We start from the raw sequence: 144179 nt of genomic DNA on the forward strand, positions 1-144179 counted from the left end.
AGTAATGATGGGGAAAATACGCAGTTTTGGTTTTGATATTAGGAGACCTTCTGACGTTGCATGTGTGTGAGCTTCTGAAGACATCACTACTAATGGCTTTATTTTATATCTGAATACTTCAAATGAACCTCAGGCTGCTGGAGATCCCAGCACTTCCAAGCTTTTCACCATTTTATTGATTAGATGTGTAGATGAGGTAGACTTTCATTGAAAACACAAAATTATTCTAAGGTGGGAATTTCACCAGTGCAGGCTTTGCATACTGGTGTGTGGTGACGTTCCGAATTTGCTCCTGGTGCTCTTTAGTTTCTGTTTGCTTTTCATCCCATTTTCAAGTGGCAGGTAGATTTCATGATCTTGATCCACTGCTCAACTGTGCCCGCACAAGAATGAAACCTCAGTCATCTGTGAATTCAGGCTATTTGTCAGGTTTTGTAACCATGTATCACTGAAATTCGCGTGTAATTTCTCTTTTCTTTAAAAGCGGAGTAGGCTTTCTGTGGCATTAATAATTTCACGGCCATAATTAAGGTTTGTTCTCCTTCTCTTCCCCCCTTGGCAACGGATGGCAGTCACCACTGCCAGTAGCATCTATCTGAGATGGAGGATTTAAGCTCCATTCAGTTCTTTCGTAGAAATTCTCTTCAGTTGTGCTATGGAAGTAGACAGCACTGTAACAAGTTCTGAAGTTGTTTATTCACAGTCCAGTTACCTACAATATGCTGCCTGCTTTTTCAAGTTATTAAAAAGTATGCTTTGGCAATTACTTCAGTCATGATCCATGTTCAATTTGGAGAGGAGGAAAGTGTCCAAAATGCTGTTAGTGACAACATCAGAAATAGAATATGGACACTTATATTCACAGACTTTTGTTGAGTCTATACTCTGTTCTGTCTACGAGCAGCTTCCTTCTCGCTCTGTAAAAAACAGCTTAAACTTCTTTTACTCTAAAGAAAGAGCATGAAATGCGAGGTACGATAACATCAGTCCTGTTGAAAAGAATGAAATATTTGGTAACTGTAGCTTGGACATGAAAAATGTAATGTGTTAATGGGAGGCAAAAATTGTAGAAAGAGATCCTTTATTGGACTGGTGAATAAATAGGAAAAAAAATTACTTTGGACATGCAGTTGAGATGAGAGGCTTGTTTTGGAAAGCTGGGGTTTTTTTAACACACCTGTAGGAGTCAACTCATAAAATCAAGCTGTGATTTTTTTTTTTTTTTTCTTTATTTATAGGCCATCATGCTGCATTGGCAAAATGAAACATCATTTCAATGTAGATCAGTAGTCCTTTAACTGATAGATAGTAACTTTGAACTGTTGTCCTCTATCAGAAAACAGCAAGTATCGCCCAGGGAACATGATACGGGAACTTGATGCTTTTCTGACATTCTCAGCAAAGTTTTGTCACTGTGACTTCTCAAAAGGGCATTTTCTATTTATTTATTTATTTTACACTAGAGATTGGTATTGACCTGCAAGCATAGTGGATAGTGTGACATTTGTGTGGATAATCCCTGTTTTACTTTAAGGTTTTTCTGTGTTTTTAAAATCAGTAGAAGTAGCACAGGTAGTTTCTAGACTGTTTGACTAGTGTCATAATATGGATATAGTAAACAGTAGAATTTCCCCTTTAAAAGTATGCTTTGGATATATCTGCTTTAATCCTTAGAGAAAGCTTTTGAATGTTTGTTTTTCTACATCCCTTCCTGAATCTGTAATGCAGATGAGTAAAATTTTCTGCTTAATTATCACAACTTGACTTGGCAGTAAAATTGACATGATGGTTCTCATCTGTCGTACAATAGTTTCATGAAATACAGTTTATTGCCTGCTAATAGAATATGAGGTCTTTTTGTATTTAAATTTTGTTATGGTAATTAACTTGATACCTGAGGTTTCAGAATATTTTAGTAGCTTGTCTTTGTAAAATTCAGTTGTGAATGCTTACTTAATTGGTTTTGAAAATTTGAAGGCATAAATTATTTATTATATATAAACTAATGGCATTATTTGGTTACCCAAACACTGTAGGTGTGGAGACACCTTCATATTTGATTATTTGATTTTACAAAATGGCAGTTAGCTTTAAAAAAAGAAAACAAACCAACACAAAACCTACCCTTTGTATACTTCAGCCTATCCTGAACTATTTATGGGACTTGTTGGTAGTTGGGCACTGCAGTGCTCAGCTTCCACTTTGACTCAGCTTTTCATGTTCTTCCTCTCTTCAGTGTTGTTAACATAAGACACTATCCAAGCTGAGGAAGGTGAACTTTGATGTTCAATCTGCAGTTTCTGATTTGATTTCCTGCAACATTGTTTGTAGCCCCAAAAAAGCATTATTTAGAAAACAAATTAGGGATAGCTCTTGCATTTTTCGGTAAGCTGGTTTGCTTTTGTGCCCAGGTGCTGTTTAAAGCTGAGACAGGCGATAGAGGAAGCTGTAGAGTTCCTGAATTCTTCGATTGGCATGGTTCAGGAAATGGGGCAACGAGCTGTTGTTGCCCTGAACACACTGGCATAAGGTGTTATTTTATAAATGGGTTTTTAAAAATAAACATCATAAAGATCTCTTACATGAGCAATAAAAACTACTGAAAATGTGAAAGCATTACAAGTGTGTTTTGTTCTCATCTATATTTTATAATACTTGAACAGTGTAGGGAGCAGGTCTCTGCTATTACTTCAGTTGCTTTTTCCTCCCATTTGTTTTTCTTCTCCGTCTCATTCTGCATGCAGTAGCTGGTATCTCTGTACTAGCGCTAATCCAGTATCTAAGGTCTAACAGTAATGCATCATGCTGTGTAAGATGACACATTGGATCCTGCCATGACTTAGTTGAACAATTTAATTCCATGTACGTAAAGTAGCATCAGTGAAGTTGGCATGACCAGATTCACACCCTTGAAGTCTGAAGGGTCATTCATACAATCTGGTTTGATCCTTTGCAAATGTGACCAAAGTATTTTCCTCAGAAGTTGGATTAAAGGATGTTAAGAACCCAAGTACTGAAATTGATGGTCAGTGTTGTTTTTTCTACCAGTAAGCTCTTCTAGAATTTAATTACCTTTAGGTTATCTGATTTCAAGATTAAGTTTTCAGATAACCAGTCTTGTTGTTGACCATGTTGCTGAGAGGTTGGGATAATTCTTTTTTTTCCCGCACATGTAAAGACTATGACTATGTAAAGAATATGACTATTTTGGCCAAATAGTCTCTATTAACGTATAATAGCAGCCTGTCCTGCTTTATTGCCAGCCAGTCTGTGTCCTCTTCAGTCTTAACAGCAAGAACTGTTGGTATGCCTGAAGCTGTGCACATTTTAAGACTTTGAAGGCAAAAATTTGTAGGGTGCAGGTAATGCAAACCTTTTGAAAAAAGGGGAGGGGAAGAGGAAGAAGGATCTCAGAAAAGTTAGAGTCTTTGTCTCTAAAGCTTGTCTCAGAATGAATATATATATATAAAATATGTGTACAGAACAAACATTGGACATGAATATTCACTTTTTTAAGGATAATTCATTTACTGAGTGTTGTTACTCTGTCACTGCAAGTGCAGCTCGGCTTTCTGTAACTTAACCAGTATTGATGTATAATTAATGGTCTGAAGAGAGTAAAGCCTTTTCTGTTACACCTATACAGTATTTTGAGAGCACTGAGTCTGTCAACAAGTTGCTCTCTACCATCCATCGAGAGACTGGATGGTCCCTAGCAGAAATGTTGTCCCCAATCCAGCTGTCTGAGTGTACGTACATACCAGGCAACAGAACTGAATTAAGAGTGGGTGGCTTACTGTGCTGCATGACTTATCAGTACCAGGTATTTGCAGCTTCTCACAGTGCTTGCATTACCTTCAGTATGTTATTGGCTCAGTGGGATCTTAGGGACATGTCAATCATGATATATGTAATGCTAGAATTAAAACTCAGGCTTATTTCCTCTCCCGCCCACCTCCTTCAGTCCTTCTTTGACATTCATGTGTGGTCTTACTGAATCCAGAGTTCAAAATAGCTGCATTTCTCTTGAAAACACTTTGCAATACAAGTTTGCCAGAGAGATGTTATAATGGAAGCTAAATGAAGTGCAGGGAAGGCTTGCAAAGCACTTAATAACTCAGTCTTATGTGCTAATTAAGCACCTAGCCTCTTGTAGTGGTGTGGGGATTTTTTTAATTTATTCAACTTCATAAATTAGATTTACTTCTTGGAGGCAATGACTACTGAGCAGTAGGTAGGTACCTGCTTTCTAGACACAGGAACAATCCAGTTTGTCTACTTACTTATTGGCTTTTAAAAGTAAAATAAGGAGTTAGGTTCCAATTCTGTGGAGGTTAGCAAAGGAAAGAGTATTCAAAGTTACTTGTGGTTTGGTTTTTGTTTTTAAATCAAGTCTTTTTTCCTTGTAACTACCTTCACTGAAAATAAAATGCTTTCAAGTACATTCTAAATAAGCAAATAGAGATATCATCGTATATATGGTCTACCCTGAAGGCTTATTTGTGGATGAACTCCAGCATAAAGAGCTGTCCGATGAAGAAGAGGTAACATTATATTTTACTATGGGAGAATTTTTTTTTCTTTAGTCCGTTCTGTACGAGTTCTGGTAAATATTGGGCTGGCAATATGTACAAGAATGTATGTTGATACAAGTATTTTCATACCTGTTTAAGGTATAGCTTTAAAACGCCTGTGCCATTGGGTATATTTTAAGGTTTTTTTTATTTAATGGACTCATTTTCTGCAAAGAATCTCTGCCTGTAAGATCTATTTTTCTGGAAAACTTAAGGTGATAACTAGAATGACTGAAACCTTGTTCATGCAATTTTTGATAACATAAATTCTCAGAATGTTTGCTAAACCTATTCATTATTCATATGACAGGTAAATAATTTTGCTGTGCCGGGTTATATCACAGATGTTAGCTGCTGGAAGCAAATATAAGAAAGCGGAGCCTTTAATTTTTTTATGTTGATTTTAATTTTGGGGTGAAAAGCTTCTATTATAATGATATTACTGTCTGTCTTAAAAGTGATGGTTGGAAAACGTGCAGCTACTGCTTTGGAGATTGCGTGTGTGTCTACACGCACACAGATTTTCAACGTGGATATTAACCTTTATTAAACTTGCAAATATTGTGTTGTGGTTAAATACCTCATGGGATTTTCCTGCACAATATTACAGTTGAATTTTATATTAATAGGGAGACATCTAGCTTCTGATTGGGAATGTGGAAAAGATGAAGTGCTTCCTCTGCAGAAGGTGAAAACAGAAGCTGGTTTTATAGGTGTCGAGTTAAACTTCAGTCTTTTTTTTTTTTTTGGAAAATCTGGCTGGATAATTTAACCCTCTTTAAGATGCATTGATGATAGATAAGGCTTTTGAGGTGTGTAAATAATTCTTACCCACATGGGAAGAGTAATCAGAATATAGATTACTACAATATTTCAGGTTCACTAGGGTTGTTTTTTTTCTGGTGATAATTTGGGAGATTATTTTGACCAGCAAATAGGGAAAGCTGATGCATGCTGAAAAGCATTTTTGTTGGTTGTCTTAGGGCTATACATTCAGACAAAGACACCTTTAATTTGTTGTACCTCTTTGTATTCCCATTTACTTTATTTCATATCTTCTAAATAAAGCAATAGGTAACCATAAAATGTAACTGTTATTGAAAGGGCATACAAGACTTGGCCATGTCTTTAGTACTGTAGTTTTTCCCTTCATGGTCAGGAGTGGTCACTCAGACAATGAAAGTGGGTTAGAAGCACTATCCTTTCATAAACGACATTCCCACAGATTCTGCAATATTTATGTTTTTCAGGAGTGCAACATGGAACTATACATTTTCAGTCATGACTCTAAAGAAAGTCTGAGAACAACTTAGTGTGCTCAGTCCCCTTCTAGAAAAAACATGAGTGCACCCACTTGCAGGAGTAGAAATATTCACATTTACTCAATGAAATGGTGGTAATGAATGATTTATTTTTTTAAAAAATCTATTCACAGTTATATATGGTGTGATTATATGTGGAAGTTCCTTGAGTATATACTCGACAAATCTGTTCTTGATGTAATTCCTTGGCAACAAACACATTAATGGTAATTATACTGAGAATCAGGTCATAAGTTTCTTTACCAACAATTCCTAAGTGAGTTGGAAAGAAACTAAATGCTGGCATGGAAAAGGTCTTTTTAAAAGTTAGTCTTCAGTACAAAAGATGAGGAAAACAAGTTATTTTTGTTCTGCTTGGTTGCAGCGTTATTGTAGGAGGAGGCATGCATAACCAAACTTGTCCAGAAATCTGTTTAATGTACTTGGAAAACATTAACTTCTTTCTGTAGCTGTATTTGTTGCTCCTGTAAGCCTGTTGCATGGTTTGATTATGGGATGGAATTCCACATTTGTTTTATACCTTAGGGTGAAAAGAACTGTGTTTTTGGAGGTGGCTTTATTTGGTCTTTTAAATTGAAATATAACTCTCAACTTTCTGGATTCAAGATGCTTATTTTAGGGAAAGGGTAATAATTGTTGAAGTATTCACTTATTGATAATGTTCAATTTTGTCTTATTTAGTTCTTCGTTTTGTTTTGTGAATTAGCCTCCTGCCCAAGGCTACAAAGTGGGAGCTGGGATTTGCATGCAGTGGCTGGTCCTGGTTGCTCAGGGCTGGAGGCTGATCACTGGTGTTTAGAACTGACATCTGGTCTTGCCTGAGATCTCAGTGACCCTCCGCCTTTCCCAAAAACAGTTGCCATCGCAGGTTTCTTCATGTGCTTCCACGTACCCCTTTATATTGTACTGGGATTGATAAGCCATTTCAGTAATGTGGGCCTATTTAAAATACAGCTTTAAACACAGGTCATATATGGAGGAAAAGCAGTAGAGCAGGTGCTAATAACTCAGCTGCTCACTTTTCTTCTGTTCTCCTTCCCTTGCCCTTTAGAGTAGGGATTCACAAAGTTGTTTCCTTACAGACTTACTGAGTGTATGGCATGTTAAGCTAGGACATGCAAAATGACTTAGGCTGGTGCCTGTGGTGTGACACCTTTAAAATAGCTCCTTCAGGAGCTTACTGCCTGCAGACTAATGTTGAAGGCCATGTGGGTGGGAAGTAGAGAGTCTAGCTTTCTCTGCTGGGGACTCCCAGCTGGTGGCAATTTCCCGGGGCTTGATTAGGCCATTTGAGTGCTAGTTGACTAATGGCTGCGTGTCCAAACACTCAGCCATTTATCCCAGCCTTGGCACAGTTTCCATGGTCAGCTGGTGCTGTCAAGGATAGCCTCAGCTGGGGCTCTTTGCACACTGTAAACACAAACCGTGAACTCTGACTGTGTTACTGGTTTGATTTTACATAAAATTGTAAAAATCAAGGAATTCCAAGTTTTCATTTGTGAACTTGATGCAAATTGGTCACACTAGCACGTTTTGGATTTCTTGTGATGAATTTCCAAGTTACCATTTCAGTTGGGGTATCCAGCATATAACCTGAAGATATTAAAGCAAATGTAACTGTGAAGAACTAGCATAAAAATACAACTGTGAATTTAATCTAGAACTAAGCACCTCTCTGATGTTATAATGAACAGCAGTCTGTAAGTACGTGTTACTGTTCTTGGATAGCTTCTATGGATGCTGGGAGACAGACTGTTAACAGGTTTACGGCATAGAAAAAGGCAGGTCTGACTTGCTGGAGGACACGTGGAGGTTCAGCAATAACAATGCATATTGTACAATCTCTTTGATAGCGTTCACAATTCTCGTTATTTATTCTCGTTATTTTTTGTGAAAAACTTCAAAATGGAATTTCATCATTGTCACAAACAGCTTTAGGGTGAAATTCCTGTCATCTATTGTTTCTAGCTGACAGCATTCAACAGAGACCTGGGCTGGGGTTTAGAGAGTATAATATGGTTTATCAGGGGCAATGGTTGAATTTCATGTAGAAATTGATACATAGGTGGAGAAGAAATGTTAGGGGTTAAGTTAGGAAGAACACAGGGGACCACACTCTGAAACTCAAACCCAGCCTACCAGATATACCTCAAGTATGGGCTAGGTTATGCAGGTGACATGCTAGGCTTTCTACAGAGAGGGACCTTGGTATGAAATGGACCTGTAATTACTTGTACTGCTACACAGAGACAATTAAATAAAAATCATCAATTTGTTTTATTCAGGTTTATTTTGTCATAGTTACAAGAGTTGGTTTTTGGGTTTTTTTTGGTTGGTTGTGTCTTTTTTTCCTCTGGATAGCAAGCATATATATATTAAAAAATGTTACTGATGCTGTTTTATTGGCTTTTGTATTTGAAGCTTGAACAAGTGAGTAGCAAGATCTAACTTTATTGTGACACTTGAAAAAATGCTCTACTGGAGAGTGATTAGGATTAGACACCAAAATTTCCGCAAGGTCTCCAAGCATGGCTCGACCTGCATCACGCTCTGCCCTAGGAGTGCAGGGGCTGAACACGATTCTCTCGCTTTTCTCAGGCAGATCAGGAGCTGAGTGCTGGAGACTCCTGTGATTGTTGCTCTCTGCTGAAGCCCAGCTAAGGTGGAAGAGAAGTAGAACATACTTAGAAAAAGGGAATAGTGGAGGTGTGAGATAGGAAGCATTGGGGGCAGCAGGTGAGAAAGGTTGGGGAATACAAGCAAAGAGTCAAACAGCATTTTTCCATGAGCGGAGAAGTCTATAAGCTCCAGGAGCATTAGGCGTCACAATGCAGACTGAGCCCCGAAGGCCAGAGGGTGACACGCTGATAAAGCTTTGAATCTGTCTACCAAAACCTTTTTCTCATGTAGTGACTGTCCCACAGAGAAGAATAACTTTCTCCTTTTACCTATCTGTGGACTAGTGGGTAGAGAGCTATTTCTGCAAGTGAAAAGTTGGGGTTTTTTGACCTCTGAGGGTGGAAAGGGGAGAAAACACTGCAGTATAGTTCATGTAGTCACCTGGCTTTTTGGTAAAAGATAACACAGTGCTGAATAAAAGTTTAAAAATCAGCTGCTAGAAAATTAGGGAGTGTGAGAATGAAGGTTTCTTATACAGTCATAATCTGCCTTCACCTATTCGTATGTCCTTGATAATTAGATAACTGCATGTTTTCTTTAGCAATAACCATTCCCGAATAAGAAAGCCTATTTTCTGGATAAAAAATTTAATATACTATGATTAACTGCAGACTGTGTATCAAGAACAATTTCAAAGAAATAGCAGTGTATAATGTTTTATATAGAAATACTGTTCAGAATGCACCTAAAGATCACCTCTTCCTTTTTTTCCCTCCTTTAAACACAAAAGAAAACAAAAAACCCAAAACAAAACAAAACAAAAAAACCCCAAACCCCCAAACCCATGCCCTTGGGAAAGAATAGAAGGAAAATACTGCCGATCTCCTAGGAAAAAATGCAATGTGCTGCCTAAATAAGTGAGTCTTGGCAACTTACATACACTTTTGGTTTCAGAAAATATACAGTAGCAAACTGTCAATTGGCTGGCAAAAAAAAGAAGTATGTGAGAGTAGTTGTTGAATGCTTTTGTGTGTCTGACTTGTGAGTTTTCTGTGAGAAGGGAATTGTTTTAGCTGCTTCTAAGTATAGATTACACATTGTTATGCGAGGATGGATCACTGCACTGCTTTGTTGCCTTTGGTAGTCTATACAATTTTGCATCTCATGGCTTTTCTTGCATTTCACATTTGCTTTTTGCAGTGATCTGTGGGTAGATATGATGTTTCAGAATTTTAAGTGATTTTATTCTAAATTGATCAGGTTCTTTAGCTGCTTTAAAGAAAAGCCAGCCTATGTTTTAAGGCAGATACACAAATAAGGGGAGATTGCAAAATAGTCCTGATGTTGGTCCTGTCTTGCTTGGCCAGCTAGCCGGGAAACACTCATATTATGCAAGTCTCTTTGTAGCTAGCCTCTAATAAGTGAGGTATGATTTGGTAATTGGTATGGTAATTAACCTGGAAAACTATCCTCTGCTTCGCTTGCCAACTGGCTTTATATGCTGTGATGTTAATTGGTAAACTGATCCGGTGAAGAGAGGCTTGAAATGTTTACAGGCTTGACTCTATTTAATTCATCTCTTATTTCAATGAATGGCTTTTTTCTGTTTGATGGGAGGTTTTGATGGTTTTTTTTTCATTTGTGAAAACTCATTTTCAGATTTTTGGTGTTCATGAAGATTTTTCGGAAAAAAAATCAAAAAACAAACTCCAACAAAACAACTTTTTTTTTGTGGGATGTTCTTCTTGGATATAAATTTCTTGCTTCATGAATTTATGTATGCTAGGCTGTAAAATATTGACATGCTTTTAATGTTAATTCTGGTTGCCTTACATATGGTGTTTGTATATACATTCCTGAAACAAAATGCTATTTGACAGAACATGATCTGCATTAACTCAAGACTGTTTTGTCAGTTGAGAGTAAACAGAATTGTTTTATTGTAGTGAAACTTCTATGGTAAATATAGAAATATGTAGGAAATCTATAAGGGGGTGAGGGATTTACTAGTTATGGATGATAAAAACTTGTCTTGACATTGACTTCCTGCTTTATAGTAGGTGTTTGGGTTTTTTACTGATTTAAAATAAGGCAGTGGCCCATGCCTATCCTAAGTATACACTGCAGGGGTTACCTGTGATTCTCTTAAGCTGGGTACGTTTAGAACATGGAAGCCCCTCTATATATGCATTTCCGTTCTGGTTTATAATATGCTAATTTTATGACTTATTCTTTTATATAAGAAACATTTGTTACTATAGGTATTTGGGGTGTAATAAGGCCTTCATGATGTTGTGGGTTTCTCCAAAATAAACAAAGGTGAAACACAGTGAATTATAAGAACTGTTATTAAACATAATTTTTGTTTTATAGGTTATTCAGCAATAGTTATGAACTCCCGTTTACGAGCCTTAGGTGGGAGGATAAATAACATACGAGCATCAGAACTACCAAAAGAGAAAACCCGATCAGAGATAATCTGTAACGTCCACTTTTTGGATGGCTCAGTACAAAGCTTCAAAGTCAACGTAAGTTTGGAAAACTACTTTTTTTTAAATACATAGAAATTTGTTTGAAAGCTGAAGATCAAATATGGGACCCTGAGGCATGGGATTTCCAAAAGATGTTGAAGATGTAGCTTTGCCATTACAAATTGCAGAATTACTGGTTATGAAATGGATTTATAAAGTGCTATTTTAATTTTCTTTAAAGTCAACCAGTTGAAATTTCATAAAATCATGGCATGCAGATTGTATCTGGAAAAAGGTCTTCTGAATGATATGAACCATGAAGAAACAGATCTGGTGATCATTATCAGCTATGACTAAGTAATTCATATTTAAAGGGGACTCCCAAATTTGGATGTGCTCCTCCTTTTCTCCCATCAAAGAACTGGTAGTGCTAAAAGGAGGAGGCCTTGTAAATTCCTGTAGTGATGTCAGTACATATTTTCTGAAATGCAAAGATGATGTAAATAGTGAAGACATCATGGCTTAGTAGGACAGTTCTGTTCAGCCTTTTATATATGTAGTCTCTTTATCTGGGACCGGGGAGGGAAAAGGGATTAATGGATATTTGTACTCTACAGTTTTACTGTATTTTATTCTGTAAATATTTTAGTTTATAAGCTTCAGTACTGATTAAAAGTATTAGTTCATTTTAAATGAAAACAAAGGAAATACCTTCAATCCTCAATCAATTTTCAGTAGAATTATCTGACTATGCAGAAAACCTGTGAATTTGTGTATATAATACTTGTTTTATTCAATTTACCGTGTTTGAGAAGAAGTGTTTTGCTGAGGAAGCTGTGTTGTTAGATATCTTAGATTATGCAATGCATTCTTATAGGAGATTAAAAACTTTACCTGAAAACTGTATTTTCCTAAGTATTATTACAGTTCTCTTTGTAGACCCATTTTATTTTCGAACTTTGTCTGTTGGATATTTATTGAAATAGAAATTATTTGATAGGTAAACATGATTTTCATTCTAATGATTTTCATTCTAGTATATACAGAATTAGTCTCATATTTTAGTATATATTTTATATACTATGTATATTTATATGCATGTATACGTGTGTGTATATGTATATGAAGTAGCTAACATTGGGGTACAAGGAGAGTAGGTATATGAGAGAAAGAGCAACACATTAGTGTACAATTCCCATTGTTTGTCTCTAGCATGCCCTATAGGATTGCCTTGTCTGTCAGTGAGCTAGCATAATTGCCCTCCCCGCCTGCACAAGGACTTTTGAAAAATGAGGAATTTAACTTTTTTAAATCCATGCATAGTAGTATATTCTTCTTTGTAAACCAGTGTTTACACAGCTTTAGATTTAGCATTTGGCCTGAAATCCAGCACTGTACAAGTGAACTTCGTGCTTCTCATTTCATCCTTTAAGCGGTGAGTGTAATATGATAAACGGGAACCATTTTGGAACTCCGGACCCAGCTGATTTCTCTCCCTGCCTTCGGTGTACCCCCAGGGTATCCCTGCTGGTTACCTCCTCATCCAGGAACTGGAAGGGCCTCCTTTACTGCAGCTCTAATGCTGAACTGTCGTAGGGGTACTGCAGGACCCCTTGTTGCTTTATTGAAAAGAAGCAGGGAGCGTGGCTACCCCACTATGCTATGGGCTAATGCAAGGAAGAGGTTTACCAGAATATTTATGTTCTTCGAGTACTGAGCTTTCACACTGGTGCTGAGGGAGCCTGTGCTTATCTTCCAGGATGGCCCTTACTGATTACCTAACCTTGATGTCTGCCTAAGAACAGGCTTTGCCCCTCTCTGGTTGTGTCGCAAGGTCCAGTTCTCAAAAGGGTTTGAAGCTAGCTGCAGAAAATTTGTGTCTGAGTTCTGCTTACGTTAACAGAAAAATTCAGCTTTGTGAAGTTTGTGCCTGAATGTGTGTGTGTTTTTATTTTAATTGCCAACATCATTCAGTTTTATGTCAGTCAGCAAAGAGTAACTCAGGTCTGTGGTCAGTCTGGGAATCAGCTAGGCATGTATTGAGGGAAAATAAGTTTTGCTCTGAACAGATTTTTCCCCACTAGTGAAGTCCTTCTGTGTTGCTTTAGAGAAACTGTTTTTCATATCAAGACATTGATTTATAGATCTGATTTTGCTCCATACTTCATTCATTTCTGGATGCCAGATCAATTGATGCTTTTGTATTTTTAAGACATTAAATGTAATGTGAATGCATGTCACATGGCATGATCATCCATAAGACAAATTAACAGCAACATATTTAATAATGTAGTAACACATTATTAAAATGAAGGTGCTTTCTGAAATGACTAGACGTGAATACAAGATACATAGATAAAAAGACATAACATGTCTTGTGAATGTTGTAAATATGTTTTCTAGCGTTTTACTTTCTCAGTTTCTACTGTCGTTGCTGAAATCTGTTCAATTTTTCTTTCCTGTCTGAGTTTGGAGAATTGAAACAAACAGTATGACCTCTCTTAAAGCAAAGTGTGTACTGTCTTCTCTTTAAAAGAACTTTATTGTATCTGTGGAAAATTAAGATTGGGAATTTTTCAGTGTTGCATGTTTGTAGGCTAGTGGTACCTGGTTGTGATTTATGACGGCTCTAAGTTTGGATGTATGTAGGCTAACATTCATGTATGCGTAAGTATGCTTTATGTTCATAGACAGGATTATACTTTTCTACCAGAACTAGTGGGAAGTGAATGGGGAGAAGCAGAATACTGAAAGCTTGGCCTTCTTCCATGTAATAGCATAAATGGAATCGAAGACTCCTCCTGTTCCAACAACAACAAACTGGAAAATAGTGAACATAGCTTTGTCATGTAGCAGCTATCTGAACACAGAATTCTTACTGCAAGAGGATTTCTTTCTTTCAAAGGCGTAGGGGCATTATAGAGAAAAATAACATCCAAAAAACCCATCAAGGGTAAGAAGAAGCTCGAGAGATACTTGCTTTGAGTTTCAGCAAGTAGATTTTCCTAAGCTGTCATTTCTAGTATCTTTTTGGCACTGCACAAATGCTCTAGACTAGTGAATTAGAGATTAATTTAAATTTAATACAAAGGTGATAGATAAAATAGTCTAAACTTACAACCTATTGACACACGGAATAGAAGAATTCATGTATTGAAATTTTTGAACTCGTAGTAAGTGACATCTTTTACAATGATGGTAGAACATTCATGGTATCATCAAATACTGAACCTTTTAGAGACCAGGGAGAATAGAGATATGACTTTTCATTCTGTAGCAGCAGGATCTTTATAGACCCCTCACAGTTGATTTTCATCAGACTTTGTTAGCAAACTGCAGAGGCTTATGAAACTTTCAAAATTATAGCTACAGGTCTCTATTATTCTGCTAAATCGTACTTCCTTTTCCCAGTGGTTGTATTTGTAGCAGTGTGAATGAAAACCAAACATCCTAAGACTGGGCAAAGGAAGAAGGAAGGTGGATTTTGCTTATGGAAATAACCTGAGGGAATTTCTATCTACTGAGAAACCAGATGATAGCTGTTTAATTTTATTCTGTGGATTTGTTCTTACTAAGCACTTATTCCAAAGAATATCAGTAGCCTGACCAACTGTAAATAAAGATTCTCCTGGAGAAGTATTCTCCTGGAAAAGCTGGCAACTCGTGGCTTAGACAGGAGCACTCTTCGCTGGGTAAAAAACTGGCTGGATGGCCGAGCCCAGAGAGTCATGGTGAATGGAGTGAAATCCAGTTGGCGGCCGGTCACAAGTGGTGTCCCCCAGGGCTCAGTTTTGGGGCCAGTCTTGTTTAATATCTTTATCAATGATCTAGATGAGGAAATTGAGTGCTCCCTCAGTAAGTTTGCAGACAACACCAAGTTGGGCGGGAGTGTTGATCTGCTCGAGGGTAGGAAGGTTCTGCAGAGGGATCTGGACAGGCTGGATCGATGGGCTGAGGCCAATTGGATGAGGTTCAACAAGGCCAAGTGCCGGGTCCTGCACTTGGGTCACAACAACCCCATGCAACGCTACAGGTTTGAGGACGAGTGGCTGGAAAGCTGCCCCGCAGAAAAGGACCTGTGGGTGCTGGCTGACAGCCGGCTGAATATGAGCCAGCAGTGTGCCCAGGTGGCCAAGAAGGTCAATGGCATCCTGGCCTGTATCAGAAACAGTGTGGCCAGCAGGAGTAGGGAGGTGATCGTGCCCCTGTACTCGGCTCTGGTGAGGCCACACCTCGAATCCTGTGTTCAGTTTTGGGCCCCTCACTACAAGAAGGACATTGAGGTGCTGGAGCGTGTCCAGAGAAGGGTGACAAAGCTGGTGAGGGCTCTGGAGCACAAGTCTTCTTGAGGAGCGGCTGAGGGAACTGGGGTTGTTTAGCCTGGAGAAGAGGAGGCTGAGGGGAGACCTTATCGCTCTCTACAACTACCTGAAAGGGGGTTGTAGAGAGGTGGGTGTTGGTCTCTTCTCCCAAGTGACTAGTGACAGGACTAGAGGAAATGGCCTCAAGTTGCGCCAGGGCAGGTATAGGCTGGATATTAGGAAAAATTTCTTTACTGAGAGGGTGGTGAGACACTGGAATAAGCTGCCCAGGGAAGCGGGGGAGTCACTATCACTGGAGGTGTTCAAGGAACGTGTGGACGTGGCATTGTGGGACATGGTGGTGTTAGCTGATGGTTGGACCTGATGATCTTACAGGTCTTTTCCAACCTTAGTGATTCTGTGAATTTCAAGAGAACAGTGCCATTTTTCTCCTGGATTTTTGGATTTGGCAGAGTAGTGAAGTGATAGGCTTTTTTGTTCATTGTTTTTATTTAAAGGCTTTTATACTACAGTTTTGGCAAGGCTGAAATTTGCATTGATGGTATCACAAAGAGTTAATCAGTATAACTTGTGGTATGTGCTGTTCTTAGGTCATCATTATCAAGAAAGTTCACATGGGAGTACAGACAGACACATTCCACTACATTGCTTACAGTTCAAAATAGAAATGTATGCTAGCTCCACAAGGCTGAAATGGCCTTTCTTGTCTTTCCCTCATTATGTGTTTCAGTATTTAGATGGAACATGTCCAAAGTCCAAGCAAAGAATAGAAGGTGCATGTAAGCTAAGAGTTGGAAACATCCTCTTTCAAAAATACATTTGAGACAAAGGCTTGACTGCACTTGATATGGAGTGTTGCACTTGATTTTAATTATACCCAGGTTTTCTTGAAGCCTCCCAATAAATTTCAGGTGTTTTGAATTTTGTGATAAGGTTAATTCAGTTCTGGCTCTGACACTACCCCTGTCTTGTTCTAAGGCTATAATGCATAAGGTTTCCACATGAGGAAAATGTTAGTTGTCATTCTAATATATACAGAATGTGCTCACATACCATGTTTAGGTGTGTTTAATAGGTGTATATTGAGCAATAATGCAAATTTATTTGCAACTTTTGGTATAAACATGCAGGAATTTTCCATTATTGCTCTACTTTGACTCATTTACCAGGAATGACCACTTGGGAAGTATGACTCTCAATTTCCAGTAAATTGACTTTTGTGAAGGGATAAAATTTACAGTGTCAGATCATTTCTGTTTTGCGTTATCTTTCTGAGTTGACACTTATGTCTTAGTACCTGTGATTTTTTTTTGCTTTTAGACTAGCTGGCTTTTAGTAATAGGGTTTTTTTTCTAGAAATAAAATGATTAGGCAGTAATAATGAGAAAAGCTGCACGACTTGAAATTCAAATAGTAAGGAATGTCTTTCCTTCCCCATCATCTCAATTAAGCTCCTTCTTCCAGTATTTGGTAAGGAACATGATGGTTACAATTAATACTAACAATTACTATTGGTATGTTTAAAATAATGGGCAGTCTTAAAGGTTCTTTTTGATTGTGGTTGTGAGTTATAATTTTAAACCACTCATAGTAAAATGCAGTGATGCACAATTGTTGGATCTTTGTCACTTAAGTTTTCCTACTGGATATTGTTTGATAACACAAGACAGTTTAGTGCTAATCTGTGTCCCTTCATCTTGAAAGAACTGCTGTATGAAGTTTCAGGCTGGCGACAAATATTTAGTTTTATATTGAGGCAGATCAGTATACTCTATGACTGGAAAACAGTAAGACAGTATGAAATTTGATGATGCCTTTGAGGACAGTGAGAAAGTGATCTGACCTACAGCAGGTTTGTTAGTCTTAGCCCTTCGTGGGGCCTGACTTTATAATAAATACTGCAGGAAAGAATTAGTGGAGGGGAGATTTTTCCAAAGTTAGAACTGGAATGACTAACCTCATGTATATGTTTGTTTTAAATCATTTTTAAGGCAGAGGAAATGCAGTGGGTCAAAACTCTGTGGGCTTGGATAAATATTTTGTATGACCTTTATATAGGAAAATACTGTGCTGGAGTGTATGGGATCTAGAAGAGTTGCGGGCAGAGAATTGGCTCAAGAGGTGGCAGTAGATCTTGCTGAACAGATGTTAAACAGTGTGAGGACATTAATAGAGTTCTTGACTGTCAAATTTCATCAACATGTTGCTATTGAATCTTTTTCAGTAAATCAAAAATGTAAGGTTTGAGGCATTTTTAACAATAAAAAGATACAGGAATATGAGGTAGCAGATAGGTTATCTTGAACAAGGAGTAACTGCAGTGAGGGAAATCAGTAGGGTAAACTAATAGCTTTCATAAGATGAGGTAATGTTTTTTTTAAGCTCAATTTTCAGCTGCAAACAATAGAGGAGGAGAACACTGGTAGCTGCTGAGCTGCTCAGCTGGCTGAGCTGCTCATGTGTTATCGTTCTGAAAAAGGTGAGCACTATTATGCACCAAGCAGAAATCTTCAGCCAATGTCAAGGAAGTATTAACAGTGTTAGTCTTGGCATCGAGGCCACTCTCCAGGGAATGTCATGTGAGGATCCTGGCTACTCGCAAGCAAAAGAGGGAAGTTCCAGTCAGGCAGACATAGAAAGAACAATGAGGATGCCCTGCAAAAGAGTCTGGACCTAAGGAAAGAAGAGGCCGTTCTGTTTATTCTAGCTAAACAAAATCTTGCATGCTCTGAATAAGAGCATCAGGTGAGTAAATGAATTCCAGGAGGAGAAAAGGACAGGTAGCAGAAGAGCAAATTAATTAGCTGTGTGTAAAATCAGTGTGGAAATTAAACGAAAGTGTAGCACTTTGTTCAAGCTCATAGGCATATCGGGACCAAAGGACACAGGCTGTTTGGTGGTGGATGACTGTTACAGGCTAAATTAGGAAAGGATGACCTCAAACAGCACATGAGGGGCAATGGGTATTGTGTCTGAAGTGAGACTGAATTTGCAAAAGCTTAGATGGTGCTTAACTGTGAGGTTGTCATTGCCAGAAAGTGGGGGCAAAGCTCTTGCAGACGAGAGGGACAGGGAGATGTGCTATATGCTGCACTGTCCTCTTAAAGTGTCACTTTGTACCACTTACCTTGTAGAAGTTAATAAACTGAAAGGATTACTTGCATATTTACCCCTCCACTCCAAAGAACTAACAGTCTTCACTTATGTTTATGCAGTTCTTAAGACAGTGGGTCTTGATCACCCCAGCTTCTAGGCAGTACTTGACATTAAAACTAATGAAGGGGTTCTTTCTCCTCAAAATCCTGTAGCTTACTAGAAATTAAACTTGACTAATCTAAATTCCTTAAATCTAACAGGAAATTGTGGCACAGGCAGAATGTAATAGGTGTTAGTTATGATTGCTTTAAAGATTAATTTTTGGCCTGTCCAACATAAGGTGAAATATATTTCAAAGCATATTTAAATGGAGGTGAATGGTGTGTGGTTGTGAGGTGGTTGATGCAAAGCTTTCAATAGTTCAGAGTAAGGATTGGTAGATGTAAGGAAGATGAAATAAATGGAAATTTCTTTTTCAGGGTGGAAACAAGCAAAGCTCTTGGAAATATGTTTTTAGTAGAAAAAAACTTTAAAATTCTTAAGAATCTCTTAAGAGCTTGTGTCTTTATAACAGAATAGGCTAGTGTGGAAAGTGCAATTTTTTTTTATCTCATCGTAGAAAGCTACGAGCTTTATTAAGAATGTCTTAACTACTTGCTGTAATGGATGACAAGGATAAAGAGAACTTGGTTCTAATGCCCAGTTTAGATGGGCGGCATTCATGTTGTTTTGCCCTCTTTCTATGGCGGAAGGGAGTGAAAATACAATGTGTTGTAAAGCACTTGCCACATGGTAGTATTAGAGTACACTGTGGCCATGGACTGTATTTGAGTGAATGTCAGAATTCAAAAGCAGTGATGTGACATGCTTAGCCTGCCTCACTTTACACCTAGATCTCAAAACTGTTTATGTGCAAAATAGATTGAAGGTTGTGCAGCATGAGCTGTGTGGTAACTTTATTTTTAGGTGTAGAGGCTGAAAAATAATTCAGGTGTTTCTTAAAACAAAGCCAAAGCTGAGAAAATATGGACTTTCTTGAGGAAAAACAACAAAAATCTTCAGCTTCAGGAATTTTAACAACTGAAGAAGACTTTAATAATTTAAAATAACCTTTTGTACTTAGCTTAGATTTCTGGAGTGGGTGCTTGATCTAGGCACTGTGGACGAAACTTTGTGCTTTTAATACCGGAGAGCAAGAACTGGAGCCACAGAAAAGTAGTGTTGGAAATCACTTTTGATAGGAAATGTGGAGAGGAGGAAGAGAAGGAAATAGTAGGTATGTAGGTGGAGGAGACTAGTACTGGCTGAGCAGCTGGGTTTAGGGATGGGAGACCCATGAGAACACTGCAAAGAGAGAACTGTGACTGCTGAGCAAGAATATTGTAGCAGGAAGCTTGCTTGTCTTTACAGGGGAGCAGTGAGAAGGCTTAGCAATTCATGCGTGCTCAGGGAGAGGGGGGGATGCAATTGTGAGAGGGGGGGAGAGAGAAGGTGAAGGCATCTGAATTGGGATGAAGGACCAGAAACATGAAAAAAGAGAAGGGAATTAGGAGAGAATGCTGTTGGCAAAGAAAGGAGACTGAAGGGAGTCAGAAGTGTTGAAATTCAGAGAGAAAATTAGCAGAAGAATCTGCCCTCTGTGGTCTTCTCCTGCCCCATTTGTAGTGAAACCTGAGATGCCTGAATACTTTCTTTCAGTCCAGTGTATGTCTCCTCCCCTGCAAATACTGCTTTTGGTCACAATACAACTTCAGTTGCTCATTTAGCTTGTGTTAGAAGTATGCACCATAGATGTGCAATTATGCTTCTGAGTTGTGCAGGTGTCATGTGATGTCACTTGAAAGTGTTTTAACATTCTGCTTTGTAAAAACACAACCCTGGGGAAATGAGTATGGTATGTATAGTAAGGCAGCGCTAAAGATGAACGTATTCACGTCAGGAAACGCCTATTATTTCAGAGGGTTAAGGTGGCATCTGCTGTTTTTGTAGGGCCCTCCTGTGTACATATTTGGATAACCTCTGATAGCAAATCTCAGTCTTCATAGCGGAGCCCACCTCATTGGTGGTGCTGGACAGAACTGCCTGAGAGATGCACGGCACTGTGGCTGTGTGCAAGGAGGAATGTATGGTTGTGTGGTTCTTACCTGTCGCTGAGATTTCAGTTTCTAAGCTGGATCTAGGTCTATCCTATTTCAGAAAAAAAGTTGGGTTTGATCAGTGCCATGGTTTGAATATCCCATGGAACAGTAGCCTGTTCAAAAGAAGGGGAGTAGGAATGTGCAGCTGGGGAAGAAGGAGGGGACAGAGCTGCTGCTTTTGGTGGCAGCACAGACTGAGTGGACTCGCATTTATTGCAAGACCTCAACTGTTTATTGTGAAAGTTAAACAAGATGGGAGACCATTGGAGGGGAAAGGGTAGTCTCATATATAAGACAGTCCGGTGTTGCCTACATTGTTTCCTTCATATGTGACTTTGCTCTGGAAAAATGGGCACAGCTTTTCACAGGAGGCCAATAGTTGGCTGTTACCTTACTTTGCATCTGGAGCCTAATGTAGAAACACTGAGCTTCCAAATCACAAATGAGCTACTAGGAGTTCTGCTCTAGCAGTAGGAGTGTTGGATAATATTCTGTCCTGCAAAATAAGGTAGCCAAGTGGGTGTCTTTTGCTTGAATCTTTGTTCTTCTTTTCCCATCTTTTAAATAGGAAGAATGCTTTTATGAGATAAGGGAAGACTATGGAATGTGTTACTATTTAAAGCACTCAATTACAACAGTGTGGTACCCTCTTTAAAAAAAGAAAAAAGGTAAATCTGTCTTCTGAACAGGACTTGAGTGTTGTATAATAAACAAGGTCTAGACAAAGAGAATTGAATACAACATTGTGTTCTTAGCTTATTAAGTGAGCACTCATGCACTGAGTAAGACTGGGGCCATCCACAAAAATGTGGTCACTATCATGCTTATACATTAAGTCCTTAGTTTCAAGAGATTATTTAAGAAATGTGTTTAAGAAATCAGAACTTAATTTTTAAGAAATTTTTTTCAGAACAAAGTGCTTGTCTTTTGCAGTCTGTCTAATTTTCCTCCGGTAATCCGTCTTTTACATGTGTGCAGTTTATTTCTGCTTTTAAGAGTGAGATTTGGAATGAAAAATTAGTTTGCCGTGATTTTTTCAGTAGACAAGATATAAGCAAACCAGCCTGGTTTTTGCTCTCTCCAGCAATTTCGTATATGAAAATCTAGACCTAAAATGCCACATAGCTTTGCAAGCTATTCGTTACATATTTAGGTTTGCAGTCTTGTTGAGGGGTTTTTGTTTGTTTCTTTTTGTGATTGGGTTTTTTTAACAGAATTGGTTCACAGTGTTCTTTGGCAGAAGAACATGGCATGGCGATACTTGTTTGGCTGGGGAAAAGTATACCATGCTTAGGCTTCTGGCTCTCCCCTGCCTGTGTAATTCCTCAGTAACAACAGTTCTTCTGTGATAACCTGTCTTGAGGGACCTTTAGGCAGAAAGTGGGGTGGCTGAATGGCAGCTGAGTGTGTGAGGCTGAGGGGCAGGTGGGAGTTGAAGCTGAAGTACAGGGTCTTAGGGCTGGAGCACAGCATCCTCCTGCTTTTTTCCCCTCCTCCTAGGGGATGTATACTGACTTTGCCTTTTGACAGCTGACTTGGAAACGGAGAGCTGCTTCGGTGGTGACAGCAGGGGCCAGGGCAGCCCCATGTGGCTGTTAGTCACATTGCTTCTAAAGACTGTGGTCAAGGGAGAGGCTGTTTGCTTAAAATTAAATTACTGGACCGACCTCCAGGGCTTGAGTTCACATCAATTCGTATTATGAGATTTCACATGCCTAATGTATTTTGGAAGGAAAGCCTCTTAAAAAAAAAAAAGATACTTTTATCAGAATAAAGTTTTTTATTGCTGAGAAACTTTGAACCAAAGAATTAGCAGCTATTTTTATTTTTGAGTTATATTTTTTTAAAGAACAAATTTATTTCAGTTAAGTGTCTCTTAAAATGTGTAAGTGTCACAGAGTTTCACTTCCAAAGTCTTCTTGTTTTCAGAAACAAGACACTGGACAGATTTTGTTGGATATGACCTATAACCAGTTGGGTGTGACCGAGAAGGAATATTTTGGTTTACAGCAAAATGAAACTTCAGTCGATTCACCTGTAAGTATAGTAAATAATAAATGTGTGTGCATGTATATGTGTGTATGCATATATATACACACATATATGCATATACCTGTATGTATACACACATACACATGCACACACATACACATAAATAAACAATATTTATTTGTAAATATTTTTAATCCATCTAATAGTTTTTCATTTCACAGCGATGGCTTGAACCAAATAAACCTATTAGAAAACAGTTAAAAGGTAAGACTTGTTTTTAATATTTTGATTATAACTGTGTAGTCCTGCTTTTCTGTGTTCTTACGACTAGAATAAATACAGTTCTTGCAAATTAGTGCATCCAGATGGTAGATTTTCTTTAAGAGCAAGTCTTTTCTCTGCCAGTCTTTTCAGCATAGCTTTCTACATCTCTTACTGCTGCCTGAGTGCTAATAAGACCTGGTAGGTCACTAACTTTGATGCTGTAATGGCATCTAAACCTGGGTTCTGAAGAGTGTTGGACATCGTGGCCGTGAAAGCAGTAGTCATATCACGGTGCCATTAAATTCCTCCTGATAGGGAAGATAAAGAAGAGGGGTTTTAATGGAGGCAAGTGGCGCCAGTTTCACGTATAGGTTCTGACAATTTCTTGTCTCAAGTAGAATAAGAAAATAATAATTTAATGCTTGTTTTTATTAAAAAACAACCAAACAAAAAACCAACACCACACACTTCCAAGTGTGTGTGTTGTTCTAGTATGTCTTGTTTATAAACAGCTTTGGGTAATACAAAATGCTTACTAAGAAGGACAGGCTGGCCAGCATGACCCTGCCAGATAGCAGCTTAGAAGGGACTTGAGTGACACTGTCCCAATTTGTGCTGTGAAACTTGAGCTGTGTTTTTCAGCTGTCTTATTTCTACTATATGCTCTAGACTGTGTAGGAATTGAAATAAAAATACCTGAAGTTAACATGGTGAACTTATCTTAATTTCTTGTATTTGTATGTAAGATAGAATTGAGCATTATCCCAATTGAGACACTTCAAATATATTTGCTGCTTTTTTCTCTTCTAATACCTATGAGGCAAAGATAACTAAATAATGTCTTTTATGTAAAGTAGCACATACAAAGTCCTTTAAAAAAAAGCATCATAATATTTGAGAATATTTTCTTCTTACAGTTGTTGGGGGATCAGGAGAGACTTCTCATGTTTCTTTTAGTTTCATGACAAAAATGCATGAGATTTCTATGTAGTTGTTCATGTAATTTTTCTGTAAATATTTTCCATAAATAAAAACCTTGGGCTCTTTCTTTTTTAAACAAAAAATTGATTTGCTCTTCTAAAATATTGCAGGAGGTTTCCCCTGCACCCTGCGTTTTCGTGTAAGGTTTTTTATACCTGATCCTAACACACTTCAGCAAGAACAAACCAGGTAATTTCTGTTTGATGTTTGCTTCCATGAACTAAGAATGTGTAAAGCCCTCCTTTCCCATCTCCACATCTTGGCAAACTATGCTTTATTAGGTAGATAACTTCGTATAACTCTATGCATTAAATGTGTTTGGAACTGACAGCTTGATGCTGTGCTCACAATGAATGGTTTCTGCTATACACAGCCTACAGCTCCAAAATACAGCCAGAGTATGAGCTAGTACAAAGATGACAGTTGGTTTATTTCCATCTTGGATACCTTTTTTCTTTTTTTTTTTTTTTGAGCCCTTCGTCACTTGAAGTACTTACCTATTGCATTTTTTTCTCATTTTCTTTTCTGATCCCTTAATTAATTAGATGCAATGATTAAAAAATAGGGAAGTTCAATGAGTAAGCTGTCTGCATGCCCTAAGTCTATGTTAGAAGTTTTGTGTCAACACTGAGTCAGTTTTCAACATGTGTAGTACATTTAATACTGAGGGCGTGGGAGGGTGGGGTTTATTTTGTTTCAGGAAGAACAGATAACAGTTGTTGTTTTCTAGTTTGCCCATTACTTATAATATGCAAAGATCTATAATGCTTCAGTTTATAGTAGTCCTTTTACAATTTTCTTTTTTAACGTATCTCTGACTTTTTTTGGGGTAGTGGTGTTCCTGAGTTATAAGCAATTTTCAATTAATTTGTCACAAGGCTTTAACTGAATACTTGTTCAGTGCACATGATTTAGAATTTCGAATTCACAGGCACCCATTAATCTGGAATTTTTGTAACATTTCCATTGTTTGTTAATTTCAGTGACTAGAGAATATAAATAGTACAGCATGTTAAATGATATTTCTTGTAGAAAACTTAGCTATTGATCTGTTTTGGTATTTGCTAATCATGCAGTTGTAAACTGTTCTGCAGTTTTAAACTGAAATTATTCAAAGACCTGCTCTTCATGGTGCCTCACATCTTCACATCCCAACTCTCCAGTATCACTATAAAGTAACATTGTCAAACACACTAATATAAGCAAGACTGAACTGTTTTTGGAGAATTGTTTAAGAGCTTTTTGTCAGCATGTGCTACTTGAGAAATGTCTCATCCTCCATTGAGTAGTTTCAAGATAGACTATCACAGTTTGGGTTTGGTTTTGGTTTGTGTTTTACAGTTTTTACAGTTCTGTAAAGGTTTAGTTTTTGTAGTGTTTGTTGTGGCATTAATACTGTGGTCCTGGAGTTGTAGTAGAAACTGCCAAAGATTTTTAGAACTGTCGTGAGAGTGAGTGGGTGTATGATTGCATATTTGTAAATGCTACTAAGCTTTATTTAACTGTTTGTATAGTTTGCCAGGAAATCTAATAAAATAAAACTAATACATGTAATCATTTAAACTATACCTTTTAAATGTGAAAATATATGTTTGTTTGTTTTCCAAAAATTCTTTTCTAGGCACTTATTCTTCCTTCAATTGAAGACTGATATTGTTGAAGGAAGGTAATAAGAAGAATCTTCAATTTCTCTGTAATTATTTTTAAAATAAAATAAAAAAAACCCCAAAATCAAAAAAGCATTTTTCTGAGGGTATCGTTCCTATAAAAATGTACCTTGTGAAATATTGCTTTAAAAGAAAATCAAATGGCTAGGAAAAGTTATAAATTTTCACATAGCTCATTTATTAAGAACAGTTTAGAAATCAGTTGTGAATGAGATGTAGGAGATTCTGTGTGTCTGCACGTACAATGTCAACCTGAGAGACCTTTATGCAAGGCATGGTGTGCCAGGCATGGTATTCCAAACGTGGGGACCCGCTGTCTAGTGCGGTAATCAGGAGGGAGTAGCAAAGGGCAGTTCATGCTCTCATTTCTCATGATTTCAGGGTTATATTCCCTATAGGTGGGTATATACCCAGTGGTTCCTTTGCCTGCGATTCCTCTGCCTTTGTAAATTTAAATTAAAAAAAAAAAAAAGGAGGAAAAAGGTGGTCTCAGTATTTGCTGCCAAATGTAAATTGCCTTTAGGTGTTGGCTTTTTTCTTCTATGGAGTCAGTTTTGGTCAGAGCTGCCTTTGTGCTTGGCATTTTGGCTAATTTTAGTGGCTTTGTCTAGTTTTAAATATACCAGACTGCAGCTATTAAAATAACATCGAGAGCCCCATAAAAATTCCTTCCCCTTTTGCTTTCCCAAATAAGCATCCAGCAAGAATACAGGCATGTCCTTTTAGGACTAGTTACTTCCATTCACTTAAGAAGCTGTTACACAGCAACTAGCTTTTAATGTCCAATCCTACTGTGCTTTGTAAGTCAAACTTTGTAAGAAAAAAACAGATAATCTGTTTATCTTTGAAGATAAATGAGTCTTCACGTACTGAAGTAGTTGCAGAGACATTGTTAACAATACATTTTTACAGTCTATGTCTAAATAAAAATATTTTCCCTTCTTTCCAGGTTGTCATGCCCAATTAATTCTGCTGTTGTCCTGGCATCGTATGCAGTACAATGTAAGTAATAACCAATCATTATTTTGTTAATAAATGTATTCGACCGACTACCTTCTCTGCTGTTTGGCACTGCAAAATAAGGAAAGATTTCTTTCCTTGTCTATTTGTACAGAATATTCAAAATGCTACAGGTGATGCTTTGTAAAGAAGGCGCAGGTTATTAAAGCAGCCTTCAGACAGTCTGAATAGAAAAAGCATACTTGTTAGGTCTGTGAAAAAAAAAAAAGCTGATACAAGAATAACGTTCTTATTTATGTGTGCTTGTACTGCTGACAAAAAAGGCAGGTTTTCATTGTCATTGGAAACAAAATAATGCAACTTACTGTGTGTTACAATAGCTATGGGAAAGCATTCCAGGGAAATAAGAGATCATCTAGAGAACAGTTAAGGGGAAGGTAAACTTGTGATTAAGAAACTCCAATGTTCTTATGTAATTTTTTTAAGGGAATTTGATTCGTTAGATGTGTAAAACTGTCTGGCACTTTGCAATACATTTAAGGTGACACTGCGTACAAGAACTTAATCCTTCTCATCTGCCTGCAACTGGCAAAAAGAAATTCTAAGGGTGATACTAGAAAAATATCTTCTCTTGGAAAACCAAAACGGAGCCTGATCCTATGCCTTACAGGCATCCTAAACAGATAGTGAAAAACAGCTGGAGGAAAAACTGTTGCATTAAACAAACAAACAAAAAAAAAAAGCCAGGTTGAGGGTTTAGTGGAGTTTGTATCTTTGTAAAAATGATTGTCTGGGGAAAGCATACTAGCATAGTTACGTAATTATTTGGCTGATGTATATTTATCCCATTTCTTTATGGAAAGGCTAGCAAGGTCTGCAGAAATGATTGAGGTAATTTTTGCTTGAAATAAGGACCAAGCTAAATAACTAAAATATGGTTTTCAAAGGAGAAAGTGATAAACTGTTGGTATCTATGAAAATTCCAAGTGGCTATGAAACATTCATTTTTATTTTTAAGTATACCATATGTTGTGCCCTTTTATTAAATCAAACTTTAACCACATTCAAGCTTAGTAAGAATGGTTGAAACCAGAACAAGTCTTCCGTAGTAGGCAGGGGTCCCAGTTTTGTTGCCAAAGGAAATGTGTCCCTGCTCCTGTATCCCTGGGGCACAGTAGGTTACTTGAAGGCTGAAATACTCTGAACCTTTAGGATTGCTAAACACAGTGTTGCTGACCCAATTGTGCTAAAGCACAAAAATGTAAAGGTACAGTGAAGAATGCAAATATTTTATCACAAAGTCAGGCTTAACGTGATTTTTAAAATTAATTATGCCACAGATAGCGTAGCCCAAATCGCAAAGTAATTCCTGTTTCCCCTTCAGTTTTATGACCGTTCCCTTTTTTAGTGCTTTGGATACCTACTAATGCAGTTATTTCTACTAAAGGAGAATGATAGAAGGTCAGTGAAGATTTTGGAAGGGTGCTAAAGTGTTTTAATTTCTCTGTTTCCTGGTGGATTCTGGAATTACCCATGCAGCTAACTCATGATAGTGCTGCTGTTACCAGGTTTTTTATTAAAAAAAACCCTTTCTTTTTTGCTAGCTGATGGCCTTTCTGTTGCTGTTTGTATGATACCAATATTTATTCTTTGCATCAGCAAAGAATGAAACATTTAATAGAAAGACGTATTCCCTTAGAGGAAAAAAGAAGAAGGTTTTTGTTTTGCTACCAGGTTGTTGCCATTTACCTAAAGGTGATGGCATAGGAAAGACCTTCTGAAATCTGAGTGTGTAGGTCTCCTTATCTAGTTATGTTTGCTAGGATTCTTGTCAACTTAAATAGTTTTAAATAGTTTTCTTTTGGTGTTTTAATTTCTAATCATACTTATTAATGAGAGATGAAGTTCTGGGATATGAGGTATCTGCTTATTAAAAAGCCATTGTTTGAAGTTGCCATGGATCGTTTCTACCTGAGCTGTTTCTTATTACTGCCACTTCTTGGTGGTTTTCAGGCTGGTCTGTCCTGTAACTTCCCTTGTATGCAGAAGGGGGAAATCATCGTTGTCTGACAACCTCCTGGTTATTTGTTTAAAAGGTGGAGCAGTTGTCACTGGCAGGAGGGCTGAGGCAGATGTCTTTCATTGTGCACAAAGTCTGATGTTTGATATTTCTGCTCTTGCTTTTTAACTATAGTTTTCACATGTGGCAGTTGTATGGTCGACCTTCACAGGCTTTGTCTGAGTTTTGCAAAGGGACAGTTCGTGGCCATGTCTGTTGTGCCACTGGAGTGCTGCTTCTCTGTATTGCCCTTTGCACAGGTGTTTGGGTTCAGCACTGCTGTTCTGAAATAAAGCTCTGACCTGTTACTAAGCACTGTTGTAGCACACCCTGTGTTGTCTGGTGGTGCTAAGTTACAGCGAAATACAAGTGGGTGTGAATACTGTGTCTAAATAGCATGTGACTAAACTTGAGTACGAATACCTTTCAGACACTTGAAGAATAAGTTGTTAGTTTATTATCAGTAAATGTGCTTTGTGACAGAAATGATCAGTGGATTTTGAAATCCTTTTTAAAGTAGAACTTATTAACGTGCATTTCATATAGTTTTGAAATCATTAAGTCTGAAGGATACTCTCGTACTGAAAAAAGAATCTAATGAAAAATCATATGTCTTGTTTTTCGCTAGTCTAAAATGGGAATGTTGTACAGTCTATAAAATTAACTAAGGGACCTATGCAATGTGTGTATTGCTTTTTTATTTAAAATGTCAGAAAGCTGATTTAGCACCACTTGTTTTCTATCACTTCATGGTAAGTTCCCATTTCCAGAACAGTATTTAAATGACTAACTATTGGTATGTAAGAAGTCCCATGGGTTTGGTGGGAATATGCTCTTATGTGCGTAAATCCTTTGCTGGGTTGGGACTTGAATCTAAAGCACAGCAACAAAGCCAACAAAAGATGTTATGAATACTTCGAAGCTTTCTTCTTCCTGAGCATCAGTTGCTCAACGATTCATTGTGACTGGGGTCTTTCTCTTATCTCCTGTGACATTGTACCCCTCTCAGCTCTGCTTTGAGAACCAGGAGGTTTCTCTAGCATGCTGCTATCTATCTTTGGGAGTTTGTTCAGAAAGGGGTTGACTGGTTGCTTGGGATTCAAAGGGGCTTTAACCTCTTCTAAGAAAAGGAAGGCTGGCAAGGGTGAAGATTTGAGGAAAGCTGAGCTTAGTGTTCAAGTCCCTCAGGAACTAGGCATAAGAGAGTTTGTTAGAATTTTGGGAACACTAGAAGACTGAGATCCCAGAGGAGGAGGTGGGCTGTAAGATTTAGAGGAACATCAATAGCAGCTCCACAGTGAGAGTCTCACCACATAATTCCCCCATCAACTTTCTTCTTGCCTGACTCTTCTCACTTGCCTTCATTTTGTCCCTCTCTCTTTTTACAGAAATTACATTGAAACCTCAGACTTCCTAATTTATGGAGACCTGCCCCTTTTAATAGCTAGCATTTGGGGATTTTTTCTGTGTGTGCTCCCTGCCTATGCTTTTTTGAAGTGAAATAGAGCTCAGAAGGACATCATGTAAGCTGAGAGATTTGCTCAGAGGTCAGCCAGGTTCCTGCTACTCTCCAGGGCACTTCTAGCCCTTATCCCTCCGAATCAAAATCAGACTGGATGGACAAAGAGAACTTTGACCTGAATTTCTGGTGTTTGAAATTATTTACCAGATATGTTGAGTAGTCTGAGGATTGTGTGCATGTCCCATCTGTTCTTCTGAAGCTTGCAGAAATGCTGTTCAGTCACTGGTACCTTTTATCATGTCTTACAGTACCTGTCATCAGCAGTACCAGACTGTTATCTGTGTGATGGTGCTGAAACTCCCAATACAAGAATCTGCTTGGAGAGTTTAATTGAAATACATGCCCATTTTCTTCCACATGGTTCACTGTGGTCTAGATTGCTGCTCTTGAGCTTGCTAACATCTCCTTGTACAGCAGCTCTTCTAAGACTGTTGTGATAGTTTATATACAGCAGCTCTCCAGCTGTTTTGGACTGTTTTCTCTTAATTACATTTTTACAGTTCTGCTAGGCAATACAGAGGCCACTTCAGGAGATCATTACTTGAAGTATTGTTTATCTGGTGTTCTTCCACTATGCCACAAATAATTTTTTGAATCTGTAACACTTCAAAACAAAGTACAATGCTGTAATCTCTTGAGTGGAGAACCGCAGATTGGGATACTGGCCAGTGCTGTAGCTGAAGGAGCTGACTTTCTACAGTGCCTTGTAGACTTGGTACTATTCTGTATCTTTAAGGTGGGTGAACCTATTAAATATTTTTATGTAACATAACTAAAAAGGGGAAAAGAACGGTTACCCAAGTTTAAGGTCCATGTAGTACAGTATTATGGTAATGAGTAGTGGTGAATGCTGAGTGACAATGTACATGAGACAAGATCAGAGTAGTTTTAAATGCACTAGTTCTGCAAAACCTCCTAATGTTTTGCGAGTACTGATATCTGTTCCCTTAAGTCTTTTATCCCGGTACTTTTTCAAAATGAATACTCTTTGTACTTTGGATTATGCTTTGCTTTTTTCAATACTTTTTTTGATTGTGACTGTATGGTTTCTGAAGTACATGTTGTATTTGAGATGCAGAAATAACAGCTCAGTGTAATTTACATTTTCTAAGTTCTTGCTTTCTTTTCCTTGTGATGTTTTTTTTGCTGTGTCTCGGTTTTGAGCTGCTGATTTTTTAATTTTTTTTCTTTAATAAAAGATACTACAATGACTGACTCATTTATAATTCTGGAGTGATAATAGATAACTTGGACACCACCATTGTGTATGTATAGTTGGCATTTTTTTGTACAAATGTTCCTTTGTTTTTATTAATGCCTAATTTCTCATTCTGTCTTACCGCAAAGTGACCAGCTGTCATAAGTGGTCATAAGCAGATATTTGCAGTCATCTCTAGATTGAAGCTTCTTTTAAGGGCTCTTGAGTGTAAAGCAGTATTTCCTTTTACAAAACAGGTTAGTTTTATCCACATGATAGCTAGTTCTACTTACCCATTAGGGACATCATGCTTACTTACTCAGTGGTTGAGTGGGTTAGAGTTCATGCTCTCATCCTTATTTGGACATAGGTTCCACTTGTTGAAACACCTTTCCTTCTCTCAGCATCCACTTAGGAGGGTTTTGGTCCTTTTTGGAGTCACTCTCTGATAACCATTTTCAATATGGTGTCTTTAATCTCTACATCTACATGGATTTTGCTCATTTCAATGCTCCTTTTTGGTCTCCCTTTAATAAGTGTCTACATTTTTATGTTGGTTCTTTGAAACTGAATTCTGCTGTAGTGGATTATTTTCTGATTCCAGAAGCATTTTCATACCTGAGTACTTTGTTACTGTTAAGAAAAGGTAACTGCTTTAGTTTATGCTATGCAGTGCATCATCTTTCTTCTGTTCTCTATTTGTGCCAAGAAGCAATAACTTAAAATGTCTAAACTGATTGAACTGAACAGATTAGGAAGTATCTTTTCTTTTTGTACCTCAGTGTTCCTATGAAGATAAATTTATCATTAACCTTTTAATATTATATTTCACTCTCATCTCAGCATAATTAGTCATTGCTGTCCTAATTTGGAGGCTGGTCATGTGGCCTTAACTATATTTTAATCCTGGATTGCAATTTTATACCTGTGGATTTTTACTCCTTGATAAAAGTTAAATTAGTTATATAACTGGTGTGCTAGACTTGTCCCATTGTTTGGTTATTTTCTGTTCCACTGGCAACCTGATCTGCTTATGTAATTATCCTCTTTTAAAACCAGGCAACTCAGTTCACTTTTGTGCTTTATTCATGTCACCTAAAATATTCAATCCTGCAGAAAGTTACTAATTCAACATGAAACTACTTGATTTTTTTTCTAGCGCACTTCTCAGGTCTTTAGAAAGTTGATATTAAACCTGTTTTCAAGGACTAGCTTTTATAGGCATTCCTTTGGACCAAATTGTCCATATTATCTGTAACCGATTTCTCATCATGTTTAGCCAATGAGCCATTTATACATTTCCCTTCTTGACATCTGTAATTACTTGGAATGCCCATATGCAGAAATAGGTTCTGGTGCTAATACTTTGTATGCAAATTTTTTTATTATAGTTTACAAGCAAACTCTGTAGAATTGGAGACCAACTTATCTTCTGTACCTTGGAGGATATCACATAGATGGAAAGTAGAAATCGGTCACCCTTTAAGTTATACAAAGCTAAAGGCCTATATTTTCTACTATTATGTTTTCTGGGGCTTCCTGTGGAAATTGGGCCAGATTGAAATGGTGATATTTGGTACTGTTAGCCTTCAAAAACAACAACAAAATTAATTTCTAAACCTGGAACCAAACGAATATTTATCTTGGTCAAGTAGCAGAAAGCTTGGATGTCAAAAATAACTTCATGTAAGTAAGAACCACAGGCAAATTTAGCTTGGAAGGGGCTTTTTCAAGGTCAGATCAAGTTGCTCAGAGCCTTTCCAGTTCATTTTTGCATTTCCAGTGCTGAAATGTCTGTTGTCTGTCATCCTTTTGGTTTGCAACTCAAAGAAGATTCTGGCTCTGTCTTTCTTGCACCCTTCCTTTGGGGTAGTAGAAGACAGAAATGAGATCAGTGCTGCCTTACCCTAATATATAAGCCAACTGACCAATGTTTTCTTGGAAGAAACCACGGAATAAATGAAGCCTCAGTAATTACTGTGAGAGTTGTTGGCATCAGTGGCCTTTTTTTGCTTCCATATGTGTCAGATCTTCCCTCTATAAAACTCTCTTTTTTTCTCTCTTTTTTTTTTTTCCCCTAAATGAAGTAATATATCTGGCACTTGAGCATCTCTTTCTAGTGAAGATGCATGTGTAGCCATAGCATTCGTATTGAAATCTATCAGTGCTACATAAATGCACTTGTTCCTGGTCTTCCCTTCCTCTGTATTCAAATCTTATAAAAATGTGTAAATATTTTTTCATTTTAATTAGTCTTTTTCTTTACCTTCCTGCACAAAAGCCTTTCTGCTGCCAGCAGAAAGAGACAAAAATATATACCCACCACATTGTTCTAACTGAAAAAATTCTTTTTACGAAGTCTGAAGAAAAGGTGGCTTGTTTAGGTTTCAATAAGGCATAGGCAGTTCCTATCCTGTGTAAACATGTATGATCTCAAGTTTTTTATTTGTTTGTCAAGCATTTATAAATTGTTACTGTATTGAGAGCTTGTACAACTGCTGTTTTGGTAGGTTAACATGGGATTTCATCCGTGGAAAATTATTCTGTGGCTACTTGGCTATTGCACTATTCTTTTACTAAGAGTTATAAAATAAATGTCCTTTTTTATTGAATATGGCCTTCTAAATGAATGGTCCATCACGTTCCCTTCTTTATAGCCTTTCGTATTAGATATAGAACTCTTAAAATACAAGAATGTGATGTTCAAATAACTAATTGATTTTTTAATACCTCCTTGGTTCCATTTTCTTTCATTTTACACTATATTTTTCCCAGTTATAATGAATTAAAGAGCAACAGTTGGCTAGAATGGAGAAAGGTAAAAAATACGCTTTCTTCTACTCTAACTTTATCCTCATTGAGTCAGTATCTGCTGGCTTATGTGATCAGAGCAGAAGCTATGTCAGGAGAAACTCAGATTAGGAACAGGTCTTTAGTGTTTCCTCCCCCTCTACTCTCTTCTGGAGAAATCCAGTAAAGAGGTAGAAACCTCACAGGTTTTTCTTCTTACTGAGGTCTTGATATGCCCTAACTTTTTTTTTTTTCCTACTTGGGAAATTAAATACTGCACAAGATCATTAGTCTTCCAAGATGTCTGCTAATCTGCATTTATAGTTTCTCTTCAACTGTGACAGTTGGCTGGGGAGTTGGAGAAGCAAGTAGTACTCTAAACTGCTCCCCTTGTTGACAAGACCTCAGGTAGCTAGGAGGAAGAGGAAAAAAAGACCAGAGCAACCTCCATAATTGGAAGATGAGCAAGAAGACTCTACCTCATAATGCATGAAGAAACAGCAATTGCCGTCTTTAGAGAAGGTAAAACTATGGTAAAAAATATTTTTACCTAATGCAAATAAAATCCAAGTGGACAATTACATTGTCTTATTCCTGGCAATCTGGTCTCTTCCCATTGAGAAGAATGTAATTCAAGCTAGCTGCAACAAACCTTAAAAATGTAGACTGTGTCATACAAAAGATGGGTTGTGTTAATGGATAATAAAGGAAAAAGTCTTCAATCAATTACTGTCATCTGTAAAATTGTGTGGTTTATTTTTAGTTTTTAAGTTTTTATTTTTTGGTTTTATTGTAATTGTCTTAGCCTTAGTCTTGGCAGAGACTTGGACTCTTGTTAATTTATAGATATTGCTGAAAATTATTTCAGTTTCTTGTTATTCTTCTGGATCTTATGTCTTGGGCTTTTTAGCTTTTGTTTTCTTATTCAGAGATATATTATTTGACAGAAGTGTTCAAATATGTGTTTTGGTTCTAATGGTAAATATTTAGTCTTTTGCGAGCCATTTTGCTAACTAATTTATAAGTCAGGCTACCTTTAAAAAAAAAGGCTAAGCATTGCAGGAACATCTGAATTCAAAATAAATTACTTACTGTTTATAATAAGTATGGTCTTTAACTTTTAGTTGAGGGGCTTTCTATGCTGAATTGTTTGCAGTCTATACAAGTACTTTCTTTTGTGTTAATTTACAAGCTATACAAATAACTTCTGGGAAGCTTTGATGCTTTATAATAACTACTTCACGTTCCTTAGGGAAAAAGCAGATTAGTGATTTTCTTAAACATACCATAATTTTTTGGGTTTAATCTCTTCAACTGTTTCATGAAAACACAGATTTCATGAAATACAGGGTTTGAATTACTTGCTTAATTGAAACTAGGTAAATTTGTGGCAAATAAGCAAGTAGTTTATTTGAAGCAACCTCCTTGCTGCCCCAAACTTTGCATCTTTATGATAAGTAAAAGGTTTGTGTATGTTTTCCAGGATATAAACTTATGCTGACCTAGGTTTTCAAGAAAACTTGCATAGACTGAGGCTATAAACTTATGATCATTTATACTTTCATTTCTTTTCAGATATACCACCAACTGTGGATAAGAATTAGCTTTTATCTAGTAACAATTTAAAAATATCTACTAATTAATATAATTTTTGAAGAGATAAAGTTTTAGGGACTTCTTTTTTAATAGTTTATTTGGCTGTAAACATATATTTATGGTAACAGCTTAGTAATGTTATGTGTAAATCAGCAGTTATTTCTCGTGCTTTATTAAGTAACTGAGGCAAGTTACTGAGTAACTCAGCTGAGGCAAGATTAACAATTGAGTTGTTAGGACAGAGCCACACTTGGTAGTTTGAACAATTTTTACCTGACAGTGTGAAGAGTAGATGCTTTCTAGGCGACAGATCTTGTTGAAGACTTCTAATATGTTATAGTCAAGTAAATGTATATCAAATTGATTTTACTTGCCATCTCTTACTGAAGCAATTGGGTTTCCTCTAATGTTACAGTACTGCACATCTGTGCCGACATGGCATGTAATGCCTGTCTGGTGGTGTTACAGCTTGTGATGCAAAAGTGGTGCTATAAAAGTAACTACATAAAGTACTAAGTCATTCAGTGCCTGAGATTATAGTTATGGTAAGCGTATTTTGAAAAAAAATATTTCTTCACTGATGTCATACAGTTCCCTGTGTTCAATACTGGTTGTCTGTTGGGAAATAATTCGTAATTCCTGCATTTCCCCATATGTGTACGTGTTTTAATGCGGAGAAGGAACTCCTTCTAAATAATAATCAATTAACTATGAAAACTTTGTGTATGTGTTTCTTGTTTCCTAACAGCACAACTTGGAGACTATAATGCTTCAGTACATCATTCAGGATATCTGTCAAATTACAACTTTATACCAGAGCAGAACAAAGATTTTCTTACCAAAGTAGAATCGCTACATGAGCAACACAGGTAATGTTAACTTTTAGTTCTCTCTCACCTCTTGAGGCTTTTAAAGAAATAAGATGCCAAAAGGAAGACTCATTCTTAGTAGTTTCAGTACAACAGACAGTTTTATTTCATATAGCTTTTATTAAATGAAATATTTGGTTTTATCATGTAGGTGCTAGACTAATCATATTCAGAGTATGATGCCAATGTGTTAAAACGTTTAAATAAATAAATAGCTATATCAACCAGTAGATCAGTTAGCATTATACATTATTAATAGCAACCATAGAACGCTGTACTAAATTTTTGAGGGTTTTTTTGGATCAAGGACATTTGACCATTTTCAAAATCCTATAGGTTCTTTTGTGTCTATCTATGGAGGAAAAAAAAAAAAAAACCTTTGATTAACATTGTGCTCTCTCTCCTGTCTCCTGAGTGTAATAGAAAGGCTACATTAGATTATTCCAGTCAGTCCGCTGCTAATTACTCTTTCTGACCCTGCTGATTTGTCTCTTGTAAGACTGCAGCTTTAGAATTAGTAGTGTTGATCAGATACTCACAAGCTGAATGCAAATATGCCAACCTAAGAAATTGTCTGTGAGCATTTGAGCAAATGAAATCCAAATCTGTATGGACTTGTTCTCTCTGTCTGTATCTTTAGTGCAGCAGAGCTAGTTCCCTGCTTTCCTAGTTTCTTAGGTTTATACCCTAAAATATCTCCATTTTCATCTCCCCCTGATAGTCCTTGACTTTTTGTGTCATCTTTCAGTACTGTCACCTCTCCCTCTTGTTTCTTTACTGCTAGTGGGTGTAGTGAGTAGTTCTGAACTTCATGTGTACTGCCTAGCAGTCCAAAACATACACATTCCTTTGTCATTTATGGGGCGAAAGAGAGAGAACCACTGAACACTAACTGCAACCATTCCCTTTGTGTAAGAACTAATCTGGACTGCTTTCCTAGCAGTTCATGTTCAGGAACACAACAGCTGAGGCCTCTACTCCTTCCAAATTAATTTGCTGTTTCCAGTAGGCTCAGAAGTTTTTAGAGGGGGACTTGTAGACAGGCATGAATAAATCTGCTTGTCTTTAGGAAGCAATCGTCTCAGAGACCACTGAGGGAAGATTCTGAAGAGTCTTGGAGTGGTTGGGTTGAACTCATGTATTTAGTGCTATCATAGACAGAGATATAAAACTGGTTATGTTCTGCAGAGAAAAGACTAGAAGTTACCATTGGTCCAGACAAAGGTGTGGTGGAGTCTGTTGGAAAGACTCCTTTCTTTTCTGGGTCCTTCCAGTGAAACAGATGCTTTCATTGAGTGGTTTTGGTAAAGTGAAGCCTTGATGACTGAGAAGTTTAACCTCTGTATTTGAATTCACACAGGTGGTGGTAATTGAAGTTCTGAATAAAAATACTTGAGTAGACTGGACTGGGAAAAATGTTTCTTTATTGTTTTAACACCTTTTTTGAAACTTAACTCTTCAGGCTGATTTATTTCAGAATGCAGGAGGAGACAGACAAATTATTGTATATCCTGGCAGTATTTCTTGCATCCTCCTTTGGCATTCATAGTGAATACTTACATCTGAGACATGGTTTTGACTAGATCAGTGCCAGGAACATACTTGACACTAATTGTTCTAGTGTTCAACAGGCCTTCTGAGAAGGAAAGACAGAATGGGAGAATTTATGTTCTTACAATTTGAGGAGAAAATGTTGTTTTGGAATGAGATTTCTGCTGATCTGGAGTAAATAGTATTTGCTGTAGACCGTATGTAAATTATTATGCCTTTTAAATTGGCATTCTTAGGTTACAGGAGTGCAAAGCCAGCCCTATAAACATTTATCCTTTTTCATTCTTTAGTGTCTATCTTTTGGGAAACTTTCACAAAGGAAAATTAAAAGGCTGGAATTGCTGAAACACGGTACAGACTTGAGAAGCCATGTTATGTCTTGTATGTTGTAGCTCAATGCAAGGTTTGTTTTAGCTAGTTTTTATGTTGTTTTGCAAAATCTGAGAAAGTAGTTCTGTGAACATGTTCATATCAGACATTATTCAGTGGACAGTAAGTAGCTGTTGAGAAAGCAACTGTTGTCACATTGAACTGGTATAGCTTCAGAAATTTTCCTTGTGTTCATCCCTAAATTCATATGGGGATTTTTCTGTATGTAGTTTGTTCTAACAAGGTTTTCTTACCCTTTTTTTGCGTAGTGCATAAGCAGCCTGAGGTCTTAGGATGCGGATATTATGCAAATTGGTAATGTTTTTGTAGTGGTCACTAGATATAGCCATCGGTTTAAGGAGAAGTATGTATTTGAAACTTCGTATGATGCTTATATTCCAGGTGATGTTTGTTAGCCCTTGTGTATCAACAGCTATAAAAACTGGAAGGAGACACTGAGGCTGGTTTCCTCTTGCCTGTTTATCTCACCAAGTAACTACCACCTGCTTAGGAACCTCAAGGTTTCATTTCATCTCTAATTGAGTACGGAGGTGTAGCAACAACAAGAAAAAAACCTGTCTCTGCTGAGATACTTTTTCTTGTTGGCCCTTCAAGACACAAGGCTTGGTCTGGTGTAGATGGTGTATGCAAACTGAGAATTAAAATCTACAGGCATATCATGTTGGTATGCAACAGACTTTCCCCAGCTTTCTGAACAAAGTTCTTGATCAAAATTTAAAAAATAAAAATAATGTATTCTTGGAAACATATTCAGCATCCTTTTATATAATAAAATAGTAGTTTTGTGGGTTTTTTCTCTATGTTTCTGACACAGTGAAAGACATAAAGTCTACTAATATTTTTCAAAATCAAGGTGACAGTAGTCACTGTAGATGTACATCTGAGTAAGCAGTTTGTCTCAGGATTATGACAAACAGCTCTTTTTTTGTCTTTGCTCTTTTTTTCGATATTGTGACATCCTCAAGCCACACTGCTGGCAATGGCTTTCCAGTTCAAGGTAACTTTCAGTTTCATGTAATATTTCCTAGAGTGGTTGTTTCCGGGCATAGTATTTTGATGGCCTGGAATTTGAAAGGATGGATATTAATTGGAAGTAATAGATGTCCACCTTTTGAGGTAAAGCCCCTTTTAAAAATGAAGATTGCTGCCTTATGTGGAATGCCTATGTATCTGGAGTTCTTAACACAACACAATGTTATGTCAGCTTTTTACAGATTGTATTTAAATTGCATTTGATTAACGTAATTTTATAAGTGTCATTTTGGAGGCTCACCTAGCAAAGAGTTGTTTTTACCTGCACTTAGTTGCAGATATGATAGGATGGTATCAGATGTCTTTTCTACTTAGATGTGTGTAGATATTACACATGTCCCTCAGCCTCTGTTCTTACAGTTACTCGAACACGCTGTAGTGCCTGAATTGCTGATCTGTGCTGTGAGACCGGGATCGCTGTGGGCACAGCACAATGTCAGTAGGCTATGGCAGATTCCAGGTTAGAGCTGTCTCTTGTCTGATCGGTTCTTTATTGGTCTTTGTCCTGCAATTTATTGGAAGGGGCTACTTTTGTTATCATGCCTACAGGAATCTTGTTTAGGCCGCATTGCATTCCTCTCAGGTGAATAATTAGTAGGCTGCATGGGAGAACAAGCTAGGTAGGGATTACTGTTGGACTCTTTGGTTTTTAAAACTCCTGGTAGATTCCATGTAGCCCTTCCGTGAAGAGATATAATCTGTTTATTTGGGGTGTGGGGATTTTTGAGTTTTTGTCTCTTGGGACAAAAAAGTCTCAGAATCATAGAAGCTTTCAAGACGACCAGAAGATAGAATCCTTGTAAGTCTTGCAGTACATTTCACATCTAGCAGCGGGAGAAAGAAGTATTTTAGGACTTACAGATTATAGATAAACTCAGATGTCTTTTCCTTGGTGAGTTTCATAACTTCAACATATTTAATATTCTTTCTCCCCCTCATTTTTTAGAACATTCCTGCTTCTAATCTTTCTTCTAAATTACTTCCTTCTGAGAGACTATGCAATATACAATATTTACAGATACAGCTTCTTGTTATAAAGGAAGCTTTTATAGGGGAATCGTTTCCTCATCCCTTTAAACAAAACAGATTCAAATGATTTTTGTAAAAAGAACTGGTCCAGAATGGCTAAGGTAATAACATAATGTATAATTTGCTTGGGCTTTGAGAGGAGTTTAGTAGGGCCTTCACCAGTGAAGAACTTGCAGCACTTGTTAATGAGGTTTATTTGTCAGATACCGGGCTGTGGGATTCTTCTGTTTTTCTGCATTTGGAATAAATATAATATCATGTCTTTTTATTTTTGACTATGGTCCATATATATTTTTTTTTTCTCCCCTCTTTTAGTGGCCTCAAGCAATCTGAAGCAGAGTCCTGCTACATAAATATAGCACGAACACTTGAATTCTATGGAGTGGAATTGCACAGTGGTAGAGTATGTTTACATTGTGATTTTTCACTTTAAAAAAAAAAAATGTGTTTTTTTTTACATGAACTTAATAGCAGTAAAAGCAGTAGCATTTAATATTGACTTTATCATGTGTTGTTTTTAATTAAAGAGTTGGGTAATTTTTCAATAATTTCTGTGTAACATAGGTGCTGGAATTTCAACCAAATAAGCTAGATCTTCTCAAAAGAGTAAGAAAATATTTTTAAAATAATTTGTTTCAATACTGCAATATATTTTACTTAATAATTTTACTAAAGCTTATGAATGTCTTAGCATGAAAGAAAATGAATGCTCTGTTTAGTGCTATGGTGTAGTTGGCAGGTGTTTTAAGAGTTTACTTTCTCTGAATTTCTAACACAGTGTTAAGAATGTAGAGATATTTTTTATTTATTCCTGTATTCCCTGACTCCAGGCTAAATCTAAGCAGTATTTAACATCGTGGAAGATGACCACTAAAAATGTATTTGAAATCTTTCAGATACAAGGTGTGCATTGATAAGAAACATGTCCTAGTATTTCACTGGCTACTGGGATTTAATTGTTTGATTACACTAGCTGTCTGAGATGAATCCCAAACTACTTTTTTTTATTGCATCCTAGTGTGCAAGTTACCATTTGTGCTTTTATGTAATAGCAAATTATTTTGACATAAAGCTTGTAGTATAAAACTTAATGAAGTGTAGTGCAGATGATTGATTTACTAATGAAGATGACTACTGTTTTTCCTAACATTTTTCTGAGTTTTGTTAATAATCCTGACACAGAATTTTAATGAAAAAATCATCACTTTCTGTAATGATGGAAGAGATAAATGTAATTTTTTTCCTTAAGCTTGATGTTTTCTTCTGTTTTTTCTTTATGCTACCACAAATAAGTGAGTGTTACATTAGATTTCTAAGAATTCCTAAAATACTCCTGTATAAAGCCACTGTAATTACATTCATATTCATGAAATTCAATGCTCAAACAGTAGAGGCCTTTTTTAAGGATGGGGAAAAGTGCAAAGGAAAGGAAATAATTGAAGTGATCAAAATATGAACTGTCTATGCTCATACCATCCAATACGAGTATCAGCGGAGGCAACTGTTATGTGACAACTTAAAGGTGATCAGATATCTTGGTTCATATGCATTGGTTGTGGGTAAGTAATCTAGGATACGTGAACAAATTTCTTATGTTCTTGTCTCTTCTGACAATGTAAAAGCCTTCCCAATTTCTAATAAGGTGATTACCTTTAAATTGTAAATGGGCATCTGATTTAATCTGACTTAGTCTAGGTTCATTGTCTGTCCGTTGGGTCATCTGTCACCTTTCTGCTGTATTGAAGAACCCTTTACTGTCACACTTGAGATTTCCCTAGATGCAATTAACTTGATCAGTCTATGCCTTTTAACTTCTGTCGTAGCCTAGTATTTTAATAAGCCAATTTAAGTTCCAAGACTTTCACCAAGCTATTCTCTTAATATTCATAGGATGCTGTTTCTAAAAGTTCTTCAATTTCCAACATCCTTCCTCAGTTGTAGGCCACTGAACTACGTGCAGGATGTCAGTAGTGGTCATATCAGTGCCAAGTAGTGAGGATAGTTTAGAGTGGGTTCAGACATTTTCAGCTAAATAAATTTCATTGTGGTGTATGCTCTATTTGAGTAGAAATACCTTCTGGAGATATCTGCTTAAACAGTGTATTTTTTTTTTTTTCGCCAGTGCATTGTTTCATATTTAATGACCTGGGGCTCACAGTTTGTCAAAATATTAGTCATGAGCCCCTACTCTTCCTGACACCAAACTGTATGATCTAAATCAAATGGAGTACAAATTTGAATCAAAGCCTTCTCTATTCCATGCTGCTAAGATGCAGACAGTCTTGCTACTGTTTCAATCCAAATTAGTATTTTTATCTCAATTCAATTTTTTTAAGGATGAAAATATTTGAAGTGGTGTGTTTTTTCTACCACTTGAACTGAACATCTAGGCAATTAGAAGCTGCTAGGAAGAAAATAGAAAGCAAAATAGAAAATGTCATGACACCTTTTAAATCTGTGTTTTGATACAATTTGAATGTGAGCTTTGTTCTTCCTCTCCCTTACTTATCTCAAAGTGGGTAATGGAATAAGAAAAATACAGAGAAGGATAACAATCATGAATGTTTTAAGTAAAAGCCTTCTGTAGCAGGTGAACAGCATGGAGAACATGAATAACAATTTTTACTTTTTTTCTTTGCTTTGGTAGTAGTAAAAGATTTAAGGGGCTTCAGTCTTCCTGGAAAGAGACAGGTTTAAGCAAAAGGAACTTTTTCCATATGGCTGCAATTGAACTGTGGGGATTACTGCTATTTTAATGGATGACCAAGGTGAAATAGGTATCGAGCTGTTAGGCAGTTCAGTAGAAGAATGATTCACTGGAGTCTATTAAACATCCAAAAAGCTTCTGATCCAGGAAATCCTCTAGCTGTAAATCGCCAGAAGCTGAGAAGGGGGGTTATTAGTAGAGGTGTGATTGGTTGTCTCTGGAGTTTTGTACTTGCAAAACATCGGTTACAAGTCATTGTTTGGACTGAATGCCATGAGGCAAACCTTTCAACCAAGACATTATCATTGATTATGCTCCTGAAGGCTTATAAGAAAAGTGACAGCACTGGATTATATCAGAGTGGACATTCTCAGCATTGTCTTCTGGTAAATAGTCTTCCGTTTGCTGAGTGTTTTGCCTGTGCTGCAGCAGTCCTGCAAAAGAATACTCCTCAACATTTTTTCTCATCCGGTAGCCCGTGTTGGCTGTTAATGACACTTTTTTGAAGTTTGAAACAGTCTACTTCTGAAGTTTGTAGTGAAGGTTAGATACCTTCCCCCCCAATATGCTGCTGCTTCACAGAAGCTACCGTCTTATTACCCCAGTTTTGGCAGGGATGTTTGCCATGCCTCCTGTTATCCTCCCCTCACTTAGTACTGCTCTTAAATCACGCCTCCAGTTTTGTCAGATCCCAGTGTTTTGAACAGATCTAGCAGGGAGTAGTTAACCCGTGGCTTTTTGAAAGGCTTTATCTCTGTGGATCCTTATGATTCAGCCCTTTGCTGCTAAAATAGCCTTAGTCTTCTTAGATTGTGTATGGCAAAGGAACCAAGTAACACCTGTTTTTTATACTAATGGCCAAAAGAAGTTGTTGCCCCTGTGCTGATGGCTGAGAGTGGGATACTTTTGGGTAACGTTTCTTGAAGAACAGATGAATATCTAGTTTCCTTAATTTTAATGTTTTACGGTACAAAGTTAAATACTTTGCAGAAGTCAAGTGTCAGCTTTCTTTTTAGCAACTTGCTAAAAATGAAACTTCCATTAGTGAATTAATCTGAGCTCAGTTTTCATCTGCAAACACTTCTGCTTGTCTCTGAGGATAAATCTGAACTGTTAAAAATGTAATATTAAAAAATGAAATAGTATTAAGAAACTCAGGAGAGTGAATTCAATACCTTAAAACTGTGCTTGAGATTTCTTGAATTCCTAATCTCCTTCTGACTCTGGACCACTATCTAGACTATAATCTGATGTTAACTCATCTTTCATTTTTACTCAGAGAGACGAAGGTAGGAAATTTGTAGAATCAATATTTTCATGTCTACAAAAATCCAGATGGTAATTGTAAATGAAATAAAATGTGAATCAGTATTTAATTAGCTAAATGCCTGGCAAGATGATTTTTCTTTAAATTTTTTTATGATTGTCTCTATAAAGGAACAGGTAAAAAGAAAAGTATATGCATGTTATTTCTCAGTTGTGCAATTTAACAGCATAGATGTTTTGAAAGGGGAAATAACTGCACATCTACATCATGTTTCTTTTGAGAGACCCTCTTTCTTTATGCTAGTCCAAAGTCTTGGTTTTGGATTTCTTAGGTTGAACACAAGAGAATTAATTGTAACAAATAGCATGGGAGGTTAGTGTTTTGGACTGGGGCAGAGCGGGGTGGGCAACGAACTTTGTTCTGACAAAGCTCCCAGAGAAAATACAGTAGTTTAGCCTAATTAATCCCTATCAAGTGTTTAGCTAATCCTTATTTCAGCTAAATCATGTAGGTTTTCATCTTTTTCTCCTAAAGCTGTTTTTTCTTCACACTATTGATTTTTTTTTTTTTTTAAAGCAGGAACCTGGAGTAAGCTCCAAGTGCTAATAATACAGGTTTCTGTCCTGCTTTAGGTTGGCTGTATCATGGCAGGAGCAGCTAAATTACATGCAATTCATCTCCTGAAATACCTCAGTTTTCTCGCCAAGTATTAAAATAAAGGGGTGTCAGTTCTGAATTCCTGTAATATGCTGGCATAAACTGGCAGTTCGGGAGCTTCTTCTGATGGAGATTCAACCAGCTCTCCTAGCAGCAGTTCTTGGCAAAGTGGGGCAGCAGGTTGCTGAGGATTATTAATAATTTCAGATGATTCTGGGCTACCTTCATGTTAAGTGTATTTGGACTGCTACCTACCTAGTGATTTTCTTTTATTATACGCTCAGAGATAAAACTGGTATTCCTCTCATCTTGTCAGTATTCAGTGTTAATACACTATGTATTAAATAGGTTATGCTCATTCTCTATGAGCTGCTGTGGTACTTCACTGGAGGTTTATAAGTTATGCTGCAAATTAGGTTCAGCTTCATTCATTCATATGCCTGTAACATGCTTCTATTCAACTATTTTTAAAGGATTTATTGTAGACTTTCCACAGTATTGTTAGAGCACATGCTATCTGTTCTATTCTTCTGTACCTTACTAATACAAAGAAATTGGGATTGGACATAGACGAAAACTGTATATTAACTGAGCATAGACTACCATCTAGAGGAGCAGCTAAGCTACTGACGGCTTTAAGAGAATCCATTACCCTTGGCCATCCTTTACAAAATAGTCTGAAACTACTTTTGAGTCAAACCTGATGTTTTAACCAGTGGCTTCTACACTTACATGTAGATTTATGCATGTGTTCAGTTCTGTTTAGAAATTTCTGTAATGATGTATTAGTATGTGTTGAACATAGAGAGATAGGAAGCCAAGATTTGTAATTTCTATAACATCAGTTTGGGTTTGGACTCAAACTGACCATTCAGCATCCTTTCCTTCCCACTCCCCCCCCGCTTTTTTTTTTTCTTTCCAACTCAAGTGTTTCCTTATACGTAAGCATGTGTATCCTCTTGAGTATCTCAATATGTATAAAGGATTGTAAATTTATGGATGCATTTTTCCAGTTGAGCATGTTAAGCTAATGCACAGTTTTTGTTTTAGTTAACAATGGATTCAGTTTAGTGCATCAAATATTCATGTACACATGAATATTCCTCTAGCATACTCTCGTATGCAGAATTGTGGTCTTTGCTGGTAAAACCTTTTTGGAAAAAATAAGGAATTATTTCCTTTGTCTTTTTAAACAGCTTAGAATTAAGACATTTGTGTTCAGTTCCCAAAATTCTGTGACATTTACCTGATTGATCTTGGGAAGTACTTCAACTTCTATCCCATGGTTAAATTAATAACGCTGGACTTGAAACTTTAGTCTCTTACTACACTATCTAGTGTAGTAAGATGAATATTACAACTTGTTTTAATGAGTGGGAGTTTCTAATACCTAGTAGATAACATTGAAGGAAAGAGATGAATGAGAAAAAAAAAAAAATCCAAATATGTGATTGAATTTTTGCCTCAGTAGTAACAATTTAAGAATAGAAAACTTGGAAATTAATTTATAAGTAGATAAATGAGAATGACACAAACTGCATCTGTGTTTTTACAGTATTTTTCTTTTGCAGGATCTCCATAATCTAGATCTCATGATTGGGATTGCATCCAGTGGAATTGCTGTATATAGAAAACTCATCTGCACAAGCTTCTATCCCTGGTAAATTCCTTTACTAGTAAAGAAATATGTCTGGTGTTTTCAATCTTATTTCCATTTGCTTTACCATTATTATGTCTTTTTTTTTTTTTAAATCAGTATTACTAGTAAAGCTCAGCAGCTAATAGTCTGATCATTTTATCCCATCATTCAGCACAAAGGTATTTGCTTCTCAGAAAAGAAATGTAAAATGAGTTATTTGGAGTTTCAGATTTACTGGAGCTAGGATAATATAATTTAGACAAATTTTTATATGTCATCAAACAAGGCTGTATAATGTTAACAGGTTTTGGAGTCTCTGTGGGAGAGACCTTTGCATTATTCCATGATACTGAAAACATTAGGATGCATGACAGTGCTGTAGAAAATAACCTCTACGAAGAAGCAATGTGCACAAGATGTCTAATGTGAATGATATTAGAAATTAGTTAAGATATAATCATTTATAGTATTTATGTGCTTTGTTATTTATACCGTACTAAAAATGATAACATAAATTAGAAATTACATGGAGGCTGGGCCTTTCCTTAAAGTTTTTGGGTTGGATCAGAAAGAATTTTTCCCAGTCTTTCTTTTTTAAAATAAGTATAAATTCGTTTTGTATACTTGATAAAGTATAGCTTTATCATGTTCTGCAAAATTTCCTCATATAATTTGTAACAGTTTTTCTGGAGAACGTTTTCTTAATCATGACAGAAAAGTGCATTCTAATAGGTTGTACTTGCTCGTTGCTCCTTAATTATATAAAAAGGTGCTTAGCAATATTCCTTAAATACTCGAGTCATTCCATCCTTTCCTTATGAACCCAACCTAACAGGTATTTCTTATGGGAAAGCAATAAAATAGGTTTCAGTTTATTTTTAGTGGAAAAGGTATTGCACTGTCTCTGGATTTTTCTTTTTTCTTTGCAATGAATTGTCTTTCAACTCACTTGGATGTACTGTAACCATCCTAAATGTATGTCAATAATGCTTTCATACAGCACAGTGACATCTTGTATTTTTCCATCTCAAATGCACACTAAAGCATAAAAGGATTTTATCTTTTATCTTTGTGCCCCGAGCTCTGCCCTTTCATATGTCAATCTCAGCTTCTTTAAACAGCTGCAGGTTTTAAAAACTGTCAGCTGGAGGCACATTTTCTGTCTTCTGCAAGTCCTGTTGTGCCAACTTAGTGACCTAAGGTATAAATGGATTATAGTAATCCTGAAAACCAATAGTGATGGCATTTTAAAAACCAGGACTATATGATTTTTAGGGAAGGGAAAGAGACCTTTATAGCTTGCAAGACAGGAATCCACAACTTCCTGTGCTTCTTTGACTCCTGGAGAGCACAGAGAACTAAAACACATGCTAAAACATCATTTACAAAAACCTGTTCTCATTTGCAAAAAGAAATGGAGGGAAAAAAACCCCACGGATTTTTCACTGCAGATAATTTCCACTCTAAAATATGAGGTTTAGGCAGCAATATTTTCAGCTGATAGCTAATGCAATTGTTCCAAGCTTTCCTACTCTCTCTCTAAAAATATCTTCTCAACTTGAAAGGAGCAAAAGCTCACTACATAGGGGATAACTTTTTGGTATTTTATTTCTGGCTTCTTGAATGAGTTAGTCATAATTCTTCATGCGTGTCCATTGCCTGCCCCCTGAAAACAAGAAAACAAGAAAAGTCACCAGAGCAGATTAGCCTGTGCTGTATTTGTAGTGTACACGTCCAATTTCTTTTTAGACCTCAAAGCAGGATTTATTCCTGTACTGCCTGGAGTTTTAATGTATCTTGGCTGGGCTGAAGGTGTGCAGGTAAGGAGATTCCTTACAGAACAGTATATGCCTGAGAATGCAAAAAAAACCCATTCAGATAATTGAAATAGTATTTAGGCTTTTTATGTAACACCATTTGTAGTAAGTAGTTTTTCCTATGGGCTGAGCAAGCTTCACCATAAACGTGGTAGAACTCAAGGTGGCAGCAAACACCATCAAAGCACTCTTTCCAAACTAAGTAAAATACTGTGCAGCATTAGTGGATGACAACAATACAACTATGCCATATGGTAGTAGTCAAAGGGGACCAAAAGTTTCCAGGAACAGGCAAAAGGAGGATTTTCAATCAAAGCAACCTATGTAAGGAGCTGACTGATCAGAAGCAATGCAAGTCAAGGCAGGTTTAAAAAATAATTCTGGATTTAACGCAGTATTTTTATATGCTCTGGAAAGCTATTCCTGGGGGTGCTCAAGTGTCTTGGGATAATTTCCAAATTCATTTTGCAGGTAAAATAATATCTTAATGGCAAAAACATACAAGCACTCTCTACATCAGCAGCGATTAAGGTTGGATTCAAGTGTATGCCATTTCTTTTGCTTTGAAAACTTCAGAGAAACTGCTAGAGGATTGCATTCTACATTGCTAGTTAAAATTTGAAAAACAACTCGACAGAGTCTTACATAGCAAATTTGACAGAACCTTTCCTGCTGAATCTTCCAATGGCAAAGTATAAGACTTTGTCAGCTATAGAAACATTTTTGCGTCAAGTCAAAAATACCAGCTGTTAGTACTAAGTACTAGGACAGAGCTGCCAATTCGATCAGAAATTAATAATTCTGTTGCCCACTAGGTGACAAATCTATTTTGAACCTTGTGAATGATAGGAAGACAGGACCCAAAAGATGTTTCATTATTAATATGCTACAAGTTTTGAGCATTTTACAAGTAAACCATGAGATTTAATCATTTGTGAGCCTTGTATAGTCACTGGACAGATTATTGGTGAGTGATAAGGGCAGCTGAGCCACCAGTTAGAATAAGAATAAATGCATTCTCTTCAGATCATGTTTTGGATGTGGCATCTTCAAGCACTTGTTAAATCTAAATCCTTTGATACCTTAATCTCTTGGATTTTTTGTGATTGTGCTGTATGCGAACATTCACTCAACTTATAGGCGTAACATTGCAAATGATTTTTAGTTAATGTTAAATAAAACTGTCAGATTAGCAAGTGTTCTTTGTCACTGAATTAAATAGGTTTAGTTGTACTTTAAGAAGAATGAATGGAATTGAGAGGGATGCTCTACTTAGAGGAGAGTCAAAATAAAGAGACTTAAAGCCCTGGTTTGACTTGAAGTGATTATGTGGTCATGCAGTGAATCATGTTTTTAAAAAAACATGTGGGGGAGGGGGGAAGAGGGAGACATTGAGAGAGTTTTGGTATTTTTGAATGTTGGCTACCTTTTTGTTGTTGGGTGGAGGGGTTTTTGCTTAGTCTGCAAGGTTAGTTTTCTGTGTCCTGCATTTTTGCTGGCTCTACATTAGGGTAAAACCAGACCATGTCAATGACTGTGTAAGCTGAGAACAATTTAGAAAACTCATTTCTTGAAGTTTAATCTAAGTCAAGAAATCTGTTAAGAAAGAACCAGAAATGCAAAACTTGAGTGATACTAAGGCAGAGTGGCACTAGGATTAAGAAAGGATTTATATATAAATGAATTAAAGTGCGTCTCTCTCATGGGCAGTGGGCAATGGATGCTATGCCATTGTCCCACTTGCTGGGAGTGATGCAAAACTGTGGTAAGAACTGAGGTAATCTTCAATATAGTTCATACCTGATGAGATCTAAGGTGCTGTGAAACATTATCAGTTGATGAGAATATTCTGGGACTTTTAGCAGCAACCTTCCAAAACCCTTTAATGGGGTGTAGATCACAGAACCACTAAGGTTGGAAAAGACTTGTAAGATCACCAAGTCCAACCATCAACTAACACTACCATGCCCGATGGTGGATTTTAGGCAGTCATGACTTGATCATACCTTAAATAGCTTTCCCAAGGCATCCATATGATTCTAGCTGATCATAGATTCCTTTTTCCAAAATGTTTAAGTTCTCAGTTATTGAAGTAGAAGTATTGTAGAGAAAAATTAAGTATTTTAGATAAGTCTTGTTTTGCTGTAGGAAGGTGTGTGGGTACCTAGAATTTTGTTTAATTTAGCAAAACTTATAAGCATATAATTAAAATGAAAACTGCTTGAGTACCAATTCCAACTGTAATCCTTACCTTAGAAAATCTTTATTCATACCATGTGTAGATAGAAAAGAGGTGTTCAATTCTATATAAAATTACTACATAAATTATGCAGCAATGTTAACAACTGAAGTGAAAAATATATTACACTCATTCTTACACTTTTCATCCTTCTACAATTAAGATTTTAACTACAATGTTTTAGTTATTCATACAAGTCCATGATTTTTTTCACATTATGAAGCAAATTCTGTTAAGTGTCTGGGAAATTTCAGATGTATGACCAACCTTGTCATGTCATTAGGGTCTTAAATTTTGTTCCTTTAGTCACACTTGTACGATTCTTAAGTTATACAAACTTGAGACATTTAACATTTGTGCGGCTTAGTAAAGGATGCCATCAAGTTTTTGCTGCAAGAATAGATTTGGTGGGAGAGAATTGCTATGTGAGCTATTTAAGGAGTAAATGAGGAAGAATCTCAATTTTTCAAAGACCTTTCCTTAGCTAAAATTTTTGCTTTGAGTTTCTTGACACCTATTTGCCACTCAACACAAGAGATGGCTGCATATTATTCATTGAATACTTAACAGTATAATCTTTTAGGCTTGGTGTACACAGTATTATTTTTCATTGTTTTGTTCCCTCTAAACATTGCTTAGTATTTTATAGTGTGTTTCTTTCTTTTAGGGTGAACATATTAAAAATTTCCTTTAAAAGGAAAAAGTTTTTTATACAACAACGGCAAAAACATGTAAGTAGTCCATTTCGTTTTGTTTTGCTCAAGTGGTCATGTTTTTGGTTTTTTTTTTTTTTTGCCTTTAAAAGTTAAGACAACAGAAGGCTCTGTGGTAACTTGCCTTTGAAATTCTGTTTTGTTAACTTACCCTTGCTACTGTGGTCCTTTTATGCTTGCTCTGTTTCCCATTTTTGTTTCCTTTCCAGCATGGAATCTTTTCACACTCAGTTTGTTGAACTGTATCTTACCCATGTCGGTTTCTTCTCCCTTGGCGGCTTGGGGGAAATGCAGATCTTCATCCTTTCTCCAGTATTTTGTAACCTAGTGTATTTCCCTTTCTTGCTAGCATCTGCTGCTCTTTTCTTTGATGCTCTCCCTGCCCAGTAGACTGCCTCACTGCAGTGAATCTAGTAAACAGCTGCTTATCCCATCTAGGAGGACTGTGTGAGTTCCCTTCTGCTTATGGGGCTCAGAGTTCTGGGAGAAAGGAAGGTACCTGGGGAAAAGGACAGGTCTGCAACTGAAAGACGTGAGGTTGGAAAGGGGGATAGTGCATCTCCTGCTGCGTATAACATGGAGCACCTCAGAAGTTGGCAATATATGTGGAGATAGTTAACAAAACTGATGTACGTTAGAAAATTTAAGAGTAGTCTTCCTAATGCTGTGTGCTTTTTGCAGAATGGTTTTAATATTAGGCTATGTAATAAAGTAATCTTGATTACAGTATTGTACTGCCACAATATGAACAGATAAATTAAGCTATCTTTTGAGGAAGAGAAGAGAATATTTAATATGACAGGAAAAAATACAGAAATTACTGACCAGCAGATCTATAGATATTTTAATTCAGTTGAGGACAGAACTCAGATAGTAAAAGGTAAGTGTTAACTTATACCTAAACTTTATGAAGGCTGTTGTAAACTGCTAGGAGCTGTGTTACAAGAAGACCTCTTGACCCTCATCGATTAGAGGGTCTCCTGAACACAGATTGCTAGGGAGGGTTTTTTTACCCAAAAGGAGAATATTTCCATCTCGCCACCCTCCACAGTTTGGTGGGTATCTCCCAAATTTGAGGAGTGTGCATGTATGTACACATTCTTAATTTTCAGGGTTCTTGTGTGAACAAAGTTAGTATCTAGATATAGTGTTACTGCACTAATGCTTACACACATAGCATGCACAAATGAAACTGTTTTCTCTTTTGGGAGAGTGTGTCCTAACTCACCATAGAGGGGTCTTAAGTTTTCTGCAAGCTGTAAGTTTCTAAATAGATTGTTCATACGCACACTTGTCTCAGTCTTTTCAAATATATTTCACTGTATGAATAAATGAGTATTTGGCAAACCATTCTACTAGCTTGTGAGTGTAATTGTATTTGTATTACACTAGTGTAATTGTATGACACTCACAAGTATTACCTTCTTCTAGGTTTGAGGATTGAAAATTCACTGGTAAGGAGTCATTAAATTTGAAATATCTTCAAGTATACAAATATCAGCAACTGACAGCAATTTCCAAATGTGTCTGTGAGAATAAATGTAGAAACAGAACTGTTAAGAGTGGTTAGTAACAATGGATAGTAAAATGAGCGTGCTTACAGGCTTTTTTGGAATATGGAGGAATAAAGTGTCAATATGTAACAGTCGCTGGACTCGAAGGTCACATGAAATATGTGTGTTCGTTGCATAAAGACTGCTGTCAAAAGTTGAATTTCTCTTTCTGGAGACATGTGTCAGCTTTGAAGAGGGCAGCATTCTTAAAATTTGTTCAATTAAGCTTTTATTAAATTATGACAGTTCAAAGCCCGTGATTCTTTTAACTAATCTCCTCTTAAGTGATGATAGTTCTTTATTTCGTAACCTGCTGAGGTTACAGTAATGCACACTGTGTCGTGCTTAGAGAGCTACAGAACTGTAGGAAAAATAAGGCCAGCCGCATGACCTTTTTACTCTTTCTCTGTAGTTATGGAAAAAGCAGATCAGGTGTGCTATTAAATCTCCAGATATATCCATCCATGTCAGTTAGCCCCCTGTGCCTGAAATTTAGGGCAGCAAGTCTGCATGCCTGTTACTGCTTTGAAAAGCTTGCTGTCGCAGTGGGATGAGAGTGAGGGGGCAGCTGGACTGCTAGGGGTTTTCTCCAGAATGGCGGCTCGCTTGAGGGGTTTGTTGAGGGCAGATGACTGAGGTCACACCACTCTTTGGATTTATCAGATTTTTGCTTGGAAGTGCAGGAGGGAATAGGTAAATGAGGCTGAAAGTAAGGAAGGTGGAAGAAGATGGGGAAAGCAGAGCAGATACTGCATATTAGAGGGCCAGGTTTTACTAAAGATAGCAACAGTGCTATAACATTTCAGGGTTTTGTATGTCATATGTGGATTTCTTTGCAAAAATCTACAGAAAGTTCTCAAAGGCTACAAATGTGCAGTCATCTGGGATGTGCCATGTTTCATTCATTTATTCTCCTTATTTCTCTTACTCCTTTTTTCTTTCCTTATGCCCCCGTTCTGAAGACTCAACTTATCTCACTGTCTCCCTGCTACTTACCTCCTCTTTTACCCTCCCACTGCTTCAGTCGGTTGATCAGCTACTTGATAGAAGTATGCAGTATTTCAGTTTCTACTGAAGAGCTACATAAGGACTGAGGAGCAAGACTGATGAATCAGTGAATGTCTGATGCTATAAAAGCTCATGATATGTAGACTTAATGAAGGGTGCAAGATTTAAGGTAGGAATAGAAACTATGCTGGTTTACAGGCAACATTTTAAAGCTTCCAAAAATGAAATTTAACCACTGTGCCTATCTAATGCTTAACAAATCTTCCATTTTCTGCATATTAAAATGTATTTTTACTTGCTATGCTGTAGATATTTTCGAATTATCTGTGAATGGAATAGGCGTACATCTGATGAAAGTTCTTTCCTGATGCTGAAATAGCAAGAGACTCACTTTAGCCATTGAGAATTGTTCCCGTTACCTTAATGGCCACAAATTTCTCTAATCCTCATTTCTTGATAACTATTAAAATACCATTCTTTTGGAACTTGAGTTGAGAAGTATAATAGGCACTAGATCCTTGGATCCCGCTAAAATGCTCTTCACCTTTAAAACGATGCATAGATTTAATAGCACGACTTGCATGGTGGCCTATTATTGAACCGTATGGTTTTATTAACAAAAGATTTTGTTAATTTAAAAATTGGCTATGCTTTTTCTGAAACTTCTGGAAGTATTTATCCTAGTATAAGCCCATATTTAAACTTTTAGCCCACTTAGAAGTTGTTGAGAAGGTTCTGTAACAGTTGGGAAGAACGTACTTGTGGCTTAGAGAACAAGATTCATTACTATTTTAAAACCTAAATTTAAAACCAGAATATTAGATGTACTTAATTCCTTATCTTTACACTGTGGCTTTTAAGTATAATTCAGATATTAGGATAGTCTAATTTTGACAGCAATTGAAAGACCAGTATAGAATCACTTAGATTGGACACAACCTTTAAGATCATCGAGTCCAACCATACTCTAGGCCAACAAAAATAACTGTACACTTGCTTTAGTTGGTCTTGTGGAGTAGTGTAAAATGCTTCAAGTGGTATTCAGCCAACAGAGGGTATGTAAGAAATGCTGTTTGTCATTAAATCTTTAAGTGATGTATGCTTTTTATATTGCAAGAAATTCTGAGTTAAAATTTCACTATGATTGCACACTTTATTTTATCTAAGCTAATTAGAAGCAACTGTGGTGAACTGACAAAGATGAAGTGGTTCCAGTATACATGAGGCTCAAATAACAAACCCTACTTCTTAAAAAAACCAAAATTTAAAAAAAAAAATTACATATAGGGAAAACATGCCTGAAAGATTGCAATCAGTTAATGTTTTGCAGTGTCTATGTAAAATCAAGGGGCAAATCATTTTTATCTTTCTCTTGAGATTCTCATTGGTTTTCTAAAATAGTGACTTCAGTCATAGATTCTCTGAACTAGTCATAAAGTTACTTGCAGCATGTGGCATTGATCTTTGATACATGGCATTTGTAAAATGTTGCCTAGAAATAAAAAGAATACAAGAAAAACAAGTTGATTATTCCAGCCAAAATGGCCTGTAGTTACTTCCCAGTAGGGCTGTTGCTGTGAACAAACAAAAGGACAATGGCAACTAGAAATCAAGGTGTTATGCAGGTGGGACCTCTATTTCTTGCTGGACTGTATGAGGAAGAACTTTATTACGTCTTTCTGAGTCCTTTAATAAAAACGCTTTGCAACTCAAATCCTGACTTTCTCCAAAATCTGATCTAGAAAGAGAGCTTTACTGAGATGGTTGCCTGCCTAATTGTACACTGATGTGTCAAAATTCAGTCATAATTCAAAGCAGGTGGAAGAGATGAGTGATGAAATCAAAAACTTGGTTTTTTTCACTGAAGTGCTGAGCTGTGATAGCAATTAACTCAGGTCTCATGTTATCTTCCTTTCTCCTCTTTGCTTTACTCTTCATTCCACTTCCTTTGCATCAATAACTATATTAACTAACCCCAGCTATATCTTGTGCAAAACTCTCTTGAGCACTGGGATCTGAAATAGCTCAAGAAGTGCTACAGTTGGCAAGGGCATAAACATGGGTGGCACAATTGTGTTACACCTGTGTTTCACAGGCACTTTGGCACTGAAGCTGCAAGTAGGAGTTTGCACCAAGACACACAGGCTTTGTATTCTGCTTCCTTTTGATCTCCTCATTGTGGCCTTATGTTATCATTCAGAAAGCAGGATTGGATTTGAACAGCAGTAGCAGCAGCTCCAGTCCCATCACAACTACTTTCTTTCCCCCAAGATGGATCGCTGTTAACATCTTTAGTATCTTCTGAAAGGCTATCGAGCAGATGCTTTTTGCATACTATGGCTCTTGAAAGAACGTTATTGAATTGAAGCCTAATGTGAAGAGTTTGAATTCAAAGACTGAGGGGTTTTTTCCTTTCTACATTGCACTCTTCATGGAATGTTTAAAAGAGTTTTGTTTGTCATAGGAGGTCAAGATCTGACTGGAAACCTGAAACTATATTTAGCTGTTCAGTATTGTGCTTGTATATACAAAATCTTTACCACTCTAGACTTAAATATTTCAGTTTCTAATCCTTACAGTGTTAATGAAACTTCATAATTTTTCACTATTGCTTAAACTTTTAAAGTGTCCATTTTGCAGTTCAGAATTTCATGTAGTCACAGGGCTATTTTGGCCATCTCCAGCTTAAAATTTATTATATGCTGATTTTTTTGTTTTCCTAAATGCATTTTTCCTATTTAAGCTAAAAGTAATGGTGTTTTATGAGCTTGTTTACTGTATTTGATCTGCTTGTATATATTGAAACATGGTATTTCCTACTGTTACAGAACGAATCCAGAGAGCATATTGTTGCCTTCAACATGTTAAATTACAGAGCATGCAAAAATCTATGGAAATCTTGTGTGGAGCATCACACATTTTTTCAGGCAAAGAAGTCACTACCTCATGAAAAAAAGATATTGTCACATTATTGGACCCTGGGTTCTAGAAATCCAGCAAAGTAAGTATTGTGTGAAAGCGCGTTTTGCTTTGTAATGGGAACGGGAGGATTTGTGTCAGTGATAGCTCAAGTTTGAGTGGCAGTGTTCAGTTCTGCCCACAGCTGTGTCCCAGTCTGTATGTGAACCATTTGACAAATTATATAGCTGTAGTTTCACTTTCTGCAACGTGGTATCATTACAATAGAACTTTTCTTATCATTTCCTAAAAAGGTATTTGAATATAACTATGTTTAACTGGTATTGTTTCAACTTGCTGTTTCAGTTTGAGGTATAAAAACACTAGAAAGTAAAAATGTCATGTAGCTAATGATCCAATATGGGAATTTGCAGAACAGATCTGTTTCGAACTGTTTACCCCTTAGTGTCATATACATACTCTGTTTAATATATTAGGGCAATTTTTGGAGTGCATCCAATTTTTGAGTGCAACCACTTATTACTGACATTGAGATGAAAAGCTTTGTCCCATCCGAGTATTCCAGATACCACTTCTGTGACACTTCTAATCTTTTATTTGCCTCATTGGGTTCTGCTAGTCATGGATCTGGCGGTTTCATAGCGGTATCTAAGATCTAGTTCCCCGGAAGTAATACTTCAGAGCCTGTAATTTTGCTATATGAACTTGGGATTGTTCCTTCCCATATGCACGAACTGGGCCTTAAGTTCATTAAACTTCATCTGCCAGTTTGTCTAGTCACTTCTGCATTTCTTCAAAATTCACCTTTATTTTTGCCATACTGTGTGATTACTATCTTCAGTAAACTTCGTTCACTCTTTTTCTAGATCACTAGCGAATGTGTTGAACAGAAGAGCCTCCAACAGATATCACTCTAAGACTTCACTGCTGATCTTTATTCACTATAGATCTAAAACATTTTTTTTTTCTATTCTCTCTTTTATGGCAAAAGTAAACAAGTAATTCCTCCAAGTGAGGACCATATTCCTGAGCTCCTTAGTTTCTTTATGGGTTTGAGGGACCTTGTCAAATGCCTTTTTGAAATCCTGAAGAGATTAAATCATCAGTTTGAAGTGGGAGGTTATGCTCAAGTAGTTCTGCTTAGAGGCTTTTAGATTTTTTTTAGTATGTATCAGTCCTGGTGACTTATTTCATTATGTTGATTTGTTTTATTGTTTCATTTATCAGCAATTCAGCTACAAAGGTGTCATGTTGTGTGTCATCATAGTCTCGTCTATGTCCCGTCCCTGTCCGTCCCCAGCCCCCTAAAAAAATTCTATCATGAAACATACCAAAAATCTTTCATGGTAATAGTGAATGAAAAAGGAAGTCTTATGTCATTATCTTCTCTGAATGGGAGGTTTTAGGGGGTTCTTCAGTCCTTTGATCATCTGTAGTCTCTGTAGACCCTCTGGAAACCTGCTTGTTCTGATGATTTTTGAAGAAGTATTTTATTGTTTTGTTTTTGTTTGTGGGTGGTGTTTGTTTGTGGGGTTTTTGGAATGTGGTCCCTTAATAGTTTAACTAGACTTTACATTTAATTTGTCAGACAGTTTCTCATTTTCCTATTTGGATAAGCTTCAACTTTTGAATGATGTCGTCATACTTCAGACAGCTTCCCAGACTTTGGTCGCTGGCTGGCTTTTCATACTGTCATGCCTCTTTAGATATTGCAGAAATTCATACTAAGTGGACTAGTATTGCTTGTAAATGAAGCCAGTTAACCCATGGGGTCTGTCCAACAGTAAGAAGATTGATGAAATATTATGTCTTCTGCTGGAGTGGAATTCCATATTTTCACCTGGTACTAGATCATAGCTGAAACAAGTGAAAACCAGTAGCTGTATGAGCAGTAAACTAATTTTCTAGCTTTTTACAGATCTATATTTTGAGAATTAGCTTCTCTATGGGGTGATATGAACTTGTTCTTCCTATAGTGAAGGTTTTGAGGAGGTGACTTTCTCAAAGCTTGTAGGATTGTCATGTCCTGGAGTCCTTATTTCTCTCGAATTTGCAAACAGATTCAAAATCCCTATGCTTGTATATACCCACGGAGGCACATGCATTGCACAGCCCTTGTAATCTTAAGAAAGAAAACTACCAGTTTAGTATCATTCCAATTTTTACCAAACATTTGCTTTTTGGCAAATTTACTGTTACAAACTCTTAATAGACTGTAGCATGCAGGATAGTTCTCATTGTTGAACTAAGTTACTAAGAAAGACTTTTTTTCAAGTAATTTCGTGTTCTGAGGTATTAACTCTGGTGAATTGCTTATTTCAGCTCTTAAGGAATCTCTAGGGAAAACTGTTCATTGTGATATCTTCCATCAGCTTAATGATATACTCTGTACTAATGCATTCTTTGGCCTTATTTATGCCAGCAACAAGCGTGAAATTTAGGGTCTATGTGAGGCAGAAATGACTCAGCAACCTTTACTATTGGAGACTGCTAAAGTACATAGGAAGCAACAGTAATTTTGGAAGAATTCAGTAGCTCCTATCAACTTGGACACTGTCAATCAGCAAATTATTTTCTCAAATGATTTAAGAAAAGGTGTGAACAAGTCACTTCTGAAGTCATCTGTCATATATTGAAAATTTTCACTTTCCCACTTGTTTGTGATTGTGGAATGCTGTAAGAGACAGCACAAGCTTACGCATTCCTTTTCAAGGATGGCTCTGAGCTCATGTGGAAGCTATGCAACCGAAAAAGGGATTCTGTATTCTCCCTTATGAAAAGGAGCAAAATTTTGCATTGAGTAAAAAAAAGCAGCCAAAAACACACACAAAACCCCCACCAACCACACCATACAACCCTGGAGGTTTTAAGATTGACTTGTCTTCAATAATTCTTTTCATACAACTTCTGTCAGCTTTGAAGGGGTTTACATTCAGGTTTTCCCACCTTAAATATCACAAGTTTTCCTCTGTAATTTGTAGCTTTCTTGTACTATGTTCTTTCACACTCATATTAGATAGATATCCTAGCATTTATTGCATCAGTTCAAATAGTTGAACTCTTGCAACCTTTTAGTACAGTTTCTTATTCACATATCTTGGTGCTCTTCTAGATTCTCTTAGCTTAAGGTGCTAGTGGAATTCCATTTAAATTAGGCTGCTGTGTTGTATAAATTGCCTGTAAGCCTTATTCTAAGGGCAGGCTGAATCACATCTCCCAGATTCTGAGAGGTAAGTTTACACAATGTTTCTGGACTGAATGCTGAATAACCTCTCCTAGGTGTATTCTCATTCCTTGTTGAAAAGCTAAAAATGTACCTATTTTTTCATAAAGGATTGCCTTGGTAATAGATGGGAACAAGGAACTGTCACCTCAAGATATTACAGTCCATTCCAGAAAGGCATTGGCAGCCTCTCAGTATGTTTGCTGAGAAATATTCTCGTATTTGACATCTGAAGAGCAGCTACTTGGAATTTAGGATTGTTTGTGTTATGTACCTTAACAGAAACATGTAGAGAATATTTTGTTAAATTGATTCTGTGATTGGGTTCTAAATAGGCTCTGGCTTCCATCATATGAGTTACATTGCGCCTCAGAAGTCACCTGCATTGGAAAATGTAGGAACAGGCACTTGTAAAAAAAAAGTAAAGCTGATTTATGCAAAATACGTGGAATTCTTCAAGATGCACTTCTCATAATGCATCCTCTTTTTCCACTCTCCCTCTCTGCTCCACCCATGTAAGGCTTCTTTGAAAGAACTCTTTGTTGTTGTAGAAGACCAGAGTAGTTGGTGCCTTGTCATTGGTATTCAGAAAACTTACAGAAATAAAATGCGTAATACAGGCAAAAGGTTCTCCTGACTTCATGGACTGTGTGTTTACTAAATTTAAAAACATACATGGGTAACTAATTTTGACATATAGATGCTTCATATTAAGTTTTCCCTCTTTGTTTTTTAAACTGGGAAAAGCTTTAAAAGTACGTGTTTAGAAGATGAAGGAATTTATTTGCTTTAAAATCTTGAACAAGATATGTAAAATAATTCAGAATATAAAAAAAGTTTTGGGTTGCTTTTTCTCTTTCACTTTTATAATCAAAAAGCAGTACAATGCAAAGTATACTTAAGGTTTGATATTAGCATGAGTAATATCCACAGCATAAACAACCTTTCTTTTTTTTTTTAATGCTATGTAAAATTGAGACATTTCAGCTCTATAGTAAAGTCCTCACATACTCTGCTATCCCAGCCACCCATTATGTACAGCTCAGGACCTAGTGAGCCAAAAGTGGTTTCTTTGTAACTCATAAATTGCTGCTTTTCCATGAGGAGAAATCCTAGGCCTGTAAACTTGAGGATGAGCAGTTTATTCCTCTCCTTGTCTTGTGGAATGCCATGTAAAAAGATGCATAAAAGTTAGTTTATCTCAATTTCAATCTACTTGAAAAATTTCTTTATGCTGCATAATTCCATTAGTAAGATACTTTCTGTTGCTTTCCTAGCTGAGTTTCTCATTCTGATGCAACCCTTATCCTGTCAGGTTCTTGTCACAAGAAGCAGTCCAGACTTGGAGATCCCCTTTGCATGTCAGCTCTTTCTCCAATGGTTTATTCCTATAGGAAACACTTTGCCCAAATGTGGCTTCCTTCTGGAAAGAGCGAATGGTCTGGTGTCATTCTTATTTGCTGAGGCAGCAGGTAGATGGTTAAAGTAGTCCTGTGTTCAGTGAAGCCATTAGTGAATTGTTAGCCCTTTGTGAGTTTTAACAGGGAATACCTAGAATCTTTTGCCTGTATTTGAACCATGTTTTGTCAGGCGCTTGGTTCAATGCCAATAGGCCATACTGAATTTCCTGTTTTCCCCTCCATCATCTTAAATACAATTAGGTTAAAAATAGCTCTCAGAAAAAGTTATTTTTACGCACGCTTGTGATTAGCATTGTAGCGGGATTAACAAACGGTTTTATTGCCACATGTGAAGGACAGAAAATGGCTCTGTGAGAATGCAAAAGCATAAGTAAGGAGGGGTAAGCACAGGGGACTCTAAAACACATGAATTATAAAATTGACTTTCATAGGCATATTTTATTACATTTGTGTTTTCTATGCAAAATAATTGACATCCAGTTTTTTTATTTCTTTTCAGGTCTGTAAACAGCCAGTGCTGCAGAAAAGTTATAGGTGGGATGGTTTGGAACCCCTCTATGAGACGATCTTTATCTGTTGAGCATCTAGAGACCAAAAGCCTTCCTTCTCGATCACCTCCTGTTACCCCTAATTGGTAAATCCAGTTTCAGCCTTTCTCATACCTTCCAGTCTCCTACCTTTTCTAACTGCATGTACTCTAGCAGAATAATTGTGTACGTATATGCTTATACATTGTTATTCTGAGAGTATATATGATGACAGGAGAACAGTGGGTGTCGCTTACCTCAACTTTATCAAGGCTTTTGATACTGTCTGCCAAAATATTATACCCAAGTTAAGATATGTTCTGGAAGGGTGGACAACAAGGTAGTTTTTAAAAAAAAATAAATGGCTGGATGACTGGACTCAGAGGGGAGTTGTTAATGGGTTGTACTCTACCTGGAGGCCAATAACAAGTGGAGTACTACAGGGGTCTATCTTGGGACCTGTGCTGCTTAACATCTTTATGAACTGGAGGAGGCAATGGAGTGCTTGTGCATAAAGTTTGCAGATAACACCGAACTGGGGGAATGAGCCCATAAGCTTGGGGGCAGGGCTGCTGTCTAAAGGGACATTGATAGGCTGGAGAAATGGGCCAATAGGAATGATATGAAATTCAATGAAGACAAATGCAAAGTCCTGGGAAGGAAGAACCCAGTGCAACAGTATTGTCTGCAACGCAACTTTCTGGAAAAGGACCTGGTAATCTTCGTAGGCAGCAAGCTGTATGTGAGCTATCTGGTGTGCCCTGGCAGCAAAGAAGTCCAACAGCAACCTGGCAGTATTAACAGAAGCATAGATGGTAGATCAAGGGAAGTGATTATCTCCCTTTTGCTCAGCATTTGTTAGACCTTATCTAGAATGATGCAGCTGCAGTACAAGAAAGACACTGACAAACTGGAGTGAACTCAACAAAGGCCACCAGTTACCAAGGTAGTGAGGAGGCTGGAGCACTTACAATATGAGGAGAGACTGAGAAAACTGCACTTGTTCAGCCTGGAGAAGAGGTTTCCCAGATGCCTAATAACAGCTTGGCAATACTTCAGAGGAGGCTAGCTAGAGGATGAGGCCAGGTTCTTCAGTGTTGCATGGTGGGAAGATGAGGCAGCAGGTATATGTTGAAACAAGTGAGGCTCTGTCTGGACATAATGAAAAACTGCTTCACCACAAGGATAGTTGAGCAGTGGTTGCTTAGAGAAGCGGTGTGGTCTCCATGCTTCAATTTTTTTGAGATCTGACTGGATAAAGCCTTAAGTAGCCTGCTCTGACCTCAGTTGACCCTGCTTTGAGCAAGAGGTTGGACCAGACGACCTCTATAGGTCCCTTCCAACCTGAATTATCCTCTGATAAGAACTTTAACAATACAGGTAGCATTTTAGAGGGGGAAAAACCAAATCAGTGTACTGAACCTAACAGTGTATGATTGCCTAGTATACCATAAAAAAATGTTTAAAAATCGGTTATTTAAAGAGAGGCTTATAGGCCTGTCATGAAGATTTCAGGACAGAGATTGCAATAGGATAGAAATTTCATTTTGATAAAGTTTTGTTAATTATTCTGATCTACAAACTTGTGTTTGTGTTCCTTATTTTTAAGGCGGAGTCCTAGACTACGTCATGAAATTCGTAAACCACGACACTCATCTGTAGATAACCTTACAAATGAGATTAGTTATATTACTGAAACGGAGGATGTTTTCTATACATATAAGGGCTCTCCAACATCAAAGGACAGTGATTCGGAGTTCTCTCAGAACCGTAGTCCACAGAGGAGGTAAGGACTTCTGCAAACAATCCATTGCCTATTTTGATTTTTTTTAAAAAACACCAAATAAGAAAACTAAACAGCTTCAGCATAAAACAATCATCATCGGTTATAATATTAAAATTAGTTAAAACAGTTTTATGTTTGCATAAGCTTTATTTTGACAAATTGCTAAACTGCAAATGCCATGATACAAAATGACAAGTTAAAAACAAACCAACCCTTCATCACTAAACAATTCTCAGTAGTTGAGCTCTCAGTAAAATTAGAGAAGCTATTAAGGCACGCCTGTTCATATCTGTAATATCCTGTTTCCTAGTAGCTTTTGCAACCCTTTCCTACCAGTTATAAACTCTTCCTTTTTTGGGGGGTGGAAGACTTAACGTAGTCTTTCAAGAATTCACTTATGTTCGGCATCATCAGCTCAGCATTGTCAGTTGAAAGAGGTACTGCATTTGAGTAAACACAAGAACATAATAATCCTAGCGGTCATCCATCTTTTTCTTCCTCAGAGGAATTGTAGATTGCTAGTCTAAAGGCAGTCTCTGCTTTTTGCCTTGAGGCATTTTTGCTCTATTCCTTGAGGACCAACTTTCTTCTCCCCTGCAGCCGTCTAACCACTGCTACTTTTGCTTCCAGGGCTTGAAGTGCCTATCTTTATGCACTGATTATTTGTTTGCTCATATATTACATTTTGTCTGTGGCCTCACTCTTATCTTATAGAGGCATTTCTTAATGAGTAATTTCAGATTAACACAATATTAGCTTCAGCAATAATGTACAAAGTCATTGATTGTTCAGTCTCAAAAAGAAAACAAAGCTACTTTAAAACTTTCAGCTAGGAAGAATACTATATATTAAAATGCAGGTTCCTTTGTAATGTTACAAAGCAAAATGGTTTCTATTGATCCCTAGTAACTTTAAGGCAAGATGTATTTTGAGAAGCAATGTATTAATGGAAGGTGATAGGACTCACCTACCTCTATGATAGTGTATGCATATTTGGAGTTCGTCACTGCGGTGTTTTAAATTTTTTTCTATTTTTCTGACTGGAAGTCATGAACCTTAGTACTAGTAGTGTCAGTAATAGCCATGATAATATATAAAAGTGATGCCTCTAGATGTTGTGAATAGTCATAGATAGGAAGCCATGTCTTCCCTGTGTTTTAACATTTACAGATCATACACTTTTAGAAGTATTTTCTGAGTAAAAATAATGAGGCAGATCATAAGAAGAGATGATGAGGGTAGAAGCTGTAGACAGAAAAGTAAGTTTCCATGCTGTGTACTGTGACTGGCAGATTGTTTCCTGCCTTTGTCACTCCTCCCAGTTAGTACATTGTTGGGTTTTTTCTTCTATTTTCCTTTTTTTTCCCCTGTAGTTTTTTTCCTTTCCTTCCTGTTTCACTCTTCCTATACTTACTGAGAACGGAGTGGGAAAGCCTGCTTTTATGCTGTTTCTCAGTCAGTGACAATTTTCTGAGCACTAAATGATTATGCTGTATCTGAATAGTATCACTCACTATGGAGAGGATTACTGTTATTACTTCACATAAACCAAATTTTCTATACGTCTTATCCCCAACACATTCTTGGTTTCTTGGGTATGTTTATAATATTTGATAATCTGCAGGTAACTGAAAAACATTTGCATAAATCTGATTAATTTAAATTTGAAGTGCGTGTTTAGGAAGGAGAATGTAACACATGGAATGAATTATGTTTGTTGTGTTGACTGTTAGACTTCCGTGAAGTAAAATGGTCATTAATACTTTTCTTTTTAACAATTGAGGTAAAATATACAGTGACCATACAAATCAAATGTTTCTTCTCTACACTGAAGTTTTCAAGTTTGTTAGTCCAACGTTCCAGTTTTTCTTCTTTTATATTCTTACATTAGTCATTAATTGCTTCACTACCCTTGTTGAAAGATGGAAAGTAAAATTAAGTATATATGTGTAGTCAAATCATTTTTTCCCTGAATGCTTTATTGAAAGAGGGAATTTTACCCTATCAGCTAAATCTGTTTTATAACAAAAAAGTTTAACTTGCATATCTTCAGTATTAAATATGGACAAACACTTGTCCTGGACTTCTGCCACACTTCAGGAATATTTAGATATTAACTATAAATCACCTTGCAGTGTATGGATAAAACCAACTTACCTATTTTTACCATGCTGGTCTTTAGTAGATTTGAATTGACATAACTGAAACGTTATGGAAAAATATTGAAATTGTAAATCTGGTTTTCTTTTTCCTTAGAGGAGAGCCAAGAGTAGCTTCTCATAGTCCTGCTAACATATGTTGTCTTTAGAGGGCTCTTTTTTTACTGCCTACCCTGCCATCTGAGACTATCAGAAAAGGTGTTAGTTGGTGCTAATTATAACTAATGAGTAGCTTTGATATGGAAAAAAAATCTGAAAAATTTTTGAGAACTACTAGCAAACAACTGTAAGATACTGATTTTTCATTGCTGAATTGTTACATTGGGGACCTCAAATCTTAATTATAATCATGCAGCTGCTTGATTTTTGTAAACTAAATATATTTACATCCATTTCATTTACTGTAGCTGAAGCTCAAGACTGTGCAAGCTGCAGTTAGCACGAGAAATGGGTCTTCCCTATTTTTCAGGCTGCCGTCAGTGTTTCAGAGGTGGGGGGATAGCTTTCACCTGTTTCACTTAAGCGCCTGGGTAATGTCTTAAGTCCTTTTTGTCAAAATGACAAGTGGCCCAAGATAGACCTACCTTCAAACTGGTCTGTTGTGATATAGTGCTTTTTGAGAAAAATATATAGGTAAAATTTGTATAACAATACTGACTGTGTACCTAATCCTACCAAGGCACATTTGGAACCTTGGTGGGTATCAGAACTGTAGAAGCCACCACTGCTGGCAGAGTACATACTCCTGCACTTATTTCCCTATACACCTTTTTTTACCTCCTGACGATACCAACTATAATTATTTTCTTAAAAATCGATTTTCTTCCTTGCTGTGTTTACTCACTTAAGGGAATCAGTCAAGTTTTGTTTTCTGTCTATAAAACAGTACACAATTTAGAAAACAAATTATGTGGAACAGCTCTTAGTTTAGAGGGCATAAAACACATCAGTTATTAACATTTCTTTTTCCATTTCTTTAAATATGTTGTACTGTAGCAACATATCAACACCTAGAACTATGTTTACTGTTAAATGCTTTTAAATAAGCATGGTGGAGATGAGGGCCAAGAAGATTTTGTCGTTTATTATACTGTTTCTCTGAAGAATACGGTGATTGTTTTAAAACAATGTACTTTGTGTGAACATTCTACCTTCTAACTGAAATTTATGAGGTATATCCTACAGGCTGTGACTGGAAAAAGGAAAATTAGAAAATAGAGCAAACCAGGTGCATAGGTGAACTACAGAAAACCAGGGCAAGCTTGTGAGTCTCGTGTTGGTGTAGCTAGACTGCTTCTGCTACCCAAATTATCTAAGGTACTTTCACATTCAAGTATAATTTGAGGCTCAGACATAGTGAAAAGAAGCAATTTTTCTCTCTTGGATTAGTGTCTGCAGAAAAGATTGGAGCTGTCTATTACTTATGTATTATAGACAAAAAATTGCTCTAATCCCAAATTAACATGTATTAAATAGAGCTTTATTCACAGGGCATGAATAGGTTTGCCTATCTAAGCCAACCATCTCAAATCACAGCTGCATACAAAACCTGTCATCAAAGACAGTGCTGAAGAGGACTTCAAGAGGACTTTTGTTTAGCCCAGGGCTCCCCAGCCTTTGTGAAGAAAGATTCCCCTGTCAGTTCTTTCTCCTCTTTGTTGCCCTGCTGCTGTCCGACTCATCTGACTGCTACTGCCACTGCAAAATTAACACTAACACAGACATGGAGCCCACACTGAGCCTTCTGAAGTCTCATAGGTTGCTTTCTGTGTTATACCACACTTTTTGTTATGGCTGTGCCTCACCAGTTAAGAACAGGTAATCTAGTCTATCTTCTGACTATATGTTGTACTTGCTCTGTCACTGTATTTATCCCATGTCTACATACATATGCACCTGCTACTACTATAATTTTGTTTTTAAAATGACTTCAAGAATAATATTGAGATAAAACATACCGGTTTTCAGTTAAAATTGACTTTCCCTAGTCTTGACTTCAGCTTCCTGAAGGTGTTTTTCTTGAGGTTTGCATTTTCTTCATTGAAGCACTACTGCTACTGACTTACTACATTTCTTATTTTAAGCAAGGTAGAAAACCTCTCTGTTCTGTGAGGTTACATATCTTATCTTCAGATGTCCTTAAACACTGAGGTACACAACAGGGAAGAGTTATGAATATGAAGTCTTATGGCTTTCATTTAAGATGGAAAATAAATTAAATTATATTGTGAGGCCTTAGTATTTCTAAAGTTAACTCTGCTGAAAAGCTGCTTTAATTTGTGGGGTTTTTTTTCCAAGTTGTGTCATAGCAACAGGCTACCTGGCATTAACCCATCCTGACCATCTACTATCCTGATATAGGTAGTCTGAATAGAGCTCCTGGAAGAGCTTGCCTTTGAGAAAAATGTTTCCCTTTCAGTGTAACAGGTTTAAACCACAGCTGGTTATTTTCAAGGACAGGCTGATGGACTTGTGCAGGGAATTCTTTTTGATCACAGTTTTCTCTTTTTTTAGCCTGATATGGTACCTGAAGTTTACCACTGTTGCAGTTTTTCTTGATAAAGGTACCAGTAGAGTTTCCAAATTTGGAATGAGGAAAGCCTCACTGGTGTAGAGGAAAAAAATCATTATAGATATGCCTTTCTGTGACACTAATGCAAGCTGTATGCTCCTGTGTCATTTGAGGGCAAAAGGCAGCAGTAAAAATGAAGTAGTCATATTGAAGTATGTGACACTGTTTCAGGACCAGGTTGGGAAATTCCAAAATGTCTTCAATTTAAGCAGTAACTTTCAAATCTAATTCGGCTTTAACTGGGGCAATGGGCTGATTATGTTTTGGAATCGTGTATTCTGACATGCTGGATCTTGTATCAGATGGCATTTTTTGTCTGGAAAGACTGCACTGTCCATCCCCAGTGCAAGCTCTTCTTCTCAGTATTGACATTTCTTTTTTTAAAAAAATAAATTTAAAATGTAGCTACTGTATAGGGAATGTAACTTAATGCTTGTCACACCCAGTACTTCATGTGTAGAATCCTTCACTGATGAGCTGTTACAAGAACAGAAAAAAGAATGAAAGAAACTAACTTACCACTTACCTTCAAGTAAATAAGTGAAAATTGAAACTACTAAAATGAGTTTGCTTGTTTCCTTATGTTTAAGTATTTGTGTAAATTAAAAATCTGTAGGTTTAAATTTTTCAATAATATGCATTTTAAACACTTGGTGAACTTAAAATACCAAGATCTGATGTTTCCCATGAAAACAGAGACATGTAACTGAGTAGTATCTAAGGAGCTTTGAACTTTAATTTTCCCTGTCTGTTCCTTTCCTTTTTCTCAAGCATCTTCTGGTGCCTGAGGTGTGATACAGATGTTCACACTTCACAGTGAAATCAGAAATGAAAGCGAATGAATGAATGTCAAGAAATGAAAACTGAAAACAACTGTGTTGTTTAATGCTCTTAACCTCCAAGAAACCAGCTGTGGGAAACTGCATGGTTTTCAGCCAGTCCCTATGAAAAGAGAATAATATCCTCCACTCTTTCCCTGTTCATGGATTTAAGGTTCTAATCCATCTTTGTGGGAAGACAGTGTGTTGTTACCAACACCCACACTTGCCCCTTAATTGAATGTTGTCTCATTAAAGTAAGCTGGTGTTTCTTTCAGGCAAGAAGGTATTAGAAGCAACGGTTACTGAAACAAACAGGTTTCTCTGTGGTTCAGGATAATCTTATTCATGTTACCTATGCAGGATCAATTTCTACTGTATGTGAGGAGCAGAGCTTATTTTTGACCCTGTAAATTCAGGTTTAATGGCTATGCTTTTTTAAAGTGTTTTTATACTACAGGTGGAATAGTTTGTAGTGTTAATACAGCTGTTGCTTGCCCTCTTAATACCCTTTTTCATGTTTTGGAACACACTTTTCTGAGTGGGGAGGTACATGTTAGTAAGAATTTATAACTATGTATATAAGGTGCGATTTTAAGGGAAAAATAACTGGATTATTGGCTTGGAAAAGTTACCTGATAAAGCTGTGTGGTGGGTCTTGCTACTTGAACTGTATTCGGTTTCTCTTGTTCATTCTGTAATTAAATAAACCAAAGATTTCTGTTTGGTTTAGAACAGCAGACTGCGTAGGAACAAGTGTTTTGGTAGTTTTTTAGAGTAGATTTAGTGGCCTAATGGAAAAGACAAGCTGTGAAATTTTCTGTTTAACCTGTATTTCAGGAACAAGCTTATTGTTAAACATATTTCTAAGTGATGAGATATAGTATCAGTCAGTAAGAAAAACTTACTGACAGATGAGGCATTATAGATCTTATATTTAAAGTCATACATTGATTGGTGAGATAAATCTGGCTAGTTATTCATAGATGTGAGCGTACGATGTATGAGGAGAACCAGAAGGCTGGGGGCGTTGAGGAGGGGTCGGTCGCATTGTTGTCTTACTCTGCCAAAAGAGGGTTATCAAGAATATGGAGCCAACTCTTCTTGGAGGTGCACAGCAAAAACATGTGAGGCAATGGACACAAGTTACAGCAAGGGAAAAGTTCAAAAGACAGTAGGGAAGAAAAAAAATCACGCTGAGATTAGTTAAGCCCTTGTACACATTGACAGAAAGGTGAAGGTGTTTCCATCCTTGGAGAACATCAAAACACAACATGACAAGGACCTGAACATCCTCATCTAACTTTGATGTTGGCTGTTCTTTGAACAAGAGTTTAGGTGATCTCTCAAGATCTCTTCCAACCTAAATTACTTTAAGTCTACAATTCTACTTGTTATAAATGCAATATATTCCTACATAAGCTTTTCTCTTAAACATGCTTGCAGAGCTATAAATTTCTTCAACTTATATTATAAAACTATCTTTTGCTGGTGATATAGATGGCATAATGTGTATAGTGCCAGAGTTGGAGGGGAAGGAAATGAAATGATGAACTAGTATACAAAAAGGAAATTCACTTGCACTGTGCTATGAATTTCTGGAAGTACATATATGCTCCTAGTGTAAGTGTGATGCATCATCTGGTGAAGGTACTGCACTGAAAATAGATTTCCTGAACGTATGCTGTATTTGTTCAATTCTTTCAGCTTACCATTTTGATAGACAATAAGCTGTAGCTGCATAGTGAGATCTGGTGAATGTACTATGGGAACACATCATTAATTTAACAAAAATTTTGTGAAGAAAATTTTTAAAGCACTACAGTTGATGAAAGTACCCTTCAGATGTATCCAGCCAAGTCCTAGTAACTACTTTCTTGGTAGAAAATTGCAAATAAATTTAAATTTTTTTCAATATGTTATTTATCCTTAATTTTTAATCATATACAGACGTGTTCAATTCGTTGTTCTTACAAAATCTACTGCATTTCACAAGAGTCTGTTGTCCTTGTTCATGTACTTCAGTCTTTCTCAAGGAAGATGTCCTTCTAATACTAGGCAATGGATCTCAGAACATTTCTATTAGTTTCAAATCAGGGTTTTAAGACTACTAATAGACTTTTATAAGTTTTACTGTGCTCTTCCACTCAAATATACATAAAAATAGTACATGTATACGTTTTGCTTACATGTAAACCTTTCTTTTAAAATACATATCCTTATTAAAATGTACTGCACTTTCCTTGCCAGTTCAAAAAACATCTAAAAAGAAAGTCTCAATGTTGAATTGCAAATCTGTGATAAGACAAATTTTGCAGCAAGCCAAGCAGTTGCAGAATATCAGAATACATGAAACTTTTATGGAAAGTCAGTAAACTGGAATATGGTCCATAGAGGCACTGCAGAGTAACTGAAAGTATCCTTTTATGGGTGATGGCAGCAGCTTACAAATGCGGATGTTTGGAATTTATAGAAAATCACTGAAAAACTTGTGTATACCATGAAGGCTACAGGCTTTTTCTGTAATGGTACTCTTAAGTATGCAGTACAAAGAATCTATGTGGCCTTCTTATACAGTTGTATTGTTTGTAAAAATGCTGAACGTTAACTGTGCAAGTTATTCTGTGTATAAATTTCTCTAAAAGGCAGCAAATAAGTGCTACTGTAAATATCTTCTACTTACTTGGCTTATGAATAATAATCCCAGTTTTAATGGTGAGTTCTCAGAAAACAGGTGATAATGGAAGTGCTGGCACTCTCAGTCTCCCCAGCCCTGCAGGTGTTACAATAAAAGAAGCTTTAAGAACCTCAAGAACACCACAAGGGCATAAACCTACAGATGTTTCCTTCAGTTGTTTGTTAAGGGGGAGTTTTGCTACAGTTCTATTGTTTCAGTTGTCCCTTTTCTCTTGGGGTTTTACTCTGCTGTAGTTTATCATCGTCAGTTCTCAGAATAGTAAATTCCCTGGTAGGGCACGCCAAAATGGGGAGGAGGGGTCTTTCCTTAAGATCTTTTCTTTCTGTCCTCCTGACAGAAGAGGAGAGTTAGATTATTACTTTTTTGGGGGGGCAAAGAGTTTTATTATAAAGATTATCACTGACAGAGCAATCTATAGTGGGTGAAAGATTGAAATGGCATCGTTTTAGATATATTGTGGAGTAAGGAAGAGAAGTTACCTGCAGTTAGTGTTTGCTTGTTGGCTGTACCAATGGAAAGCTTAGTCTCCTTGCAAGGAAGGGCGCTCTTTCTTGATGAAAAAGTTGAATGGCTGGTCTGGTGAGTGTGCTCTTTTATTGACTTAACCTATGGTCCTTGTCCTGTGTTGTGAAATGAGGAAGATATGTTAGTAAAATGTGGAATACTGTATAGCCAGAAAAGATCATCTAGTTATTCATGTTAACCTATTAGTGAGTAATTAAATGTTAGAAACACTATTTAAGTTGTGGAGATGAAAATTCTGCAGCTATAGCATGCTGAGCTACTAAGGACTTTAGGAAGACACAGCTGCATTGTCCCTGATGAATTCTTTTAAGCATTGAATTTGGTCACTTTCTAGGTCAAATTTTTGGTTACCTTTTTCCACTTTAAAAGTTTGCGGAATGATTCAGTAACTCTTTCAAAGCTGATATGTTTGAATTAAGTGCAATAATTCAACAGATAAACCTTCAGCAAATATTACTAAGAATTTATATCCCACATCTAAGTCTCCAAATATATCGGTGAGATGATGAAAAAAATGCTGTATGTTTATACACAGTGTATGAAATGGAAGCCCAAGTTGTTGTTTTCTGTCTCAAATGACCTCACTCTACTGAGGGGGAAAGAGGGGAGATACTGTATTAAAACAGGGACGTTGCATCTGTTTGCATCACAGTTTTATGGGATGTAAATTTTTGGTGAAGCCTTTTGAAAGGGATAACTTATAGCAATGTGAATTCCACACAGAATTTGCTAACAGAGCTGTAGCTCTACTGTGGCAAAAAAAGATGTACAGTTTCATTGTTCTTTGCCTCACAAGGAAATCAATTAGCTTAAACAAAAATAAATTCAATGTTTCTTTATTTTTAGCATGACTTCCCAAGGAAATAAAGCTTATGTCATTGCACTGCCTGTGTGCCTCTGTTCCCACTTTAGAATATCTGGATGACTGCAGTCAAATCTAACAAAGGAGTCGAGTTTTCAAAGATGCAGACTTTTCTACAAGATTAGTGAAAGTCAGTGACTAGGCAGAAAAAAATCCTTGAACTGATCTTATCCTCACACTGAGCAATTACAGTACAAGTTCAATGGTTGTGTGTTCCATTTAGATGTGGATTGATCAGGCAGCAAGTGAGTGCACGTTCCCAAAAGATCATCTGTGCACTGCTGGCACTTAGGGGGTAAAAATACTATGGGGATTGCAGACAAGGAGAACCAGAGGTATTTGTGGGAGAATGGGGGTGGATGTCAGTGGAATCAGAAGGGGAGCATGACTGCAGTGAAAAAGGAAGAAGTTTAGTGCTTTAAAAAAAATATCAAAAGTACACATAACCCAAACCTCCACAAATTCTTAGGGAATCAAGCTTCACCATCTCTGCCTCTCAAGGAATAATTTCTTCATCTTGTAAAAGACATATAAAGAAATTTAACTAGACTGATACTGCTGCTATTTTTACTGTAGTTTTGATGAAACATAGTACATAATTCTGAGTATTGAGGTTGTTTTAGAGAACAATAATTGAAAATTTAACTGCATACTGTGAATTCCCTCCTATAACTTGACAGTTCAACAACTGTACATTCAAACCAAACTACTTCATGTTTGTATTTTTCCAGCATGGACTTATATCACTCCGGGTTTTTTGGTCACTACTTAATTAAATTTGTAAAGCTATCCCATCTGCCTGAAACTTACTTTGCTTTGCAAGCACCTTTTTGGTAACTTTTACTTTCAAATTTATCTTAGTATCACAGCTATTGATTTAATTGATATAATATAGTTTAGCTCACTGTTTCAGGTGATTTCTGATTAAGCTAATTGAATGCCTTGGAAAATGCTATGTACTGCAAATTTTTCTTGCTTTTCCATGCTAGATTGTCCTCATCTGTGTAACCACTTCTGCTTTAGTTATGCTTTGTCTTAAAGTTCTCTGTCAACATCTGTTCTGCTCTTGCATTATGCGAACATGTAAGAAAATTCATGCTTCTGAAGCAGCCTATGCTCACTTCTCATTACCTATGCATGAAGATTTTGCCACATTTGACTTACCACAAAATACAGTCAGTGACATCTGTAGTCATTGTGATCCACATGTAAAACTTTCTTAAATGATGTAGTGTGTCTTGCTAAATAATTGCCTCAGTAAACTCCTACATAATTTAAGTTGCGGTAGCAGATGTGTGTTATCTGTAGTTGGGCTTGTGCCAAAAGTGGAAGTGAGTGGTTAGAGCTGCCCTGGGATTTCTGACTGTTTCATAAATTCCATAATTGTCTGATTCAGACTTTCAGCATAGGATTAAGTCTTCTTTAATTTACTGTGAGCACATCTTTTGGCTTTTATGCAGGCATATTTTTTTTTGTTAGAGTTTAGTTCTTGTTTTCCTGAAGATTTAACTTACGTTCATTTACTGTGTTTTGTGGGTTTTTTTTAAACAGGTCATCTGAACAAGGATCGCCAAAGTGAGTTTTATTTCAACTTTTTACTATAGAATCTCCAGCTTTAAAATATATAATAAAATGCATAACTTGAACGGATTTTTCAAAGTACTGGTCTTGTATGGTTAGAAGACACAAGTAAATGTATAAACCAATGAAGTTTGTAATTTTTTTTTCACAAATCCTTAAGTTTTTGGATCAGGATGGGGAAAGTCTTAAGTCCTAATACACCCCTAATCACTATTAAAAAAAAAGTTGGTTAAAAACTGTTGTAAAAGTTTAGTGATGCAAAAATCCACTGGTAATTTTATCTGGTAACTCTTCATAATAGTACCAGAGGCATTAACTGAAATATATTGTCATATTTTTCTGGTATTGTTATTTTTTTTTCTACACTGAAAAATTATTATATCTGTAATCTCAACTTGTAATTGAAATTTTTTTTGGTTTGGGGATTTTTGTTTTGTTTTAAATTACTATGTTCTGAAAAACTTATTAGGATGTATTTACATAGAAAATGTTTCTACTTGCTTACCATTGACCACACAGGAATCATGAAGAGTCCTGGAAGCTATCAGATAAAAACAAAATTTTGAAGAGTATAATTCCTTTAAGTGTCATTATAGTTCAGTACTTCAAAGTATTTTCAAATTCCTGAGAGCACCAAGTGAATAGTATCTCCCGAACACTGGAAAAATATTTTCTGTAATAACTGAATATTCTGCAAATGTTGCACAAAACACTTCATTCCCATTGCCGAGTACACATAGTATAATTGAACATCAGAAATATTATGGCAAGAATAAGTTTGCTTGATGACACCTTTCAGAATGTTTGTTTGTTGCAGTCAGATTTCCACAAGCTGAGAAATAAATGTTTGCATTATTAAAGTTTGCAATGCAAGTCCTGTATGTTAAAAACCTAAGCTACATTCCTCTATAGTGTAGTATTACTTCTTCATTGACAGCTAGCAGTGGCTGCTGGAAATGGTTCAGAAAAACTCACATGTATAGTTAGACTAGGACCAGAGCAGAGATGAATGTTTGAATTTACAAATTTCAATGCCCAGGTTTACTTGCATGTACTTCTGCTAGTTTAACCCTGTGAGAATTTGATGTCGCTTTTAGGGATAAACTGCAATAAACAACTAACAGCCCGTGTACTTCCAAGGATCAAATATGCTTCACTGAAGTGCTGGATTGTGAGTAGCAGTGCAGAGTATTCTTGCAAGATATACTGCCACTGAGCATAATAATTTATCATGTAACTGAAAGGTCTGTCTGCAGTGGGGTAATCCAAGTAGCTAGGACTCAGTTTTTGCGATATGCAACGCTGTGTGTTAAGCAATATGAAACAGTGTCTGAGCTATACCTGAGCTTTCTCCAGGACAGAGGTTTTCACAAAGTACTATGTAGTATTTATAAACACGGAGCAGTTAGTATGTATGGTATCTGTGAGTTTGACCCAGTTGAAGAAGGGGTTTAGTTGTATTAGATAGAGATCTCTATTTCATTTTCTTCAGAAAAGGACATGTAGGTAAATGAATGTTTGAATGGTCCTGGAGCACTACCAGGCAATTTGGCCAATTCTAAGATTTGAGGTGCTCATTTACTTACCCATTTTTTGTTATCCTTGAATTTTAAGGTTCTTGACTCATTAGGCCAGGTCTTCACCCCCATTTAATTCTGGGTCCTCCTTCACAGTTATAGTGACCTCAACAACAGAATGTGTTAACTGTCATTACACCTTTCCTTGCCACTTCATTTCCTATTTCTCTGTCAATTTACCATGGCTTTTCTGCAAAGCACCTTCTCCCAGAGGGATAAGGTTGAGATGGCGCTCATAAGAGGGAGGAATGAAAAACAAGTGCTTTGCAAGAATGAGAGTGGTATCATGGTAAAAGGTTTTCATGGGTAGGATTGGCAACTGAAGTGCCTTTCCCCTGGGATTCAGCTCTCTTCATGTTACTGCGATTTCCTGTACCATTGCAACAGTGCCTTTCACTGCTAACATCCAAATATTTTTGCTAAAAATGTTTTTGCTACTCCAGTTTTGTTTTGTCCATTCTTCTGGATGTCCACTGATCAAATGATAGGCTTAGATCATACTCCAATCCTGTTACCTTACACCTCAAGAAGTGGTGTTAAATCTGAAGTATAAAGTTTGCTTGTTCTTTTAACTGGGCAGTACATTTGTATGTTTTACTATTTAATTTAAAAATCTGGATAGCGATACCTTTGTAATATTTATTTATCCTTTTTAAATGAAGGAATGTATTGGGAAACAGTCCAACGCGGAGTTCTCTGACCCGTACCTCACCTAAAGACTTGCCTCAGTCTCCCAATGGAGTTGGTAACATTTCTGGCTCTTACCCATTGGAAGGGGTTGATAAACAGTTCTTAGAAACATACGACAGCATTACAAAAAGTGGCTCAACAGAAGATTCCAGTCAGTACTACTGCGATAAGGTATGTTCACTTGCCTTCTTTTAAGGTCAAAACTAGTACTAAATGTAGCTTTGAGCTATAGATTAAGAACCCATAAAAAGTGTGGTTGTATTCCAGGGTAAGCATATTTTATGCAGTAATAAGAATAAATCTGGTCTTACTACTCCAATTTAGCCAAGATTGTGTACACAGTATGATAGGCAAGTCTGCCAACTACATTGATTTCTATAGTGTCCAGGTTTCCAGAAGCATCTCCAGGGGAAATTCCTTGTGGAATGGGAATACTTACGTTGTTAAATCTTATTCCTCCAAGGAAAGATCAGATAATTCAAGCCGCTGTATGTCTTGATAGCAGGCATAACTCCGCTTTATCCCAGGCATCTCCTTTTTAGAGCTCCTTTGAATTCTGCACTGGCTAGAGAGCAGCTGCTCCCTACTAGCGTTACGGTAGTGGATCATTCCTCTCCTTTTTGCAGCCTGTTCCAGAGTGGTGCTGAACAGCTTCCTAACCTCCCTGTCCAGTAGCTGCTGCCAACTTTTAATCCTTCTGGCTTGTGGATCTCTTGCAGAAGATACCAATGTACCCATTTGCAGGAGAAAAATTGGGGAAAAAGTAGTCACTTCATAGTCCTTAGTGTAGAACTGATTAAAATGTGTTGCACCTAACATTTTTTTTTCCCTTTTAAGTCACCTTTACTAAAGACAACACACTGAAAATTTTAATAGAGGCTATCAATTGAGAAAGCTAAGATGAGAGTAACAGTGTTAGGACAGAGCAAGCAGAGAACATATTTGCTGTTATGTATGTTGCTATTTTTACAATTTAAAAGGTTACAATAATGAGTATATTCTGTAACCTTAGCTTCTTCCAATTTTAAATGTGGATTTACATAGAGTGTTTTTGTTCAGTACATCTAGATTTGGAGGCATTATTTTCTAATTTGCTGCTATTTTCTTTTAAAAATTAGAAAAGTTTTGGTTTGTTTTTTTCTCTGTATTGCAGAATGACCTAATTGAGGGAGATTTACTTTTGGTGCGTATCATACCAGATGAAGATGGGAAGTTTGGATTTAATCTAAAGGTAAACCAGCAATCTTTTAGTTATTTTTAAATGCTTTATAAAGATACTATGATCTTAATTCATGATTGTTTTTCATTTTTAATGCAATGCTTTGGAGAAAGCAATATGTTCTACAGGAATTTCTTATGGACCAAGAGTTTTTAGAAGTGGCAGTCTGATCCTTAAATGCTAAAGCAACATTTACAGAAATAAGCCTCTACTAGTTCTATGGTTTTCAGTTGCATATACTATGGGCATGGCACATTTCCAAAGGAGACTGCCTATTTGGCTGCTTAAATATGAACATGGAAGCCTAATTGAAGGCATCAACTTTTGGAAAATTGGACCTCTGTATTATAAAACAAGTTAAATAGTTTGTGCTATCCAATTGTATATATCCATTAAAAATCATATTGGAAAGGTGAATTTATGAAGAAAATGGAAATTACTATTGATAATTGACTATTGTAAATTTTTGACACTGAAATTCCATTTAAGCAGATAGTGTAAAGTAGCCATAATATCAAAATCAGGGCAGAGTTTGATCTTTTCACCTTGGACATTTATTGGTGGGGCAGTGATAAAATGTCATGTAAAGAGAATAAGGGAGTACTGGAACTTTGATCCTACCTGATCCCTTGCAGGTTCATCACAACATTTAAGAATGCTGTCCATCTTGCAAGTTCAAGTGTTGAATTAGGCTTGCTTGAATAAATGCTGCGTTTGATCTGTTTATTGCCTGTTAAAATATATGGCCAAGCAAAGACACTGGGTCTAGTTTGCTGGAAATTGGTAGATTTAAAGACACTGCACGCTCCCCCATTTACTGATGAAAATTCAATTTTACTAACCCTGCCTATAATGACGGAGCATAACATTCATAAAAAAACAAAAATAAGTGATTACTTGTTTTAAATGCTGCTTATGCTTATTATAATTATATATTTACAGTTGTTATTTACTTCATGTTCCACTAGGGTGGTGTAGATCAAAAAATGCCATTAGTGGTATCAAGAATAACTCCAGGATCACCTGTAAGTAAATTCTTAAGACTTTTAATCCCTCCTTTTATTACTCCCCCCACTATTCACACAGGTCTGAACACACAGAAATTTGGAAACCCATAACCAGTATGAGATAGCAGCTGAGCTGTTCTCTTTAGAAACTGATTCCACCAGTGGTTTCTTAAACCATGGATGAAAAGATCTGGAAGTGTTAGCCAAACAAGATACCAGTAGAAAGCATGTTTGTTTCCCCCTGTCATCTCAAAAAGTGCATCTTGAACTGGAAAACGTTTGATGAGGGGCAGGAGCGATGACTGAAGATATGGAACAGTGTTCTTTAAAGAAGTGAGTAGTCTGGGTCCTGCAGCCTAGAAAAAAAGAACTACTTTAAGGGAGATGTAGTAGAGATCTGCAAGATTAGGAGCACTGTGAGCAGGGGATTCTAGTAGAAGAACTACAGGCTACCAAATTAAGTTACTGAAAGTCAGGTTCTTCATGCTTAGTGAAGTAGTTCTTTAAACATAAGATGGTAGACCTGTGAAACTCCTTGACAAAGGCTGCTGTGGTTAGAATAATTTTGTGGGTGGTCAGGAGAGGACAAAGTTGGGAGAAAAACCTGCTAGCAGTTACTGAACAGACAAACCACAATAGGCTGAAGAAATCCTTAGGGCTAAAAATATTTATAGGATGGGAGAGTACTTGGCAGGGGAGAGGGGGTGCAGAACATAATTGCTCTGTTCTTATTTTGCCATAGATTTTTATTCTTGTGGAAATATTTGTGGACTAGGTGGAACACTCATCAGAATCAGTACAGCCATTGAATTCTTCCGTTGAATTGTGAAATAATAATACTAATATAACATCTTGGTAACTTTTTTCTAAATGATTAGTACATAAATTTGTGAGGACATATGCTATCTTATATCAAATTTTTTTCACTCACCTTCTTCCAAAGTGTATTTCCCAACTCTCATAAAACAATTTCAGTGCAAACTTAATAGGAAATATTGCTGGCTTAATCCTAAAAATCCGATGTACTCTGTATCTTGTAGACTCTTTTGAAATTTGATAATCAGTCACAGGACTGATATCTACATGTCATAATGTAATCAAGCTAAACCAGATTGTTTGAGATGTTGTTTTTGTCACATCTATGATTTGTGGCTTGAGTTATGCAATGAACAGCACTCCTTTATGAACTACAATAATTATTTGAATAAAAGAGTAATAGGAAGTTATCATTATAACTTAAATCCACGAAGTGAAAATAAAACAGTCCTTAAAACGATTCATAGTCAGCCTAGCAAACTTCTTAAGGTGATTTGAGATACTGAAGTTGATGTAGGACAAGCAGGCTCATTCCGCAATCAGAGAATGAAAGATGCTTCTCCAGAGGCAGTGATTTCCTTTGGCAGATTTGGATTGTCTTCTGGGAAGTATTGATCTATTTTTTTTTTTTTTTTTTTTTTTCCTCTTGGATTGGAAAAGGACTGGACTTCTAACTTACAAACTTCCTTTAAGTGTCTCCAATTAGTGGCATAGGCATAGTTGTAAGTGACCAATTAGCTCTTTTACATACTAAGCCACCAAGTGAGCAAGTTATCAAGGGTCAGGGAATAAATTGGAAAGTTATCCAATACAATCTACTCAACAGCAGTGTTACAGAAATCATATCATGTTAAAGCAAGAGGAAAAAATTATACTTATTTTTAGAGCATAGCAGTATTAACATTGATTATATTGTTTTCTATAAACTAAATTTCACCTGTTCTTTGGCTGTTTAATGAAATGTAGCTGATATTTGAAAGTTCAAGTTAAGCAGTCCATGGAATACATTTTTACGTTATTTTAGCTCAATAATGCCTCTCCTTCGCTGCATTTGGTACTATTTTAACTTGCTCTAGATTCACTCATTACCCTGTAAATTGTCCTCAGGGATGCTGTTTGGTAATATTATTTCCTAAGATTATTTTTCAGGTTTGTAGGTCACTTTTTCCCACTTTCCTACAAAGAGATCTGTATTATTTGTGGAGGAGGGGAAGCAAATCTACTCACCAAAATAAGGCACTATTTTTCCTTTCACGTCCTAAAGTTCTTTAAAAAATTCCCATTTAATACAGCAGCAATCTAGTATGCTGGGAAAATCATAGGATAGATCAGCCAAAATTGTTGTGGGAGAGCATTAAATCTAAAGAACCACCATGCATTGCATCTGGTTTTTTTTAACTAAAGTCCTTTACTGATTTTTTTCACAAACAGTATTAATGTCCTAAGGTGCTAAAGAAGTCATTATGGTTTTATTTAATAGAGCTTCTCACTGAAAAATAGTATGCATGCTTTTTGGAGCAATAGCAAGGCGATTAGCATAAAATGAAACATTGGGTGTGTCAATAGGACAGGAAGCCTTTGATATAATTAATTGTCTGGAAAAGCTCAGTATCTGAAAAATTTACAAATTATGCTTTCATGGAAGGAATTAATTCTCCTTCAGTATATATTTTATGTAGTCAGATGATTCAAGTAAGAGAGCTGAGGCATTAACATGTCACATGATTAACAAAGTTTCTTTGAGTAAAAATATTAATCTTTATATGTAATAAAGAATAATAGCCAGCAACCAGCCAATAAATCTAAATTATAGGCAAATACAGCAGATCAGAAACCATTCCCTCCATGTTCTTGTTGACTTCTTGACTATCCTAGACTGATCTGATATGGACTTTATATCACTAGAGACTAATTTATATCTCAAACAAATATATTTCAGAGTGATTAAATCGATCATTCATAGTTGCATTCTTCAGTCTTGCCTTTGTAAATTGTACAAAATACAGCAAGGGAGATTTTGGGAAGCTGTGAATACCTAGTTAAATCAGTGTTGAAGAACACCATGGCTGTTCCTAAATCCCATTCTTCTGTTTACATTTGTCTCTTTTATTAATCATTGTCAATCTTCCCTACCCTTCATTATTTTCTTTCCTCATTTCTTTGGAAAAAGTTGGGGGAAACTATTTCTTTTTTAATTTTTTAAGCTGCTTTTCTGCTTGGGTTTTTTTCTTCTTGCATACATCTTTCCTTTCTCTCTCTTCTGTCTCTTCTCCTTTATCTGTTTTGTGGCACTCATACATGTCTTAAGTTTTCTTTCCTTTTAGTTTATTCTCTGACACAAGTGGCTCCCAATTTATTTTCTTCTTCATATCCTTGCCTCTTTTTTTTTATTCTGCATTTTTCTTCTTATTGGTTCTATCATTATCACTTCTTTCCATCTCTTCTATTTTTCTCTTGGTAATATAGTACATCACTGATAAACTTACTTTAGGAGCCATCAGTGCAAGGCATAACCAGGACTGGGGCTAATTAGAATGTCTTGTTCCCATTTTGGGGGTTGGTGATGGTTTTTTGATAGGGCTAAGAACATTGGATGAATAAAGTTCAGGGAACCTGTGCTGGCATTAAGGAAATACAGGGAACAACTGTGAATAGAGCATGACTGTAAATGTCTATGTCTCATTCATATAACAAATGAAATGGAGTGTATATATAAGTATATCACTCTGGTGTAGCTGGGTACTTCCTAGACAAAATAAAAATTAGGATAGCAATGAAAATAAAATGGTTACACTACTTGACACTCAAAGGTTGTAGAATCCTGCACATTCATATTACAGAATTAGAGAAGTTTGGAAGGGACCTGGAGGTCATCTTGTCCAACCCCCCCTGCTCAAAAGTCACCTAGATCCAGTTGCCCAGGACCATGTCCAGTTGGCTTTTGACTACTCCAAGGTGGGAGACTCCACAATGTCTCTGGGCAACCTGCTCCAGTGGTCAGTCACCCTCACAGTAAAAAAGTGTTTCCTGATGTTCAGATGGAGCCTCCTGTGTTTCAGTTTGTGCCCACTGCCTCTTGTCCTGTCTCTGGGCGCCACTGAAGAGAGCCTGGCTCCATCTTCTTTGCATCTTCCCTTCAAGTATTTTTATATATATATATTGACAAGATCCCCCCCTGAGCCTTCTCTTCTCTAGGCTAAACATTCCAAGCTCTCTTAGCCTTTTCTCATATGAGATGCTCTAGTCACTTAATCATCTTTGTAGCATCATCATCGTATTCTGGCTATAGCTTGAATTGTTTTGCACTGAACTTAGAGCTAAGCATGCTAAGAAGCGTGGCAGGCAAAAGCCAAACAAACCCTAGAGTTCAGCAGTTAATCTAAATTGCTGTTTCCAAGACAAGACGTAATGTAAGTTTTCATGTGAGATGGGGAAAACCTTGTTTTAGTGTTCTCTGCAGCACAGGTAGCAAAAGAATTTGTCAGAAGTGCCAGGGTACTTGAGCATCATAGGTTGAGTACTTACCTGCGTCTTCTTGCTAAAACTTTCAGTGAATGAAGTGAGGAAGAATGTTCTCTATTTGTAGATATAAATTGATATCCACCAAACAAGAATCTGATAAATAACAAAAATATGAAATGTGTATGGATTTCTTTAAATTTAAAAAGTGCATGCCTGGGGAATGTCATGTTACTTAAATTATGTTCATCAAAATCGTGTTTGGACTTCTCGGTATTCACTGCATTAAAAACTGAAACGTGTTATCTTACGTGACCAAAACAGTTTTTCCAGAAATTAATCTGCAAATGGCTATAGCCAGTGGTTGTTAAGGCTTGGAGTCTGAAATTTAGGTCTTTTAAGAGCAATCTAATGATGGCTGTTTGATAAATACGAATTCTTTTCGTAGCTATCAATATGCTGTTTGAACTGTTTCTCATCTTCATTGAGAGGCTTTGAAGCAAGAAAGACAGCTTTAGATCTGAATCCTTTGATAGAACTTCTGATACAGAAGATGAAACCTTGTCAGGAGAACTTGCTTACGTGATGAACTTAATATTCTGATGTGTTCCTGCTTACATGACTGGATGCAATGACATTAATATGTTTCTTTGGTCTTGAAACAGGCTGATAAATGCATTCCAAAACTGAATGAAGGTGATCAGATAGTATTAATTAATGGCCGAGATATCTCAGAGCACACGCATGACCAGGTGGTCATGTTCATAAAAGCCAGCAGAGAATCTCACACAAGAGAGCTTGCACTTTTGGTCAGGCGGAAAGGTAACTGGGCTAATTTTATTCACTTTTAATGTTTTTGAGACTGTTGCTCTTATGCATGGTAGTATATCCTCTTCTGTTTACATAGATGTGTTCTCAGTGCACTGGGAATAGGTCTGTGCTAAAAAGTCGATCTCCCTGCATTTGAATTAGTAGTACAAATAGTTTTAACTATATAGTTTCTTACCACTGTAGCAAAGAAGCTATCAAGTTAGAATTTCTTCTTATTTTTTAAGTCTAAAAGTCTATGAGAACAAATAGTCCCTTGCAAAAGTTTGTTTTTTGTTTGGTGTTTTTTTTTTTTTAAATATAGCATAATTTAACAAAATCCCAGTTGTGGGTTTGCAAATACCCATGGACTGTTCTCCAGTACAATTATACAATGAAACAAATCAAATAAGCTTTTTGCCTTTTTTTTTTTTTTTTTTTAAATTTCCTTTCCATTATTACAGTAGGCATTTTGTGACAATACTGACCTTGACCTGTGCTGGCTACTTGCAAAACTGCTGCCAGCAAACAGATAATCTCTGAAATATGCAGGGTCTTAAGCCTGTGTATTTAAAATATGGGGAACCCATCCAGCTTGCTCCATATTTAAACACATGCAGATCCCAAGAGTTTTCAGATGAGGTGAAACTTCTAGTTTATTATTTACTTTCCTTAAGAGCTATGGTAAGACCTTAACACACATGAGTATGGAAAGGCTTTGCACAGAGTTCCTGATTACATTAAGACTTAAAAATCTGAATCTATCACTGGGAAACAGGAGGGAATAAAATTGCCTAAATGATATGTACTTCTGTAGCATTTACTTTACTTAAAATTTCTTGTGTTTCTAGGAAGACAGATGGGCTCTCGGTCTTGTTTTCCCTGAACAGTCCTGCCCCTATTATTGTAGGCCTTTCCACTGGCTCTATGCAGTATTTAGTTTTTCCTTAAGTTTTCTAGTCCCCTTCCTACTTGCAGATAAGTGAAGTCTGCTGTCAGCTAAAGATAACCTGTGGCCCCATGCCAGTCATTTGTGTAGCCATAAGTATGAACAGCTCCCCATTTTCTGAAGTTTGGCAGATATGAGCCATTCTGATCGTTGCAGAGAATAACCAATAACCATAGCTGGACACATTTGGTGATGCAATAGCTTTCATAGAGACAGAACTGCTGTGTAGATCAGTTCATTAACGTTTGTCATGTTCTTCAACATGTTAGCAAGGAATGTCACAGAAAACTGACAAATTTTTTTATAGTTTATTAAGTTAATTCCTTCAATGGTAGCATAAGAAATTGCAAAAGATAATTCATGTGCTTCTTTAATGGTGAAGGAGTACAATATAAGTATGTTTGTGTTAGTTTTGCTGTTGAGGGCGCAAACTTATATAAGCTTCTTATAGAGGTATTCCATTAATTATGATCTAAATTTTTTTAGGGAAAACTCATTTGCTTTTTACCATGGTGGATGTTGTGATTCATTAGCCAATTCAGCAGTTCATTCTGTAAGACAAGGTTGCAGCAAAAAACTCTTTGTGCTTGGAAGTCAAGTTCTTTGCCTTCATAGATCGGCACTTTGAGGAGTTTCATTTTCTGAAAGGTCATAAGGACATTTTACTCTTAGTCGTTTCTACAGTAATATAGTACATAAAGAAATGCAGTTAAATGTGTTGCTGTTTGCTTTCCTGAGGCCTTGTCTTTGCAAACTTTGTTGTTCTTGCAAACTGGTAATTTTTCATATGTGTTGCAAACACATTAATGCTGTATGTAACGGATTTTAATTTTCAATACATCTTTCAGTAGTTAAACAGTTTGTGGAGCCTAAATCAGAAGATGAGGCTGATTCCCACAATCTCCCAGAATCTCTTCTTCCTATCTGTTCTGAATATGGTGGTGATACACTGGAGGAGTCTATGGAGCAGCTAAGGAAAGGGCTGGAAAGTGGGACTGTCCTTATTCAGTTTGAGGTAGGTAATACTCAACTCTCAGATGTCATTAATATAGACCAATAGCTGTGACCAGCAAGTAACATAAGGGCCTAATTAATTGGAAATCTCATTGCTCCTGTTCAGTCTTATCTCAAGAGACCAAGAATGTGACTTGCCCATCAGTTTCATCCTTCACTACTTAGGACAGGGAAGAATGAGTTATCAGTCTTTCATAAAACATCATCTACTGTGAAAAATGTGTTTTAATTAAGGTGTTTCTAGCTCAAGTACCCAAAGGTCACTAAATTAATATTTTTTTCTTAATTATTTTATTGAGTAGAATAGTGGGGTTTTGACAGAGGTCAGTCTTGTACTTTGTTTCTTTTTCTATGCCACTCAGTGACATTTCTAAAACATCTTTTATACCTTAAGTTAGGGTTTCAAGTTCTCATGTGTTGCCTTCTTTCAAGGAATAACAGGAGCAACTTGATAATTCCTCATCTTCTTCTCTTAGCAGTTGATATGAAAGTGTTAGAATATTAATTTCCATTTGCAGGACGTTTGTAATGTCCAGTTCTGTGGTGTTTCCCCCTGGTGATCTAAACCACTGATGGTTACTTTTGGGGCAGATTACTTCGTAGGCGAGATTCCCCTGCATATAGGATGAGACTTTGAAGAACTGCTGTATAGATTAATGAATTAATGTTTGTCATGTTCTTCAACATCTTAGCAAGGAATGTCATAGAAAATGGACTAATAAAATGTTTTTATTAGATTAGTTCCTTCAGTGTTAATGTAAGAAATTCCAAAAGATAATGTAGCTGCTTCTCTAGTGGCAAGGGAGTACAGTGTATGCATGTTTGTGCTTGTTTTGCTGTTGTAGATCCAAAGATTTATAGTAGCTTTGGAGAAACCCTGATTATGATTCATAAATTTCAGATTGTTGAGTGCTGGAGTAACTCTGATGCTGAAAACTTGTAGAACAGCAATACAATGTTTCCCTATTTTGATATTTTTTCCTTCACTGTTTTTTCAAATGCTGTGAGATTTAATGGTGGTGGCTGAAGAGTTGTGGTATTGCTTATTGCATAACCACTCTTTTTATGAGGTTTGCTTTGTTTCCAAGATTTCTGAGAGTTAAGATTCCCCTTCTTTTAAGGAACTGTACACTATGGTTCATAGCTGCTTTCCCAAATCCACAGCACTAGTTGCAATGCAGCAATAGCAATGAGTCTCTTGGTTATTGAAACAGTACTTCAAAATATATGAACTAGCCTTTCAATGCTTTGTTAATTGTCAAAGTTGTTGACTAAATTAGTGCACAAAGTTCCTGCAATAATCTTCTTAGGATATTTGATCCTTTGTGACTTCTTTCCTGACAGCATTTATAAAAGTATATTACTGATGTTACAAAAAAGCGCAAAACCATTTTGAAATCTAATAAACTAGGGGAGAGCTTAGTGGCCTTCTTGCTTTGAATTCATTGTTTGGTGATATTCAGAAGCAGAGACAATTGCAGCATCACCTCATCAGCTTTGGTGGCTCTCAAACTCTCCATTCACATTAGTACACCAGTAAATAATTAGCTAGTAGACTATGAATAATCAAGTTTTTCCAGAATATCTTCCTCCACTTAAGCAGAATTTAAGTAGTCTGTCAATGGCAAATGACTTTTAACAGGCAACAATAATGAAGCTCCAGAATTGTTGCTTAACATTAATTTATTCCTCCTTGCCTCCCAAAAAAAGCAGAAATCGCAACTTGGCTCTAGTAAACTGGAACTTGAGTTATAACTGATAGAAGCTGTTTGATTACATATGTTATCAAGTTCTCTTCTTACACGGCTTGTTTATGCTGTTTGAGTTGAAAAACATGGTGAGCTGTGATACCGAGTCTTAGGATTCAGTAAATCTCACAACAGAATAAACTTTTTGTGTGTCGTTCCTTTTCTATCAATCGAAGTAGGCAATTTTAGCTTCCTATTTGTTCCATTCCATTTTATGTATGGAACCATAATCTAAATCTTCATTAAATGTGTAAGATATAATGAGCTCTTTGGTAAGTGTTCAATGAAGTACATAAAACTCTGGCACAGCCAGGTTAATAGCTCAGTTGTAAGTTGCTTTCATTTATATTTAATACAGAAAAACTGTAGTTTTAGAATCACATTTCTTCATTTCTTTAATTGTTGTTTTTTTCCCTCTGTACCTTTTGTTGTCTTGTACAATGCACTTAATGCATTTTGAACTTAATTTATTTTTAGTTATACCCTTGCATGCCTATATTCACTCCAGATAAAGTTTGCAAGATAGGGGTTGGCCCAAAACAAGGGGAGTCACATGTTAAGAGATTCTGATACTTTAAAGCTTTGTTTTTTCAGGTACTTGCAGGGTTGAATGTCATGGTTTTCATGCACAGAGTAGAAGTTTGTTTTAATTTTTTGTATTACAGTTGATTCCAGAAAATATCAGTCTGCAGCTATTTCTTTTCTTCTGATGTCTTTTATTGCTCACTTCTTCCACCCTCAATCTCTGTTTTCCGTCTGGCACACAGTTTTACAAGAAAACGGCAACCATGCAGGAAGACAGTTTATATCAATGACTTGCACTTCCTCTTTTTTTTTTCCTACCAATTCTTCTAGAGATGATGATGGGCTAGCAACAGCAGAAATTCTTGTCATGTTAAAAAATATGAAAATCTCTTGGGTGAATTTTGCAGATAGTTAGGAAAAAGATTAAAGAAAATAACTTCTGATATTTTTTTCATTTTATGTATCTTCATGTGAATCTGTTTAGTGTGTGTACAGCATAATCACATCCCTCTAAATTCTACCATTTTTTCATTCTGTCTTGCAGCAACTTTATAGAAAGAAACCAGGATTGGCTGTTACATGTGCAAAGGTACCTCAGAATATGGACAAGAACAGATACAAAGATGTTCTACCTTGTGAGTATTAAGTACAGACTTTCTGCCTATTTTGCCTTATCCTCTAAATGATAGCTTATAAAACTGTTGTATTGAACTTCTTGATTAAACATTTCATTATGTAATTAAAGTTGTATAATTGTTCATTTTATTTTCTAAAAGGTTATCTATTTTGGTTTGTATTCTGCTGTGTGTGTGTGTCTGCAATTCCTCAGTTTTTTGACTTAATAGAAGGGAAGCATAGCCCCTTCATAGCTATTTGATTCCCTCTTTATTAATTTTTTTGTGTGCAGATGATGCCACAAGGATAATATTGCAAGGAGATGAAGATTACATTAATGCAAATTACGTGAACGTAAGTCATGCGGAGGCCTGCATTTGCCCACTTTCTATATTACAATAGCAGACTAAATTTAGCCTTTTTAAGGTATAAGGGGTTTTCATTTCATATTTTGGGGATTTGTAAATGTAAAAGATGTAAAGGTTCATAATGTAAAAGATGAAGTGTCTCTTGTGAAACAAGTGGCCATCCTGATACACAGATGGAAGCATGTGGTATACACTGTGATATGTGCAGGGTCTTTAACCAGTAAAATTTGTTTTACCTTTCCATATACTGCAAATGCTGAGGTTGTCTCCTATAGCTTAAAACTAAGCCTTTTCCCCTCTATAACCACTTATGTCCTACCAACTATGCTATGAAGGGTCCAGAAGATAAACCAGAGTCCTGATTGCCCTAATCATGTATGTAGGCTGGGAGACAGGGAGAAGAGGGGAAATATATGTTTGTGTCAATACTTAAGTATTGACATATATGTTTGTGTCAATACTTAAGTTAGAATCAACTATTAACTTACTGCGTCTAGTATCAAGCAATAAACAGTTTTTGCTAGTGTATCTTTCGTATACCTTGCCATTATTCCTCACTAAATATTAAAGAAAATTTGGAAAGCTTTGCAGTTTCAAGGTTTCAAATACATTTTTCACTATTAATCATCTCTTCCTAGTTCAGCATTAAGGACTATAGTAGCTGTAGTATGCATCTGGTTTAAATTAAATATTTAAAGACTTTTCACATAACAAATTGTGATCTTGATTGTCATATTACTCAGCTTGCCACCTTAACCTTCCCTCAACTCTGTTAGAATGAAATGCTGAATTAAAGAAAAGTAGTACTTGAGTAGTGAGAACAAACCTTACATACGATTTTTTTTTTTCTCTTTATAGATGGAAATTCCTTCTGTGGGCATTGTGAACAGGTACATTGCTACTCAGGGGCCTCTTCCACACACATGTGCACACTTCTGGCAAGTAGTCTGGGATCATAAATTGTCACTGATCATCATGTTAACAACTCTCACTGAACGAGGACGGGTAAGTGTTCAGGTTCTTTGTATGCTGAAGAAATGTACTGTGCCTTTAAACTTTTTTCCCATTGTTATGATTAAATAACCCTAAAATAGGCCAGCTTATTCTGTTCAATCATTTCTCTTAAGGCTAGGCTTTCTGAATTACTTAGAGAAACAGATACCATGCAACTTTCTGGTTTTTTATGCTTCTTTGAAAACAAACCAGTAGTCTGATAAACAGAAATCACTGCATTGATTTCATTTTGCTGATCAGCCAGGTGCTATGTGCTGTCCTTTTTTCCCCCGCTGAGAACTGGGCTCCATGTTGCAGTTGTTCTCTTAACGATTCAGCAGACGTCTGCAAGTGTTGAGCAAGTTGAGCAAAATTTGCAGTCTGGCTTCAAATAAGAGTCTGTCATTGCAGTACTTGCTAGTTTTAGCGTGCTGGTGGTCAGAATTTAACCTGCTTACTTTTATTTATGTCATACGTTCTTTCTTAGAATTGCTCTGATAATTCTTTTAATTCTGTTTAAATAAATTCTAGCAGTCCTTTAATTTCAGAATAATACAGTGAAAATTAAAGCAATATCTGGTGTATTCGGTTGTACTTTGATTTAACATATCCTTTGTAGTTTTAAAGATGAAGTTTTTAGGTTATTAATGTACATAAAGGGATTGTTTTTGAAGTTTTAGAAGCTGAAAACTGGACAGTTCAAGAGGCGGAAGTTTAACCTTTAAGAGGCGGAGAAGATTATGACTCTTGTATGCCTTCACTGTAGCCTTTATCTATCCTACATTATCAAATTTATCTGGCATCCCAGTCAAAAAACAATGGTTTTGGAAAGCAAGAGACCGAGTATTTCAGGTCCTAATCAGCATAATGATTGAGACATAAGTAGGGACAGTTATGCAACAATGTAATTCCTCATTGAAATGTATGAAAGAAGTTTGAAAGCTGAAAAGCAACAGATTTTAACTGTGGTCAGGTTACGTAGCTATTCATGGAGACACGTTATTGAACATCATCTGGCACAAAAATGCTCCCTTCATCTTTCAACTGTATTGCAGTCAAAATAGCTTCCTGCTTTCTTATCCATGTATTGAGGAGAAACACAGGTTAATACTGGTCTGTACTTTGCCCAGTGAGTTGGAACCTTCAAGGCAATTTGTCACTAACTTCTAACCATCCTGCTGGTACATTTATACAGCAGACACTTTTTCTGACTTTTGTTTACTTTCAGAGATGTTTTACATTTGCCCAGTTTGTGGGTGAATTTTCAGCCATATAAAAAGATATATGTTCTTGACAGAGTATCCCCATTGCCAAATGCCAAACCTTTTCCCAAACCCTGGAGGTTTTACATTCTAGAATATCTCTTTATTATAGGATAAAACCCTTTTTTGTTTGTTTTTTCCCCCAGTAGTGTTCATTTTTTAGAAATGGATGCATTATTTTGGCTTAAATTTAAAGGGGAAAGTATTTCAGATAGTCTACTACAGTAAAAGTTTTCGTCATAATGGTTAAAATTTGGATTTCAACCCATTGAAAACAGAGCCCTAAGAAAAGTAGAATTAAGACATTTTAACCTTTCAAAATTTCCAGGTTTTGACACTCTGTATTAGTTTAAAAAGGAAGTTATAGACAAAAAATGTTATGGATGGCACAAGCAATGTTGATAAGGTGATAGAGAATCCAAATTAACTAAAGCTGAAATAGAAACATGTTGGGAATATCAATTTGTTGGGTTTCTTTTGGAGCTAGTAACAATTATTATTAAAATGTACAGGTACTGAAGAGGACACTTATAGCTCAGCTGTTTTGGTCACACACAATTAAATAAAGTTTTAAGTACAGCGTCTGGGGAGTTGTGTCAAGTTGGTTTTTTATGACTCCCTTGGATTTTCTTATAGCTCAGCTGGACTTTCTCGTTGGTATGCCTTTTTCGTAAGTCTAGTGGACTAGTACTTGGAAACTACTTGGTTTATATTTATTACATGAAGGTAATTATTTACAAGACTGGTGTTGCCAAAGTAGAAGATGAGAATATTTAATTACTGGGATGAAATGTTGGAACCTTTATGTTGATGGGCAAACTTGAATTGTCTTCAGTGGATGAGGATTTCACTGTACTGTTATCTCATTGGAATACTGTTTCAAGTTCAGTCTATTCCACAATGTTTCAGCCTTTGATTAGATGGGAAATGAGGTGGCAAACCTTCTGTCACCGGTGCTGCTCTAAGCTTACCTTTTAAAATGAGGAATAGGTATTGGCATTAGGAATGTTTCTACGAAAGTTACATGTACACTAACTAGATGTGCCTATCTATCTGCCTTTAGAAGGTGAACCAGAAAAAGGAAGACTTTATAATTTCAGCAGTAGAGTGGTAGGGATCTGAAGATCACCCTCTTGCTATCAGCAGCAGAAGACAGGAGAGAAAATGGTTCCTTATGCTTGTACACAGAATTGATTAATCCCTTTTCTTTTAGAAAAGACAGGGTATTTAATGGATGTAATTTTAATACTGAATTCTACTTCAGCTCTCACTTGTATTCTGGTGTACCTCAAACTGCATATGCAGTGCATCAGGTACATTTGCATGCATGTATGACTTCGCTTGTCACATGTTGGTAAGCTTGAAGGTTAATCCATTATGGCCTTGCATGAAACCTGTCTGAGGCAGAGGGCAAATTACACTTTCCTGCATCAGTAGGTAAGTTTCTGGGCCTTTGTTTATAACTTTAGCATTTAGATACAATTAGTCATTTAAGAGAAGATCTCTGTCTTCAGTCTTACATCTGACATAAAAAAGGCATATGCATCTCTTTGACAAATGACATGCACATGAACTAAAGTTGTTTGTCTGTTCTTCCAGTTTCTGAGCTCAGTTTTCCCTAGAAAGTGTGGAGGGCAACTTTCATTGTGTGACCAAGTTACTGCAGATTATTGTGCCTGCAATAACTTTCCATATTGTATTCTTTCTGCTAATGTTTATAAGCATTATTCTGTCTTTTAAAAAACTTTTTACCTGAAAACACAAAGTACAATTGAATGGAAAAAGGAAGATGTTTTTCCCTTTCAGTGAATTCCTGTCAAAAACTGAAGTAACACATAGCTCTTAGTGGCCTGAAAACTAATACCTGAGTTAGGGAAGCAATCTTCAGAAGATAGCTAGGGTCATGTCATTACCTTCAACACTTGCTTTCAGGGAGAAGAGAAGGGAAACTGTTCTTATGGAAGCAGCCAAACAAGTACCAGGCAGGCTGAACTTCTGGGGGATGCATGTTAAGGGTGACAGTGCTGTTAGGTATTCCTTTTCCCGCTCACTCTCTCTCTGCAGAATGAGTTATCTCTTAGGGCCTCCAGAAACGGAGCCCACCTTGCTCTTTCCCTCAGCTATGAGACTGCAGTGTTGGAATACGGGGGCACATGCTGGGTCACACTATTTTTTGCATTCCAGCATGATCTTGCTTCAGATTCTAAGAACAATTAATGTTTGAAGGGACCTGTGGAGATATCTGGTCCACTCCTCCCTGCTCAAAGCAGGGGCAGCTTTGAAGTTCACGCAGGTTGTACAATATCACATCAGTTAAGTTTTGATTATTTCCATGGATGGAAATTCCACAGCCTCATAGGGCAGCTTGTTTCTGTGCTTGACCATCCTCACTGAAATAGTTTTTGCCAACATCTAATCAGGATTTCCCTTTTTGCATTTTTTTTTTCCAGTCACCTGTTGTCCTTTCATTGTTCACTTTCAAGAAAAGAGTGGCTCTGATACCGCTATAACCTTCTGTTAGGTCACTGAAGATAGTTATAAATTCCTCCCTGCACTTTTCTTCTTAAGATGGAACAAGTCCATGTGTTTCTCCTCCTACATTATGCCTTGAGAAGTCATTTTAGTGATTCCAATTTAGTACAAGACAGGAAGCATCTTGCATCCCATGTACCTGAATTTTTCTTAAAATTACTAAAACGCAAGTTTATAGAGATTTTAGCCTGTTTTTTCATGTTATTTTCCAACTTGGATGTAAACACCTCACCAACAAACCAGAATAGATTTTGTACCGCTCCTTGAATTCCCTGAACCTAGCATAGGAGGGGAGGCTGGAAACAGAAGTGCTGTGTGAAGTCTTGATGTGTGCTTAATTTTCTTTACAGACCAAATGTCATCAGTATTGGCCTGATCCACCAGATGTAATGGAATATGGCAGCTTTCGTGTCAGATGCCACTCTGAAGATTGTACGATTGCTTATGTTGTTAGAGAAATGGTGATTACAAATGTTGAGGTAAATGCCCGTTATCTTTAATTATCCCCAAGCAAGTTGAATGAATACACGTATAAATAAGTAGATATAGACTCTGTGTCTAAGCATGTGCATCTCTATGTGTGAATATACACGTGTGTGTGTACATGTATACACATTTTTATAAAAAGAATATGTATATATTATATGAATCAACATAGTATGATTATTTCTTTAGAGCTTCTTCAAAAACATACTTTTTGAAGTTCTGTAATACATTAATACATTATGTTGTACAGGTACTGTAATAAGCTTCATAAAGAAGTTGAGTGCTTTTCTGTAAACCGTTTCGCAGTCACTGACTCTTCACAAGTATTTCTATTTTCAGTGCGAGTTTTTTGTAAGTAACTGTGCTCTTTAAAGGATGAAATATGGGTCATGGGGTTAGTGGCACGTACAGCTAGAACAGCTAACAAAGTGAATTGTAATAGTGTTGTTTTGAGAGAAGATGCAGAATCTCACTAGCTCCTTTTCATTGTCTTTAGTCAGATTTTAAAAAAGAAAAAAATCTGGATACATCTCAATTTATGTAAGATACTTAACATTCCTTAGCTGTTAATACTTTATGCTAATGGAAGGGTTATAAAGCAAAGAGGAAGTTAAATATGTGGGATACTTCTTGTGTATCAGCTTGTGTTATGAAATTTGTGTTCAGACCACATCTAGACTTCCCACAACCTGAATATAGGGAATGAAGTTTGGCTTTTGTTTGTAAGTTGTCCTTCATTTCTTAAACATTTCCCTCTTCATCTCTTTTCCAAAATTCTATGGTCACAAGTATTTTCTAAAAGGATGAAGGGTTTGTGCTATCATAAGATACGTGTGTAAGAAATCACTGTGTGCTGATCAAATGCTAATTTACAGTTCCAATACTAGTCAATCTTTTAAACTTCTGTATAGTTAAGTAGATTTTAGTATTACTAGAATTGCTAGTAGTAAGAAAAAGGAAGTATCTGTTTTAAAATGTAACATTTCATTGATGTTCTTACAGCAAGATGACCAATCCTTTAGTCTCATAAATTTGTAACTAAATCTGTCACTTGACAGTGCAGCCAAATTTCTTTTAACATGATTAAGATTTCCTTTGTAGCCATAAGCATGGGAGATGACAGTACTTAAAGGTCTTTCAGTTAAGATGGTTTACAGTGTTTCAGTTTCTAGCTATGAGAAACCATCCAGTCAGGGAGCAGCATGATTTTTGGTTCCATTTTTTCAGCCAATTAATCTGTAAGTGATAAACTTGAATGTCACCACAGAAAAAATTAACCTCATTAAAGCAGTACTGCAGAGTGTATGTCGACAAACTTTTAGTCCCTGTCACTCAAATTAGATGATTGCCAATTAACTTTGGTTAGCTAATGCTTCTTGTAAATTTCAGTTTACTCTTTTCAAATACTTGTTCTTTTTTTTGGTTGGTATTTATCAAACTGGTACATAATTTTGAGTAAATTCACCAGTGACAGTATTCAATATGTGTTTGCACTTCAGGTGTCTATTTATGAGCATGTGCAAAGTCAAAATCCTAAAGACAATAGAGAATTTAATTTTTTTTTAATACAACTTAATTCTTTTTGAGATAAAGGTTGTGTTGTAGACATGTTAACAGATGTGAAAGTTACAAGGATCTTAACTGTGTAAGTTGTCTCATGATAACTCTCAATTGAGAACATCATTTCTAATGCAAAGGTTTATGCTTGCATAGTTTTCATCTAGGTTAGACAAACGCATGCTAAAGCTAATCCTAGGTGGATGTGTGTTTGTTGTGGTGAGGGGAAGGTTTTTTTGAGGGTTTTGGTTTTGTTTTTTTTTTTTTTTCACTAAAGGCAAGTTTATTTGTACACTTAAACACTTAAAGTGGCTACACTCAAAAGAAGACTCAACATTCAGCTGTCCCATACAGTAAAAATATGACCCTAATAATTGATAGCTCTGTGTGCATTTGGCGCTTCAGATCGAAATAAAAACTTCTGCAGCTTATTAAAGCATAGTGAAAGAACTCTCTGAAACACTGAAGGATCTCCTGGTTTTACATGTCATTTGAGCTGCTTTCTTAAAGCTGACCAAATGTGTTCTTTTGGAGGCGTCTTGTGTTTGAGTAGAGTTTGCAAAGCTTTATACCACCTCTCACAGATATTGTTGTTACATTCTTTGAAGAATACATAAAAAGTCATCTGAACCCGAACCAAGGTTTTTATTATTCCCTGAACTAATGTGAGCATCACTGGACTGGTCTTTATGAAGACGAGTAGCTTTTAATAGTAAGATGGATAAAGCTTCAAAACTCATAAGAGACTTGATTTCTGTTGGAAAGGCATATTTGTGAAAGAGTTTCCTGTGAATTAAATTGCACAGATTTCAAATCTGCCTTTAGGGGAAAATAGCTCAAAAGCGAAGTTTATGAAATTATGCCCTTGGTCTTTGTTCCTGTATGTTCAGAAGACCTGAGGAACAAGAAACTTTCTAGGATTTTTCTGATGCAGTTTAACTTGCTGCTTCTTTGCCTGTAATTGAAGATCAGCAAATGACTGCAAATGTGAAATATTTGTAACCTTTCTAAGCCTCATGAAATGAAATAAGAATTAATTTCCTGCCTTTTCAAGACCAAGATTGAAAGCTATCCTGTAGCAAAATGAAAGAAAAGCAAATAAAGCACTAAGTTTTGGGTTTTGAGGGTTGTTTTTTTAAAAAAAAAAAAAGCTTCAGAACACTTTGGGGACCAGAACAAACAGACCAAAGGAAAGAAATGGTATAGTGTGAGTGCAAAATTCATCAGAGTGCACTATTTTGTAAAACAAGATAAGTATTTCTTTTTAATCATTGAAAAAATAGCATAGGAAACATGAAGCAGACTTTCATTCAATTTCCTTTAAGATAACTGCCTTGCAACATATCACTGCACATTAAATCTCTTCAATTTCATTCAGTTATGTTTTGAACCTCGTTTTTTTTTTTTTGCTGGTTTCCCAGTTTCCCCTGCCTTTAAACAAGTTTTTTTCGTTATTTCAGTTAAGTGTAACTAGAACCCAGCTGTGGAACTTAGCAAGGTTGTGGAGACGATACTTGCTGAAGCTCATTATTCACATAACTTTGAAGAACAGTAATTTTGCACGTTTTGGGTTTTTTTTCTTCTGCCACATCTTATGTTAGTTGTTGCCACACCTTGTTAGTTGTTTCCAAAGTGCCATGTCATTCTCCCATCTGATTTGTTTTATTAACTAAACCAAATCATTCAAACAAAAAAAAAACTCAAGGTGTTTAAAAATTGATTGCATTTCATCCTTTAAAGACAAGTTATACCATTGCTGTAATGAATGAGGAGTAAGCACCACAAGAGAGCACTTACCCCTTATAAAGAACCCAGGCCAAGGTAATTAAGACAATTCCTTGTGTCATAATGTGGACTGTTTAGCATGATTGTGCAGACAATGACAATGCAAATAGAGAGATTTGGGGAGAGAAGCGTCTTTTTAATTTTAAAGCTATCACTTTCCATGGATATCACAATGATGTAGGGGATGGTTTGGAGAAAAATAAAATAAATTGGTGCAGCAGTTCAAACAAATTGAAAATTAAGCATAACTCTATTTTGCTAAGGAAGGGTATTGCTGTTTGCTGAAGGGAGGTAAAATTGCAAGGTGAAGAATGACTGATATTTTTCTGTTTATGAATGACGGGCATGTAGGCGTTCTAGTGACTGTGTTAAACTGATATTAGATGAAGAAAAGGCAGTGATGTAAATTACTATACTGCCAGCACTTTCTGCCATAACCAGCTGAAAACAGAATCTCCGTAATTTTTACACATCTTAATTGTTTGGGCCGAGGTTTTCCATGCCATTTGAAGATTGCCAGATACATGTCATACAACAGTTTGTGGGGGGAAGTGTTGAGTTTGCTCATGTTAGAGGTTCTTGGATTGGTTCACTGAAAGTTTTGCTTCTGCACGTTAAACAAGACCTTGTATTTTCTCTTTCCAAAGAAATCTATATAAATCTGACCATGTCATAAATGTCTTGAACAAACCTGTCGCACTGCAGAGGTATTTTAAAGGCTTCTCTGAAAAGTATCTGCACTGAACATGTTCTGTTCTGTCAAATACTCGTGGTAGAAGAAAACAAGTTGGTTTTGAATAGTAAAGACCTGAAGAACAAAAGTAGATGAAAAGCATTATGGCAAGGGTGTACAGAAGCATAATGAGGTGGGAACAGTGGTTCAAAGAAATGGCAAATGCCACTGTCAAATTATCTACTCTTCAGAAACTAGGCTTTAACCCTGATCACTGAGTCTCAGCTTTTAAGGTATATTTGGGAAGCTCACTAGCAAAGAGCATACCTTTTCCTGCTTAGAAGATAATAGGACCATTTCAAGGTTAATGTAGTTCTACATGGTGGAATTTCTTTTCTGTTTTTAATTGAAGATTATATTATAACCTAGACCAAAAAGGACATTAAATGAAAAGATGAAATGCAAAATCAATTGCTTGGATTTTAAGAAAAGTCAAAATTAAGGTTGACCTTTCAAGCCTAAATTTCCTTCTTTCTATATGAGTATTATCGTTCTCAGCTGTGTTTGTTTTTCTGAAGAACACATGATTCTTTTATTAATCAGGGAGAGTCATTTTAGGACAATGAAATGAGGAAGCCTGCCTTTTGGTGTAATTACAATAAGCAAGGCTGCAAACTGCAGAAAGATGAAGAATGGATATTTTTGTGGCTGAAGGTCTTGCAATGAGGTTGTTTTGCAAGCATTACAGCAGCCATTTGACACACTACCTCTGACAGCCTTATACTTTGTCAGGACTTGCAATCCTAATGGCAGACTTATTAGAAAAGATTGTGTGTCTTTACCCTGTGTTTTTGAGCAAAATTCAGGATGCTAGCTTAACCACAATGAAGTTGCGTTTGCGGTAAGATGTCTTGCATTTGCATAGGAGAGGTAGGTACAAGTACACCTGTTTTTTGCTAACATCTAACCATTAGCTGAAGGACAGTAACAAATAACTTAGGACAGATACGATGTCTTAGACCTCTGTAGCTGCTTGCCAAGTGGGTCAACGCCGTGAAGCAGCTAAATGTTGGCCAAATGGCTGATGATAAACTGGACAAAATTATGTAATCCAGAAGCGTCACTGGCATCTGTAAATTGTTTGGACTCATTTTTTTGAATCCACAGTTTTTAAGCTGCTCTGTGGAAATACCAAATACATAAATTCAATTGAAATCAGTTCATGTGAGTGCGAAAAACATTCAATGTTTTTGGAACAACAAGGCATAAATTGTCGAGTTAGGCAAACATAGCAATCAGGCCAGTGAGACTTGCTGTGTCTCTGTAAGTTTAGGCTTATAAAACAGGACTAATAAAGCCAGATTTTATAAAGATAAATTCTACATTTATCAGTCATTAGGACACTACAATAATGATTGTCATTGAAAATTTCAGTGCAAAAAAAAAATCATGGAAAGGATTTAAGCTGACTTGCAGAGAATAATGGTTTGAAGAGCAACTTGAATATAATCAGAAGCTACCTCTTGATTTTCCATTACCAGGCTTGGACAAAGAAGCAGGATCTGGCAATCTTAAGTATTCTTAATAGGACATATACAGTGGGGCTAACTATGGGATCAGTAGCTATAATTCAAGCACTTTTTTAAAAGTATGAATGCTAGATTTTAGTAACTGATGGTGTTTTAATGCAAGTTATTTCCATGTGTAGTGGTATTTGTCTGACATTTTCGGAATTTAAAAGTTGACTTTCATTATGAGTGTAAAGACTTGAAGAGTTTGTATTTAAAAAAAAAACAAACAAAACCAAAACCAAACCAACACTAAAAATAGCTTAAAAAAATCTGGACTTCATCAGAGTACTGATTTTGTGTCTTCTGCGTGAGGCATAAAAGTATTTGAATTAGAAAAACCAGTTCTAACATATATGAAAATAACTACTGTTTACAATAGGTTCAACTTACTAATAAAATGCTTCATTTTTTAAAATACTTGAGCATTTTGAAAAGCAAGTAATGTAATGGTTGTGTTTTAACAATTTGAATAATCTCAGAAGATTTCAACCAGAAAAATCAAAACTGATTATATCAAAACACAAATAACTAGAAAACTATACTGAAGCTTGAGACCTACCTGGAATAATTAACAAACAGCTTTGTTGGTCTCTAGGAATGAATAGGGCATGTAACAGAAAATGAAGATGCACACCCCAAAAGAAGCAGCTCTGAGGACTAACAGCATGCTCTTACAGTGTATTCTTATTCTGAATAGGTCTTATGTAACATGCTTGTTGTACTTAATGACTAGGGACTATTTAAAAAAAAATGCAACTAACTATATTTGAGTCTAGATTACTGACAAGTAAAAATTAAGTTAACCCTTTCCTCTTTTCTGAGCTTGTAAAATGGCTTTTGATGCTAAAGATCACTGTCGGTGGTTCTTGGGTGTGCCACTGGCACTTTTCCATGATGTTCTTGAAGTTCTTGATGCACATGGAGGGTGACTGGATACTCACTCTTGTATAATTTTAGAATGAATCAAGTCTTTGTTTCACCTGAATGCTGTAATTCAGATGTGTCTGATTTAAGAGAATCAGCTCAAACTGTTACATGTAATTGCTGCGTTATCTCATTTCTCTTTTGCAGATGTTCTGAGTAAGCACTCACAGGTTTGAAAATGTCATTAAAAAGTCCTCTTTTGCTTGTCATGCTTTTGTATTTTTTCAATCTGTGGCATTTCAGAAAAATTTAAAGCGTAATCATTTGATCAAGCTCAACTACATAATGGCAGCAAAGCTGAGTAGAAAAAGGCCATGCTTTTTCTTGCAGAGATCCTGGTCATTGTGGGTTCTTTTAATGACCTGGACAATAGATCCCAATGCAAATTGTATTACAGCAAACTTCGTCATTAAAATTAGATTACATTGTCCACTTGGGCTTTATGCTAGACCTTTTAATTGTGATTGCTCAGGCTCTGCCTTTAAGAAGCAAAGTATGAGCAGTGTTGTTTATCTTCATGTCCCTGGAGGCAACTGTAAATTTCTGAAATTACTTCGACTGGAGTAAACGCATTTCCTAGGATGCTACTTGGTACACAGGCAGTAGTTATTCTGTCTTCTGTATCTTACTAGCCTGCTCCCTGGCAGTTGAAACCACCTCCTTAAGTGGAAGAAGAAAGCAAGCAGTTGAAGGCATTTAAAACAGGTCATATATTTCAGTAGTTGTGCACTTAAGAGAAAAGGAAAATAACTCTTAAAGTCACTAGCATCATGAAAACATTCTTGTGTGGACCACTAGGGAGAGGCCAGCTTTTATAGACTAACACAGTGATAAAGGAGAGTTTTATTTCAGTAGAGTGTCAAATGTTAAGTCTAGTAATGGACATCAATAAAATGCAGCTAACAGTTTAACTGTGGCTAAACATGTGGAAGAAATAAAGGAACAATGTGAAGACTTGTGTCAGTTTGTGAAGAGTGAGGTACCCTCATTGCATGATGCAGCAGAGCTCAGGAGCGTCTTAGGTTTTTTCCTTCCCACCCTAATCATTGGTTACATCTGTAACATGGCAGTTGAGCCCAATCTGAAGGCAAAGATGATTCAGAGATTTCATAATCAAAGTTAACAAAGAGCTAAACTGAAAGAACTTCTGTAAAACCGTTGGGGTTTTTTTAGGTATAATTGAATGAAAAAAGAGCTCTTTATACAACAGAATCTTTTAACTAATTAAATTGCTTCCATAAAGAAAAATGTACTTCTGTGGGTGGTACCGAAATCATTCATATATGTACAATGAATAGGTATGTATGAACAATATATATATTGTTTTCTAACAGAAACCAGAGTTAGTAAATTTTGTAGGCAACTTTATAACTGAATCTGTACGTACACACAGACATGCATATTTAGAATAGATCTGCAGCTGTACTTTGAGAGGTTGATTTGGGCTGCAGAATGAGATAAAAATGGCATTCAATTTATTTTTTTTTATGGGAGGAACTAATGTGCTGCAGGTAATGAACAGGTGATACCTTACAGAATTGAACCAGTATGCAAGCATAGTGTTCTTCAATGCTATAGTGTATGTATAGTCTCATTACCATCCCGTTGAACTGTGATTGTGTAGTGCCAAGAACCTGATATTTTGATGTTGTTCTGAATAGTTCTTCAGCTGTTTCTTCCATCCTGTTCTAAACTATTATGCAGTACTATTATGCATAAGTCTTGTAGCATTTTGCTTCAGGTCAATCATTGATGTCAAGGTATAATAGATCAACAGTCAATAAATAAAAAAACAGAAAATCTGTTTAGATCACAGAAGTTAAGCTTGGTACCTCATTTATTTAGAAAATCTCATGCCTGTTACGTGCTTTTTAAGAATTACATGTTTATACTTTATTCTGAATTTCAAAATTATAAACATTTTCTATGTCATATGCATCTTACAACACCTGTAGAATATGTTCCCTGTGAAAAGCATGACTTGTATCTAGTAAACATCAGTACAAGAGTCATAACACTGAACACTTTTTGAAAACCTTACTGTATTTTAGACAGAACAACAACATACTGTCACACATCTCCAGTATGTTGCTTGGCCTGATCATGGTGTTCCTGATGACTCCATGGACTTCTTGGAGTTTGTGACCTGTATGAGGCCAAAGAGAGTAGAGAATGAGCCGGTCCTTGTTCACTGCAGGTACGTGTGTTTTGAAATTCTGATTATAGATCTGCTTCGGCCTTAGAATAAGCATTTTCTTTGAAATGTTTGTCTGCAAGACAGGGGATTCCTTGAATTCGATTAAATTGTTAAACTATGCAATACCAGCATTGACTGTTGAAGACGGAAGCACTGGTGTTGTATCTAAAGGACGAGTTCTTTTCTCTCCATTTCTCCTGCAACCTTTTGGTGAAATGGCTTAGTCACATAATTATCACAGAGCTGATAATCTGCAATGTTAAGTTGTTCTCCATTTTTATCCTCTACCACTGTTGTAACCTCATTTTGAATGGTATTGCAAAGGGGTTTTTTCTGCTGTTCAAGTGCCTGTCAAAAAGCAGTCAATTAGCTCTTACCTTTTTTTGGTCAAAAATACCAAACCAGTACATTTAGATTTGTAAGCAGTTATAACTGTTAAAAATCCGTTTACTTTAAGTGAGGTTTTAGTTTTATTTATATAAAAATTCTTTTCTTTTTAATAATTAGCAGGAAATATTACTGAAGTTGCTTTAAAGATAAGCTTTGCACTCTGTTCTAATTTTATTAAGGTCTTCCAGTAATTTCTAAGGCTATTTAGCATCCTAGTATTAAGACTGTGGTATGAATCTGGTGCATTGCAAAAACCTAATTTTATAGACTATTTTTCCGTTACATTTCACAGCGCTGGAATTGGTCGCACTGGTGTATTGGTCACTATGGAAACAGCTATGTGCTTAATTGAAAGAAACCAACCTATTTATCCACTAGATATTGTAAGAAAAATGCGAGACCAGCGAGCTATGATGGTGCAAACATCAGTAAGTGACGGAGAGGAAGCCTTATTGTCTGTATATATACTGCACTTGTCCATTTTTAAAACAGATCCAAAATTTTTTTAAATGATCTAGTTGTATGAGTCTTCAGTTGCCATTATATTTCATACTTCCTACATTTAGCATAATATAACGTGGTGGCAAAGGCTGCTTTGCTTGTGAGGTGTGTATTTAACTTTTCTGTAAGTTTTCTTACCTTGCCATTAAAAGATAATGGAATTCTATACATTGCAAGTATTTAGAATGCACAAAGTCAGACTTGCCCAAATCATCTGTTTATGGTCTTTTGTCTAAATTCTCCGCAAGAAGCTAAAATAATTTTTTGCTTTTCATTCTAGTACAGACCCTTATAGGAAGTTATTAAACTGAAGGTAAAATTAAAGGTTTTGTGGTATGATTTGAAGAGAGGAAGTGGCTTTTCAAGAGGCCACTTTAGGAGTAGAAATTCAATAGGAACAAGATATGTATTTTTTTAAATTGTGCCACTACTCCAGTTTGGAAAAACACGGGGCAAGAATGAAATTCAGGAGTAGTTGGGTAGTATCAATAACTGAAATATGAAAGTAGAAGGTGATTTTAAGATAGAAGTGGTTCAAAGATCATGAGGGCAATTTTGTGTTAGCTTTGGAAATGAACGTATTGATGTTAGAGACCAAGGATGAAGGATGGGAGGCTCTACTTTCTTGAGTAGAGGTTGAATGACAGAATATTAAGTGTGGGTTATCTCAGAGAGCTAAATGCCCTATGACAAATGGAAGTAAAGGGGTCTAGACCCACAAAGTCAACAGTTAAATGATCAAGGGAAGGAAGAAGGTAACTTGAGAAAACAAATTCTATTAATTAACAGGTTAATGACTGCATTATGATTGACTAGTTGGGGGAAAAAGTCTTGCGTTACCAAAGGGTGTGAAAGTGTCAGGAATTATGGTTGCTTGCATAACATTAGAGTGCTCTGTAAGCAGAGATTGTTCATGCATGCTGCTGGGACTCTTGTTCATTGCAGTGTGGGTGCACTCTCCAGAAGTGCATCGGGACTTTATGGTTGAGGAGGGAGTTGTCTGAATAGTCCCCTGCCTGATCCTTACAGAAGTGGAAGCTGAGCTTGTGACAAAGGATGTCAGGAGAAGAGAAACACTAGCCTCAAGGTTAAGGTAGCTGAATGTTGACTTCTGGAGTTGTACTTGTCTACGTCCCTCCGTTTCTAAAATGAACTGAGCAAGTTCAGGCTTAAACCTTCTAGAGGTGGTTGTCTTTTTGAGAGTCAGACGTGAGAACCTGAAGTAAACTTCAGCTTGCCAGAAGGTCAAGTCCCTCCTGTTACAACAGAAATCAGCAGGAATTGTCCTTGCACTCTACAGTTTGGTGTAACTGAAGAATATGGGAATAGTGATAAATACACTGACAATTAGACCCTGAATGAGGAAAACTGAGTATCTAAAATAGGATTCTTTATTTTGCTTGCTGTGTCCCACAGTTCACTATCAGCACAATCAGGAGAGGGATGATCTGTAGCAATACTGTGACACTAAATTCAGTTCTTATTTCTGAAGTATGCAGATACTGTTGTGAAAAGCCAATGAGCAGAACTGTACTGTAAATGAGACACAGAAATAGGACTCAACTGTAAGAAAGCATAATATCAAAGAGCTGCCTGTTAACATTTTGGTCTATCCTGGGTGCTCTATCCCATTCCCATGCCTGCATTTCAGCTAGCCCCACTGCTCATATTTGATATTCAGCTTGGGGCTTCTGGGAGAAGCCATTAGGGATTTTTCAGTTGTAATAGCCTTGCCTGAAGCATGTTCAGCTGCCCTGTGGGGATTGTGTGTGTGTTCCAATTCTGAGATGATACACATAGCCAGATACATGTTGTGAGTTAATATCAGACAGGTCATACTCAGTAAGAATGGACTCATCAGAGCTATTAACTGGTCAGTTTAGTGTCTACTGTTAATCATGTGAAAGCTGTAGTTTCTCAAAGACCTGTAATTTGGTCATCAGGAACAGCAAAACAAAAGCTTTGACCAAAATAATAAAGCTACAACAAAATTTGTGTAACTGTATGGCCTTTCATTTTAAAAAAAGAAAAAAGAAAACTAACCATTATGTTCCATTAAAGAGAAATAAGAGGTAGCTAAACAATACAGAAAGCAATGCTTTAGGATGTACATAATAGAACTAGTTATCAGCTGAGTGAGTAGTAAGGACACATGCAACAGATAAGAGCAAAGAAAACAAGTAGTCAGAGTCTGAGTCAGAGGAAGCAATGCTGAAGTGCTCATTCTTATTTGTTCAGTAACTTGATCACACAAAGGAGTTAACAGAAGTATTGAACAGAGAGCTAAATATCACACTTGGCTTGTTCAGGCAGTAGAAGTATGCAAATGACAATAACAATGAAGAGAAAAGTCAAGGTAATTAAGAAATAAAGACAAAAGAACAGAGTGATAGTGAAGGTGGGAGTAATTGACTGAAGGGTTGAAAGAAAAGGCAGGAAAATTGAGATGCAGAAAATTAATTTCCATCCCCCAGTTTTCCTTAAGTTTTTCTGTAGTTAAGAGAAAATGTATTCCATGTTATGGGCAAGAATAACGTTCCTAACTACTGGTATTTAAATGCAACCTAAGGTCCTTCACAGACCAAGCATTATCTTTTAGCACTGTCCTTTGGGAGATATTGGGGGAATGGTTCCAGATGCTCCTGGAGAGTTGATGAGAGCTGACATACAAGGGCAGCTGGGACAACATTTCAAAAGTGTAAAAAAGGATTTAGAATATTTAAAGCTGTGCTTCTCTGAATATATGACATGGAGCTTTGGAGAAAGGTGTTCATTTTGGGGTTTTGACAATAGTGAAAAGTACTTTTGGAGGAGAGGTAAGCTTTGATCTTTGTAAGTTCTTTTAAATTGCCATCGTCTTCTGTTCTCGGGATTGCGTTGGTCATAAAAATTTATTCAGGCTACATGGCTTTTTAGTTCTGCACTAGTCCTATTGCTAATGTCTCCTTGTATCACTTTTCAGAAAAAGGCTCGCAGGCTAATTGCTTTTAATAAATAGGTACATCACAAGATCATGGAAGAAATAGTCTTTGTAATAGTATCATTCCGAAAAGAAATACTAATCTAATTTGTGTAGACTTTTTAAGAACTAAATGAGCTCAAAATGTTGTGTGACAGAAGAATTAATGTAGCTGCTACTCTTCGAAAATATTCATTCCAAAGGTTTTGGTCCCATTCTGTTACAAAAGGAGATGTATGGCCTGATCACAAATTGAAAATAAAGCAACTCCATCTTCTGTAGGTAGTTTAAAAAAAAAAGTTTTTAGCAAGGCAGTTGGACCTATATATCCTATATGGTAACTTCAAATGCGTTTTTGGTCACGTAACTTAAATGTGTCCAGTAAGATGTAACTGCAGGATTGGCAAGATTAGAATACTTGTAATAATCAGATAACAGTACCAAAAAAATAGGTGAGATGTATAAAGAACATAAATAATTAGTTGAATTTAAAGTCAGAAGGATCATATAAATTTGCATAGCTTTTACAAATAAATCCTATTCCCTGAGATTTAAGCAAGTGTTCTTTTAAATCGGGGATTGTGTTTTCCTTGGTGTGAGATTTTTAATGCTTGTCCTTCAAAGAAGAGTAAATGTTACCTTTGTTTCCTGTGAACACAGACAGGAGGGTTGGATTTTCTCCTTCCATCTTTGTATCTTGTTTCCTGTCATTGTCCAGGAGAAAAGGAAGCAGTGGGACTGTTAGTCCTATTAAATACTGTTTTATAATCAGGAGTTTAACTAATCATCCATAAATGTTTTTGTTTTTTCTTTCTTATACAGAGTCAATACAAATTTGTTTGTGAAGCTATTCTTCGTGTTTACAAAGAAGGATTGGTTCGACCACTGGATTCCAGTTAACACAGCAGTGAAGGATGAATTCTTTTTTTCCCCTGAAAGGACTGCTCTTTACGTAAAGCAAGGGCTTGTTTCTGAAAGCAGCTAGAATGGACTAGAAGCCCATGAAAAGACAGATGAGCACATTTGAACTGTGGCACTTTAATTTTCTCAAGAAGATTGCTAAATCCTGTACAGTATAACGAAGTCATGTAGATAAACACATGAAAGCAATTGTGTGTAATATGCTTTATTCACATAGACACCATAAACAATCATGGAAACCTTAATACGTATCTTTTACTGCCTTAAAACACCCTTCACTTTGGAAGTTACAAAGGTCCTTGTGTTTCTTTTGAAAATGCAAACAGAAAACTAATAGTATTGAAATGATTCAGCTTAAGAAGGTATTTAATATCTTTGTATTGTATGAATGTTCATTGAAGGTAAATATTTGTAACTTTCTTACTGGGACACGAAATATTCATGGAAATGTAACCTTGACTTCTAAAAGGCTGTCGAAGAGCTTTAAAGGCTAATACATAACTACTGTACATTAAGAGCTGGAGAAATTAAGTATTCAGTTACCATAAATCTATTAGTAAGTATGCCAGCTGTTCTAATACGCTTCTTAGAAGTCGCATCTACTCTAGGTGATGTGCAAAACAATGCTGCATTTAAGCATTTATGCAGATGGTACAGTCTACATCTTCTGTTGATCAATTTTAATTGCAACTTGCCCTTTTAAGTGACCTGCTTCCTACGGTTTTAGTTATTGTATTCCTTTTCTTCTGTTTCTGCTGTCCATCTCCTTTGTACTTGTTTTTCACTGCTGTTGCTATATGTGGACTGAAAACCCCATTTTAAGTTAAAATGAGGTTTATTTCTTTCACCTTTGTTTCCATGTGTATTTATGAGTTCTCAGATGTAGATGTGGATTAATGTTGCACTCAAGTACTAGACTTTTGACTTACTGTGTATGCAAAGTAGTCTAATCCAATACTGGAAGAAAAATTACTACTGAACCCGTCAAATATGTTGCTGCTAATTCAAAGTGTGAAGCTTACAAGGGCACAGGTGTTGCTAGTGTTCAGTTGGTGATAAAATGTTGACTTGCTGCCCTTCAGCAAAAACTGCTCTTATCCAGTGAAACACAACTCCCTTTTGCAAGACTTCTGTGGATTTACTGTGTTTCTTGCTTTGTGGAAATGCAGCTAAATCCACATGAAGATTTACGTGGAAAGAGAGAATGAATTTATACATTGATGAATAATTCACCCTAAGGTACACTGGTCTCCATTTCATTTCAAATGGGAGAATTGGACTTTCTGAACAATATAACCACATTTGTATGATGTTAATTTATTTTGTGTGTGCTTTTTGATTACCCTGAGGTAGTTCTTCATTTTTAAATAGTGTTTAAAAAAAAAAAACATATTCTAAGGGACTGTTTAAAACTCTGTTATTTAAAAGATTAGTCCTAAATAAGGCCCCCTAAATATGGGGCATACTAGCCAGATGTTTATTTGTGTATAAAAGAGAAAATCAGATAATTTTCTTTTTAGATACATATATACACACATATTCAGATATATTTTAGAATTATGGTTTGTATTATGGATATTATCATTTATATCTGGAGTTTCATTATAGAAACTGCCACAGCTGTACAATACGCGCATCTCATGTTACCAGAAGGTTGGAGGTTTTTTCCCCAGGAGATAGCTGAAAAGTGAATGTAGGATGTGCTAAATTGCTGACTCTTGTCTTCTGTAGGCTTGGTCCTTTCTTCAGGATTACGTTATTAGTTCTAGGTAAAGAAGATACTTGGTTACTATTTATTGATCAAAAGAGTTTTAATTGGAACACATAGGGTAATTGGCAACTTGGAAAGCCTCTTGGCTTTGTTAGGTTGAAGGATGAATAGGTTTGTGCTCAGTCTTATATACTGCATTCCAGGTTTCCCTTTTGCTGAAGTTTTTGTAATATTTTGGATCATTATCCTCTTGCTTTGATTGGGCACAGATTGGAAGGCAAGACACCATAACTCTGCTTCACTCAACTTGCTAAGCTGCATCAGGTCACTCAATCTATCTGTGACTCCAAATGTAAAATGATAGTGGACACGCACATGTTGCTTAGGAAGCCTTTTTTGAAAAATGCGTGTGGAAAAGTGTTGTACAAGCGCAGACTGCTGTTGTTAGAGAGAATATTGAGCAGTGAGAAAATCTGGTGGCTCTTTCCCATGTGAGGAGTAGTGGGCACTAAAGAATCTATGCCTGCTGGGTGGGTGGTTAACACAAGCTTCCTCTTCTTATAATGTGCGTGCCTTTCTGTAAAATATCTTTTTTAATTTTTGTTGTGCCCAGGTCTCAAAGTCATCCCTTGTGGTTGGCATGACTTTTGTTTGTCAAGTGGCGAAATTAGTTTGTCAAGAAGTGAAAAAGGCAAGGAGGAAAAAAGCAAGAAAATAAATAGTAAGAAAAATATTTAGAGCATCTCTTTGACATCTGTTTCATTCAGGGAAGTACTTGATTAAACTTACAGTTTATTTGTTATATTTATGTTTCTTCATGTTGAATATGTATTTTCCAAAACACTGTAAATGTATTCCATATGTAACTGCAGTCTGAAGATACATGGTATAGGCTTGACTTACGTTAGTATGTGTGTGTTTAAATGATGATGGTCATATTATGACAACAAATGCTGCTCTTGTTCTGGTAAACTTAGATGGTTTCAGTAATACCATTTGTGAACTCTTATTGGACTTTAATAACTTGTTTGAAATTGCTGGCCACTGAGACTACTCAAAGCTATAAAAATATTAATCTCTGTAATATCTGATTTTCTTTGTAAAACCATAGAGCGAATATTAACTACTCGAGTATCTTGTACATTGTGTCCATCTTTATTTCAGTCTTGCTGGGTTTTGCACATGTACCTGTAGGGTCCATAGTGGAGAATGAAGGGGTTTTTGTCTTTTTTCTGTAGTGTGTGATGACTTTGCACTGAATGATGTATGCCTTAGATCTGATCTCGCAATGAAAGTATAATTATGAAAACATCTTCTTAATGCTGGCTTTTGTTTCCACAAAAAATAGGAAATTAAAAAGGCACAGAGTTGATTGATTTTTTTTTTTTGGTAGGAGTTACAACTCCTAACACAATTTTTAACTGTCAAGCAATTGACAAATAGCAGAAAATGCTGTGAAGTCAAGATTCTGTATAACCTTCATAAACAGTTTAACCTCGATTTTGCCTGTGCTTGTGTGATCATGACAATAAGTATTCAAAATCTCTAGCATGGTATTGGATGAAGAGGGAGTAATGAGCCTTTGAGGTTTTCATCACTGTGAAATACACTAACATTTATGCTTCAGAATTAAACAAATTTTAACTAGGTGGCTTTATATTTGATACGGAGGTAACTAAAATGCCTATTCATAGTGTCTTCAGAAATATCACAGGGGAACACTTCTGAGACAGGGGTGGGAGGGAGAGCTCTTATCATGTATTGAAAATAAGAAAAATGGTGCCGTAAACCATTAATGCCTTTTGTGTAGCAGGATGTGTGAAATATGAATAATTAAAATACAACCAAATCGGGGGGGGGGGAGAAAAAATATTATTTTGTAATCCAGGGTTTTGTTCTCAATAGTCCCGTTTTTTAGGTGTTGGTACTAAATTATATGCAATCAAAATGTACCTAAGAATTCAGCAATAGCTCTTCATATACACTCATCTTTTTAACAGTTGGTTCTCTTTTTCCCCCTTCCTTTTTTCTACTATGCAATACTTAGTTAAAAATATATATCTATTTCAAAAGAACTGTAGTTCTGAAATAGCTAATGAACTATGTTACAAGCATAATATGATACAGTTTTACAAGAAAAGTTCTTCCCTGTAGATAGTGTTCTTATGTGTCAGACTAAATGCCTAAATGGTCCATTGATTGAAAATGTTGAAAATAGACACGCATGGTTCATATTTAATCAATTAAAATTTAAACAGTTATTTCACTGATAATGGCTTTATTGTTATATCCTGAAATGTAGCATTTAAGTGTAAATTTATTTCACTCCTTCACATAAAGCCTTTCCAGAAAGAACGTGCACTGAGAAATGTTTGCGTTTTGATTGGTAGCCTACAATTAGTTTACTTGGTTAAAAGCATTTATTAATTGAAACTATATAGAAGGTAAAGTTGCATCATTAAATACTTCGTTCAAAGGCAGTTGAAAGCCAAGTGAATGATTAATTCATTGTATAAAACGTCATGTTTTGATTAAATGGATTCTCTTGCATTTAAGTTCTGACACTGATAGTGTTAAACCATCTCAGATGACTGTCTGTTTTAACAATAGTATTATATTAACAGTTTAAATATAGCAATCTAATGCAATATAATTTAGTTTGAGTGTACTTTAACATATGTAATGTTCCAGTTGTTCAGTAGCTGTACAAGCTTCAAACAGTAGTATCCACAAACACTGAAACTTGTCATCTTTAAAAATAAAAAGTAGCAAATTTCTCTGAAAAGGAAGGAGTTAGCACATTATATTGATAGATTTAACCATTTTTCAGCTCAGACTAACCTTGTGACAGTAGTGGTCTGATTTGTCCACTGATATAAAGAGCAATTGTTGAGGACGAAAAATATCATCAAAAAAGCAAATTGTGTGGGCTGTTGACACTGTTTTGTTTAGTTTTGACTGTAGTTTAGAGACCAGTAACTATTGTCTTTTTTTAGAAGACAAATTCATCTCAAGAGGTAGCTTTGGGAATGGGGCATAGAATGTGCCTTTATTGACTCTCCTAATTTTGTTGCAAACTACTTGGATAAGAGTCTTAGATTGTGTGTTATTTTGAGCTCAGCTGCAGGTTTTGAATCTTTAATGAAATTCTTATTTAAAATATTAAAGCATTGATTTTAATAGACATTAATGAAACACTTCAGTTTACTGTTAGTTGCTCAACTTTTGTTTTCTTGGCTTTCATGATGTCATTTCTTGAGTTGTCATTGGTTTTAACTTATAAAAACACTTGGAGATTTCCCACAACTGTATAACTGGCTTTGTCATAGACAGGCTAAGTGATGTTGCTGTTGCTTAAGATCGGATGTTACTTACAGCTGCTGGAGGTGCAATGTGGTCTTCAGACCAGCCTGAACTGAGCTCCTCTCTGAGGAATTTAAACAGTGCTGCTAACAGTGGTAAAAATCATAAAGATATTTTGAAAAAGCATGGAGGAAATGTTTTGTTGAGGCAGATAAGACCTTGGGTTTATTTTTTTTTAAAGTATTGTTAAGATGAAAATGTTTTTAACAGCTAAGATAGAGGTAGGAAATGCAAGATTATTTTTTTCTCTTTGTAGAACACTTTTCTCTATGTTTTAAATGCATCATTTCTCTTGCAGCAATTTCTTTACTGAAGAGCCCTACTGTTGATGGGATTTAATTTTTGTCAAACTGGCCCAGAAAATAACTTTAAGTTGAACTTTTTCCTCATTTACTGCTTTGTGCTTTTAAGTAACATTAAACAAAACTGAAATCTTTTCCTTCTAAAAATTATTTCGGCTGCTTTCATTTGGTGTCTTTATCTGAGACATAAATGGAACTCGAATGTGGCTGGGTAACTAGTGAGGTTGCCACACATGCTAAGAGGAACAGATGCTTTGCTAGATCTATTAAATCCATTACCTGACATCAGTTACCAACTGAAACCCGTCTAGCATCGTGTTTCTGTCAGCCTTTTGCAGAATAACCATTTTGTAAATAGGAAGTCTTTGGAGCTTGCTCACCCAAGCATCAGGAAGTCGTCTTGTACTAAGCTAGAATTGATGCTTTAAAAAAAAAAAAAAAAAATTAAAATCTGAATCATCAAGTAAGGAAGGGCTATTTACAAAAATCTATACAAAACATGCTTATACCTTTTACAAGATAAAAAATAGTTTCTCTGTAAAAAAAGCAAGCTGCTGGAAGTGAGTATCTTCTTTGCTGTGGGGGCATCTTATGTAGTCATAAACCAAACTAGTTCTCGACTAGTAAGCAGGATGGCAACTAAAGCACAGAAAAGTCAACATCAACATAACCACCTGATTAATTTTTCAACTTTTTGCAAAGGGTTGGTTGCAAACCTTGTTCAGAAATCCTTGCTGCAGGACGGAAGGAGAAAGGTCTCTCTTCCTTAGGGAAGAGACTGAAAGCCTGCTCAGTAAATCAGCAGTCTATATTGACCTTAGTGGGGTTGTACTTGTATTATCTAACCTGAGCAGTCTAGTTTAAAGTAAGATCAAGTGTATCAGTATGAGTTTGCAAGAACAGTGAAGCCCTACATTCATTCTAGGGAAAAAAAGCTCAGACCAGCAGTGTAATTTTGATGGGCTTCATTTGCTTCAATTAAGTAGCTGGTTAGCACAGTAGCAGTTGAATTCTTCTTGATCAGTGCCCTTCTAATTCAGTGCTTCACATATATGAATGAAAACCTGCTATAACTGTTGCTTTTCTAGTTTTTTAATAGAAATTTAAATTTCTGTCTGTAGAAATTAGGTGAGGAATTAGTGTATGCGCTCAAATGTAAATACATTTCAAATCCAGATTTTGCAAAATGAATTATAAGTATCAAATGCTTATATTCCAGTGACCTGTGCAGTGAGTACTAAACATAATTTATTTAGGTTTTCACACTTCGTTCTGTAACCTTAATAGAGAGATACAAGATAAATAATGGGGACAGTTCTATCAAGGCTTTGAAAATCTGCCAGGCATTCATAATAACAAATTATGTATTGGTTAAAACTAACCTTCATTGCAACTGATATGGAAATGTGCTTAGTAGTACTGGAGTAAATTACATAACAGTTGGGAAAGCCAAAGTTTTGGGGGTTTTTTGCAAGCTTTGCAAGAGATTCCATAATTCTAGTTACTGTTTGTATTTTCATATACATTCAGTTAGCGTTTTTGTCAGAGATGTAGAAAAAGCTTGGAAGATAATATCCATTCAGTGATTCTGGCTATTTTTTTTTTACTTTTTTTCTATAGCACTCTATAGTTTCTTCTTCTAAGATCTTAGGTGCCAGTGTATTAATGAAATAAAAGAATGTATTTGATGTATTTGGAAGGTAGGGAAAGAGTTTATTTTGTATCCTAAGCTGTACTTTTCATTTAAATCATTTGATATGTAAATTGATGTTGATATTACAAAGCTTAATTTATTGTTTAAAAATGTAGACACTTCCTGAAATGAATGTATCATTTTTCTTTTTTATTTTTATAGGAATAAAGTATTGGTTAATGTTTTCAGTATAGTTTTCTTGGGTTTTGGAATTGTTTTAAAAAAAAAAAAATTACAGCCATCATTTTATGCTTATTGGTTATACGGCTAATGGTGAAATAAAGCATTTTTGGCTATATGGTTTTACTGTGACTTTATTCAAGAAGAAAATTTAAAAGTTAAACGTTAAATGCGCAGACTACCCTTCCTTTTGCGATTTCCTGTGTCCTCACAGTACTCCCCAGAGGTGTCAGAGTAGTTGTATCTTCTACATCCTCTGTTGCTCCAGGGTGGTTGTCACGTTTTAACAACAAACCGGAGCCCAGTGATGCCATTCTTGAATTATTTCTGTTTACATGTGTATGTAAAATGCAAGTTTCTGAGTTTCAAAATAGAAAACACACTGAAGATTGAATCCAACACTACCAGATGGATAGAGCATTGACCTTAAAATATGTTTGGGATTCAGGATCTTTGTCAAAATATGTTTGGGAACTGGGAGGGTTGTTAGTAAGCACTTTTTGCTGTTTACAAGACACCATTCTGCCTACTGATTAGTCTTTTTAAGCCTGAGGCCAATAATCCTTCATGATGAAGCTATGAACTCAATGAAATCTTGGTGAAAGAAAGTACAAGGCTAAAAACAACCATCTGGGCAGCTCGGACATAGGATATACATGCAGGTTGGAATCTCTTACAGGTGCATAGAAAGCTACCAAGATTAAGGTTTTGCTGGAAATCCATATGAAACAGCTTACAGAAAGATGTACCAGTGTGTCTGCAGCTTATTAGCAGGATAGGGTGGAGAAGAGCCTCTTGGAGGAGATAAGGCAGAAGTAAACTCCAAGCCCATGGTTGTATCATCAAGACTTGTACAGCTGATTGCTAGTGGGGAGAAGAGGGCTTTAACATGCCTAGTGTTAAGAGCGATTTCAGACTTAATGCAAAGCACCAAGGTATTCCATTCCTATGCACCAGTCAATCCTTGAAAATCCTTATGGTACTGGCAACCGCACGGAGGAATGGGGTGCCTTGCCAGGGAGCCAGGAGTGAGGAAGAGGTGTCTTGACAAAACTCATGTCAAAGACTCCTAACATGCAGTCAGTCGCTGGCGAGAGAACCTGAATTTTGGCAGTCTTGCTTGAAATCATAACAATTGGTTATATATGTGTCAAACTGGCATTTCCTAATATATGTATTGTTTCCATGTATAGCTTTTTGGTGCCATAACTCACCGATACAAAATTTTTCAAGCAGTGACTCAATTTAGCTCATCTTCCTTACCCTACTCAAAGTAAAATATTTTAACTAATATCATAAAAATTATAAAGTATCCAATTTCATCTTGATTTGGAATTACATTCCTTTTTTGATCAGCTCTAGTATAATGTAACTAAATTGATTTCCATGTACCACAAAATAAAAATGCAATGGTAGCATGTGCAAAAGCTAATATGCTAAAAAAGCTTGTTTCTTCATTTGAATGGCAAAATTCAAAGTTTTCAATTTGTTAGAAAGAAGCACCATGTGAGAATAACTGAAAGGCGTTTGGGAGACTGAAATCACTGCTGCTCATCTCTGGGTTCAGAGACAGTTTAGTTTCTGAGGTCCATCTCCAGGGATGAGGGGCATCAGTATTTCAATGGAGCATGCTAAACGGCCAGACTCAGTGTAAACTCATGTGCAGCCTGACACTGCTACTGGGGAGCTCCAACACCTGCAACACCCTGTATTTTAGAGCAGAGGTATTCTGATTTATTCTTCCTGTTTCATTGAGTTTAGCATCTGCCCACAGAAGGTGCACCATTGTCCAGAACAGGAGCCTTTAGTTCTTCCATGCATCAATTACAATTTAAAAAATAAATTATTTGACACTGATAGGAAAAAGTTTTCTCAGCACTAGCTCTGTCTCTCAAGTGTAATGGGTAGTTGTCTCAGGCACACTCAGGTGGCACTGGTACATGTGATGGCGTGGACTAGGGTGTCACTAATGCTGATGGTAATAACAAGATGAAGGGGTGTGTGAAAAAGAACACTGTATACACACACCAGTGTAGCCCACAGAATACCATAGGTGTACTGATTGCTAATGGGTTTGGTCCCGCTTAAGTTTAACTTTGGCCTTCAGAGCTTTCTGTGTCAGTACAAATGTCCTGAGCTTTTGGACCTGATAAATTCTCGTTTAAATACTGAATGTTACTCCTGGCAAATTACAAAGCTATTTGTTGTCCTTTTTGAGTATGTGGGTCCTCGGCTCTGATCCGGATAGCTCTGCTCATGCATGTTCATACAAATATCATGTAAGTGTAATGTAGCTCTTCAGCTTCACATTCCTTTATACAGATTCCAAGTTAGCATAAACTCACTGTTTTCAAAAGGGGCCAACTTGCTTGTGTATAATACTTAGCCTAAACGGAGGTAGTGACTTCAACCTTCTGGTTACTTGCCAAAACCAGAAATGCCTTTCGCCTTTGAAGATCGGTGTTGGCCTCTTCTCCCAAGTGACTAGTGACAGGACAAGAGGAAATGGCCTCAAGTTGCGCCAGGGGAGGTTCAGGCTGGATATTAGGAAAAATTTCTTTACTGAGAGAGTGGTGAAACACTGGAACAGGCTGCCCAGCGAAGTGGTGGAGTCACCATCCCTGGAGGTGTTCAAGGAACGTGTGGACGTGGCATTGTGGGACATGGTTTAATGGGCATGGTGTTGGGTTTTTTTGGTTGATGGTTGGACTTAATGATCTTACAGGTCTTTTCCAATCTTAGTGATTCTGTGATACTTGTTGCTGTATCCAGGCCGGCTGTGAGTGTCATTTTTTGTTCAGAACAGTCATGGCTGTATTATTTTCACCCATGCTGCTGCGCTGTTTTTTAGTTTAAGAAAGGCCGTTACAAGAAAATCCACTCTCTTTGCTTAAGTGCTCCTCCAAAATCTTACTGCTGAGGACACTTGCATTTTGAATAGAGAATGTCATTTTTGTCCTCTGTGGGAATTGCTCGCAGTAGATTTACTGTGATATTGCACCTCCACTACTTCTGTAGCTCTGCCTACTGCATCAAACGCGATGTCAGAGCATGGGCAAGAGTCCCTAGCTGTCTCAGGCATGTAGCTGGGAATATACTGCCTCTCTGTAGGAGCACTTCCTTACGCAGTGAAGTAATGTGCCTACTTTTGAAGATAAAAGCAGGAACTGAGGAAGAAGCAGAACTTCCAGCTGAAGTAAAGTTAGGACTGCACTGTGCCTGGATACTATGCAGAAGACCTACAGGACCAAAGTGTAATTAGACCTTCTGCAGAAGAAGGAGGATGACAATTTGCAAGGAGCTGCTTCCCCCTCTTCCCTCTCCCCATTCCCCTTAGATTTTTACTAAGAAAAACAGGCAGTTCAGCTGCAGTGCCTGTGGCACGAAGGTGCTACAGCCAGCCTGAGTCCCCTTTGGAGTGGAAGGGTTTCTTCCTCCCTATAAGACTATCTGTTCTTCCATGGCCCGATGCAAGTCATATTGTTATTTTCCTCTGTCTTCTGTTACTCGACAGATACAGCAGTGAGTACGTAGAACTGGCCTGGTTAAAAAAGGGGAAAATAGTTTAAAGCTCCTGATCTGTGTAACTAAGAAACCTCATCTTAGCAACTGCTATTACAAGAGGAATCTTAAAGATTTGCTTAAATGTCATTACTTCCAAATACTGTCTCTTTCTCTATCAAGCGGATAGGAAGGGGGTGTATATAGAGATATATATATGTATGGGTGCATATACATATATAAAATAGAACATGTAAGTAAATAACAAAAGTAGCTCCACAAAGGGCAGAAAATGCATGAATTCAGTCTGACATCTCAACCATAAACAGAATCAAAAAGGGGGGAGTCTAAAATGAAGGTGGCAATACAGGTGGTATAAATAAGAAGTGCTTTTTTCTACCGTGCCATAGTAATCTTTGTACTAAAGTAAAAACTTGATTCAAACTATTGAAAAAAATCTGTATATAACCTGGTTTTATTAATTATATGCATAGTGTTTGCTTTTGCAGATTCCTGTAATACATGCATAGATTTACTTGTTCAATTAACACTTAATATTGCTTGCTTTATTGCCATCTGTGTAAACTGTTTGCTTTTTTGTCATTACAAGGTTATGTAAATTGAGGACTTTTTTAAGGCTTATGACTTAGAAAAGTGATTTCCTGGTATTTGAGGGAGTTTAGACAGCAGAGAATAGGGAAAATAAAATACTTTATATAGCCATGTTTGCATTCAGCATATATTTAAACAGATTGGCTTACATAACATGTCTTGTTTCTGTAATCAAACCAATTATTATTCAAGTTTATCATCTGATACAATTAGGGCGCTTGATGCTGTGCAAGTGACTATCAAATGCAATCCCAGTTCTAAAGGGCTCTCAGGCTAGTTCAGAGGAGAGACAAAACAGTTTATATGTGCACAATCAACCAAATGATGGAATATAAGGAAACAGGCATACGACATCCTCCTCCTAGTCAGGCTAAATACAGAAACAGGTAAATGTGCTCTTCCTTAATAACTGCTCAGTAACAGAAATGATGCCACAAGTAATTTCAGCAGATGTTTTAGGAGCAGAAGTTGAGCCATGTGAACTGAGAGAGTTTCTGAAGCATCCAAGTGCAAAGGGAATGGTATCGCATGGAGCCTGGATTAGCCGAGTATAGCCACCAAGAAAAAAGGAAGTCATAGAAACTGGAAGTACAGCATTGGCAACATGCCTTGAGAGGAAGCCCACGTAGTACAGAGCCCTTTCTGGAAAGAGAATTGAAACCCTGGCCAAAAAAACTTGTTCTCACTGTGATCCTATTGCTTCATGGAAACCAGACCTTGATGGAATTGTGCTGATTGTTTAAAAAGTTCATACAAAAAAAGATTTACTTTTCTAATGCAAGGATCTAGGATCTTGCTAGCTTTCTTGCATGCCCTGGTTGGGGGGGGAGGAGGGGCGGGGAAGTAGCAATAGCTGAAATTTTGCAAAAGAGAATACATTTTTGTATAACCCCCCCCCCATGGACAAGGTACTGTGAAGATCTTGTATCTTGTTGCCAAGCAAAGTTTGTTTTACAATAGTGTGAGATGCAGTTATTTATATCTGTTCTCCAAATGGGTAAAGTTAGGTGCAGAAACTGTGTAGTGCTCACAGCCACAGAGCAAAACTGTCAGATCAGGGAACTGAACTTGCAGGCTAAGTTGTGTCCTCTGCCCATGCCAGGGCTGATGCCAGCTCCCAGAATGATTTACACGTGTTCCATGGGATGCCCTACTTGTGGAAAAATATTCTGTGGAGTTCTGCATGGGAGAAGTTTCACACTGAAAATAATTGTATTACTGGCTATAGCTGGTGGTAAAGAAGCAATAGGGTTGGGTGGCTGCATCAGGACTAAGCAGTTTACAAGATGGTGAAGCATTTGGTTCACCAGATATGAATCGGTTTTCTCCCTTCTTGAGAGTAGCCAACCCAGCGTGCTCCTGAAGAGAAGAGTTCATCTCAGCCGCACCCTGCTCCCCCTCTAGCAGTGACTGTCCCTTCCTTATCCTAGTTTGCTCTCCTCCATCACTCGCAACACATGTGCCTCCCCTGCGCACACAGCATGCAGTGTTAAATTCTGGTCATGCTGAGTGGGTAGAAGTGGGTGAGTTGCTGTTGTGCTGGAACAGATGGCGTCTACAATGCAGCCACCAGTTATGTGCATGTGTTGTAGGTGGTTGCTAAAGGAGAAGGGGATAATTTAGAGGTTTTGTTGAAAAGGTTTGTTAGTTTTCTCTTATTTACTGGGGGTGGAACAATTAGAAAGCTGAGGTCAGTTTGGTTTTTTTCAGTGGTCAGTGGTTGTCAGTTTTTTGGTTTGTTTAGATGAGGGGAACTTGGTGCATTGAGCCAAGGTAACACAACAGGGATGGTTCAGAGGAGAGGAATCTGACTGATGATTTTCTGTCTCTTGGTAACTTGCAAGTAGCCAGATTTCTGGACCACAGTCCACAACTTCCAGGTGTTCCCATCTTCCTCTGTTATGTTCCCACCACTTATTGCAAGCAAGACCCCCACTCAGGTCTCCTGCCACTTGCACCTTGCCTTCCCAGCCGGGTACGGCAGCCTGCAAGCTGGCTCCTTTCCCCTTTTCCCTCGCAGTGAACAGCCTCCCGTGGATCCCCAAAGTCTTTCAGCCTCCTGCCTCTCACCTGAGCTTCCCCCGGCCCACGTGCCCTTCCTCAGGCAGCTGCGGTGCTCAGAGGCTTCTCACCAGCCCCTGGCACAGCGACCACCTGGTCCCTGCCCCAAGGGCTGGTGTGCTGTGCCCCTGTCCTGGGACACTACCCTCTCCAGGAGGGGATGATTTAAAGAAGGTGCAAAGGAGCCATTGAGGGCAACAGCTGGCAAATCACCCCAAGGGCATTGGTGACCTGTAATGGGCCACTCCTGCCCCCTGGATTTGTGGCCTTGTGTTGGGTTTTGAGGTGTTTTAGAGGTGTCCCATGAGATCCCAGTCAACTCATCTGTGCTAATGGTTTTCCTTTAGGAAGGGCATCAAAGGTGGATTGGTTGGCTGTAGGTTTTTTAAGAAGTTTTTTCTGTAGTCATAAGGAATATCTAGAGAAAAGTACTTTTTGTTGCAATGTTTCATTTGTGGCAGATATGTTTTTTTAGCTACAGAGATTTTAATCCACATGAGGGAAGATCTGGCAAAACTTGGAGGAGGAGGTAGAGTGTTCATGTCCAACAGCTTGCAAACAATTTCTTTTTTGTATGAAACAAATTGCAGATGTCCCTTGAAGACCTGTGGTACCAACAGTAGACACTGAATTCCCTTGTTCGGTTGTGCAGCAAAGAGTCTGACTTCTTGGGAGTTGCAACCCCAGCTTTACTGCCTTCTCAGTAACATCGTACTGTGAGCTCCTGTCTAATAAAATTAGAAGATAATTCACATATGTTGTATAGTTCACAGTTTAATTTTTCATGCTGAGTGGTGTAGAGTGTTTATCAACTGTTTTAATAGACTATATCTCTGCCTGCACCTCCCCACGCTCTGCTGCATGTGGATGGAGGCTGACAACTCTGCCTTTATAAAAGTGTTCCTTGCTCAACTCCATGACTAATGCAGATAATTATTTTTAAAACAGCTCTGGTTGCCACTGCAGAGCGCTTTCATGTGCACGCAGAAATGTGTATTTACATTCATCTGGCGTTTGTGAACCCCAGGGTGCCGTGTAAATCTTACTCTTACCGTGTGGTTTAAAGAAATACTTTTAGGGGTAGTGTCGCAGTGGGGAGCCAGCTCGTGCAGTCTGGATATCCAAAGATACAAAACGGCGAGGGTAAAATAAATAAATAATTATAAACATTAAAGAGATCTCATTTCATGGCATGTTATTAAACTCCTGTATTCCTGAAGACCCTCAAGCTTGGTCCTTTTCACACGGCGACCAATTATTTCTCCTTTCCAAACCTAGCTGAATGTGGAACCAAAAAAACCACCTCAAAATCAAAACAACAGGGAAAAAAAATCACAAAAAAAAAAAAAAAAACAAAACCAAACCCAAGCCTTTCTTATATTTTACATCCTAGTATGGCAATGGGTTAAAAACTATATTGATTTGACGTGATCATTTTTAATCAGTCGGTGGTGGTGGTTGCTTGTAGCTTGGTTGCTTACTGCATGTTCACATATAATTAGATAATTTGTGCCAGTGCTTTTCTAGGAATTGAAATTGAAGCCACTTGCTCTATTACCCTTGGACATTTCAGTCATTTTTTTAAGATTAACATCTTGCTTGTCTCTTTTCCCATTATCCAGTGCTATTCTTTCTCCAAGTGCTCAACAAAAACTTCTAGCAATTCTGATGTGTTCCCTCACAGGCTTACAAGCACCCTGGGTGCATTTCATCAGGCCTAGCCAGTTAAATAAGCTTAGGTCTTTTCTACCTTAGCAGACTACTCTTTGGCTTGCTCCTTTTCTGGTATCATCTTAGCTCTTCCACCCCTTCCCTGGACGTTCTTCTTCTGCCCATCTGCCTCCTAGCTGGATCCTTTTCAGTGAATACTAAAGCAAAGTGGCATTAATTGCTCTGATCCTCTGTGCCAGCTGCTCCCTTCCCACTGAGAAGTGATCATTATTGTCTTGTTAATATATTAATTTACACACTTTCCTGTTAATGCTGCTGTCCTCTGGGTCTGTTCTGTGTCTTTGGCCTTTGATTTTACCCTTATAAATTCATGCTCTTCTGTCATGCTTCTCCTGAAAAACTTACCCTATTTCCTATTTTTCGTACTCTTCTCAAGTTTCAGGCTGTTGCATAGCTCCTGACATCGAGCCAAGCTACCCTCCTGCTATGCTTCCTCTGCACTGGCATAGCACGTGTCTGTGCTTTAAGTATTGTTTCCTTAGAGAGCTACCCATCCTCTAAAACTCCCTCTTCCCTTTAGCTTTCCAGAAAACCATTGCCACCGTATCCCAAGAAGCTCTCGAGGCTCTTGCCTGTTTCACAGCTTTCTGTTGGGAAAGGAAAAGGCTACCAAAGTCTCCAACTAATGGCTTAAAAAAAATTAAAAAAAAAAGAAAGAAAATAAACTGAAACTGTCTATGTAATGTTCCTTGTTAAATGACCTGCAGCAGACCTCCCGTGTGTTCCATGCTGCTTCTTTTATTTTCATTGCTAAGTAGAGACTTCTAAGTTTATCCTTGTGTCCTGTCAGAATAAAGACAGAATATATTAATAAAATGATTCATTGATACACCAAACTAACCATTTTTTTCTTGTTGGCCTTTCTAAACAGCTAGAAACTTATTTCATAGTAGTCCGGTCATATGTGTCACCTAACGAGCTTTTGGTATTCCAATTACTTTCTAATCAATTACTTCAGTCCTTTTTCAACTGGTCTATTTGTTTTTTTTAAAGGAAAGTTTTCCACAGAACATTTTTACTTTTAAAATAATTTTTTTAAAAAATTAAGTTTTGCTAAAAAGCTTCTCATTTCATGGAGATTCATTTTTATGGTCAAATTTATTCTAGGAAAGTTGTTTGCTTTCTTTCCACTCTCAGTGCACACACGATCTTGGAGCACAGAGGGAGTCTGATACAAAGGGTTGGGAGAAGCATTTGTGTGTGCCAGTGAGGCAGGAAAAGCATGTTTGTGTCAGTGGTAAATGGAGAGTTTTGGGAAAAAGGAGGGACAGGACATCATCCTTGACTACACCCAAGCTTTGCCCATATTTAATGGGAAAAAAAAAAAGAAAAAAAGAAAGAAAAAAAAATAAAAAGAGCTTCTACTTGGTTCCTTCATCCAGCCCTTTGAAGAAGCACACAGTAGATGGCTTGACACGTCCTTCTCACCGCCTGAGACTCCCAGCCATCCGAGTCCTCACGCTGCTGTCGCGTTAGCTGAGCGGTGACTCCCGAGGAGGCTCTCCTGCTCCTTGGAGCACCGCTGCTGCTGCTTGCTGAGGACAGGGGAAAAAGCCCAACAGTTGACTGATGTGAGCACTAGCAGTGCAGCTGGCGAGAAGCACGAAGGAGCCGCTGTGTCTGGTCTTGGTCATGACAGAGCGTTTAGCTCATTGCTGTACCTGTTCTGAAGGCCGCCCAGCAGAGATGAGAAGCGAAGCAGGTGGTTCTCCTGCATTTTCATTAGTTAACCCCTTCCTTTTTGCAGCAACTGAGCACAAAATACCAAAAGGTTTCTGAAGAAGGTTATTGTGAATTCAGGAAGTTACTTTCTTTTGCTTTGCAGCACACAGCATTGATTAGCTAAAGTAAAATATGTCATCGTGACGTTTTATCCCCTTCCTTGAAAATGGATTAAGGTAATTAGCAGGCTGGAGAAGCTGGTTCCCTCAGCTGCATGCTGCCTCACCAGGAACCCCAGTAACATCTCTTGGCACTTTGGGCCTGCTTGGATTTTGTATGTGATTTTTTTTTGCGCATTTTTCCTAATGAATCCAGGAACCGCAAAGATGGATTTCTGCGGCCACCATCCCTCTATCTCAAGGAGGGAATTTTGTAGTGCGTCCATGACTCTTTAACGCACTGATACATCTTTTCCCTCTTTTGGTGATGAAGCAATGATTTAGCAGGTCTGCGCACTAAAAATGGCTTGCTGTCCAAGCCTGAGATCCACCTGGCCTGTCTGCCATTGGTTCCTTCTGGATAAAACAGGAAGATTACTTCACTTGCTGTTTTCAAGGTACAAGGCAGTGGTATGAAAGCTGACCTAAATGCTTTCCATTGACATTTCTGTTGGACAAAACGGGCTTTCACAGTTCTCGTGGGCAGTGCCTGCTATCCACAGGAGTAAAGAACTTGCCATTATGAAAAAGAATACGTCCAATAAAAGGAGTTATTTTTAGTCAATCCAGATGTCATAATGCTCCCTGAATTATATTTTGGGTTTTACCAGACAGCCTCCCTTGCCTGATGTCGCCCACGGGGAGCAGCAGTCTTCCTCCGACCCTACACCCCGTGAGGCACGTCTTGGTGAGCCTGACTGGGAGCCCCAGTGTGCAGAAGAGCCTGGGCCCAAAAATGACAAACCACAGTTCTTATCAGGCCCTCAGTGACAGTTAGAGCTAAAACCACTCCAGTATTATTTTTTTATCCCCACTTTCATCTCATTTTCCATGAAAAATATTAACAATGCAACTTCTTTCATCAAATGTTTTCCCTTGGGCTAGAAATTAATTTTCTGCCCTCCTGAAATTCGTGTTTGTTAGACCCCAGGGGAGGAATGCAATATCTGAGCCTGGGATACTGCAGTAGCACATGTACAATATTCTGACAAGCAATAGAAAAGCGAATCTATTGTATTTGCACCTCGCAGCAGCTGATGCTAATGTGCAAAGCTGAAATAAATCCAAGCGATATCATGGATTTATGATCAATACTTAAGCAAGTTGTTTACTTAGTAATCAGAAAGGCTAACGATGATTAGATCTGTCTGGAAATATGCTGGCCTGCAGTAAATAACATTTTTATCTCCTTGCATAAATGAATTAGATCTGAAAGCACCGAAGGGCTTAAAAACTAAACAAAATCTTTCCTTCAAGCTGTATATATGCTTCTGGATGCCTTAGAGGCAGTCTGGGGTTTTTTTTGAACTGTAATAAGTGCATTGGAAGCAAAGCCTGTTGGAACACTTCTGCAAACAGCATTTGAAGGAGAAATGCAATGAACAGAGCCGATCCAGAGCAGCAATTTCAGCCTGGTACGGCCATTATCTGAATCAACTGCTGAAGGGAGCGCGGCAGGGGCCCGTGGTCCTGGGTTTGCACAAGTGCTGAGAGATTCCCTGGAGCCTGTGCAAGGGAGGGGATGGCCTCTGTGTTCCCTCTCCTTCCATCTTTCCTTTCCCCTCCTGGCTGGCCCCTCCATGATTTCTGAGGAGCGGTTTCTAGGTGTTTGCAGGGTTTGAGACAGCAGGGGTGCGTGTGTATCCTGAGGTAGCAAATGGGGAAGATCACAAAATCCCTTAGGGCTCTTTATTTTTCAGTCTCTATGCAGTTCGTGCCTGAAACTAGAATCACGCTAAAGGAAACATCTGTAACTTGTAAGAGCAGAGAGATGAGCGGCTCCCACTGCAGTGTGGCACCCGTATAAAAGGATGCTCAAACTGCCCAGGTTACATACAATATGTATTTATGTAATGGGATGCCCATTTTCCAAGTACAGGTGGTGCCCAGGTTGATTCAGCAGCTCTTAGAAGGGGCTTGCTGGCGTTTAGAGGAGAGACCCGACCCTCCGGGGTGCAACAAGCAGAGCCGAACCCTGCGGCGAGGACAGGGACATCACTTTGATGAACGGCAGAAGAAGCTACCTACCGAGAGGGTGCCTAAGCCATGCCGCCAGCAGGCACAGCCACCCCTGCTTTGAGGCTGTCTGTCACAGTGTCACTCTCCTGTGAAGCTAATCAGCAGCAATCAGTGCTGGCCACAGGCAGGGGAAGGCGGGGGGGATGCTCTGGGCCCACTGCACCTGGTAAATGTCAGAAACCAGCCTGCTGTGAAATGGTCAGAGATTAAAATGGCTATAAGTGGGAGGTGCTCAGGTTTGCTACTCAAGAGGATTGTTTCCTAGAGCGGAGGCTGCTTGAAAGGAGGGAAGAGCTGGCACTCCAGGCAATATTGGGGATGTTGCTATGGCCACCAGGAAGCTCGGGAGAAGGAGGAGGGACATACGGGAGCACAGAATGTGGGCAACAGGGTGGCTGCAAGGTAAACTTCTGTTAATCATTTCGGGAGTAGTTCCCTGACGATCAGCAGCGCACAGCAGCCTAACATCCACCCGAGGCTGCCCTGAAACCTCTGAAGAAGTTCGCCTGCCATTTTTCTGCATGCGAGCCCAGCAGCTATGCTGGGGGAGCAGCAGTGTGAAGGGTTGGGGTGTTTTTGCGTGCATAGCCTGTGTCCCTGTCTGCGGTTGGATTGGTGAAAGGGAATTTAATTAACAACAGAAGCGATGCAAAATTTTTTGCCTCCTTCGGTTCTCTGTAAGGTGCTGCCAGCCAGGCTGGTACAGTCCTCAGCTCCAGTGCACTGGGCTTGGATATAGCTAGGTAAATGTTTTCCATTCCCATGTATTATTCACTGTAAGATTTGAATACTTTATCCAAGGCAGGTTCTTGACATTCACTTGCATTCACTTTCTCTTCCTTCCCCTTTCCTCTCCCACAGCCCAGGGAACAACTAAGGTGAAAACATGAAGTTGGAATCCAAATCGGTTCCTGCAAGCAAGGAGGGTGAGAGATGCTGATGGAAGCTGGCTGTAACTGGAAACAACTGCTGTATGGAGAAGGGAGAGCTGGGATAGGTGTAAAAAGCTCTTGTGTTTGCTTCAGTGCTTAGAAATATGTGGATAATTTATTCCTGGAATGAGAGATGCCACTGCTGGCGACAGGGATGCAGGCAGAGAAAACATCCTCTCTGGGAAGTTTTCTTGCATTAAGTATTCTTTAATCTCTATTTCTGCTGCATGTATCATTTTGGTACTTAACAGGCTTTAAGAAGAGTGGCTGAAAGGTGGCACCTTTTCCTTACAGCCAGTGATAGAAGAGAAGGCTCCAGGGAGACCTTTTTGCAGCCTTTCGGTACTTAAAGGGGGCTTATAAGAAAGATGAGGACAAACTTTTTAGCCAGGTCTGTTGCAATAGGACAAGGGGTAATGGTTTTAAACTAAAAGAAGGTAGATTTAGACTATATATAAGGCAGAAATTTTTTACAATGAGGGTGGTGAAACACTGGAACAGGTTGCCCAGAGAGGTTGTAGATGCCCCATCCCTGGAAACATTCAAGGTCAGTTTGGACGGGGCTCTGAGCAACCTGATCTAGTTGAAGATGTCCCTGCTCATTGCAGGGGAGGTTGGACTAGATGATCTTTAAAGGTCCCTTCCAAACCAAACTATTCTATGATTCTATATCTGCTGACTTTAGTGACTGCTGTTGCTCCTGTAGTGCTTGGGAGGGATCTCTGTCACTGGGATAGGAGCTGGACGTGCTACTTGATCCTCTGTAATCATGAGAACTGCTAAGTGGTATATCCCTCTTGTTGCTCCAAATTGCCTTGTCACTTGTAATTGCAGGGCCTTCCTTGGAGCAATGGGTAAGCAAAGGGGATTCTCAGAGAGCAGGTTTTACAGCTCTGCTGCAGGTTTTACCGCTTACTGCGATGGTGTAACTTATTCAAGTGGAAGGCTAGGACAAGAAAATAACCCCTGGAAAGCCCTGAAAATGCCAGCTCTAATCAGAAAGGTGTTCATGGGCTCATCTCAAAGCTCTCATTTGGCTGGAAGCTGTGTCCTCAGGAAAGGAAGGGATCCTAGAGGCTGCCTAATCTGACATGTGGCATCTCACATCCTTGTTTGTAGTCCTTGCTTATTTGTGGGTCCGAGACTCCTCTCCAGAATCTCCTGTACTTGTCAGCTTGAAAGGACCATCCTGCCTGAGCCTTTGTAACAGCCTCTCAGCAAGTGCCCAGGGAAATCCCAGCCCTGTGGAAGTCAAATGGCTTGAAAAAACTGATGTGTTTGTTGTAGAGCTTGGACAGCCCCTTTGTATTTTTTTTAGTCAAGATGTTCAGAATTTAAGTGATCTGATTTGAGAAGCTGGGCTTCTTTCTCTTACTGGGACTGATGCTATTACACCATCTGAAAAGTGAACATCAGCATTTCTGCAGTCCCCAGGATGGATTTCCCCCCCCCCCCCCATTAGCATTAGCAGATGTCACTGGTTGGTTTGCTGGCTTGGACACAAATAGAAGAAACCCACCCCCCACTCACTCGTCCCATGTGAAAGAATTGGTGCGATGGCAGACTTCTGCTGTTTGGGGCTTGTTCCCCTTTCAGAGACGGTGAGCATTTTAGGCTGCATAATTTTTCTGTCTGTATTGTGCCAGCTGGACAAAAATACTTTCTGTTCCTTCCCCTCCTTTTTGGCACTTTGCTGGGGACCAAGACTTGCTCCGTTTATGATTTCTGTGAATAAGGTGGAGAGGTGTGGGTTAGAGTTGGTTTTTTGCTCATTTGTTTTTCTTATCTTCTTAACTTGTGCTGGGGCAGCTGGTCTTCTGGTACAACCACAATCTTTAATTACTGCAGTTATCAAGTGTTTAGACTGTGAGAAGGTCAGCTCACTGCTGAAGAACCTAAATGGTCTTTTTGGGTTTTCCTTAACTGATGCAGCACCAACCACTCTTTGGTAGCAGAGGTGGCCACTTGCAAGGAATAACTTGTCAATAACTTTGGAGTGCTTGCATCACCCTCTTCCACTCAGCATCTCCTCCTCTGGTCTCACTATTTCTCTCAGGCACTACTGATTTCTTCTTTTCTGATTTTTTAGGTCTTTCTTCTCCCAGCAGACCCAAAAGCAGTTCAGCACACGTGCTACTGCTCTATGCTCACCTGTAAATTCACAGTACTGAATAGTCAAGCAGCTGCATGCAGAATGAAACACAGAGCCCCTCAGGTCCAGCTCCTCAGTGCTGAGGGGTGTGATTGCGTGGGTTTTTCTAGTTACAAACTCTTTCACTCCCAAGCTGTCTTCATGCTGTAGCTGTACAAGTGACTACAGGCTTCACTATATAAACACTCTTGATTTTTTCAATTGGAAAGGACTGCAATGAAAAACTGAATGTTGCAATGTCCTTTCTTCCACAGAAGCACAAATAACCTCTTGGAGGAAGAGGAAGGGTAATGCATAACAGAATTGCAAAGCTGGTATGTTGTCCTTCTGCAGGCCCAGGTAAATGTAGGGGGTCCATGTAAATGCTCCAGCCTTTCCACTTGAAAAAAGTCTCCTTTTCCTCCTGGCACTGGGCCAAATTTTAGCAAACTTCTGGATCAGCTTTCTATTAAAGCAAGCTGGAGTATCAGCTGCTGAAAGCCCATCTTCTTTTATTTATATTCATTTACTAGCTTTAGAACAAAGGTCATCTCAAGCAGTGTATAAAGAAAGCCCTTCTCAAAGGAAGTTCATTCTTATGAGCCCAGAGTTGTGGTTTTGCAGGTTTTCTCTCTAAATACAGGCAATAAACCTCAGAGCAAGCTCCCAGCCTTATACCACAATTTCTCTCAAAATAAGACTCCTTTATTAAAAAAAAAAAAAAAAAAAAAAGCCCCAATCCCTAATGCTACAATATTTTTTTGAAGATTAAAAACTGGCTCAGAAGAAATAGACAATCTAACAGGGCCACCTGGTGATACCACCAATGACAAGGTACAGCAAGGACCACCAATGACAAGGTACAGCACACCCCAGCCTGATGGCCAGTCTGCTCCATGCAGCAGAAGAGGAACAGAGAAAGACACGCTGGTGCCTACATTCCCAGGCACTCTGGGGTCCCCATCTGAAACTGGGCTTGTAGGTCTTTTTACAGCACCTAGCACAACTGGGGCAGCTGGTCTGTATGGATTAACACTGCTTCTAGAGAGAGGAAACCAATCGTCGGTGTTGTGAAAGAGCCTGTACCAGATCCCACCTCTTCCAAAGCCCAAGATAATACCTTCTCTGCAAGGGAGAGTTACCATGTTGTTCCAAGGCAAAATTATGACTAAACCCAGTTGCTTTTAAGCTTTTTTGGGTTTTTTTAAGGCTATATGGCAAGCCATATAACTTCTTTATTGCTTTTTGCTGCCTGATTTCTATGTGCCTTTAAGGGCTGTGTAGTTAGCATACTGCAGGCTGCACCTCTGCATAAAAAGCCTGGCATTTATTTAAGTTTGAAGGAGAGCCCTTTATTTCTCCTATCAATTTCCCCACAGCCAGATGCACCTCATCGCCTGACTCATAAAACAGTAAGTGTTACAACATTCATGCATGAGGAAGCAAGCAAAAGCCTTGAAACAACAGAGTTAAAATATTGAGCAGATTCACTGGTTTCTTGCAGAACCAGCCCATGGGCTGTTTAGCTGGACACTGTGGCCACCTTTTGCAGGAATACCTGCAGGTCAAATCATCTTGCCTGCTCACCCTACAAGCATTTGTGGGTGTGCAGTTACGGGCCCATGCAATGCTTTAGATGGGGATAGGCAGTGAGGTTTTAACCTTTGCAGAAGTTGGCAAATTGGCCTAACAGAGCTTTGGTGTGTGTTTTCTGCTAGGAAAGAGTTGGGTCAGGTCAGCCAAGGCAATCCGTTTTGGCAGCCCACTGTTTCCTGGGACCTTGGGAATGTGTGCATGATTTCCAAAGAGCAAATTTGGTTTCAGCTATCATCTGACAAAGCATACACCTCATGTACAAGCTGCCTTCATCTAGCATGAGCAAGGGGCTTGCAGCGTTTACACTGAGACATGGTGGGGCTATGCCAGAGGACCCTGCCTCTCTGAAGGGTCTTGGGGGCTTTCTCAGGCATGCTGAAGCTTGTCTTTTTGCTGCCGACAGTATATCACGTCATTCACATAGGAAGGGCTTGATGAAAGTCCATTCAACTTTCCTTGTGCCAGCTCTTAAATTCCTCTTTTCTATGACTCTCAGCTCAGACAATAGCATGGGCCTGTGTGTTTCATGTTTGCATATAACTTGTATGGGTTTGCAAATGGAAAGGTACATGTGTCCTGGGCTTTATTTGAACGTGCTTTTAATTACAGGGAAATGGAAATTAAACAGTCTTGCTCCACAAGAAGGCAGAATCTCAAAATATCATCAGTTTCACTTTGTGCTCTGACTTTGCCTGGTTACGCTAGTATTTGTGGAGGAATATTATATTTGATCAGTCATTTTTCATTACTTAGAACAAAATTTCCATTAGTAAGTCTTTAAAAAGAATTGAATATATTTTTTTTAAATCTGAGTTTTGGTCCTAGAAAGACCTGATAACATCCCTTCAGCTTCCTAATGCCGTGGGACATGCTCAGTCACTATCTGTTCCGTAGGACAATGAAATGGTAGGGATGGATGTTGACTGATTTGCCCCAGACCAGTCCAATGGCAGTGTCAGGCAAATGACCTGGACCCTGACTCTGTGGCCTGCTCTAGAAGCTTGAGCAAGACTCTGGATCATGGACAGTATGCACAAGTCTCGTCAAGTCCTCCCAAAGAATAACCTTCTCTCATGATCTCCTGGAAAATTATGCATCTGGCCAGCTGTTGTCTGGCATGCGCTGTGCTAAACATGATATATGCTTTCGTCTTCTGTCTCATGTTTGTGTGAATTGCTGCATCTGGGCTCTGGGATCTCAGAGCTATCCAAACATGTCCAAGGTGCGGTGCCAAAGGACCTTCTGACCTCTGCACAGCTAAAAACCGGCATCACTCACAACTTCTCCCATTAAGGGTTTTTGCTGGGGCACCCAACATATAGTATTCACAATATTCTAAATGCCGGTATAATAACCCAGATGTGTGATCCCAGATCAACTTCAGATGTTCTGTTGGTTTAAATTTATTCACTCAAACACAACGCCTTCCAGCAGGCAGCTGCTCCATTTCTCCCACTCCAGCACACCAGTGGGCCGATGAAGGCAACTTTGCAGTAAGTTGCCGTGCTGTGAACGCTGGTGGATGGGGTGAGGGACATGCCCCACCCTGCTACAGGTGTGCTTGCTAACCCTCCCCCAGTAAAGGAGCAGGGTCAGCAGGCAGCGATGCCCGAAGCCTGCACCAGCAGCCTCATGGGTGGGCGCCTGGCTGGGTCTCGGGGGCAGGCGGGTGGGCAGGGACCCCCAGGCAGCGGCGGGTGGAAAGCTGTAACTCCTGTTGGCTGAGGTGGCGTTTCGCCAGAGTGTCTGTCCATCTGTTCACCTTGTGCCTGTTCTCTCACTGGCACCTAGAAGGCCAAGCCTTGGAAAGCAAAAGGCTTTCCTGCAATTACTCCTATTGCCAGAGCAAAGGTTGAGGCTTTTGTCTGCCACAGTCTGAGACTATTAGAGAAACACAGATGCTATCAGAGGTCTCTTTGCTAGTGGGCGGTGGTTTGTGCTTTTCTGTTGGCTTTTGAAAGAAGCTTGAAGCTATTTGACACCCAAAGAGCTGTGAGAGTGCCACGCTGACGTGTCTTTCTGTTCCTTGGAGCTGTGATACCTTGAAGATAGGCTAACAAAGTCACGCTAATTCTGCTTCTTATAATCAAATTGGCAGCCTTTCTTGCAAAGCTGCACATGCCATCTAATAAAAGTCTGAATGACCTTCATTAGGCCAAGATGTTTTTCTGCAGCAATGATGCTAGGGGAATTGCAGGCTCTTCTTCGCATTTATAACAGCAAAATTTTGTTGTGGGATAGGATGTGCTATAGGCCACCCAGTGTGCTATATGACCCTGGGCTTGTAGGCAGGGCACATCAGAGTGCAGCAAAGCCAATATAATTTTCTTCACAGTCCATCTGACCTGCTGCTCTGGGTACCATGTCAGCTGGCTTCGCCACCTGGCTAATTGCAGAGTTGCGTCTTCTCCTCCTACATTTCCTATTACGCACGGGAGATGCATTGCAGAGACGGCACCGGGGGACTGGCCCCCAGATGAGGAACAGGGGAGAAGCAGGAGGTCAGCAGACCATGCACTGCTACCAGGAGCTTCTGGCTCAGTCCTAGCAGACAGGTTTAAAGAAGATAAGTCCTTTGAAGCAACTTGTCCAACCCTTTCTGAATTTATGTGTGTGTGAGGGTTGTTGGTTTCCCCTAGAGAGCCTCTTCTCTGCAGGTTGATGTATCTGAAAAAGGGGAAAAAATCCCCAAAACCCAACGCTAAACATAGTTAGCTTTAATATTCAGGAGGCAAAAATCTGCCCCCAGTCAAATCTGTGAGATGCTTTCGGCTTACCAAGGCCTCTGTGGTACAGTGTATCAGAGTGTAAAATGTGGGGCCAGTGAGTGCACAGCGTAGATTGATGCTCCTGATACTTCTCCCTGTGGTCTGCAGGTGACACCGTCGCCCCACCTTGTCCTTGTGCGTGTGCAGACATGCCTGACACCTGCTCGTCAAACCCAGGACTGCCTGAGAACAGGGAGGCTGTGTGGAGGCCAGGGGTAGGCGTCCAGTTAAATAGCTGTGAGGGCAAGACTTGCAGGCAGTGGCTTGAGAAGGCGGTCAAGCCTCTCCGGTCTCACGTGCTCAACACATGGTTCATCCGTCAGCTTCTATCTCTTGGTCTCCTACTGAGGTGCCCAAACCCCATGAATGCTGCTGCATCTTGGTCACATTAGGAGAACACGTGCCACCCTCCTAAGTACCATTGGGACAGCCTGGTGCTGCCAGCCCTCTCCCACGCCTGCCTGGGGGACCCCCAGCCCCAGGCAGGGATGCCCCGTCCGTCGGGCAGGGCAGCACAGCACAGCACAGCACAGCACAGCACAGCACAGCACAGCATACCACACCACACCACACCACACCACACCACGGCAGACAGTTCTGTGCCATGACTGAGCACGGCCCTGCTGCAGGTGCCCTGGATGGGCTGAGTGCTGGATGCTGGCCCATCAGTTGTTAGGGAAAGATTTTTCAAGCAGTATGTGAAAAGGAGCAGAGCTTTTTTTTCCAAAGGAAGGAAATGATGGAAAGCGAGCAATAATTCAGTGGTTTGACCCTGTGCTGACTGTGAGCGGCTCCGTCTCCCAGTGTTCGGAAGGGAAAGATGAAAAACCTTTTTGTCATAGGTCAGAGTAATTGCAAAGAAAAGAGCTTTCCTGTCGGCCTCAAGCAAGTGGGAAAGTGTTGATGCCTCGGCTGCCGTTCCCCTGCTCTCACATCCAGCCGGGCAGTCCCACCTGGAAGCCAGTCAGAGGGAAAGGACTTGACTTGAAAGCGTGGGGTGTGTTTTTCTGGCAGAGCCAGCTCCCTGACTGTCGCTGCAAGTGCTGTTCACGTGGAGTAATCACACCATTTCACTCCCTCCTCTCACCACAAGGTCATCTCCAGGACATGTCTCAAACTGAAGTTTTGTTTCCTCAGGTACAAATTAATAGTTTTTAATATGCTCATTTGTACTACTACCCTTTTCTATTTGAAATTTACCTTAAATGCTTTCAAGTGTTGCTTTCACAAGACAGATATACAAAGGCTAAAACAGGAGATAGGAGGAAACAAATTTATCAGGAATCTGGTCTGAAGTCACCTTTGTGGAAATAAACAACTAGATCAACAGCATTGCCCACAGCAGTAAAAGATGTTAAATGGTTGCGTTTGATGGAAAAGTGTTTTCATTCAGCCATTCAACAGAGTAAATCCAATGTCAATAAATATAGACATTTAGAAAGTAATTTTCTTCACTATGTTTGGAAGCAGATGTGCACACACCTATATATGCGTGCATGTTGACTGTATGCGTATGCATCAGCCCACCATTAGTTAATCTTCTTACTGACTTTCACCTGCATATTAGCTCCTTGCCTCATTTTCTAATTAATCAGCATCTGTGAATATCATGAGCATGTTAATCATCTTTTCTAGGTCAGTCATGCAGATGTTAAATGGGACCCAACCTAAAGGGGATTCCTCCCTGTAAGCCTTTGTTGTATCATCTCCCTTGACCTAAGGACTATGAACTTACCAGGCAGATGGCTGAACCTTCTCTATGACCATTAACTTTGTGGTTGAGATATGGCAAAGTAAATTCCACCCTATAAGTACCTTTCCCCCATCTCTGCTCTGAACCCTCCTGAGCCAGACAGGGCTGAATGGCAGACACTTTTGAGGCAGAACTCGTCCTCCACATTTTTCTGAAGACAGAGAGGACTGCACTTAAATGCTTTGTTGGGTGAGGGCGTAAAGTATGCTGCAGCTACACATATAATTTGATTTCTTTAAAAATCTTGTGTTGTGTGCTGACAGCTACTCCTCCCAAATAAGGCCATTCTTTTATATGGTCAGCACTTAAAGCCACATGTAACAGCTACTGGGGTGGACCTTTTAAAAAGAGTCTAGATCATCACAAAATCTTGTGGGACTCATACGGTTCTCCAGTGATACCTTCAAATTCTGCCCCAGCTATATTTCTCACAAGAAAGTAAATGTAATTTGTATGATGAGCTAGGCATTAGTAGAATGCTTTTCTATCTTATTCTGTAACATTTTGTTTTCTTTGAGATTTTTTGTTTGGTTTTGGCTACTGACAGATTGTCCAGAGATTGTCACTAAATTGTCTGTTAAAATGCATTGGTGTCTCTTCTCAATTGATGTACTCAATTCAGTGCCTAGCAGCATTTGGAAACAGTTCAGATTGCATATATTTAATCTGACAACTTGTTGTCTGGTTTTCCACCTTTCTTCAATTCCCTCTGGAGTACACCCAGAATAGCTTCGTGTCATCAGCAAATCCTGGAAATGAAACTCGATTTCAGCTAACGGAGAACTGTTTATGGACTTTGGCGTATTCCAGCTTTTTTTTTTTTTTTAATAACATTCATGTAACCGTTAATTAGAACAATGCAGCTTCAGTTTTAAGCCAGTGTTTAGGTGCTAATGACAAACTATGAAGGCATGCCCCACATAGGTCTGTTATCCTCTGTACCCATGAACCCTGGTCCCACCCAAAAGATTCGAATGTTCCTTGAGTGGGGGCCATCTCCTGCGCTGATGAACAGGTTGCTGGGACTGCCTTTTTCCTGGAGCCTGTTCTTCCTGTTGCACAAAACACTTAAAGGTTTCAAAACCAGCTTAAGAAATCTTTCTGTTATTTTTCTAACTCTTAAGCCAGTGGCCTAGGACTTTGCCTATATTGCAAATATCAAAGAGCTGATTAAAAAGCTATGGAGTCTCCTGACCCCGTAAGGAACACTTTGTAATCCCATTCTTATGCAGGTGTTAGTTTCTCTTGAGCTATGAAGATTGATGGATACAAGAGGATAATGTTTTCTTTGTGGACAAAAAGCTGTATATTTTTTTGCAGGAGTCAAAAGTTCCTTTGGGCCTCATTGTATGCATTAGGTATGGGTTTTGTCACTATCAGCTTTACCTTGGTGGTACGTGTCATTGGCTGTGACAGGTCCCACTGCTGTACACGCGCCCTGCATCTTGCTGTGATTGCACGGTTCTTTCTCTTCCCGCCCTATCGAGCCTTTTCTTCAAACAAGTTTATGTCTCTTTCCCTTGAGCTACCGCAGTGTGTCCACCCAGGCTCGTACTTTTTCCCATGTTTCTAGGGGTCTTCAAATTTCTTTTAGTGTTTCTTTTTCCAGGTGGAAGTGCTAGTTTAGGAAGACCTAAGCTCTTGTTTTGATGCCAACAGTTCCTGGCTGAGCAGTTTGTGTTTTGACACATGTAGATATCTTTTTAAAGTATTCAAGGCCACATATCTTAAGTGTGTGACTCTTAGATACCCTCTCTGAAGCTTACACTGAAAATTTGCGGAGTGCGTGCTCAAGTGAAAGAGCACTTTTCTGGGGTCTACCTTTGAAAGGAAAACGTGTGAATGCTCTCTGCTAAATGGAAACTGCTCAGCATGTAGAGAAATATGCCTGAGCCACTGTGATGCAAAAATAGCTGCTACCTCCTTTCTTCTGTTCCTCTGAAGGGACTCAGGACAACAGTAAGTTCTGTACGTGGATTAATTAGTAACTGTGCAAGTTACTACAGTTCTCAAGTGGACAACCAGCTATGAATGCTCAAACAAACATGACAAAGGATTGTAACAAAGGTATCTGCAATCTAGTCATGCAATAACTTATTCTGTTTGAAACAAGGAAAAATTTTTTTGGTAATTAATTCATTGACAGAACCACATTTCCTATCTACATGTAGAAATGGATAAAGAGCAGTTTTCTTGGCCATTTAATAATGCGAGGAAAACACTGGAAACATGTCTGTGCATTCAGGTCAGAATTTCCCAACTCTGTTGTCTGGGTTTGGATACAGATATAAAAACGCTCCTCTTTGGTGATGCAGAGAAGTCTCTGCAGATGAAAAACACTCCAGTCTAAGACCTCCACTCTGGTGACACAGAAAAATACTTTTGTAGTTCTTCAGACATTGTGTCTTTGAGAAGAGAGCTTCAGCTTTACCTGCATGTACCCAGATCACTTGTGGTGCAGATATGTTGGTCCTGAACAAATTATTTTTACAAAGTAGTTTGGTATAAAGCAAATACCCTTACGTGACTGAAGCAAAACGTACATGCATGCTGAATGCATGCACACATTGTCCTGAACTAATTGCCATCCTTATGGCGGTTCTGCTGTGAAATGGAGGAGTGAGGAGGTTGGCGCAGGCTGCCACTTTTACAGATGGGCTCTTCAGAAATAGCTCCCACATGTTTGACAGCGCAGCAGGCGAGGTCATCTTCACTTCAGTGTATATCTGAAATCCCTTTCCAAATACACATTGTTGCTCACAGTTGTCCAGGTGGAAATCATCTCTGTTCCCTTCCAATGCAGTTAGCTGTCCTCGGAGGGGAAAAAAGGACAGAAAATGGTGGGCAGTCTGCGCTTTCTATGCCTTGGATATGAAGTCCTGGGCACAGGGCACTCGCACTGCAGATGCCCTGCAAAACCCTTGATGACGGCCTTTGGGATGCTGCTCTGACCCTGGGGTTCAGGGGAGCACTGCGAGCTGCCTGCTGGAGGGTGGCAGGAGGCAGACCTTGCTCACCCCTCTGCACCACTGTTATTCCACCCATAAAAGATCTCGCTTCCTTGGGCCATTCAACAGGCTGCTCACAGGCAGCTGATGCAGACAGTGCCGGCCATCTCCTCTGCTGGTCTTGGGTGGTCTCGGTGTCCAGTGTGCACAGCAGCACCATGGTTTCAGCAAGCGCTTAACCCTGAGTCTCCGAGTTTTTCACCTTCAGCTATCGAGAGCTGGGCATTTGCTTATCTCATCTCAAGCTTGATTTCTGAAACTTACTGCTGTTGAAACACAGCTTTTATGTTGGGCTCGTTTGATCTATTTTGTACTGCTTTGGGAAAGGCTGGGCCAGTCCTGTGTTGCTCTGCGTTATTTTAGTGCAGTGCTGGTTGCCATACCCTATTTCTTCTGGATGGGCCAGGAAAAGGTGGGGGCAGGTCTTACAAAGTCTAAATCTTGCCTCTTCTTTGGCTTCCCCTCCCGAGGATTAAATCACAGGGAGAACCCACATTTGGAGCAGAAGTCCAGCTTGTGCCATGTGTCTGTAGAGGCACACTCCTGAATCCTTTTTCAGCTGAAAACCATGTATAAAATAAGGAAAAGGAAAAAAAAAAAGGAAGGAAAAAACCACCACAGATTTTCTCAGCTGTATATTAACCTCTGAGCTGTTTACTTACACTTGTAAAAGCTTGGGACCTGACTGTGCTGCAGTCATTGAACTTCATTTTAGGGATAAAATTAAAGTTGTTTTCATGAAAAATTTCTTTGACCCATCTACAGGCAAAGTCACTGCTGGGTTTTTTATCTTGTCTTCACATCCTGCTGAGATAGCAGTGCTGAAGCCAGAGGTTGTCGAAATGAAAGGATTTGCTGTCTACTTTGTCACTGTAAATGGGTTGTGGAAAGGAAACATTTGAGGATGGTGACTCCAAGAAGTCATCCCCACATTAGTTTCTGATGCTGGAGTGCCAGACATCTCTTAAAATCAGCTCTCATAGCCCTTGGAGATGACATTTATGGCAGACAGAGCCAACTACAACTTCTATGTGCTTTGCTAGCCATAAAAATACTTATTTTCTCTAAACTTTTGTCTAACTTTCTGGAATAAGTTTGCAGGGAGCAAATAACTAACAAACTTTTAATATTATACAACAAGTTGAGCTGGATGTAGCTATTTGCTGCTGGTTCTCCTCTTTCAGCTGCACGACCCATGGGAATAAATCAAACCTGTTTTGAAGAGGAACACACTCCTAGCCCTTAGATGTATAGAAAAGTCTTTTAAAAAATACAAAGTATGCCTTGTCAATTACTTGAGAGCACAAATAGCACAGACCAATGCTATACCCAAGGAATGCGAGTGAAGCAACATTACTTAGCGTTAGAATTAACTAATGCTGACAGCTGAAGCTAAAATAAAATTATCACCTACAACCTGAATGTCTGAGATCTTGAAACATGACGTGCGTTGACTTCTTTGGAGTCATCTCTATCGGTCGAGCATTTTAAAGAACGGAGCTTCTTCATAAAGATGAGGGGGGCATATCTATTGTTCCTCCAAAGCAGCTGCTATGTGTCATCAATTACACGTTGAAGGCCAGTTTTGCAACTAGTACAAACTAATATTAACTCCTTTAATATTGGTGAATATAACAAGACCATTCGGCTTTATACCAGCAGGCTTTTCTTTTGTCCATTTCCGCCAGATGAAGTAATTTGTAGATGTGTGTAGGGACCTTAACTTTTAAGGCTTTGCATGGCACAAGCCATGAAGGCAACCCAGTTAGTGCTGCCAGAGGGGCAGCTTAGCCTGGGCAGCAAGCTGTACTCTTACGAGTACCCCACTGCTGTATCTATCCCAGCCGTTGCCACGCAAACAGCATTGTGCCATGGAAATACTCACAACAGCAGATATAGCACGTTCTTTGCCCAGGCATCAGTGATTTACCAGGTTATAAATACAACCCTACCACAATCACACGTTAATAACAGCAGGCAGCTGAATTACTCTCAGCTGCATGAGGAGAGTGAGCCAAACCAGCCGCATAGGTAAGGATACGAAACCAGGAGGAAATTGGCGCTGGTGAATATTGGTGAAATTCTCCTCCAAAACTGACTCCACCGATGATGTGAAAGATGGATTTCCTAAAATATGAGAGAAATGACTCGTTCTATCATCATTAGTGGCTGAAGACAAATACTCATGAGGTTGAGTTAACAAAACTACTACCTTTATAATGCTATGGTTGAAGGCTCTCCAGGGAAGGCACTGACTCATAAGACTACTGTTGCTCATCCTTTTCAGCCCAAGCAGGAGAACAATGTGCGCAGAGGTATGACACATGCTGCGTTTGAATCGCGAGCAAGTGGGGGAGGTACCATTATTTCAGATACTAACCTCAGTGTCAGGAACAAATTGACATGCTGATCAATTCCAGGATTTTGAATGTGAGTATTTGCATTAGTCAAATAGGCAGCCTTATTTTCCATGAATTTTCAATTTCTCATCTTATTTCCCCTTTTTTTAAAAAAATGAAAGGTTGTAAGTGGAGCTGAGCAAGCAGCTTTTGGGGGGGGGGGGGAGGGGGCGGTGAGGTGGATAGCTGAACCAAAAAAATTGAGGGGAAAATGATTCTGTTGCAGGGTGGGGTTTTTTTTCAGTTTAAAATTAAGGGGAAAAAAACCAGTTTGAGTCCAAAGAAGGCCTTCCATATAAAACCTGCTTTGTGAAATTTTGGGGTTATTACACTATTTTGTGGACTCATTTTCACAATTTATGTTAAAAAATGCTACATGTAGGTGAAAATATGAAAGAACTAAAACAAAATGTTTTATTGAGAAAGCCAAGACAAACTGATTTAACTCTTTTGAATCCTTCCCCCAACCCCCTCATTTTTGGTAAAAGGCATTCACTTGATTTGCTCTGAATTCCTGGGTTGTTTTAGTGGAGATTTGTGTTTCTGGTCAATTTTATTACATCTCCACATCAATGCAGCCAGTGTCTAGTAATACTAGAAAAATAAGGATCTATTTTCATAACTCTCAGAAGAATTTTCTAGAAACTTCTCCTTCTGCTTTCCAGTTAATTGAAATTTCCTTCCCTTGACTCACTATTTTCAAGGGCAAAATCAAAGGTCATCTTCTGGGCTTGGTTCCCATGCAGGAATGTGCATGGCAGTCGTTGCCTGCGAGAGTACATCCTAAAGATCTCTCCTGGCTTTTTTCAGATATAGTTATAATTGTTTAGTTTTGATTAATCAACTGTTTTCTCATTGGTTTTATTTATGCAATTTAAACACACACACACAAATAGCAGTACGTAAACTATAATCATGAAATTACCACATAGTCTAATTTTCCCCAGTACTGAAGTGCATCTTTTCTGCTTCTCCTAAAGAAAAAAAAAAAGAAAGAGGAGACAAAAACACCCCCCCCAAAACAACAAAGACTCATCAAACTTTTTTTTTTTTTTTTAAAGTGTGTTTAGTAATGCACATTAGAACATGGAAACTCCTTCTAGTCTTTTCCACTTGAGGAACTACTCCTTGTCCTTTCCATGGTGGTATCTTACAGAAACAAAGGTAATTCTTCAGGCAACAAGGTCAGATAGAGGACTTTGGTTAAAACCTACTTTTCATTATTGCTTGGAAATGTGCTGAAATTGTGGTAACACATCCTGTGATAAATTTTCAAGCAGTTGTGCCATTGCTTCTCACTGTGTATCTACACAGATTCTTGACATGTGCAAAAATAGATAAATCATGGGTAAAGAAATTGTACTTTTTGCTGTCTGGTAATACATGGCTTAGAAAAAGATGAGGCATGCAATAGTGTCTCTGTGTGTGGGAAATATTTATCTGCAGTTATATTTTAATTACTGATACACATGGATTTGTTAGAAGATCTTTGTGCCTCAGGGCATATGCAGAAGGCCCCAATATGGAGGTACCTGCGTACTTTCCCAACTGATCTTCCACTAGGTGGAAGAAGGATTGTGTCCATTGGCCTTAGACAAAATCTAGGAATACGCACTCTGGACATACATCACAGAAATGTGAAGGATCATGGGGACAAGAGAAAGATCAGAACAGGACAATACAGCTTAGGGTGTGTTTCACAACGCCGTGCCATAGTACTAACTCCTACAAGATACAGCCCTTTACTCACTGGATTACACCTGCTTTGAAACAAGTGTCTCAGTCCAGGGCTCTACCACACCATGCCCTTCTTAGTCATTTACTGATATTTGGTTACTGGAAACCAAATGCATATCCTTTT

At 37.8% G+C, this 144179-nt stretch overlaps 1 protein-coding gene across 2 annotated transcripts; it reads left to right on the forward strand.

Moving 5' to 3' along the window:
* The first annotated feature begins 10905 nt into the window (after positions 1-10905).
* PTPN3 (protein tyrosine phosphatase non-receptor type 3) lies at positions 10906-108835 on the forward strand. Of its 2 annotated transcripts, XM_059836170.1 has the most exons (25): positions 10906-11043; positions 22472-22579; positions 22756-22798; positions 23890-23968; positions 25401-25445; positions 26396-26448; positions 36320-36440; positions 40758-40845; positions 46645-46733; positions 51436-51499; positions 56871-57043; positions 62105-62239; positions 63742-63918; positions 77373-77571; positions 78554-78631; positions 79588-79644; positions 84567-84723; positions 86506-86672; positions 89489-89579; positions 89852-89913; positions 90786-90932; positions 95065-95193; positions 103762-103907; positions 104590-104725; positions 108580-108835. In XM_059836170.1, exons 1-25 carry the CDS (start codon positions 10906-10908, stop codon positions 108655-108657), a joined length of 2760 nt encoding a protein of 919 aa, XP_059692153.1. In that variant the 3' UTR covers positions 108658-108835. The 2 variants fall into 2 exon arrangements, with proteins under 2 accessions (XP_059692153.1, XP_059692154.1); XM_059836171.1 differs by lacking the exon at positions 62105-62239.
* Positions 108836-144179: the final 35344 nt, after the last annotated feature.

This window comes from Gavia stellata, chromosome 3 (genome assembly GCF_030936135.1).
Source record: "Gavia stellata isolate bGavSte3 chromosome 3, bGavSte3.hap2, whole genome shotgun sequence".
Taxonomy (NCBI): domain Eukaryota; kingdom Metazoa; phylum Chordata; class Aves; order Gaviiformes; family Gaviidae; genus Gavia; species Gavia stellata.

What these genes read in the sequence shown, in the direction of transcription:
- PTPN3 (XM_059836170.1), top strand. Translation starts at nt 10,906, where the DNA reads ATGAACTCCCGTTTACGAGCCTTAGGTGGGAGGATAAATAACATACGA. An exon ending in CTTCAGCAAGAACAAACCAG is followed by an intron (nt 23,969 to 25,400) that starts GTAATTTCTGTT and finishes ATTCTTTTCTAG; the next exon opens with GCACTTATTCTTCCTTCAAT. An exon ending in GGTTCTAGAAATCCAGCAAA is followed by an intron (nt 57,044 to 62,104) that starts GTAAGTATTGTG and finishes ATTTCTTTTCAG; the next exon opens with GTCTGTAAACAGCCAGTGCT.